This window comes from Colias eurytheme, chromosome 14 (assembly GCF_061535395.1).
Source record: "Colias eurytheme isolate Ceu_HAF_F1 chromosome 14, ilColEury1 Martin Lab GWU primary, whole genome shotgun sequence".
Taxonomy (NCBI): domain Eukaryota; kingdom Metazoa; phylum Arthropoda; class Insecta; order Lepidoptera; family Pieridae; genus Colias; species Colias eurytheme.
Window position 1 is genome coordinate 5,341,627 of NC_142993.1, and position 138,389 is coordinate 5,480,015.

At 33.6% G+C, this 138,389-nt stretch overlaps 14 protein-coding genes across 22 annotated transcripts; 7 read left to right on the forward strand and 7 right to left on the reverse strand.

The window, feature by feature from the left end:
* Nucleotides 1-2,586: 2,586 nt before the first annotated feature.
* Nucleotides 2,587-4,174, reverse strand: LOC149902874 (uncharacterized). Its single transcript, XM_090109561.1, has 3 exons — nt 3,155-4,174; nt 2,933-3,068; nt 2,587-2,733 (listed from the first exon to the last, which is right to left on the reverse strand). The coding sequence occupies exons 1-3, from the start codon at nt 3,888-3,890 to the stop codon at nt 2,700-2,702; spliced, it is 906 nt and encodes a 301-aa protein (XP_089965687.1). The 5' UTR covers nt 3,891-4,174; the 3' UTR covers nt 2,587-2,699.
* A 784-nt stretch (nt 4,175-4,958) lies between these two features.
* Nucleotides 4,959-9,219, reverse strand: LOC149902875 (ribonuclease H2 subunit A). The gene is made up of 5 exons (XM_090109386.1): nt 8,893-9,219; nt 8,512-8,741; nt 7,146-7,289; nt 6,542-6,689; nt 4,959-5,417 (listed from the first exon to the last, which is right to left on the reverse strand). Exons 1-5 carry the CDS (start codon nt 9,035-9,037, stop codon nt 5,137-5,139), a joined length of 948 nt encoding a protein of 315 aa, XP_089965512.1. The 5' UTR covers nt 9,038-9,219; the 3' UTR covers nt 4,959-5,136.
* Nucleotides 9,220-9,992: 773 nt separating this feature from the next.
* LOC149902876 (uncharacterized) lies at nt 9,993-12,774 on the forward strand. Its single transcript, XM_090109424.1, has 2 exons — nt 9,993-10,114; nt 10,196-12,774. Exon 2 carries the CDS (start codon nt 10,217-10,219, stop codon nt 11,186-11,188), a length of 972 nt encoding a protein of 323 aa, XP_089965550.1. The 5' UTR covers nt 9,993-10,114; nt 10,196-10,216; the 3' UTR covers nt 11,189-12,774.
* On the forward strand, nt 9,993-17,737 carry LOC149902877 (protein FRA10AC1 homolog). Its single transcript, XM_090109425.1, has 5 exons — nt 9,993-10,114; nt 12,834-13,118; nt 15,707-15,866; nt 17,011-17,238; nt 17,591-17,737. The coding sequence occupies exons 2-5, from the start codon at nt 12,846-12,848 to the stop codon at nt 17,659-17,661; spliced, it is 732 nt and encodes a 243-aa protein (XP_089965551.1). The 5' UTR covers nt 9,993-10,114; nt 12,834-12,845; the 3' UTR covers nt 17,662-17,737.
* A 73-nt stretch (nt 17,738-17,810) lies between these two features.
* Nt5b (5' nucleotidase B) lies at nt 17,811-42,865 on the reverse strand. 6 transcript variants are annotated; one of them, XM_090109301.1, is made up of 14 exons: nt 37,609-37,765; nt 36,498-36,691; nt 32,494-32,567; nt 32,258-32,375; nt 31,361-31,456; nt 31,024-31,170; nt 30,517-30,793; nt 27,943-28,117; nt 26,100-26,322; nt 22,830-22,977; nt 20,182-20,336; nt 19,751-19,850; nt 19,233-19,359; nt 17,811-18,853 (listed from the first exon to the last, which is right to left on the reverse strand). In XM_090109301.1, exons 2-13 carry the CDS (start codon nt 36,596-36,598, stop codon nt 19,252-19,254), a joined length of 1,722 nt encoding a protein of 573 aa, XP_089965427.1. In that variant the 5' UTR covers nt 36,599-36,691; nt 37,609-37,765; the 3' UTR covers nt 17,811-18,853; nt 19,233-19,251. The 6 variants fall into 6 exon arrangements, with proteins under 6 accessions (XP_089965427.1, XP_089965425.1, XP_089965426.1 ...); XM_090109299.1 differs by having other exon boundaries at nt 36,498-36,700; XM_090109300.1 differs by having other exon boundaries at nt 36,498-36,706.
* Nucleotides 42,866-44,379: 1,514 nt separating this feature from the next.
* On the forward strand, nt 44,380-46,551 carry LOC149902879 (BRCA1-A complex subunit Abraxas 1-like). The gene is made up of 3 exons (XM_090109635.1): nt 44,380-44,632; nt 44,719-45,702; nt 46,022-46,551. The coding sequence occupies exons 1-3, from the start codon at nt 44,549-44,551 to the stop codon at nt 46,139-46,141; spliced, it is 1,188 nt and encodes a 395-aa protein (XP_089965761.1). The 5' UTR covers nt 44,380-44,548; the 3' UTR covers nt 46,142-46,551.
* A 1,193-nt stretch (nt 46,552-47,744) lies between these two features.
* Nucleotides 47,745-53,239, reverse strand: HPS1 (Hermansky-Pudlak syndrome 1 protein). The gene is made up of 11 exons (XM_090109344.1): nt 53,029-53,239; nt 52,710-52,856; nt 52,363-52,475; nt 51,507-51,725; nt 51,008-51,129; nt 50,783-50,918; nt 50,553-50,676; nt 50,139-50,419; nt 49,583-49,733; nt 48,763-48,956; nt 47,745-48,224 (listed from the first exon to the last, which is right to left on the reverse strand). Exons 1-11 carry the CDS (start codon nt 53,122-53,124, stop codon nt 48,047-48,049), a joined length of 1,761 nt encoding a protein of 586 aa, XP_089965470.1. The 5' UTR covers nt 53,125-53,239; the 3' UTR covers nt 47,745-48,046.
* A 2,840-nt stretch (nt 53,240-56,079) lies between these two features.
* On the reverse strand, nt 56,080-58,488 carry LOC149902881 (uncharacterized). The gene is made up of 2 exons (XM_090109345.1): nt 57,853-58,488; nt 56,080-56,544 (listed from the first exon to the last, which is right to left on the reverse strand). Exons 1-2 carry the CDS (start codon nt 58,198-58,200, stop codon nt 56,080-56,082), a joined length of 813 nt encoding a protein of 270 aa, XP_089965471.1. The 5' UTR covers nt 58,201-58,488.
* Nucleotides 58,489-60,223: 1,735 nt separating this feature from the next.
* Dhod (dihydroorotate dehydrogenase 2) lies at nt 60,224-62,962 on the forward strand. Its single transcript, XM_090109498.1, has 5 exons — nt 60,224-60,363; nt 60,448-60,657; nt 60,746-61,140; nt 61,275-61,612; nt 62,748-62,962. Exons 1-5 carry the CDS (start codon nt 60,340-60,342, stop codon nt 62,960-62,962), a joined length of 1,182 nt encoding a protein of 393 aa, XP_089965624.1. The 5' UTR covers nt 60,224-60,339.
* Nucleotides 62,963-62,981: 19 nt separating this feature from the next.
* LOC149902883 (ATP synthase subunit s, mitochondrial) lies at nt 62,982-63,908 on the reverse strand. Its single transcript, XM_090109499.1, has 4 exons — nt 63,873-63,908; nt 63,506-63,797; nt 63,180-63,443; nt 62,982-63,074 (listed from the first exon to the last, which is right to left on the reverse strand). The coding sequence occupies exons 1-4, from the start codon at nt 63,891-63,893 to the stop codon at nt 63,049-63,051; spliced, it is 603 nt and encodes a 200-aa protein (XP_089965625.1). The 5' UTR covers nt 63,894-63,908; the 3' UTR covers nt 62,982-63,048.
* Nucleotides 63,909-64,537: 629 nt separating this feature from the next.
* Nucleotides 64,538-66,580, forward strand: Rab4 (RAS oncogene family member Rab4). Its single transcript, XM_090109522.1, has 4 exons — nt 64,538-64,743; nt 64,828-64,908; nt 64,979-65,311; nt 65,411-66,580. The coding sequence occupies exons 1-4, from the start codon at nt 64,728-64,730 to the stop codon at nt 65,623-65,625; spliced, it is 645 nt and encodes a 214-aa protein (XP_089965648.1). The 5' UTR covers nt 64,538-64,727; the 3' UTR covers nt 65,626-66,580.
* Nucleotides 66,581-68,398: 1,818 nt separating this feature from the next.
* On the reverse strand, nt 68,399-88,413 carry Hex-A (Hexokinase A). 4 transcript variants are annotated; one of them, XM_090109277.1, is made up of 9 exons: nt 88,278-88,413; nt 77,503-77,665; nt 77,239-77,420; nt 76,974-77,147; nt 75,912-76,011; nt 75,257-75,446; nt 74,208-74,413; nt 72,109-72,335; nt 68,399-70,474 (listed from the first exon to the last, which is right to left on the reverse strand). In XM_090109277.1, exons 1-9 carry the CDS (start codon nt 88,302-88,304, stop codon nt 70,385-70,387), a joined length of 1,359 nt encoding a protein of 452 aa, XP_089965403.1. In that variant the 5' UTR covers nt 88,305-88,413; the 3' UTR covers nt 68,399-70,384. The 4 variants fall into 4 exon arrangements, with proteins under 4 accessions (XP_089965403.1, XP_089965404.1, XP_089965401.1 ...); XM_090109278.1 differs by lacking the exon at nt 88,278-88,413 and adding an exon at nt 82,971-83,171; XM_090109275.1 differs by lacking the exon at nt 88,278-88,413 and adding an exon at nt 78,167-78,325.
* On the forward strand, nt 79,035-79,762 carry LOC149902886 (uncharacterized). The gene has a single exon (XM_090109742.1). The coding sequence runs from the start codon at nt 79,232-79,234 to the stop codon at nt 79,760-79,762; it is 531 nt and encodes a 176-aa protein (XP_089965868.1). The 5' UTR covers nt 79,035-79,231.
* Nucleotides 88,414-94,171: 5,758 nt separating the features above from the next.
* Nucleotides 94,172-135,634, forward strand: sev (receptor protein-tyrosine kinase sevenless). The gene is made up of 38 exons (XM_090109266.1): nt 94,172-94,486; nt 96,176-96,235; nt 105,731-105,790; nt 105,872-105,962; nt 106,057-106,277; nt 106,534-106,779; nt 109,728-109,875; nt 109,998-110,117; nt 110,208-110,541; nt 110,825-111,034; nt 111,214-111,615; nt 111,800-111,894; nt 112,001-112,139; nt 112,219-112,420; nt 112,622-112,811; nt 112,924-113,042; nt 113,243-113,438; nt 113,837-114,003; nt 114,542-114,717; nt 115,115-115,310; nt 116,167-116,436; nt 116,588-116,793; nt 117,165-117,997; nt 119,917-120,057; nt 121,164-121,398; nt 121,833-122,029; nt 125,309-125,444; nt 125,899-126,029; nt 130,226-130,429; nt 130,626-130,765; nt 131,044-131,208; nt 131,372-131,566; nt 131,792-132,011; nt 132,234-132,331; nt 132,645-132,754; nt 133,036-133,199; nt 134,357-134,410; nt 134,651-135,634. Exons 1-38 carry the CDS (start codon nt 94,334-94,336, stop codon nt 135,049-135,051), a joined length of 7,425 nt encoding a protein of 2,474 aa, XP_089965392.1. The 5' UTR covers nt 94,172-94,333; the 3' UTR covers nt 135,052-135,634.
* Nucleotides 135,635-138,389: the final 2,755 nt, after the last annotated feature.

Below are 138,389 nucleotides of genomic sequence, written 5' to 3' on the forward strand. Positions count from 1 at the left end.
TCTTCCTGAATCACAAACATATAAAAAATCAACTGAAAAATATATTAATTCCAGATTGAAACAGGACGTGTACCATATATGTACCTACATAGAGTACTATTATTCCATTAATGGATTCTAATACCCGATATAAAACTGCGACTATTTGATTGAATACATTCTGAAGAATAGCTGCAGTCAACTTCAAACCAAACCCTTCATCCGTTAGTTGGTTACGTATTGTGAAACATTTTCCATTGAGTATTTCCTACGTCTAAACAGTTAGAATTCTGACCAGCCATTAGCCGCTCAGATCATTTACATGAAACTATTTATTTATAGAGTAAATTAGGTCGAGATTTGACGAGGAACCACTTCCATCAATAGAAGCTATTGACACATCAAGGTTGGTAGTTTCATATTTTACTAATAGAAACAAGGTTATCTTGATATAAATATCTGATGTTATTTTCACACATGTAAAAGCACCTACTTAGATAGAGTTAGAGAGCGATGTCCACCGACGTCCGAATAAATAGCAGGTACAAAGTAATTTACAGGCAAGTAATTTTCGAAATATTTAAGTGTACAGTTAAAAATATTTGAAAATTTTGTGCCTAATACGATATGGGGTGCACACTTCCTCAATTGTCTAAATTGGCTTAAATGACCTCGGGCAACGTAAGACAGATACAGTGTTCCACAGCGGCGACGGACTTAATTGAAATAAGGATAAAGATATAAATATTTCTAGCCATTATTCCTGGAAAAACGCAGGTTTTTATTATGTTGTTGGAAAATTAAAAACAGAAAGGCCTGTTCTTTTAGTTTCATATTTTTCGAGCTTAGGTATACTAGACTTTTTAGGTATACTAGACCTTTCTAATTAAAATTATATTTTTACGACGCTTGAAATAATGTATAGGGTAGGTATTAACAATAAATCATTTGAATTTGAATCTAAATGTTGTCTATCATACGGCCGACAACATGATCTTTTCAAATTCCTTTTATTAATATTCATCATATTATATGAAAAATATGTTCAGCTACTATCAACATGACTGATACAGAAGTAGGCTTCCAAATATCGTGTGAAACAAACCGCTAAAACTGCCACCTAAAAAGGTAAAACAATAGCTACATCATTAACATGAATGTTAATTTTCATGCCATTAATTATTCAACTTTTTCTTTCAATAATATTAACACATAATTAACCTAACACAATGCCCCTGTAAACTAATTCCACACACGTGAGCAATAGAAAACAAATCTGCCGATCATTCTCTACCTCAAGTAAGGAAGCAAATGAAATGTGTTCAATGTTCATTAGTATTCTTTCTATGTGCCATACGGTATCATGTGTAGCATTGTTTAAGCCCTCGGTCTTTGATCCCAATTCCGATACGGGGAAAGTTCAATTTCTCCAAAACAAGTGAAACTAACAGTGAAATCATTTTAAATTTTATTCCGTACATGTTTTCAGCTTGTTGATGGGTAATTTATTGGCCGTTAAAGTAATAACTTTTTAATTTGTAACTAAGTGATTAGTCATAATCGCTGCACTTACTCTTGATGCCCCACTTCCAAACAATAAACCAAATTGGGAAGGTTATTTGCATTGTTTGGTTGTACTAAATGTGTGTATTTGACCCAAAAATTTCCTAGTATTTCTAATTCAAAGGGAATCCGCATGGATCTTTTTAATTTTATATATCTATTAATTATAGACTTTTAACAGAAACTCTACACTGCTCTATTTAAATACATACTTCCACTTAACAAAAACACTTTTCAACTATAAGTACTACATATTGAATTTACATCCTACAATTAACGGCAATGTTAACTCTAATCGCTATTATTACACACCTGGATATCATTATAATTAACATGCAGGAAGAATTGCACACATTATATTTTTAATTGATTGGAATTGCAATAAAATATAATCGAGGTAATTAATAGATACCTACTAAAAAAATATAATAAAAAAATCGCGAAAAGGCTACACAGGCTACAAAAGCTCACTAAAAAGCGTAAAACAATTTTTCACACGATAATTTCTTTATATATGCTAAATTATAATATATGCTAAATTATGTGCAACAATTTAAAAATAAATTTTAATTATAATATTTAACTAGTTGCGGCTTTATATAGATTTTTAGTGCACATACAGAAATAGGCACTTTAAAATAAATTGTTTAAACACACACAAAATACTTTTTTCTAGTAGGTTTTCACAAAATACCTCAAAATATGTAGTTATGTTAATTTATGGGATTTCTGTACCAATTAAAGGGTAAATGTTTTTAGTACAACGTGAAACGAAAACGTGTCATACACATGGAAATATTAAATTAAAAGGAATTGGCACTTACGGTAAAAATAATGGAATTGACGTGCAAGTATTAATTGATCGTGCAAATCATAACCCACATAATGGTCAGGGAAATTGAGATGATTATTATTTATTAGGACTTCAAAAATATCCGTTCAAGGGAATCAACGTACGAAATGAGGCAGTCAGCTAACATTGAAAAGATTATTAACAAACTTTTATAGGCGAGTACTTCATGTGAATCAAAATAAAACTCAGAGTACAATTGAATATTTACTTAACTCTTAATAAACTATTAAATATTAGAATAAATAAATAATTTACAATAATTTAACATAATTATAATGGCACGACAACTTATTCTGTTCTTTTCTTAGGAATCCGTGCTTACACCTTCGTTATTTACCCTGGAAAGAAAAAGACATTCATTACTAAGTATTGCACAATGCATTTCGTTTCATATTCGACAGAATAATTTAGCACGTTGAGATTGTTGCGCTCTCATCTAATATTGAATAATTTGTTTAAAGTATAATGATTTGTTTATAGACTACTTCCATAACAAGGTGGTTGATTATTTTCTTCTGAATTAAGATCTAATCATACCTGAAATAAGGTTCAAATTCGTATATGTCATCTAGAACCCTTCTCACGCGGCACGTGAGGCCGCACGACGGCTGTTGCCTTCCGTACACATACATAGCCCTCTCCAACAGTTGCTGCGCTGACGTCAACTCTAATACTGAAAATACATTATAATAGATAACATCAATGATTCATTATTACACCAATAAAAACCTAACGCTTACTGAGTGTTAATAAACTTACAATTTTTATGTCCGAATTGGCGATCATCTTCATCATTGTTGTCGTCGCCACCTTTGTCTTTCTTGAACGAAATCAGTTTCGGGATCACTAACAACATACAGACAACGGCGATCATAGTCACTATCTTCTTGAAAATAAGGAATTTCAGCATTAATTTTGCAATAGTTAAGATATCCAATTTCAACGACAATTTATCGAAAAAGCCCAATCCCGGGGCCGTGTACGGTACACCATATGATGGTCTCGGAGGTCCGTAGACGGGAAATGGCTTGTGGATCGGTGGTCCGTAAGCCGGCGACGGAGGACCGTAGGATGCTGTAGGAGGGCCATAGCTGCCTGAGGGCGGACCGTAGCTCGATGACGGAGGTCCGTATGAATTTGGTGGCGAATTGTACGTTATATCCGATTCAAATTTCACAGGCGATCCATAGCTTGAAGACGGCAGATAACTGTTTGAGGGGCCAGATGAACTGAAGCTGTCACTGCTCGAATATGACGGCGTATAATCGTAGCCAGAAAAGCTATCGTCGCGGTTCGAAATCTTCTTCTCTCCGTCTTTAGCCGTTATTATGACGACACCTTGCTTCGCTTTTTCAGCTTCGATACGAGATTTCGAATAGGCGTCGAGATATGTATCGGTTTTCGAATCACTCCGCGTCGCATTAGCGGCGGGCCCGACTATTGCGGAGACGCACGCGCAAACAGTTAAAACTATACAACACCGAAACAATGCCATTTTGTGAATAGCGAGCTACCGTTCAGACGAAGTTGTCTCCATCGATCGCAACAAACGAATGACAAATAACTTTGGGTCCCATTCAGTTTTCACTTTTGACTTACCGTAAAAGAACCTAAATATGATAATGGGACACAATTAAATTCTCCAAGTGACCCCGAGAGCGTTCCGCATTGCTCATGGTAAGTAGGTGCAAGCGTTGTCGCACGCATGCTAATGCGGTCCGCGGGCACGCGTCCGCCCCGGACCTTTCTTGGATAAGCCGCCCCTTTCGACAAATAAAGATACCCATAATAGACCGTAATAGACGAGAAAGTTGCCAGGTCATGTTATAGTAACCTTGCATAAGCTGGCGCTTTTTGAAGATCTCATAATAAGGCTGTTTCTATGGCTAATATATTCTGTACGCTATCTAGAAAGATAAATGTTCTATCGCGTTCGTTACGCCTTCATTTGACAAGATCAGGGAAACCTGAGCTGCATTAAAAACGATTGCAATTAAAAGTGAAGTAAAAAGCGAAGTTACGTAAGATTTAGTGTAAGGTATAAAGTAGAGATTTCAAAGCTTATTTATTAATATTCTTATCGAGTTTTATTTTGCACTCGAGAAAGAATGCAAAAAATCGAAACATTTTTTCTGGAGGCAGGCCAAGGTGATAAATTTATGCCTCCACCCCTTATGGAAAATAATACGACTGTGGCATTAATGCATTTAAAATCCGACGATTTCTACTATTTAAATGCATTTTCACTTACATTGTCATTTGAAATCACGAGTCATCATTGCTGAGTCCTTACTCCTTACAACGTTTTTACATTGTTTCTTAAATCATGATTTTCTATAATATTGGCATGTTGAGCTTAGATCTTGGGCATCGTAACAAGACCAATATAACAAATTGATACAAGTCGTAGAAACCGACCAGGAATTTGAATAGGTCAAAACTGAATGGCTGATGTAAAAAATATTTATCGAAATCAATTATTTATTATATGCTCCGGCATATAAAATTAAAATTATTTATTTATCTTAATGGTTCGGAAAATGTATATTAGAGAAACTCAATATATAATTGTTTTGTTTATTTCAAATAAAGATAAATTACATTTCATTACGTTTTTTATGGATGCAATCCACAGTCAAATGCTTGAACATTCAATACGATTTTAAAAGATCTTACATCTAACATTCAGTAGTCAAAATAAAATATTAACAACAATAAATCAATTAAACTCATGCACATACCTATTCAAACGCGTTATCCATACTCAAAAATCTCTCTTCGAAAAATTTGTGTTTTTTCCTGCGTTTCACGTCACCATTTTCCACTTTCGCGAAGAATGTATTGATTGGTTTAGTTCTAGGCGATTTCTTGTTTGTATTTGGTTCATCGATTTCTTCAAATGTGCATATAGCTGCCTTTTCTTGTAACATCAGTTCTGCTGTTGACCAACTAAACCTCACTAATAGAGGGTACCCGAATACTCTATCTATCTGCTCGCGAATAAACTTTTTCGTCAGTGGATCTATAACAATTAACTCTTTGTGTTTATTTTTAAGTAAAAAATGCCAACATATTCTAATATGTATTATAAATATGAGTGCTAATGGATAGATGAATAATTGTTACTCTTTCTGACAAAAAAAAGAGCGTATATGCCAAGCACACGTGTCATAAGTGAAACTTCTTTGGCAAGATTCAAAGATACCAAAATTGTCGCCTTACTCCATGACTTGATGGTATTACAATGACGCGACATTTAAAATTTTACTCTCAAGGTGCATAAAGAAGTTTCACTTCAAAAAACAACTTTGTCATTATTGTATTTGTATCCTACTCCATTATAAATGCAAAAGTTTGTTAGGATGGATGTATGTATGTTCGTTTGTTACTCTTAGTAATATTGGTTTTATATCAGTATAACACGTGAGCTATAGAAATATCTGATCTTACCCGGGGGTTCGTCCGCGGGTGAAACTGCACTGCACAGATAATGTAATCTAAATTCTTAATTCATTAAAACTAGAATTGCCTGATGGTCGAAATTAAAGGTCCTTAAAATTATTGTTTAATATTCGATAGTTCATTTATCCAGCAATACTATGGAAAAACAGATTGAAAATATTCCTTCATTTGAAGTCACAGCACCAGAAAGAGTTGCAAAGGGTGTAATTTTATAGAATTTTCTAAGAAAATCGATATCTCGAAAACTGAGGGACTTCTAATATAATATGATATGATATATCTTCAATTTGCATATTCCATTCACTATGCCACACCCAATATCTACTGTGTTTTGTGACCGTTTTTCTATTGTACACTTGTACCCACCACATCCATACTTAATATTATAAATGCGAAAGTAACTCTGTCTGTCTGTCTGTTACTCAATCACACCTTAACTACTGAACCAATTTGCATGAAATTTGGTATAGAGATATTTTGATACCCAAGAAAGGACATAGGATAGGTTTTATCCCGGAAATCCTATGGGAACAGGTTTTTCTTTGAAAACGCGGGCGAAGCCGCGGGCGGAAAGCTAGTACATTATTATCTTGAAGTGTTTCCAATGAAGTATTTGTGTGTATGATATTTATTATTTTTGTAATTAATCATAAAGGAACATGTTTTATAGATAAATTTACATACCTCCAGGATATCCGCTACCAAATTGTTTGTAGTCCAAATCTATGCCTTCATGAAACTGCCAGACTTTCAGTGCATGATCTCTTGTCACCTTGGCCACTATACTAGCCGCTGACACAATGGGATATAGAGAATCAGCTTTTTTGGCCACCTGTTACAAAATTGATATTTTAAATTATATTGTATTTGATTTGGGACTTATGAATTTCGTCTACAATGATAAAATATATTTTATTTATTTATTTATTTTATACTTTATTGTACATATAAATACCAGACAGAGAATAACAAGATACAATAATTAAAAAAAAATATAGTGAAAGCGGATAAAAATTCTGTCAAATATTATAAAAAAAAATTGCATAGAATAAAATCCTTCCAACAAACTTTCTTCTCTAAACATTCACATAAAATAATAAAATTTCATATTTTACATTGTCCGCTACTAGATTGTCCACTAATATTATAACGAATGGCACATAGGCATTTTCTGTTTTTAATTTTCCACTCATAAACTAATAAATATATTTAGCTTACTAACATCATTGCCATTTTTTGAATCAAGATCTCACGTGAACTAAACTAAGTAAGTATAATTTTAACTTACAGTTATTTTAATTCCTGGGAATATTTCAATCAGCTTAGCTTGATACTTCTCAGGTGGACCCACAGTATCCACATATATTTCAGCAATATTAGCACCTAATTCTATAACCTTTTTTATTAAACCAATTGCTGAGTTCATTGACACCTGAAAATTTAAAGTATAAACTTTAATATATCATCAGCAAGTCTTACAAGTATGCATGACATATTATAATTATTTTGTAATACAAATTTAAAAGGATTTTTTTAAGGGCCGATTTTTCAATGCTTGGATAAAAATTATTCGTCAAATAATGTATAAAACTACCATTTTAAAAACATATTCTAATTGCCCGTATTTGACAGTTTTCGTGACATTTGCAGCTATTCTTATTATTATAGCCTTGTTAGTTCACGGAATCAAGATATTTTGCATACTATTGTCGAGATAATTTAATGGAGATTAATCCCATACTTTTTAAAAATTGATTTACTTCAATAGAATTGGAAAAAAACACCGAAATAGGTCAAAAAATTTTCCTGTCCGTCATGTGTGAAACCTGAAAACACTATAACTTGAAAAAATCCATCATTTGAGTTAAATTTTTTTTTTAAATATTCTAATCAACGATTGTAGGTCACTGAATGCGAATGATTAATTAATTCAGTGTCGTTTAATTGCAATTAATAAAAACGAAAACTACAATAAGTTTTTTTTTTTTTTATATTTCATAATTAAATAAGCATTATGAGTCGTGCACTTTTGGATTTTCCAAACTTTTTAATATTATCGTGTAATACTTTATTGGACGGATAAGTATAATAACGGACGGATAAGTATAAATAATAAAATGGGCCCAAGGTATTTGTTTTAATAAGTTGAATAAAATTATTGTTATCAATATGTTTGAAGTTGCTTGTTGATAATCAAACTAGTACTGGCTAGCTTTTTTTTTTTTTTTTTTTTTATGCTATAGGAAAGCAAACGAGCAGACGCGTCGCCTGGTGTTAAGCGATACACGCCGCCCATAAGCACCCACTCCACAGGGAAGTGGATGTGTTGCTGTCCTCAGGAAAGGAGAAGGGTATAAAAGGGAGGGAAATCTTAGGGTTAATTTGGAGAAGCCTTGGCTAGCAGCCGGTTTTTTAGATATTTATAGGTGCTCTTTTTAAAGGTCTCCATGTTATAAGAATTGGGGAATACTGTAGGTGGTAGGTCGTTCCAGAGTTTTACAGTTCGCGGGAGAAAGTTTCGCGTAAAACGCACTGTGGAACTCCGCCAGCAGTCGAGGTGGTGAGGGTGGAACTTATTTTTCTGGCGGGAAGTGCGAAAGTCACTATCCAATTATAGATACAAAATATTTTGTAACATGGCTAGTGAAATATACCTCATTCAGTGAATGCTTTGCTCTTCTATACATTGAATTAGAAATATAATTTGGAGATATGATTTCTGCAGCCCATCCAACATTTTGCGTAGAATCTTCTTCCGTCAGCATCTTTACGAGGATTTCATCTCTTTTTTCTTCAGTGAGAGCTTTAGAATCTGCACATCCTAGTGATTTCAAAATTTCCGTTTGGTTTGTAGGACAATAGGCTATTCCATATACCATTGGACCTGTAAAGTTTAAATAGATTAATTATTAAGTAAGCTTTAATTTGTCCATTATATAAACTGAGGCTACCCATCTTCATGATAATTAGTATGTAATCGAGTTTTTATTTTAAAAAGAGTAATAATAATGACGGAAGGATCTGTGAAAACTCACCTAAGACTGGACCTCTCCCTGCTTCATCAACTCCTAACATGCAAGGTTCAGATTTACAAATAGATGGTACATCTGAACAATTTACAAACTTAGTAGAATTGCTTTGACTTTTAATGAAGTCTTGTAAATTTTGCAAAGCAGCCATCCTGCAGTAGATTTGACTGCATACACTAACTTCTTAGTTATAATTAAAAGGAGATAAATATGTACCTATTTGAGTTTATTTACTACAAAACTTTTATTAATTTTAATCAATTCAGTTTAAAAATTAATTTCCCTCCAATAATTTATTTTCAAAACAGACTTTCTTTTTTGTCAGTGTCAACCGTCAAAAATGATTTCTTACAGAATACAGATAACTATGGAATAAGTATAGGTATTAAACTGCAGATTTGATATGTTTTTTCAAAGAAAATACAGCATTTAAAAATTTAACAAGATTACAGCATTTATAAAATAAAGAAAATGCATGAAATAAATTAGGTAATAATTTATGACAAAGTAGACATTGGATTCTACCAGGAATAAACGGGTGCCCAAAAAATAAAGGTGGTGATGAATGCTTAGCTTAGATCATTAAGTTAATGATCTGATGCTTAGATGTATGAGAGATGAATGTATTCTGTGAATGTATTCATAGAAGTTAATCACAAGTTAATCCACAGAGTTAATCAATGCTTAAAAACTCACTTCTCACTGTGTGTCTTTCCCTTGCCTACCTTGCCTATAAATATTAAAAAAAAAAAAAAAAAAAACTACGCGAAAGTATATTGTATATTTTATAAAGTTTTAGACGAAGTGGACAAAGCCGCCGGAATGCTAATTTAATTTAACAATAACAATAATTAAACAATTGTTCTGAATGTTTAATTACTATGTTTTTGTGATCATACCTATATTGTATCTTAATGAGAAGCATAATATAATTAAGCATAATAGCCTGATAGCTTGTGCTAATAAAGGGCACAGTCAATGTTATCAATAAAATCATTTTCAAGAATAATAAATCACATTAGACGTGTTTTGGACAGCAGACGCAGCGCTGAAAGCGCTTTATTCGTCATTGCGAGTTTTCAAATTCAATGACAAACAAAGACGCATCCATAATTCCATAAACCACCTATAGCAGTGAAGTGCAGTGTATACTGTGTAGCATAATATTTTTAGATGTAGAAAATAGGTGTCAGCTGCTTATTTATTTTCAAAATCGTGCACGTAACAGGTAATGTTGCTTTTTTCATTTATTATGATGTCGCATTTGAGAAACATTTCTTTGTTGTAATCCATGAAAACTCGTTTGTAGGTTAGGATAGTGCGATTTAATATGCAGAACAACCCCCAGGAGCTTTCATGGCAGGCGATACAGGCTATTGTTGGGGTTAAACTTCCGTCTAATGTGTTGAGATTCGATGATATTGGGTTTCATTTAGTCAATAACTCTACATCGAGTGCCGAAGAGTCGGATTCCGATATTGAAATAATCGAAAATGAATGGGAATCCGATAATAATGTATCATCGAAACCCGAACACTCCGATAGCGAAAAACCTTCTGACAGAGAGCAGAGTGAGTCACCTATTTTACATCTCGTAGAACCTGATAATAATAATTCAGGGAAAGATTTATTAGATTACAGAGACTATTTAGTTAAACTAGATACCAAAGATATTATGGAGAGTGATCAAACGCCACTCAATCAAAGCGACGACGCAGATAGTTCCAATGGGAATGTAATGTCTATCGAAAATTATTTAGAAGTAACATTGTCAACAGACTCAGAGGCTAGTCATACATGTAGCCAATGTAACCAAATGTTTCCCAGTGAACAGTTGTTATCTTCACATAACTGTAGTGCCAAACCCACCGAGGAAAAAAAATACCCATGTCATGTATGTTCAGAAAAATTCCCAAGTTATTGGGAGCTTAGAAAGCATATAAACAGTCACTTTCCGGGAATGTTGGATTCTAAGTCAAGTTTTTGCCACCTTTGCCAAAAAGACTACACAAAAACAGGATTTATGAATCATTTGAGGAAGCACACAGGAGAACGTCCATTTGTTTGTGAATTATGTCATAAAGCCTTTTCCCAGTCAAGTTCTTTATCTATACATATGAAATTTCATTTAAATGTACGAAAGCATGCATGTACAGTTTGTGAAAAGAAGTTTGTAACCAAAAGCGAACTATCAAGACACATGACTGTGCACACGAAACAAAAATCTTATTACTGCGGTGTCTGTGATAAAGCATTCACTCGGTCTGATAATATGAAGAAACACGAAAAAACTCATGGATAATAATTAAACCACTAAGTGATTAGCATCATCCATGAACATAATACTGTGTCGATCATGTATCAAGCTGTGCTTATTCATACATGATATATTTGTGATGCTACTCACTTATTGCTTCTTTTAGATTCTCCCATTGCCAAAAATTTAGTCATAATTATTGTTTATAATATATTATTATGTATTGTTTTATACCAAATTGAATAATTTCACTATCTAGTTCATAACTTAGTCATTATGGTGTGTTATTGCGAGTGTTTATACTCTTATGGTGTGCTGCTGTAATTGCTTTGAGTTAGGGTTTTATTTATGATACTTTATTGCATGTTAAGAATATCCTTAGTTTGTAGTAAGAAACCTTTACAGGTGCTGTAATGTATAATGTCACACATATCTTGACCCAATGTTGCCTTTTTAGATATGATAAAGTGATATTTTAATATGTGGATATAGGTCAAATGTCCAAAGATTCCGATAGCCAAGCTGTAATGTTTGTATTAGAGATAGGAAAACTAATAATACTTTAGCACCGAGGCCTTTATAAAAACTTGTTTGTCACAAATTCTTACAATTGTTCCTGCTTCTTAAAAGAGCTTTAATAACTAATATATTTTTGTATCTTTACTGTAGGGCATTATAATGCCAGTAAAGTAATACACATGCCAAAATTTAGATAAGATAATTTTTTCTTATACTATGCTGTAACCAAAGCAATAATACTAACTAATGTGCCTATTTCTATATATACTGTTAAGTAACTATAACACCAAATATATTTTTAGATGTTAGAAGTTTTATAGGATAATGACATTGATATATTTTATACCAAATTGGATTGTCAATTTTATCTTTACATGTAATTTAGATGTTATAAGGCACATTCAGATATTTTTTCCTGTTGAAATGGTCTCAAACATTATAATGTTAGCCAATATGATCAAGTAGATAAATGAAATGAAAATGAAATGAAATGATAATTTATTTATAAGTATTTATTTAAGAAAGTCTAATGTTTTTGAACAATCATCACAAAGTTGTATTGACTACAGGATTATTGTAGCTAATTATGAATTTTATACATTATTTCTTTTTATATAATATATAGTGAGTAATTCATAAGTTTCAATTTTAGAACAAAATTGTTTACTTATCCCAAAGATTGGCTATAAAACCAAAGTTATTTAAGTTTCTAGTGTGCCACTTCAATTTTTCATAAACTGGTTGTTTATAGGTTTATACCAATAATATATTGACAAGATTTGTATTTAGTGGTAGGCAATATAATTTTCATTTTATTTATTTTATTTTAATTTTTAGAGATTTAGTTGCATGACTTGTTCATAGATTTAAGTGTGAGCCAAATGAAAAAAATACACAAAAATCTACAAGACTGACAATAATATTCAGAGTAGATAATAACTCCTGCACAAAAGAAACTATTTATTGATGCCTTTTAACTGCGATATTTATGTAAAATGCACCTTGTTATAAACTCATCATGACAATTAGTATAAGATCCGATTAATATAATTGAATTATTAACTATTTTATGGAAAATGTAATAATAATCGATTTTATTAAAGAGTTGTTTGTTGCAAGTCATGTTTTATTTCATTTCCAAATTAAACGAATCGTTTTCCCTTTGTTCTAGGTTGCCGTAGCGATGTCGGCAAGGTTACGTAATCTTAATCCATATGAATTGCATAAGTATTTAGTTAATGTTTATTGTTTAAATAAGAAGGGCTCTACGGTATTCTTGAAACGAGATTCGTCCAAAGGTAGAACCGACCTTGATGTTATAAGGGAAAACCATAAGTTCTTATGGGAAGACGACGAAGTTGCCGACACGTGGGAAAAACAATTAGCTAAAAAATATTACGATAAACTCTTCAAAGAGTACTGTATTTGTGATTTAAGCCGATATAAAGAGAATAAAGTAAGTCCTTTGTTACATAAACAATACCTACAGTCTACACATACACTAAGTAACTACGCGTTTCCTGCGATATTCTATTCATAATAGCCAATTCAGTAACTGTGAATTATTTATTAGATTTAAGACGTTCCCGTTTAAAATAAATGTATAAAATTATGCATAGTAGAATAGAGGCCGCATCGGAAATAATTTATGTTGATATTCTCCCCTAACCGTTACAGATGAGATAGGGCGAGTCCCCTATGAAATTGAATTGCCTTTTTTGCCTGAGAGACCTTCTTTTGTATAGCATGCCGGGGAGAGCAACAATAGCGGTACTGCCTTTCTGTAGGCTAAATATAGCGCATACGGTATTCACCCGCAGATACACGGCCGTCGGTAGCGCACATCTGCTCACCATTTCTTACTTCGTTCGACATTGAATACGAAGGCGGCACGTTGCCTAACAAATTATCGAATAAATTATGTATCACGATTTTTAAACTAGAGGCCTCCTGAGACTTATATTGTTGCATTGTAATTTGTAATTATGAAGGAATGTGTAATAGGTAATGTAGGTACAGAGGTACTCATTGCTCGCCTTTGAGACGTAGAAATTTGAATATTCATTAATAAATTGCATATGGTAGGTACCTACGTATTACGTAGATGCCAAGGTTTATTCACTATTTGTCATTAATGATAATTAATCATACACTTGGAACACTTCAAAAACAATAACAAATTAAACCTAAAATAAAACAAAAACAATGTTTTGTAAACATTATCAAAGCTCCATTAGCATTAATTAAGTAGGTACGTAGGTATTGATGATTTGATGCTAATAAATATGCAGATCGAAACGTAATATATTTATACTTATGATAGATAAATCAGCTGTAATCTACACTAATTATATAGTAAACTAGGTGGATAGTCGTTTGTAGAGTTAGTCAGACGTATTTATTTTCATTGTTATAGCATTCATATGCAATTATAATAAATATTAAAATAATTCTTAATATATAATAGAAAAAAATGATCATGAGGAGAGATAGAGATCTAGACTCTGACGAGCCGTGCGGCATACCGTGGCTCAGACGCCTGACCACTCAGTTAAGGTAATTTTCAGGCCTAGAGCGGTTAGGTAGAGCCCATTTGAAAATAGTTTAGTTTGGCACATTTGACTTAATTGCTATTATTTTGTGGTAAATAATCTATTAAAACTATATCTTACCATTCTTACCTAATGAATAACGTCCCAATAGTAGATTGTTAGGTAGTTAAGTATTATTTATATGTCTATATTTAATCATCAAGTGTACTGTGTAAGTTGTAACTTCTCCACTTAACGTTCTGAAATACCAAACTTTTAATGTTCCTATTTTTATTCCTACTGTCTAACATAAAATAGCAGCATTAATTATTATATTTACCTACTTATTGCCTAGTTACCTACCTACCAAGGCAAAGGTTGATGATAAATATTATTGTGTAAACAATTTTTCGATTAGGTTAACATTTATAGACATAACTATAAAATCAAAAATAATTAATTATACTTGTCATAATTATTGTTAGAAGGAAAAATGTGGGCTAGATTATACATAATACAAACATAAAAAAAAATAAAACTCATTCAAACTGATCTCCATTGGCTTTAACGTTGAGGCCAGTTATAAATGCACGCACGCACGCACACGCACTCTATCCATGGAAAATTCTTCAGTGTCAATCTAATGAATTATTTTATGAAATCAAAATTATTAATGCCTATTAAAAACCTGCCCATATAGCGAATAGCCTGCATAGCGAATAAAGATTTTCGGCTTTGATGAAGTCCAAAACGTTCGATCAAGCTATAGGACCCGCCGTTGTTGAGTTCTGCAGCTGAATGGACTGTTATTGCCTATTGGTTATGGAACATAGTGTTGTTTAGAGTCTTTACCACATTTTTAACTATCTTATCTTGTAACATTTATGGACCGATGCAGATGGCTTGAACTACTCCATATTATATACACTGACGTAGAAGCTGTCTATGCCAACAAACTAAATTCACGTTGTTACCTATGCAAATATATTATGGTCCCCAAAAATTTCGTCGGTGTTATAAATTAATAATTTATTTGCAAGATAAATTTGATATTATTCAAAGAATCCCTTCATAGCGTTGGTATACAATATCTATGTCATCGACAGACGACAGTTACGGTTCGGTTTATTTAAAAACTACACAGAAATAGCATGAACTAATAAATATATATTTATTAGTCCATGGAAATAGGGAGCCGGGGCTCAACCAACGACCGTCAACGCAGCCTGCATTTGAGTTCTAATGAACCGATGATGAAATAAAAGTAAATTCCATGCAATCCAGGCATAGCACATAGGTTCGCATACGTCTTACAAAAGTGATGAGTTGCGAAATTGCAAGCAAATGTTCCGCATCACAATTTGTCGAGTTAGATTATAAGTAATAACCTTACGGTTTTTTACAATCTTACGCTGTATATAATAAGAATCTAGATTTAATCTTGATATCGATATAAAAAAATAAGATTCTAAATTTTGAATAATATGTATTCAACAAGTATTCAACGTTTAAGGTAGCTCTAAGGTGGCGCATTGAAAAGGAAGTCGTACTTGGTAAAGGACAATTTCACTGCGGTGCGAAAGGATGTAACAGTGACCAAAACCTTAAGTCATGGGAGGTTAATTTTGCATATATCGAAGATCACGAAAAGAAGAATGCTCTCGTTAAACTTCGTAAGTATTTAATTTTTATATTACTTGGATGCCTTAATGGCCAGGGGACCTCGTTCATTTTCTTGCGCATATGATAATTATCTATAGTCCTTTCCACCTAAGATGATTTCTGTGACACATCGATTTTTGACACGTGTAGAGATGTCTTTACTGAAATCATATCGATTGTTTCCGATAATCGATAATATTTTATATGGAAATGAAATCGATTTGAATAAAGTACCAAAATTAGTTTTTTCGGCATTTCGCCAACAATTAACTAAGGAAACATAGCAAACAACAGCAACAAAAAGTCAACAATTACAATTAGTAACAATAACAGAATACCACGTAAAGAATCAATATAAAAATGCAACTTGTATACAAGGCTGACGCACTCGTACAGACGATTGACTCGATTGACAAACGATCACAAGATGGGCGCCGATTTTATGATTTTCCAACTCTATGATTTTTCAACGATCCATTTCATGTACACAAATTGCGTAGGTATTATATTTTTGTGTTATTTTTCATTATATTAAACTAAACAATACTGTTTTGGATTTATAAGCTTAAGGTGTTTCATTTTTATATTTTTGGTAATAATGCCGCCATAAAATAAAAATATTATGCACTAAAATTATTTTGGCGTTTTAAAAATAAAATGGTCACAGGAATCATCATAGGTGAAAAGGACTATAGTTACTAATGAGTGATATTGCCACCTATTAAAAATGGGAAATTCACATTTCTTTATAAACATGCATTTATAATTTTATCAAGAATAACCTACCTATTATAACTAACTAGAACGATTCTGTAAACTTAATATTTAGGTAATAACACGCGAGACCCAGGATATTTTTATATTGCCCACGTGAAAATAACAATCTTTTACCTGTTACCTACTTCCTGTTTATTTAAATACATTTTAGTACGAATAGGTACAAATTGCGATTCGAATTCTATTTATTCATTGGAAAGCCGAAAGTACCTAAATCTATTACATTTATTCAGATATTTTTGAGCTTAATTTAATGAAAAAACACATCTAATTTAATTATATTTTTCGTAAAGATTAACTAAGAATTAAATAATTAAACAAGCTGTAATTAAAACATAGAAACATCTTGTTCGTATACTTATCGATTTTAATTTATAGGCCTTTGTCCAGAATGTTCAGCGAAATTAAATTATAGATCGAAAAAACGTGAAATAAAAAGGCTTAAGAAGAACCTCAAAAGAAAGAAAAAACGTAATTTCGAAGACGATAAATCTGAAAGTGAAGACGAAAATAATGAAATAGTTCCAGAGGAAACTCAAGTAGAAGAACCGTCGACTTCTAAGACCGATGAAACTGCAGACAGTGGCAACTCATTGTGGAAAAAGGGTAGGGCGCGAACATATTTTGAAAATTAGCACATATAATTGATCTAACTTTTAAATTCTTGCTTCTACCAAAATAATGTAGCCTTAAAACGATCACATCATGTGGTTTGTTCTTTTCATGACATCAACCTATGTCCTATAAAGAAAAATTAAGTGCATCAACATTTTAAAGAATAAATTTTATGGTGTCTACTTTGTTCTTAGTGACTTTGCTGGTATATTATAATGTTTTTCTTTATTCGTAAAATGGTAATCTATACTTAAAATTTTCTCGTACATTAACTTCTTTTATTAAAACGTATGTAACTAAATCAATTTATTCATTCAATGTACTTATCAATTTTAATTTATAGGTATTCAAGAAACTGAGGAAAAGTCTCGAGAAGAAGAATTTGAGGACTATCTGGAAGACTTACTGCTTTAATAAATTCCTAATAAACTAATTAAGATAAATAATATTGTAGAATATGGTGTAGAACTACTTTTGTTTAAATAAAAAATTATGCATTTATTTGGCTGACTTATTTGACTCTTGCAAAACGTTATAAATAGACTCGTTGAAATAAAACACGCAATAATATTGTTCATTGTATTTATTCAATATTGTATCTTTACCTACGTTAACGTATAACGAAAATTTACATTTCCAAAATCACTAGTTTTAATCACATATCTGTTGTAACCAATACAGGCGTAACTGAGAATACTTGTATACACCTCTACATACACAAAACATACAAATACATGTGCAGCTCAGTCAAATTTTACACATTACGTGTACAAAATATCTATCTACCGCAATTATAAACATATTACCATATAACACAATTCTAATAAAGGATATAATTACTATGTGCGTTTCAAAAATGGAAAATATTTTTAATGCTTAACATTGTCAAAATATATTACTGTAATAAGATTATGAGAAGATTATTATTATATCGAAATTGACATGTTCCAACTTACACTAACGAATAAAAATACTTATTTATAAGCTCACATAAAACAATAAAATATATTTATTTATTTACATAACATAGATAATCTGCAACACAATATAAAATATATTAAAATTGGCAACGAAAATTACAATTCAATCATTTCTCGCACTCGACAAGAATGCACATTAAGGAATAACAAAAAATAAATCACTAAGCATGATATAACATAGATAAAAGCATATTGTATAAAATGCCACGAGTTAATAACTAATATAAGATTATAACTACATATGTATAAACGAACTCACAAAATTATTGTACTATTCAATATTAACAATAACATTATGTAATATAATAACATATTCAATTATATAATATGAATCAATAAACATTGGTACAAAACCAATTGACTATTCAATATGGTGAACCTCCAATAAATTTAATTTATTAACTGAGAACTAATATGGTCATACGCCACATTCTCTGAAATATCTAAACCACGGCGTCAAATAAAATCAATATGTCAAAAGAATAAAAGATGTAATGTAAGAAAACATTTTATATCTAAGATAACAATTACAAGAGATAGTATAACGAAGGTTCAAAACAAATGTCATCAATAAAAAGAACAGGTCTTCCAGCGTTGTCCATTTAAATCTCCATGCAGTTTGTAGCCTGTAAGTAAAAAAATATTATATCTATTTGTATTTTAACAAATATGAGGCAAAAGAACCTCTACGAGAAAGAGAAGCTATGTAGGAAGAAACAATTAGTTTTAAATAATATTGGCAATATTGTGGAACTTTTCAATTTAAATGCTTTTTTTATTAAAGATTCGTGACAAACTGCGTGCGTACAAAACGACTGTAGCCAAGTTACATACGCCTACACATAAATGTAAAAACACTAGGTACGAAAACGGACGGGGCACGGCCGTTTCGCGACACGGTGTAGCATAAATCTGCTTTAATTATTGAAGTTTTAAGCAAAAAATACTTGCTAAATAGAACATTAGCGGACTTTTTTAAATCATCATTTACACCAGATCACTTACCATCACATAATTATAGCGTCTACTTGTTTCCCTTGGCCACATCCTCGTCATCGGAGCAGTCCTCGTCGTGCGTGTGTGTGAGTCGCCGCGGGGTCTCCGGTCGCACGTGCGGGACTGACGCTGAGTTCTGAAATAATATTTCGTATATACGTATAAATATAAGATTTATTAGGGAATGCAGTCCTATATTACGTGAAACAGAAACCACTAGACCAGGTATTAAAAAAACAATGATTTGTCACGCAGAAATAATGTTAAATTCTATGGGTAAAGAAATATCTCTTTTTTCAGATTTAAATGTTAAGATATTCTTTTTAACCGACTTCAAAAAAGGAGGAGGGTCTCAATACTTTTTAATAAAAAAGTACCAATATACTTGTTAGCTAGTATGATATTATGTATGTATAGATACACGTTATATTTATGTGTCTGAATCTAGGTATAGGACATGAATGGATAGAATGAATATTACAAAAAATGAAGAATTCAACGTAAAAAAATCTATTCTAATTAAATACCTTAGTATCGTTGACATCCTGGGAAGTGGATACGTCTTCAGAAGACACTTCTGCGATGTACGTTGTGCTGAACGCTCTCTGTGCACTTGTTTGCCGGGTTCTATTTAACATATTGCTCAGATTAGTCAAAGCTTTTCAATTTTTTAAATATAAATTCAATGAAAATAATAATGAATACGACATTTTACTAATGTGTTCGGACCGATGCGCGAGTGCGTGTACATCTGTGTGCGTGCAATAGTGCGTATTCTGCATATCAGTGTGCGTGGCATAGATGAGTATGTACTTCTATGTCTATATTGCATTAATTTGTATATATCTATATATGTGATAGTGCTGTGTAGCGTGTGTATTTCTGTTTGCGATAGTGCGTACTGCTTTATCTGTATGTGTGCATGTATCAGTGTATCTGTATGTATCTTTGTGTGTACCTGTCGATGGTGGGCGTGTCGACGGTGAAGCGCTGCTCGTGCGCGACGGTGGACTCGTGCGGCATGAGCATGGCGGGCGCGCGGAACATGTAGCAGAACGGGTAGTACATCAGGTTGAGGAACGACGCCGCGTACAGGTCCGCGTACCTTACCACCTGTGTGGTGGAATATACAACTTTACAATAATGTTTATAGTTTTTTTTGTCATAAGTACGATACAAGGCTACTGCCTCCACCTCCCCCTTAGAGGAACAGTGGCGTGCCTAGGGTGTAAGGACTGGGCAAGCCCAAATTTTTCGAAGTGTTTGCCTTTTCTTGAATTAGGTAGGTAGGTATACTGTGTAATTATGTTCGTTATAAAACTTACAAAAAAACGTGAACATCAAATCAAATTTAAATTTTCACGCGCGCCCGCAAACAGTTTAGTTTATTATTAAAATCGATAAATTATATTAAACTGTATGTTAATAAAATTGTACAGATCATTTATATTCTAATTCAAAACGCCGATCTTTCTGAAGGAAAGATTTTATTTAGATTTTAATTCAGAAAGGCGTTCTTAGCCTTGTGGACTCTTAAATACGTACCTATGAATTCGATTTAACGATGAGAAAGCACGGTCCGTGGAAGAACTACCTACTAGCAGAAATCGTAACTACCAAATGTGCAAGTTTCAATAGCTGGGGAAAGGCTTCTTCTAAGCAATTCTCATTCATGAAAGCGATTAATTCGTAAACATTACAATTAAAATTACTAGTTTGGGTAATGCACAAATCGGGATTTGGGTTTGATGAAGAAATTAATTGTTGTTTTTCAGTAAAGTTTAATGATTTTACCTTTCCCCCGCTGAGCACAAAGCAAACCATCACAATTTACAACACAATCTGCTGTCGCGACACTCATTTTATCACAAAATTCGAAAAACCTAACCTAAATTACACCGGTATAATCACCCGCTCAAACAAACTAAAATAACAATAATATTCACGACGTTCGTTCGCGCAATCGTAACTATCTTCACACTGTAAAAGCCGGGCTTTTTTCGCCATACAAATTGCTATAGAATTCTATAGCTAGGTATGTAGCTACTTCGGCCAAATTTCATACGTTAGAAGAGATGAGCGCAAAGCCCGGTAAAAGCCCACGAGTGCAAGCGAGACAACTACATGTCGCTCAAGAACGATACCGCACTGTTTATAATCCATCAAATTTAGATTGTAATGTCAAAATAAAAGGTACGACCTTATTCCGATAGGAAGGAGGATGAAATTAAAAAGTTTACTCGAATTCGACATTGTTTTATACTAGGCGTCATAGGCGTATTATATTGTGAGTTTTCATTGAATTTCGGAGCAAATTATGAATTATTTATATGGGTATTTTCCTGTCTCGTAGCGAATTTCTAAGGCAAGCCGGGCTTTTCGGCTTGTATGAACGTACCGCTACTGCAAATTATATTCCTCTTATTAAGAGGATATCATTGGATATTAATTAATGGATAACGCTAAGACGACTGATGAATCACGTATTTACTGTATACGTATCTCAACGTTAATATTATATTGCAAATTATTTAAAAACCGAAGTGTTCATCGTATTATTTTTTATAGTGAAAAAATTGAAAGACATCCTATTTGTTTAATATATTGCCATTTTGCCAATAGGTTGAAAAAGACATAATTAGTCTTATGTAGCAATATCATCCTTTTATTTTTTGTACCTATAGAAATGCACAAGCCCGTATAACACGACGACTAAACTTATCTGATTGATATAAATTGTATCAATTGCAATCGAATTAAAATTCAATTGGTTTAACATACGAAAAGCATAAATCTTGTATCACAAAGGACAAACGGAAGGCTTATTACAATGATCAATGAAACGGATAATCAATACACAATTACATGAACCATATCTTAAAAGACAACCACTTAATATGTAAGCATGTAAGCAGTATGTAATGGTTGATTCATTCTGATCGCATTCCTATGTCCTGTTAAGATATTTAATAACGTCAATGCAATTTAAATATAGTCATCTAGACTCAACTACGTCACTAGAGTGTGACGTAGGACTCGTAGGAGTCAAATCAATGTTACACCTAAATGGACCAAATTTGTACTACATAACTACGTAGTTTTTTTTATAAATTACATCAATTCTGATTTCTATCTTATATGTATCTGGAGAGTTAAGAGTGGTTATTTTTATAAAGGAGTTAAAGAAGAAAATAAAAAATAACAGTAAGTCGTAGTAAAAGTAACAGCTTTCTAAATACAAACATATAATTTTGTTACTCTTTTATGAAAACCGGCTCTGAAAAACAGTAAAGTGCCAGTGCGATTGTTTCCATATCGCACTGGCACATCACTTATACTTTTAGCCTAGCTCTACAAAACCACCAGGTACCTAATTAAATCTACTTATTGAAGTGAAAACTTCTTTAGTTGCGTTGAGCACTTTTTCTGTAATGGGTATAAAATCTTAAACTCGCGTCAGGACACGTGAACTGATCGAAAAAGCGTAAGACGGATACCATTCCAAAATATCAAACATGCTCAACGTTAATAATCCCAGAGTAGTAGGCACTCCCAGAGTGCAACCCGTCTTTTTTTTTATATCAAAAATACAATCAAACTTTATACCTGTGAAGAGAAGAAAGTCTGCCTAGATCCAGATCTAAACAGCGATCCGAGCATTCCGTACGCGAGGTCCATCTTGTGTGTGACGTCACGGATCGCGGCGCGCAGTTTCGATATGTCCGGCTTCTCTTTTGTACTAGAGTCCAAGTCTCTGAAAATAATATGATTATGTATTATAGATTAGGTCGATTAATTACGAATTACATGCCTATAGAGATAATTCTCAATGTTAAAAACAAACGTGTCATAATGCAAGTAGGGAAATGCTTCTTTGAAAAGTTTGTAGCTTCGCGAGTGAATATTATTTGGTATATTATTTGTATAGGTACTCAGCGCGAAGGGACTTGTAGTTTTGCATACACTGATCACGTAAAAAATACTTAAACAACAAAATTACGTCAAAAATTTTCAATCCATGTTTTCTTCTCTAGCTTCGCGCAGCCGACATATACCGCTTCGCTATTAGCTAGTTCAATAAAGAAACGAATCTTCAATGGCGGCCAAAGCTGACTTTGACAGATGGTAGGATCAGCAAAAAAGAAAATAAAAATAACGTAAATTGATAATTATTTTATTAATTATTTCAAATTGTTTGTTGACAAACTTTTTTGTTATTGTATTTGTGTATTTATATGAATTATCATATTTACGTATACAGAATGTAATAAAATCCCCATAATACTTGTAATAAGCCCATAAAACTGAACAACTTTTCCCAAAGAACATATTTTGTCAAATTCCAAGAAAACATTATTTACTTTCGCAAATGCATAATTGTCATTGTAAATTTATGATAAAAACTATTATAGGGAAAATCAAATACATTTTAGTGATTTTATTTTTCCATTTTTTTTTTGCATACCGTACGGCCGTGTGTGAGCGAGAGGGAATGATAAGCGCCGCCATTGAAGATTCGTTTCTTTAAAGAACTGACTAATAAGAGCATTTTGTTTATGAAAACATAATCTTAAACGATAGCTCACGTGCTGGTGGCAAAGTTGGGTGGGTTGCTTGTTATGGGTGTACGCATAGAACATTAAAAACAAATAGAAGTGCTATAATGTCATAATTACTATGAAAACCAGTGTCGCCAAACCCACACATTTAAACCGATAGTTATACAGTACACTACAAGTAAACTATGCCTTTGATTGGACAGCTTAATTTGAGTAAAAACTGACTTAGGTTATAAATTCAGCATTTCAATATGTACCCTAACGCACCATGTTACGGTTTATTTTAGTATAACATCCCTAGGTATATTAGCTGTTTTGTTTCTCATTGCACAGAAATTCCAAATTCGAAAACATCCAGCTACTCCACAACAGATGGCGTTAGTTTTCGATAGATATGACTTTGAACCTCAACACATAGAGATAAGGTTGAAATTTGTGTCACTCAACATTAATGACATTAACTTGATATTTATCTGATGCTATGCCCTGAGGGATGTCAGCCTTGTTATCGATAATTATAATAATATCGATAATTATTATAATATTTTTTGTGTATTTTTTTTCTTTCTATTATATGAGTATAGTATTATGTGTCACATTTTGGAGTTTGTTTATTACTACTAAGTACGTCTTTTTATATTATTATTATTAAATAAAAAACGGAATAGAATAGTATTAATCTATATTTACAAAATACAAACAGAAAATATGCATTATTTTAAATCTTGGAACTGCCATAGGTTTGCTGTATCGGTGGCCTTTGTTAGATCGCGTAGTGCTGTTCGGCATCCAGTTAACTCGTCACGTTGCATTTATCCATTTCTCTTTTAAATTAGCCTCTTTGGGAAATCTATAAATAAATTGGACAAATGAAAGCTAAGGAAAAATAAAATAAAATTTAATATTTATAATGTTTGTCTTTTCTAAAGTATCGATACTGTCGATATGCGCCACAAGCATCACTAAAGCGACATTCGTTTGTTTATTGCAATAATATTCCAGAAAGTCTTGTTTGCTGTTCAATCTATAATAGTACTAATTTCTTACGGATTAAGGTTCATTTTGACTAGATATTTGTATACAATTTTGACAAATTACAAGCGAATTTATAACATAAAATATTATATGTAAAATAAATAAAAATAATACTTACCGATGGTATGAAATGCCTTCATTGCTGATATTATTTCGTCTGCTATCATTTTTGCACTCTAATACCGAACAACACGTCCTAATTAATGAATAAATATGGAAAAAAGGTTTGACAGCTGACAACCGACTCGAATATTTTTCTGCGCACAACTGAGAGCAAGTTAGGTGATCTTACCTTACAAGTGACACGTGGGCCACGCCCATATCACACTTCTATCTACTTTACTGTTCTGTGGGTGTACGCATAGAGTTTTAAGAATTCATCTATTTGAAAAAAAATGCGTCTGGAATTTTATAAGTATTTTTTACGAACTCAGCGTATGCAAAACTATAACCTCCTTTGAGCTTAGTATACCAACAGTGGGACACCCTGTATATTAGCATTTAAAACGTAACCACTGTAAATAACTTATATTTAACTAAATAAAAGGCACAAGAGAAAAGAAGAAAGTTCCGCAAATTAGATCAAACAGGTACTACACATAACTGTAAGTTTTACTTTAAATACATGCGGGTGTTATCGATTACTACACTGATCCGCCATACAATTTTCTTTTAGATAAAATTCAAATTGTGTATAATCTAAATAAAATGTTTAAAAACTCAATCATTTTATTTATTATCAGCATTTAGAACTTTTATTCAATCAATCCTCTCTAACAAAACAAGTCAATTTTTATATAAAATAATTTAAATAATTAATTATCTACCAGTCTAACGTGTCGCTTCTAATTAAATTGCCTTATATTTTGCCTCTTAGCAATAGGGCCTATTACATTACCTAGCTTATTTTTGTTTAGAAATTACTCTAATTATGTTGTTGCCTTGGTTAGTAATAGACTTATTAGAACATGTCCTTTCTAATTAGGTGGCCTGATATTGCTTCTAGCAAAGAGACTGCAGTTTTGTCTCATATTTTTGTTTATGTACTAACCTACTAAGGTTACTTGATGTTTGACCTTAGTTTATAAAATAAGTTTCACTCAATAATAAAATAAAATGTTTTGCACGATTCCTTTGAGATTGCAGCCGATTTTGATTAAACTTGGCAGATAGACCAAGTTATATACTATTATCTAATTATTATTATCTAATTGTATTCTTTACCCAGCCGACCAAAAATGGCCCAACATACTAGCTACAGAACAAAAGAACACCCACTCACTTGTACATATCTCCGAGCTGTATATCCAAGTTCTGCAACTGCGCAAACAGCTGGCACTTATCTGTCCACACATGTAGCTCCTGTACCAGTTCTGGCACAATGAGGAATGTGCGCCAACCACCGATCTTCTTTGACTTGAGAATATCGCCGAAAATGTGGTCGCCGATGTATAGCACGTCTTTGCCCTTTGCGCTTATAAGCTCGGTGAATACGTCACATGAACCTAATTTGGAACAAAATATTGTTTTTGTGATTGGTGCATTAGTTGACCTAGCCTAGTACGAACATTGTATATACAAATTTTCATATGGTACTTTTCTGTATAGAACTATACACAATTTGGTTTTGTTCTTCAAAAAAAGGCCAATCCTTTGTTTTTGAAAAATGTACTATCAACAGTAGAAAATAGATTATGTAAGATTTGATTTAGAATATAGCTATATTTAAATACAACTGTTAAAATATGACTGCTCATTTGTATTCCTAAGCGCGAGTTTGAATTGATTTAACAAATTACGTTCTACATTTTATTTAACAAAGGATGATCGAGTACCTTATTAATTAAAAAAAAATAAGGAGCGCTATAAAACAACACGATAATTTTTAACAAGGCCAAAAATCAGTCTATTCGTACTCTACCTTGATTATATAATTATAAATTAGATTGGAATTTGCGCGTACCTATAAAAAACATGAGTTAATCATACATTCGTCAAACATGGTTTAATCATCGACAAGACATATGTTTGTACTTAAACATTAATTTACTTATAGATAAGTTTTCTGATAAAGCGCCTCTAATAAAAACAACATCAACTTGACGTTATAAATAAATTAAATGTTTTTGTGAAATATAAATAGCACTCTGCTTTTAAGTTTGATAACATCGTTACTTACTATTTCGTAAATAAATTGTATAAAGTTAAATTAATATTATTATCATTTATATTAAAGTTCCTAAATACATTATTTCATAATGTATTTAGGAACTTTAATATAAATGATTGCATAATTACAGCATATTCCATAGAGACAGCGGTGTGTATAATCTTAACAATTACAATCAAATAGATAAGGATTATCAATTTTTGTACGTCACCCAATCTACTATGATTATAATGTGATAGTGAATCTTTAATAACTATCTATAGATAAGTCTAGTTATACGATTATATAAATCAGTATATGTTATACAGATAGATATCAAATCAATTATACAATACGTTATTGACCTTATTAAAAAGCTACGCCTACTGAGCCACAACCTTAAAAGACAAACACGTATCTACAATCTTGTCAATCGGTAATTGAGCACGTTTATTTTAATTCAATTTAGATCTTTATACGGCGACTTTAACGCTATTTAAGGAAGCTTGTATAAAAATAAAACACATAAATATGTGAACAAAGGCTCAAAAATCGCTTGTATTTGGCTTAAGGCCAATAACTTGCCCTGGTTGTGTGTTAATGACATACAATTTTACACATAAACAATTGTGAACACATGGAAACGACGATATTTGCGTATTAAGAAGAATAAACTTGAGAAAAAAAATACAAAAATCTACTACTACTATCATTTTTTATACCTACCACATATTAACCCAAATAATGACATAAAGAAAACTGAATCTGAATATATCCTGCATATCATTCCAATAAAATACGTCCTTACAAAAACAATATTATATAAGATTAACTATTGTATTATCACCGATCCTGGATAAGTGTACAAAGTTTGAATTAAATCGTTTAAAGTGGGTAAAAATCGAGCCTTAACAAGTCGGTTACAAACATACATAAAGCTAATATAGTCGTGTTGAAAACGGTCAAATAACTTTACCTCCAGAATAAACGAGTCCTTCGTGCAACGGTCCCACATGGTGACCCATCTTCAAAGCTCCCGTACGTGTATCCACTTGTCTTAGAGTTGTACCTTCGCCGAAGAACAGTGGCTTCTTGGCATCCACTACGATCCAGTCGAAGTATGTCTTCCAGTTTCTGTGTGGCTCGCCGGGCTTAGGGAAAATTTTAATTATGTATTATTTAGAAAAAAATTAAGGATAGGAAAAAAACGTTATATCGTAGTAATAGCGTAGACCGCTAGGTTATCTAACCTAACCTAACTTCACAAAATATATAATTACTTATGTCCTTTCGGTTGTATGTGTATAACAGTATAGCTCTATATACACTGAATTATTACATCAAGAAGCAACTGTATACCAAATTTCCGCTAAATCAATTCCATAATATCATACAGATACTTTGTGTTACGATCTACAAAAATAAAACATGAATAAAGGCTAAGTATGTTACGCACCCACGCGTTTATATTTAGAATGGTTCTTTATATCTCTACTAGATCGTAGAATTAATAACGCAGAAGTGTCTTAAGTTTCTGACAATGATGAAGATTGATATTTCAAAATACTTGGAAATATAAAGTATCTTCTGTGTTGTTTCGTTAAAAAAATTCATATCGATATTGAATAAACCATAAAATACTTCACATATTAATAAATTGGAAGCGTTTTATGTGACTATCAATAAATTTTTACGTTCATATAACATAACGCCGCCTACGATTCGATCATCAAGCGAATATTCCAAAAGTAATAAAGAAAAACGCTTATTATTTTGATCAAATAACGTTACCTATTTTAAATAATGAAAAACAACTTTGACATTAACAATCTGTTTACAGTTACTAAAATAGATAAATGGAGTGCAAAAATAATAGTAGGGGAGGCCCAAGAGGGGATTTTGGGATTTACTCGAGCGCGTCAGATTACTATAAGGGACGGTACCTTAGCTATTCATTAGTACCTCTTGTCAATATGAGCAGTTATGGTTGGTGGTGCGCTCAGGGGCCCCGCTGGAAAATTTGAATAATCCATAATTCCCTAAGGTTGAGCTCGAATCGTCAGATTAGCGAAATGGGGACTTCTTATATTGTAATTAACCCCCCCATATATTAATCTGACGCGCTCGAATAATATTACTTTAATTTTTTACCCTTTCTTCATAGCGATTAAATCGCCACTTAAATCGTCAGATTAACGTATACTTTTTTTCAGTGACGTCCTGGAGCATGCAAAATATCAATATCTAACGCGCTTGAGTATTTCCAAGCCAATTTTTTTCTTTTTTAAATTAAAAAAAATCAAAAAACCCTTCCCCACCGCTAAAAGTGAAAACATTATAAGACCTTTTTTTCTCGCTATGGTCTAATCTACCAATTCTAATAGGTTCCCGTGACGCTCGAGTAAATCCACATTTAGCATCCTGGGCTCCCCTACTATAATGTTTACAAAGAGTTTTATTACGTTTTTTTTATAGATTTTAAATAATTTAATTGTAATGCGCAGATTTTCGTCTGATCAAATACGAGTAGAAATAAGTTATCAGTTAGCTGTTTAGCAATAATTTATTAAATCTGTAAACTATTTTGGAATGTCTAAATAAAAAAAAAACACAAAAATATATGATACCTATTAAAGTATTAAACATAATATACGATCCCCGAAAAACCAGCAACATGGTCATGCAGAAAACAAAAACATCGGAATGTCAAGGCCACAAGATCACACTCCAAACATTAAGAAAGAAAGAAAGAAAGAAAAAACGTTTATTTAATGGCACATAGCCTCACACGTACATAATTCAAAGCAATTTATACAATACTTATATGCTACAATACTACTACAATACTTACTTACTACAATACTTAAAAATACACATTGAAGTGTGTAGTCTGTGAAGCATGATGCCATTAAAAGGGGAAATATTATAATATTTACATTATAAATCAAGTAAGTATTATTCTTTGACGAACGTGTCTCCGGTACATAAATATTATTGACATTTTTCCTTGACCACGATGTTTGCAAAACCGCAGATCGCTCCTCTCTGCGTATTCTATTGCATCGTAATTATATTACATAACACAAAAACAATTCATTTAACTCTATATTACGCATTAAAATCAACGTGTACTTTGTCCTATTTTATTTAAAGTTAATATATGAGTAGAGAGATTAGATATTGCTGTATGTTTAAAGGTTACTCAACTTTCGAGTTACTTTCGATTTTTAAATATTTAAATCTAAGTAATACGTAAATCCGACATAAATTACGACTGATATTGAAATGTTGTACCTATATAATGTACGTGTGAGTTTTCTACAGGTATGCTAATTTTCATAGAAATCCGTGTAGACCATGACATAAACATTACATAAGAAACTTATCATTCCGAACGCATATCATGGCGGCCACCTATGTGTCAAAACTCAAAGCACAGATAAAGTAACAAGCTAATAATTTTCGTAATTATAAAACTAGATTTCGACACGTTGATTTTAAAATTAGTTAGGTAGTAATATTAACACTTTTGAGTGTCAAAGCGACTCACCTTAGCGCCATGCGGGAAATCAAACAGATAGTTCATGATCTTGTCTGTGAAATTGTAATCACTGTTCGTGAGTATGAACAACTTGGCTCCACTTTCTCTTATCCTGTACAAGAAAGTTGGTAGCCTTTCATCTTTCTTCAAGTATAAGTCTAAGTTTTCAATAGTTTTCTTCTTGAGGTCTCCGTGAATATGCACATAGTCCACTGCGTTCCTAACGTCTTGGAATATAGACTTGAACGACATGGCCAAGTCGCCGCATCTTACGCCGGTTTTTTCTCTAAAGGCATTGAAATAAATAATATCACAATATTATGTAAATTCCAAATAGAAAAAAAAAAACTTTTATAAAAATAAAATTAAGTATACGAACAAAAAGTTTAATAAGAGAAGAAAAATCTTTTTTCATGAAAGTTTCAAGGAAGTTTAGAAATTAACAGGGTAAAATTATGAAACAAAAATATATTTTCGCAATTAATATGATATTAATAAATTATTTGTTTTGCTCACCTTGTGTATTGTGGAGAGTTTGTGAAGAAATCTATCAAACACGCTATCAAATAAGTCTCGGGCAGATTGAACAATGTGTTCAGTACATATACTCTTGATTCATCCAATGTTAAGAATTTGTTAGGATATAATTCGTATACTTGAGAACTGGAACAAAAAATATTATTATAAAGAAGAATGTATATATTTAATATTAGTTAGTTATAAATTTAATGTTTTGACAATGTTAATCGAAAAATTGCAAACTACAGTAACAATTTTGTAGTCCCACTAAAATATATATTAAAAACAACAATACAAAGAAAGATTAATAAAAAAATATAAGAAAATAACTTACTGTTTAAGAAATTCAAAACCATGCACGCACACAAGAATGTTCCCGTATGCGTCTACTTTCAACAAGTTACCGTATAGTGTGTCGAACCACAGACCTCTGAAAAAGATTTATTTTGTCTTATTTTCATAATTTTTGAAGAATACAAAAATATTTGTAAGTAGTATTATTTACACTATGACTTGGGTTATTTGACTGGTACGCACTTTGTCTTATTTTAAATAGCTTAATTTTAAGCTCATACATTGATATCTACGCACATTGTCTATTTAATTTTTTAAATTAAGTATGTACATAATTTTTATTATATATTTCATAATAATATCTGATAAAGTATGTGTTTCAAATGATATTTTATCGGACAGATGAGTATGCATTATCTTTTACCGTCGCGTCGTTACTTCAAAACGTTAAACGCATATGCTTGTTAATCAGAATTGGTATATTAATTATCAATGTATATTTAATAAAATGTAATTGACATAAACTGTGATAATAATGTTTCACACGAATTGTAATGACAATACAAATATAATTTAACGACCGCCAGGGTGACAATCATTTCTAAATACGCGACAATGTTATCTTTTATTTTTATGATAATGTATCTAAATTAAAGCCATTATGCACGTATTTCCTTTCATACACCCTTTAAAACTTCTTTTTAATAGCCCTGGTTTAGCATAGACAAATGTAAAAATTATGTATGAAATACTGCACCCGACACATAAATGCTTGTAGTACGAACATAGATGACATCATGACCTATTTCTAGCCCATCAGTCATCGATAAGTATTTATACTGTTTCAACTTCTCCTACATAATAAAATTAGGCTGGAATATCGGCGTTAAAATATTTATCAATTCCTCTTCCTTTCATCCTTAGTTTATAAAATTACCTCACTGGAAACGACGGATCGTATTCGAATTCTAGAATTTCTCGTGGATACCCTTTGTTCACTAATCTTTCTTTGGTCAAGTTGAATCCTAACGTTTCATACTGTGGCGATTTATACTCTGCAACAAATTTCAACCTTGAATTAAATTTGAACACACAATGCACACCATTTCACGGTACTAATGACTCAACGCGTACTTATTTGTTGATAAAAAGAAATGCAGTACGCTTACTCACCTGCCAGAGTGTAATCCATGTCGAAGCCGTAAAATTTAACATTTTCTAAATGCAGCGATCTGTTCACAAAGATCCTGTAACAAATTGATACGACGTTAGTATTCTAAGCGAGGTGAGACTGATGATTACCATATTCATATAGGACGGAAAAGTAGGACACAATGACAAAGTGTCGTGTGTTTCACACTCGATGATAATAATTCGTCTATTTTAGTTCGTTCGTGCTTAGAGTTAATTTTGTTGGGAAAATCATAATTTTTAAAACTGGTTACATTTCTCTTAGTAAGTTTACCTACGTATTAACTATTAAAACTAGATAATTAAATTTCTGTGAATTGAGGATAATATCGGTAGAGTAAATTATTATTTTAAAATTGACATAAACAACAATTACGTTTTCACATAATTACTAATGTTAAATCGGCTTCAGCCCAATGGTTGTCTAACCTATTTGTTAAATAAACCACTTTTTGGTTGGCTTTCTCTAGGAAAAAAATAGCTCCTACATAATATTATAATTAGTGCTAAACAAAAAGGTGGACGATAATTAATACGTCATGACCTTGTACAATATCCAAATATTCGAGGAAAAAAATAAATAAACTTAAAATGAATCAAATACTTTGGCAAACCATTTTACAGCAATTATAAGGCAGATTCGATTTTTATTATTCGCTATTTTTAAACGAACGTCAGATATGGTATCATTCACACAAGTGTGCAAAATAAATATTGCAATATAACATACAAGACAACACAAAGAGGGTCTTTGTTCTATAGATTCTATAAAAAAAAATTGAATCGATCATTCAATATACTCAAATATGTACTACGCCGGCAAAAGCGGTACATTCATAATGACCCAACCCAGTTTAAATGCATAATATGGTATCAATAAAATTTGCAGTGAAACAAAATCATAACATACGTGCTAGTGAAACCAAAATCAATAAGCTTTACTTATAGATTAGAGTAGAGCCGTCTAAGAACTTTGGTTTTGTGCTAGATTTAGACGGAATTAAAGTCCGTAACAACTAACAATCAGCCAGCCAATTAAAAATATCACGCGATTACAGCCATGTCAGAGTCGGAACACTCTTATCGCAAAATTGACTACACTGGAACTACACAGTTCGGGGAGTTAACGAGCGAAGGCACGTAACCATCAAAGATATTCATTGAGCAATGCGTGAAAACTCAAAACTGATCAAAAAATTACGAACAACAAGTTGTAACAATCAGGAAATAAGTAAATGCGACGAAATGTCCGTATTGTTTTTCTAAACTACAGCATTCTCAAAATACCACAGTCCACAATAAAAAAAATTGTCATAAAGATTAATCATATTGATTTACTAGCTTTCGCCCACGACTTTGTACGTGCATCCCCGTTCCCGCAAGAATTTCGGGAAATCCTTTCTTAGCGGATGCCTACGTTCTAACATCTACCTGCATGCCAAATTTCAGCCCGATACGTCCAGTGGTTTGGACTGTGCGTTGATAGATCACTATATCAGTCACCTTTGAGTTTTATATCTATAGATGTTTAATTGATTTAAAAAAATCTCATCTATTTTGGATATTGAACATCATCATCAAGTTTCATATAAAGGTCTACGATCTCATTTTAGAAGTCAATAAACACTTCCAATGTCAAGCATGTTGTTGTGCAAGCCAGGTGTGAATACTGATTTAAATATTGGCGCCGTTAAGTGCTGTGGTTCGATTTATAATAATGGCAGATTGTGACACTACCGACAGCAAAACGCAAATATGTGCCATTATACCCCGAAATCTGCCAAGTCGCTTGTGTATGAATGCCAATGACATCCCTGCAATATAATTCTTCCAGAGCGTGTTCTCCAGCGATCTCGAAATAATCATTACCAGAGATGTAACGGAGCTTCGATTCCGGTTCCGTTAAGTCGGAACTTCCGATTATTATTACACTTTCGGTTCCGACTTCGGTTCCGATACTTTTGTATCGGATGTTAATCGGAGGTCGAACGAAACAAAGAGGGCGGCGCGCGACGGCCTGTGCCGAACGGGTTCATACATGTCGCGCGGGGAATCCCCCGACCCCCACTACGTGCACTCTATCATCAATTATTTTTTCACTTGTTAGTTGTTACAAAGCATCAAAGCTTTTGTTCATAAAGTACAATACATTACTTTTGGAGTCCATTTTGATTTAATTTGCTTTAGCTATTGTTCATTTATTGTAATGTCACCAAATGTAACACGCTACTTTGGGTTTTAATTTTAATTAAACTTTAAATTCATTAATTTTATCTTTTGTTCATTTGGAATTATGCCAATTTTTTTCACAGTTGTTTTTTATTTTATAATAAAAAATAATAATTTGGAAAATCCAAAAGTGCACGCCTCATAATTTTTTTTAAATAAATATTTATTAATTATTATTTTTGTTTATTTAATAACAATTAAACCACATCGAATCAGACCCTGAAAAATGAAAGGGTTCTATTCCTGAGCATACTCAAGCGTAAGAGAAAAAAAAAGACTCGATTAGTAAAGTATTTCGGTCGCTATCGTGTTAACAAGAAAAAGGATCCGCACATACAGACACACGGACGTCCAAGACAGAACTTTTTTAAACTGTTTTTTAACTAGTTTAAATAACAAAAATGACATCAAAAATATCATGAACGTTAAAAATAGTGTTTTTTCTTAATATGTGTGTGTATGTATTATCTTACAAGTGCAATGTATGATACATAAAGACATTTTAAGTTTGAAAAATCAGATGTTTTGCGCGAAGTGACAGTAGTACCCACCTCAACGCTTCGCTTATGAGGCGTGCAAAAATGAAAAGATTTGACTATAAATCATGTTTTATTTGTCCTTAAACAAACTGACCCTGCCTCCGATTTCGATTCCGATTTCGATTCCGATTCCGATAAACCAAATTTGAAAACTCCGATTCCGATTTCGGTTCCGATAAAACTACCTCCGTTACATCCCTGATCATTACGGCAGTGTCAAAATTTCAGTGAATTATTCCAGTATTCACTGCTACTTCCTATTTATAAGCCTCGTCTAAATTTTGCTACAGTTTCATATAAAAATTACTATAGTCGAGCCAATTTAATAGGCAACATTTGACGTCTATCAATTTTATCTTCGAAGAGAGGTAACCTGCTTAAAAACATCGATTAAAGTGAATTAATCGATACGGATTTGAAACATTTGTCAATCGAATTTATTAATTTATGATGATTTTAATTCACAAGTAATCAATGCATTCGATTCTAGATGTCAGATTTCGATTTTTAGAGTAACGTCTCTAGTATTTAAAAAGAAAAAAGGTTTATAGACACAAAATTGTAGCGACGTCAGTTCTTCAATTCAGAAATTGTTTATTATATTTAGAATGGTTTATCAGTAAAATGAAATCTTAAAATTACTTGTATCGGTCATTATTATTATAAATAATATGTAGTCGTAATTGAAAAAAGTTAAGCAAATGTGCAGTTCTAACAAAACGAAATATCATGTTATTCTATGTTGTCGTTACTAGGTTACGTTGTTGAATTTTGTTGAACTGTCAAATGTTGCCTATTAAAATGGCTCTACTATAGCATATATTTTTATACGACATTGCAAAATATTTATAAACATAACCGGACGCAGTCATCGAAAGTATTGTAAATATAGATTGTTAGTGTTATGTTATCTGTACATGGTGGCATTTGCTGTTAAGTACTTCAATCATGATACCAAGAAATCATCATTTGAGATGAATGTAAGCATCCGCTTGGACCACTTTGTAATGAGAAGAATCCCTTTCTTTAATCTTCGTGATTGCTATGTAGAGTAAAATTCTTCGTCTGTGTCTTTTTTTGTATTTTTGTATGTTACCTTATTTTTCTTTTATGTGCCTATCCTCAAAATTTGGATACAAGCATGTTGCGTGCGTACCTACCTACCTTAACCTTTAAAGTTTAAACCACTACGGTTAAATAAATCTCAATAAAACTTACTCATTCGGAGCTGCCGTATACCGGTCTCCCTTTCCGTAAGAGGAACCATTGGCCGCAGAATATTCAGACGTTCCATTCGCCATTAGCTCTTGATACCTCATGGCATTACAATTCAACGAATATATTTTTAACACACTCCCGCTTTCGCTTTCAACTTGTATTCCAATGTTAGTAAACACAACTTAATTTTTTACCTAGCAACACTAATACTGACTTGTTTGTAATACCAAATGTAGAGATGGTGTTGCGCTCACTATTAACCAAATACAGGAAGCATTTGAGTAGATATCCTTGACAGTAACAAGGTTAAAAGACCTTAATGGGTACTCCGAATCATGCCAAGATTGCGTGCACGGGATTTTCGTTTATAATGCATTTATAGAGTACATCTTCTGACATTTTCTCAAAAGTTGAATGTTTACGTAAACAAGACGGCATGTTTATAGCCGAATTAACTTATTAAGATGACAAAATTCTGGGTCAATAAACGGTCAGAGTGAGGGTTAATTCAAAAGAATGGTGTCATATACATTTGAGTAAGTATAATGTTCTGTTGTGAAACGATTGAAATTTCATTAGGGAGAGGATACAGAACGCCTGGGGGAGCGCTGCCAGGAGACGACAATCGATATAGTTTTACCAGACGCTACATCACGGTAATTATGTTATTGCTATTGAATTTCAGAGTAAGGTCAACGGTTCCAAAGTACCAATTACCATACCAATGTACGTACAAAATTTGCTCATTATAGAATGAATTTATGAATACATTAAAATATTATATTGTTGAAATTGTGTGGGTGGCTTTTCGCCTTTCTATCTTAAATAATTGACGGTGTAACAAACTGGTACAGCTTGTACATTGCTTGCACAATAATTTCTGTTGACCATGGAGGTATTAATATTTAACTAAGTGATAGTGATTATAAAGTAAATGCACGAATTATATTATAATCACGTTTCAATAATGAAAAAGATCTGTTACCATCAAAGATATTCAGTACTCAAACACAAAAAAACGATATTCGAAACAAATTTCACACATCACATACATTTGTATTATAAACAGACGTATAAATAATAAATATGTATAAAGTGTAATTCGCAAAACCTTTGTCTACGATTCGTCGCGGTCGCACTGATTTGATCAGGTGGTGTTTAATTGTACTTTGAACAAAAAAACATCTACTGAACATCCGATAATGAGTACGAAAAACCGCGTAACTAGCAATTAAAGACAATGCGACGTTATCAAGCGGCAAAGCATTCGCGTGTACTGACGCCATTCACGTCGGCGTCGACGTTAGTCCATCCACTACTTCCCCCGCGACCGCGCTAACAGCTGATTCACAGCCTTACATCTAAGTCAATGCTCGAAAGTTGACACTAAACTGTGTCAATGAATACGAATAGGCTTTTAAACAAACAAAAACATTCCATGGTATGATTGATGGTATGAGACATGACATGCTTAGAAAGCCGCTAGACCAGACTCCAAAATGATTACAGGACATGGCGTAACTTACAAAAATAATTTATTAAATACGGACAACAATTTCATAACCTAAATCGAGAAATAAATACAATGCTATCGTTCAAAGCAAAAATTATAATACACTAAAATGCATTTATAATAAATTAAAAAATCCGTGAAATACCTCATAATGATAATAAAGTGGAAAAATATACAATCTATCAGAACAACAATTGACCCATTGTAAATTTTACAATAGGAAAAATATACAAAGAATAATAAATCGTCTAATCAATTCCGGGTGTGTGAATGGAAATATTGATAAAAATCTTCCACGTCATAAGATAACACTATTTGTCATAATACATACTTAGAGCCCCCGCAGACCACAGACTTTTTATCGGCAGATAGTTTGGTCGGGCTCTTAATCAGTACGCAGATATAAGCAAATGCGCACACTATGACGATTAGGTATCGGCCGATAAACAAGTTTGATGGGCTTCCCGATTCAATTCAAACTATACTGTCGGCAAACTATCGGCCGACTGTATAATCAGTATTGGCTCCCTACCACACGCGCAAACACGACGATTTTTTAGTCGGCCGACTAGGCCAATAGTTCAGTTCGCTCCGAGCTTTGACAGCGAATGGTCGGCCGCGCATGTTTTGTAAAATGGCGTCGCTCAATTCTCAGTCGCTTATTTCGGAATTTTCGATCGTAACTTTGATCGAGGAAGTCGAAAAACGCCCTCCACTTTATAAGAAAGACTTAAAAGAGTAGGTACTCTGTATTTGACAAGTTGGTTGAAGCTAGTTATGCTCATTCGATAAAAGGCGAAAATTTTTTCGGGTAATGGAGTAATTTGGAATGCATAGTGTAAAATTTTCCATTTTAATCTATCACTAAAGATAGGATGCACCCAATACTCTCGGGCTCTCTTTTTAATTTTCCTCCTCCGGTGTATGAGAGCAATAATAACAATTCTATACAATGTTTTATTAATTTTCATTGTGCGGTGTGACCACTCTTTTCAACAGTTGGTTAGAAACTAGCAAATAGTCGGCAGACTGTTGGATAGTTTGCGCACTCATAACCGACTGAACTGTTTAGTTGGCTCGGTGTGCGTACTAGCAGGCCAACCCGACTAAACTATCGGCCGATAAAAAGTCTGTGGTCTGCGGGGGCTCTAAAAGTGAACATGTAATCATTGTCAACTTAGTGATGAAACTTTTAAGAAATTTGTTAGTTTGTACGATTAGGCGGAGAAATAATACATATTTTATTTCTAATGCAAGCGGAGGTAAAACTCCTGTGCTTATACATATTATGTAAATGGCAGGATGCTCCAGATAAAAAAAACGGGTCATAGAAATAATGATTGAATATATCAAAATATATCAAAATAAATTATATTTATATTCTCCAACTTAAAAATCCATCCATAAACATTTAAAATAATTTGAATACAAAAATTATTAAAACCGAATAACAATCACCGCAAATCTCAAGGCTGACCTAACAAAAAACAGAAGAGTCTGTAATGTTAAATGTAACTAGGAATAAATGGTATGTTTACTGATTTCATTGATATATCTATTTGCATAATTATTATAGCTATGACTATATAATTATTATAATTATTATAGTCTATGACAATATACATTTACTATAATTATGCCATAATATTAAACCCAACTGATGGGAATAAACAGTCTGATAAGAGTTTTATGGACACCCTAGCCAATCGAGGCATGATTCTGTGAAAAATACTGTGCATCTTTATGTAAATACATTTTCAGATTTACTTTGGATTCGGGAGAATGGTAAACAAAATCTGACATACTCCAGTTACATATCTAAATATGTAATTCTATTGACGAGAGACGAAGTCGATAAGATTTTAGAAATTGTAATGTAGTCAAATTTTAATAGTTTTAACAAACAATATTGATGAAAAGTTATAGAATAATATCAATTATTCTTGTAGATAAATGCTCGCATCTTTAATTATTGTTCTTCGAAACGTTTAAATTAACATTTTCATCTAAAGTCAAGTAATTTTACAGTTCCGAGATTTCATATACATATGTACTTAGGTCCTCCCCGTCCCCAAAAAAAATTACTTAGGTACGTATCGTTATATAGAGCGCGCGGAAGGTGTTTAAAAAGTTCAGTTAATCAAAGTTAATTCGGCTCTTATTATTTGTGAGTGTTATTATTATACATTGATCTAATATGAACAGGACGAGTAATTACATATCAAACTTCAACGGTTTTAATTTAAATTTAATTAAAAAACGGAATTTGTAGTAAAAAATAATAATAACCAGTACCTACTTAAAAAATTGTTTATCTGGTTCGTGAATAAAAACAATCACAAATTTCTTAATTCTTCCTATCGAAGTTATGGGTAAATTTAATAAAATACGCAAGTTTCTGAATAGATACAGCTTAATATCGCTGACGATGAGATCTTTCCAAGACCGGCAAATGAATTTATAACATCAATAAGATAATAATTCAATGAATAAACTATTTGCGAACATGTTGCTGCTACTGAAGGTAGAAGTTGCGTCACAAATAATGTTTACATTAGATACGCACCTGTGCTCCAAGCGTCTCTTATCAAGCCACGTATTATGCACCATATTAATAGTCTCTGCGTAACTGTCTAACTCTAGCTCGCTTTTGGATAGAGGTTTGTCAACTCCAGCAATAGACTTATCGGGTATCTCTAAAGTTTCGTTTCCTGCCAGAAAAGTCACAACCGGTCTCGGTTTCGAAGACGAATTCGCGCGTGCGCGTATCTGTTGTGGACTAACTGATGGCGAAAGTGGATACGCAACTTCAAATGCGTCTGGCATTTTATTTTTATTTATTTGTTACAGAACAACGTGTTACAATTGGCGTGCAAGGATGTCGGACAAATACTGACATTAAATGTAAATGTAGACGCAAATAAGATCGTCACTAATTGACCCCACATTGTGATAACACTTTTGTTGGGTCAAGATAAAACAAAATGATGTAAATTCACATATTGTATCATCAGTATCTAAGTGCTAATAATATTTGTAAATACTTTTCATGCTGTATGTAAGTGAAAGTATTATCAAAATTTATTATAATTTATCTTGTTTTGTTTACTTGTGCATTTTGAATGTTATAATATGTATAACAAAGAAATGTAGAGTCATTTTTATTTGACAATTATTTTTACACAAAATATTTGTAAATGAAGTGCTTGAACTGTTTACTAGAATTTTTGTAGAGCAAAATGTATTCTATACAAAAGACAAATAGGTAGGCAAGTTGAGATGTAACATTTTCTTTTCAATTTCTTTTGATTGATGGTGCAAATAAAATGTTAGTGAACTTAGCAGATCATTTTTAGCAGATCAAAAAAAAAATGTGAGTTCTTATCGCGTGCAGTTGAGTTCTACAGTTCCTGATACTTTTTAGAAATACTCGCGTAAAATGAAACACTAGAAAATTTATTTATGTCATATTTCATCACGCCGTAGCATCATGCCGTAGCATCATGCCGTAGCATCACGCCGTAGCATCACGCTGTAGTATCATGCCGTAGCTTCATGCCGTAGCATCATGCCGTAGCATCATGCCGTAGCATCATGCCGTAGCATCACACCGTAGCATCACGCCGTAGCATCACGCCGTAGCATCACGCCGTAGCATCACGCCGTAGCATCACGCCGTAACACATGCCGTAGCATTACGCCGTAGCATCACGCCGTAGCATCACAGCGTAGCATCACGCCGTAGCATCACGTCGTAGCATCACGTCGTAGCATCACGTCGTAGCATTACGTCTTAGCATCACGTTAAGCCGGGTCCAGGTCGGGTTTTTTCAAATGTCGTTTGTTAAGGTAAAAACGCCAGAACTATTTCTAAAAAGTATCAGGAACTGTAGAACTCAACTGCACGCGATAAGAACTCACATTTTTTTTTTTGATCTGCTAAAAATGATCTGCTAAGTTCACTAACATGCAAATAAACAACATTATTCTAGAAGTGGCCTCTAAAATCATTATGTTATAGATAATGAAGGTATAATTGATGGAGGGTGTCCTGTCTTTAATATTTAAAATGTACTTATTACGAAAATATCTTTTTTCTATAGTGAAATTTTTTTGTTCATGCAACACACGTAAAAGCAATCAAAATATTAAATTTAATTACATTTTTTTACTTAGCAACATAAAGATTAGTATAGTAAACAGATAAAATAAATTTTATGAGGTATGTGATAAGTACCATTTCAATAAATGATAATTATAATGTTTTAGCTAGCAGTTTTGAGTCTTATTTTTATAACTATACAATTCTAAACATTATCTTCTTTCAATTTCTCATTCCCCAAGGATAATAAACAATACATAAATCTATACTAATATTGTAAATCTGAAGAGTTTGTTTGTTTGAACGGGCTAATCTCAGGAACTACTGGTCCGATTTGAAAAATTCTATCGGTGTTTGATATCCATCATTGAGGAAGGCTATATACAATTATGTTGAGACCAACAGGAGCGGAGCCACGCAGGTGAAACCGCGAAGTGCAGCAAGTAATGAATATAACTATTTCTTCATTATCCAAATTTACTAAAATACGTTGTTCTAATTGAATTGTGTAGTCAAAAATACCTGTAACTAAAATAGCATTCATATAAAGTAAAAAAATATACCTGTGTTCAGCTCTTCTGTAATACTTCTTAGACAAGAGGAGACTATCCTGATGTTGAAGACATTCTTTCTGCTTGCACACATCAATTCCAGCCATTTTTGAAGTCTTTGAGATCTTTGGATATCTTTGGTATTGAAGCAAGTTTATTAGTAAGTATAGTGGTTTCCTCATACACAAATTTCAATGGTCACTATGAGAGGAACCTGCAATATAAAATTTATTTAAAAATGACAACATTATTGTGTAGGTAATAATCCTATAACTTCATTCTTTTTTCTCAAAATGTTCAGGATAAGGCAATGCAAATTACATATAATATTTTGAGGATTATGTGGTAGGAATTAAAGTGGACTCTACACTGTCATTGCAATACATAATTATGTACTACAAGAAAATTAAATTTTCACCAACAATATCAAATTTTTTACATGTGAAATAACTAGGTACCAAATGAAATATTTAACATTTAGATATTTAAATATATTATATAATGAAATATCCAAATGTTTAATATTTCATCTACCTAATAGTTAAATTGAGTAATACCAATATACTTTTTCTGTGAATGAAAGCAGTGTATGTTGTGAATGTTTAATGTTTATCAAATAAACTGGAAATTTAACATGCGCCGAATGATTAGCGGACTTGAATATGTGTGGTATTACGCCACTACAAAATATAAATAGTTTCACAGAAGTATAATGCTTACTTAGTGCTATAAATAACTACGCACATAATTTTTCTTTTTTAAAGTGTCATAAAATGTAAAGCAAATATATTAAATATCTCATACAAAGCGTTTACACACAATATTAAATCCAAAATTATGGTTTATAACTAATTTTAGATCTTACCGTTTCTAAAAGTAGATGCGTATTATTTTCGAATTCTAAGAATACTAATATTAATACACTACGCTCAAGACTACGACATGAGTGAACTTTCTTATCACTCTTCTTTAGTTAAACAGTTTATTGCATTTTCGCGATAAGAAAGGAAAACATACCACACAAATTAAAACTCAACAGTCAAGAACAAAATCAAAATTAGTGTCAATTGTCACTTGTCACTGTCATTTACAACAACCATCGTCATGCTCACCCACAGTTTTTACCAACACAAATTTTTAGGAGAAACAAAGAATGCTATGCACGATGCAATTAATTTATGAATAAACGTTGTGAATAAATATATATTTATTAACTTTGCAACAATCTTAATACAAAAAGGAATAACAACATGTATTAATAAGGTAGATATATATTTATATTATATTATATTATTTGGTTCTAGGATCAATTATAATTTAATTGGGTAGAAATGGTTTCAATTTATTATTTACTCTTCCAAATTAAGGCGAAGACTGAAGACACTGTACTACTGCAGATGTTTGTATCTGAAATAAAAGAAGAAGGATAACGATTCTCCCATCGACTAATTTTATAAGCGCGACTTGTTACATAGGTTTGCGAAGGGTTTGCGGGAATAATCCGCGAATCCGCGCCATAATTGCTTAGATACAATACATCTTTGATCTTACCCATATTAGCTGCACAAAGTTTTTAAACTGAAGCCGTAGTGCAACTTAGGTAGTTAATCCTTTGCGGAAAGAAATCGCAAAGCATGCAAAATAATTGTATAGTGTGCTATGTGATTTTACATATTTAGGCTAGACCGCTAGAGCAATGACACACGCGTGTGACACACATTATCCTGTCCTGTGAATGACACATTAAGTTTGACGTTTACTTTCTGTCTGTGAAATAGGTAATTAAAGTGAAAAAATATGTAATTAACTACCAAGTTTTAAATGAATCTCTATACTCATTTGCGTGTTTTAGAGGATCTTAACATAGAATAAAACTAGCATCTAAATGGCTTACACAGAAAAGGTGTCATTGAATGGCACCGCACTTTCCTTCCTACTCTACGAATGCTTAAATTCCTCCAACAGTCAGGTAAATGTGCTTTATCGTTATATATAATGTATTAACTTATAATTTCATTATTTGAGATACATTTTTTAAGCACCTTTTACTTTCAGGAAGGATTCCTTATTGGAGATGTAACTTCTGAGATTAGAAATCATATATCGGATTCACACAATGACAGTGCTCGCTTAGATACGCAAATTGCTATACGGACAGTATTGCCACTACCATCAGTTTCACTATTTTATCTTCCTTCAGGCAGTATAAAAGAAGATGTGCTATCTGACTTGCTATCAAATGTAGCATCTGAGGTTGTTGGTTGGTACAAATATCGCAAATGTAGCAGCATTAAACCGACATTCCGAGACAAGTTAATATCCAAAGGATTGCAAAAATATTTCGAAAAATACCACAACAAAAAGACATTTGTTACATGTAACTTGTCAACAAAGGTCTCAATTGCAGGGTCAACTCACACATTAATTTATAGATTCGGAAAAATAAATTGCTTTGACATGTATGAATATATTGAAGATGTGACAGCCAATCTAGGTGAAAAAGTAACGGGGTACAAGAAGGCTAATAGATTGACACCACACTGTATATTCAACAAGATAGTAAAAGAAAGTAATGTTCATAATAACAACACAAATGATGCCATACTTATGATCCAACAGGCTGTGGATGTGAGGCTTGTGAAGGAAGCCCAAATAGCAGCTAAGAATGAATCTACAATTAGGGAATTGGAGGCTGAAATCAAACAGATGAATTCCATTCTAGCTGAAAAACAGGCATCTGATTTAGATGCCTCTTACAATAAGATATTGGAGGAAAAGTATGTAAATAAAGAGGTTGAGATGGTTGATGCTTGCATAGAGGCTTTGAAAACACCCCTCACCATTGACCTGCTCAGCATGCCAAATGTAGTTATAAATAGCAATAGTGACATTTTAACCGATAGTGAAAATTCAGTGCAACTTATTGAAAACAATGTGAAAGACAGAACACCTAGTCCTGTATTGCCTTCAAGTTCTTCCAAACCATCAACACTTAATTATGCAGCCGTGCTTAAGAAGAAATCTGAAACAAATAGTAAAGTGAGTATTTTTTTCTTTCACTGTATATTCTGTATGAAAGGCCTCAAAGCAATTGTCCAATTACTTCACATAAAATATAGTAATAGGAATAAGTTATTATTTTACTGCAAGTTAACTAAAAAGTATATAATTTGATTAATATTTAGTATTTATCAATTTGTTTGAACTTCGTCCTCCCTCCTCATGTAAACTTGAATATTTTTTGTACAAATATTATTAAATAGTGAATTAAAGTCAAAACTTGTTCAGTTTTAACACTCTTTTTTTAAAACTGTACCATAGAAATTATTAATTATAATCCTGACTATATTCTTTACAGAAACCGAGTAACTTTACAGAGGACCTTATTAGCTTTGATGTGGAAGACAGACCAGTGCAAAAGCCCATAATCATCAATGACAATGCTACATGTTTTGGTGAAAGTTCACCTGAATACTAAGTGCCTTATAAATGTTAATGTTATAAGTTACCAATTTCTGACTTAGTTCTGTTATTTTTATCTGATATAGTAACCATAAATTACGATATTCTGTACCTTAATATTGTCTACATTATGTTCAGTGTTAACTATTGTCTAATAGCAAACATATCTAATGTACTCTTAAATAAGAATTTAATCTTGTCATCTCTTATAAATACTTTAAGATAATAAAAAATGGTAAATATATTATCTGTAGATAATCTTTTACCTTCAGGGAACATTACAATTGTATATAAATATAGGTATCATTACTGTTTATAACAAAAATGTGGAATATCATTATTCTCATATTTTGTGTAAAATAACATTCATCTTGTTAGTAATAATGTTATTTTTGTAATAAAGTATAAGTCCGACATGAATATGAATATCTGGATTTATTTTCCACCCCTTGTGTCAGACTAAAATGTGCTCTCCTATTAAATGTCTGTTAAAATGAAAATATGAAAGAAAACAAAGTAACATTTGGGTTTACTGGGTTTACACAGAAATAATTACTATGTATTAGTAGATAACTATCTATCCTCAGTTCAAATCCATTTTTGTAGTTCAGATACAATAGTTAAAAATAAAGACAACAAAAATAGGAATTAAAGTTTATTAAAATTTTACAATGTTCGAAATTACAGACATAAATTGGCAACATATTGGCAAGAAATGGGTTTATAAATTATTAAAATCTTAAGCACAGACTAGAAATAATTTACTACACAAATGTAGATTAAAATGTAATATAATTATACCACTAAAGCAATGTACCTATGTACGATTTATGCAGGTACAATATAAACCACTAAATGCTCTAGCATTCTCGAAATTTCAAACGAAACATTTTATACTTAAAAAAAATTAATATCTAAATAAATAACTAGGTTGGCACCGAGCGAAAAACAATAAAATACTATTATAAAATATTTCATAATATAATATGTAAACATCTAATCACAAAACAGTATATTTATTACGAGTAGTCTAATGTTTTGAATAATATGGAATGCTATAGAAAGACACGTCTCGACTACCGTCAATTGTTCAAAATAATTAGATACAAAAATTAATTTTTACTTACATAGGTACACCAGTTTATAGAATCAGTTAATATTTCTGGTGTATGTACAATAATAATATATTTGAGTTAATACGAATCCATAAAGTTTGACTTGTGTCGTAATTTTATAATTAGTGTTCTGAAAATTGAACATTTTTCCTTAACAATAGTAAAACTGGAAAAGTAAACAAATTATAGTTAAAATAAATTCTCAAAAACCAACAACATCAAGCACAGTAGAGTTTAGGCGGTACACTGCTCTCTGGCAGTAGCAGACCGAAAAAACAGTCTCCAATTAAAATAAAAAATAATGAAGGGCTTTTACCCACTCAAAATTTAATAAGATTTACATAACAATTTTTAAAAATATATAAAAACAAAATCATCTCATATTCATTTAGAAAATCTAAGTGCTACATATAAAAAAGTAAATATGTATACATATATAACAAAATATTACCTATAACAAAAATATAACAGAAATAAAAAAAAAATGTAGTCGATTTTAATATTTTGTACAAGTAGGTACATATTTGTTCACATAATTATTAATTATGTACCTACTACATAATTTATGAATGAGATAATGAATCATTGAAACATTGGCATTAAATTCTATTAATAAAAAAAATAAATATATTAAAATTGCTTATTATTCCAAAGATATTAAATTAAGCTGTCTGGAAATTTCTACATCATGCATCACACTTTTCGATCATACTGTATATACCTAACTAATAAACCTAATTAAGAAATTATTTCTTTATTTATTAGTTGAAAGAATGTCATAAAATTTTCAGTATATTGTTATAGTGTTACAATAAATCAGAAGCAATAGCGGGATTCTCTCCTGCCATCTCGTAAACGGAATGTGCGAGTCGACGCGCCTGTTGCACTGCAGTAGACGCTGGCAGCAAACCCAGATGAATACAAATAAGCTCTTTGATGCTTACTCCTTGATGGTCGTTCGGGAATACAAGTTCTAATAGTTGTCTGTAAAACATAAGTAGATTTTAAATATCACAATAGAATACGAGTACATAATATTTAAAAAATTCTTTATTTAGAGCGATAATATTTAAAAAATAAATAACTACCAAACTGCCTTTTTCAACTGATCAATCACAAGTAGAACGTAGACTGACTACGAATATAATCTTTATTAAAAAAGAAATCAGTCGCACCCTGATCGTTTTAAAAAAAACGTATCCACACGCCGCACATCTGGAACGCGGACGGAATGTCGGCGGGCGATAGAGCGACTATATCAATACTTTTAATTTCAAAATTGGAACTAGCGTGTTCCAAAAAAAAAAGTGCCAGTCACATCCTCGTCCTCCTATTTAAAAAAAAAGACGTGTGGCACTCGGGGACTGCCGTGGTAAAGCTATTGCATGCTATGCCTTCAAACCACACCTCCGCGCCCGTCGGAGTGGGGAGCGTGAGGTTTTCCGTTACGGAATTTCTGGATTGGGTCCCCGCGCTCAAGGCCCGCGATAGAAGCTATGCAATAGCTTAAAAAAACCCTCACCTATAGAACGTGGCCAGTATGTCGCCGGGCGCTATGGCCCGCAGCGCGGCGGGGTGGTGCGGCGCGGGGCGCACGGGCTGCCCGCGCCGCTCCCACCACCGCACCGCGCACACGTGCAACGCGCCGCGCCGCCACGTCGCCGCGCCGTAACCCTCGCGCAGCGCGAACATCGTGCGACGCATTATGTCGCGGATCTAAACCACACGTAATACATACTATAATATGTAATATAATATAATAATAATATTATAAAGAGGAAAGGTTTGTATGTATGTATGGTTTTCACGCATAAACTACTGAACCAATTTGCATGTAATTTGGTATGGAGATATTTTGATACGCGAGAAAGGACATAGGCTACCTTTTATTGCGAAATATGTACCACGGGCGAAGCCGGGGCGGACCTCTAGTATAATATATAATAAGAATTGATTACATATGTCGCAATAAGATTGTAAAAGGTGAAAACCATTAATTATAATGTAACACGCGAGATTGCAAACTGTCGAAAAAATTGTAATCTGTTACAATGTATTGATGAGATAGTATATAAATTAAAATTGATCAATTATATAAAACTGTAGAATAAATTGGGTACGAACGACCACAAAAACGAAATTAGGCTTACAAATGAAATGGATAAAATCCTCAAAAAAAAAAATGAAAGAGGCAATAAATATTTATAATATTAATTTTATGTCTGCATTATTTGACAAAAATTACCACGTACAGGATATAGAAAAACTATCTGTATATAAAAAAAATTACCACGTACAGGATATAGAAAAACTATCTGTATAGAAACAATTAAAAAACTCACGGTATCTGGTGTAAGCATATCAGCACAGTCTGCCATATCGGGCGCCAAGAACCTTCCCGTGGTCCGGTCCACGTATATGAAGTGAATGAGCCCCGGAAACTCTTCCACATACTTGTGCAGGGTTAGGGAACTACTCCCTTCTATCTCACCCGTGATACATGAATTAAGCGAAATAATTGATACATACAATTTAAACAAACACAAACAAAAAATAATGCAATCCCATGTTTTCATGCCAAATTGTTTATCGGACCTTTCTACTGATGTAATTTCTATATGATTCCAAAATGCTGAGAGATTAGGATCGATATTGACAAAGTTCACAAAAAAAAACAATAGACATTTTTATAAGGTCATGGTAACCATGCCAATCAAAAAAAGCAATAATCCCCAAATCAATATTTGAATTTTTGATGGATATTAAAATTTTGATGCCAGATAAATTTTAAAGCCATAAGATGTGGTCATAGATAGTCATTCATTTTGATTTTGCATCTCAATAACTCATATTCCCCAAAATCAAATTTATGCACATGCTACACATTGAAAAGGATATGATCCCAAACTGAAGTAGCGCCTTGCTTTCACTTGCAGGAACTCTATATATGGCGCGAGTAGTGTCCTTAGATCTTTCAAGGGTTGTTCCAGCTTAAGACTTGGTATATCTGGCTTCAAATGTTCGATGACTGCTTCTAAGGCTGTATGCATGGCTGTAGCTGTTGTTTCTGGTGTTAAGGGTGTTGTTGTGGTACATGACTTCCTTAGTTCCAACATTCTGCTTGTAAGCCGTGCACAGAGATTTGCATTGCCTTTCGATTTACGCAGAGAATCGGTCGTCTGGAAAAATTAGTCGTTTTTTATAAGTGGGAATAAATTATTTTAACATTACTAATATTTCGTAATGGATTTATGCATATTAAAAAAACTAACAACTATAAGATTTTATTTTAATCAAGTGATCTAATCTAACCTTTTTCAATGCAGCTTCTAAAGAATCTAAAGAAGCTGGTAATAACTCCAAATTTCTTTGTAATAAAATTCGTCTTAAATTTGTAAGTATTTGACTAGACATGTGAGCAGCTATACCAACATCCCTGAAAAAAAAGTATGATTTATAACATTTTGAAGAAGTTTTATTACTTTATTTAATTAACTAATTTTAAAGGTAGTTAATGGAAATATTTCATTAATATTAAATACCTCAAATCCATATCAATAAGCACAACAAAAATGACTCTTGGAGCAACTTCTATAAGATGCAACGAGTGTGGAGCACTAGGGCTGCCTCCGCTTCCCGCACACATGTGAACTATTGCACTATTTTCTTCCGATAACCCTTCAATATAAAAGAACACATAAAAAACATTACTTTACTTAGTAGACAAGTATTTTTTCGACAAAAATAATAATTACAAGCAGACTTACAAGGCAATCGCAAATTTCCAGTGGCATTATTTTTTTCTAATTCCCTCCAATATTCCTGAGCAGCTATGCACTGTATGCTCAATAAAATTAAATCTGGTGGCATTAGATCTTCACTGCCACGGCTAAAAGAATAAAAATAAAGATATTTCATCAAAAGTTGGCTATCTTAGTGCATATAGTTTTTAAAATTAAACAAGCAAATATCATTCCATAGAAACTAGATAACTGTAACTACATTCTCTTTGATCGTTTACTCATCCCACTAATTTTAAAGTGAAACTTTTATTACATCGTCTCAAACTTTTTGGTCTGTGTAGCGCATGTCGCGTGTATCGCGGCTGCCGAGTAGGTATACCTACTCGGCAGCCGACCGTCACGCGACATGCGCTACACAAAGCAGTGTTCGGAACCGTTCGAACAGTTTCACTTTTACCGTAGTTTCATAAAACCAAACAACATTTTTATACATAACATATCAAGTTGTTTATATCAAACATACCTTGAATACAGCGCAAGCATCTTGTCCCCCACATAAAGCATTAAATGATAATGCGGGTGAGATGGCTTTAGTTCTTTGGCGACAGTTTTAAGTGCGTTAAGTGCAGCTATAGTGGCGCCACTCTCTCCAATCACACCACTTGCTCCAGGAATGGAATCACCTTTCAAACGGCTGTCTAAGAGCATAGACAACCAATCTTGATAAACTGATGAATGAAGGCTAGAAACAAACAAACAATTATAATATCATCGGAAAGGAAAAAAATATCATACCGGGTCTCTCTGGGACCGGATTTAATGTATTTTGATTAATGGAAATTGTCATGTTCCAGGTGATTTCGTAAGAAATATTTATAACATCACAATTTTTTATATCCCTGATTGGCAATGCATGCAGCTGTTTAAAACAAATTTAATTTAAAATTGTGCTTACGTAAATTAATACAGAAAATAATTCCATTAATCTTCGGACACCAAATCCAGAACACCTTATATTATACGGTTAAGCTGAGTACTAAAAAGTAAAAACTATGATAAACTACAACAATGATTTAAATATTATTTAACATATATATAATACTATCTATCTGGCTGCGGCTTTGCCCGCGTTTTCAAAGAAAAGCTGCATAGTTCCTGTTTCTGTGGGATTTCCGGGATAAAAACTATCCTATGTGTTATTCCAAGTTACCCTCTATATGTGTGCTAAATTTCATTGTAATCGGTTCAGTAGTATTTGCGTGAAAGAGTAACAAACACACACACATCCTCACAAACTTTCGCATTTATAATATTAGTAGGATTCCTCCATCAAGAGTTAAGACAAGAGTATAACTATTGCTATAAAAGTAAGAACTTACAGGTTAATATTCTGTCCACATATATGCTGCACTAATGTCTTACAGTCCAGCAGCTCTCTGTGGGAATCATCCACACTATCTTCACTGATAATCATAAATACATGGTCCAACCACTAAAAAAGCAATAACATTGATACAATTTTGCATTTCAATTTAAAAAAAATCCAATTATTGCCAAACAATTTAATATTTCAACAAGACATGGGTATTAACCCTAGAAGAATATTTTCATAAGGTAAAAACACCTGACTTCTTATAAGCTATTGATTAAAATCAGTTCTTAAAATAAATTAAGGATATATTCCATCAATGTGAGGTTTTATAATTCACAAAAGTATTCATTTTACCTCATCAAAAACTATAGATGTTTTATCCTTGCATTGCATAGATGTGTAGGTATTACTAAATTGAGCAGCCATTATACGCTGAGATGTTATAATTGGTGACAAAAGTTGTGAGACATGGTGACTGTCAGTTATTGTTTCGTTGGCTTCCTGAAATCGAAATTATTAATTTTTTATATTTTTATGCAATTGTGTTCAAACTGAACTTCTAAGGAAGAATATAATATTATGATACAATATATTCTATATACTGAAATGTTAGTTTGATGGAAAACTGAGTTTTTTATTTATTCGTGAATTAATGTAAGGTTTACATACGTACTTGGTCATTAAAAGATTTCATGCGGCGCAAAAATTCTTCGTCCCATTTGGAATACAACAAATCATTCACACTATCAAAAATCAGGATTGCCTTCATGCTTGAATTTCAAATCACTAAAAGTAGTCAAAAAATAAAGCAATTAAGCTCAGCACATTAATAACAAAAACACAAAAAACTACTTTTAATTTTTAAAACAGTATTTGCTACACTCCACTTACAGAATGTCTTTACTCTATAATTCAATTACTTTATTATACACAACAATTAAGTACTTTATTAATGTTGGAATTTTTATAATTTATAGCAACAATATAAATCGTGTGATGATTGTAAATTAAATAATTAAGTTTCAATCATCAGTAGACATCGGATTATATGCACTAACAAAATGCCAAAATATGCATGCAAATATGCACTAAAAAAGGCCGAAATATGCACTAAAAACGACTGATATGCCTAAAATATGCACAATACAAAATCAAAAAACCTTTATTAATTTTAAATTAAAATCAAAGATTGCACAAAACCGTGTGTGTTGTGAAATTTTCTTGAAATTAAGTATAGTTTTTGTGCCAATATACAATTTAGCATTTTAACCAAATTTTCGATCGCAAATTTGTGACTTTTGTCACCCGCGAGCCCTGTGTTGCCACCTTAGACCTTTCCGGGCTAAATCTAGCCCTTTTTTGGAATTCAACCCGCGTTTTAAGTTTTTAGCCCCAAAAGGGTAATCTAGCGGCTAGCCCTATTTTGAATGGCTCAAAAATTTAAATTACTTAAAATGGAGCCCATTTTGTAATTTTTTGCCATTTTACCATGCCAAAATAGGGTTGGTTTACTCGCTGAGCGTTCTGATTGGCTAATAAAGGCTAGTCGACCAATCAAAACTCCTGCTACTTAACGAAATATGCACGATTGGAGAAAAAGGCTATAATATGCACTTACGCCGTAATTATGGCGCAGTTTCATTAGTCGATAGGGCCCGCATGCGGGGTGCGAGAGATTTCTGGAACGCATGCCACAGGGCCAGCATTCGGGGAACCGTTTTCATTAGTCGATAGGGCCCGCATGCGGGGTGTAGGAAGAACCTCCATTTTACGTCGCCAGTTATTAACAAGAGTGGCACTGAAACAGACGTTCTTGTCATGGATCAACAATTAATGTTATGTGGAGCCATTTTGAGTGCCTGTGTCTTAGAGCTAGCGCGCACGAGCAACTTTGTCTCCGCAACTATTTTGTCTCCGCAACTATTTTGTCTCTCCCACCTATGGATTAGTATGAAAGTGCGCGCACGTAGCGACACAACTCCCCATACAAATTGATGGGAGAGACAAAATAGTTGCGGAGACAAAGTTGCTCGTGCGCGCACTGTCTTATTGAAGAAGAAACTATTAGAGCGAGCGCGCACGAGCAACTTAGTTGCCCGGCAACTATTTTGTCTCTGTCGCTGTCTCCTCGCAAAGTTTTCAACGATGCGCTCACGAAAGCGACAGCAACGCAACTTTTTCTTTAAAATTTTCTGCATTTATCAACATGGATTTCGAAGAAACGGTTGTGGTCTGTGCTCTTGTCCCGCATAGTTCCCATTCCCGTGGGATTTCCGGGATAAAACCTATCCTATGTGTTAATCCAAGTTACCCTCTCTCTATATGTGTGCTAAATTTCATTGTAATCGGTTCAGTAGTTTATGCGTGAAAACTGAAAACCATACATACCTACAAACCTTTCCTCTTTATAATATTAGTATAGATATGTAATCGTAATTGTAAAAAGTAAAGTAGTTTTTATTTAATACTTTTTAGTGTATTTTTCAACACGAATCAAATGAGCTCAAACTCGATAAAGTTGAGTCAATATATTACTAAGTTCCTATGGCCACCTTCCGATTCCATCATCAAATCAGCTCTATCTCATAATAATGTTTCATCGCTATCCAATTTACATGCGTATACAAAATTTCAGCTCAATCGGTTACCTGGAAATGAATCAAAGTTACTTGCTACATTTCAATTAAGTCATCGAGACCAGACAAAAATGCTCATAAAATAAAAACTACTGGGCTTATCCGAATAAAATTTATAGGACCAATTCCGCATCAAAAAAAAAAGAATCACGTAAACCAGTTCAGAAACCTCGGAGTAATCGGTGTACATACATAAAAAAAAATACCAGCCGAATAGATAACCTCCTCCTTTTTTTTGAAGTCGGTTAAAACTACTGTGTACGAGAATAAATACGTTGATATAAATACGTATTATCGCTACGCCGGTTACGCGGCGACTGGCCGGCGGCCGCCGACAGGCAACATTTTTGTCGCCGTGCGCGCACTTGCATTGAAACCAATAGATAGGGCGACAGTTGCGTCGCGGGCTTGTCTCCGAACCCGCGGACAAAAAAGTCTCCCGGGAGTTGCGTCGCTACGTGCGCGCACTTTCATACTAGCCCATGGGTGGAGAGACAAAATAGTTGCGGAGACAAAATAGTTGCGGAGACAAAGTTGCTCGTGCGCGCTCGCTCTTAGCCTCACTGAAGAAAAAGAAAAAAAGGTTTTGGGTGCGAACTTTACTAAAAAATAGAAAGAGGCATGGCGCGTCAGAAACATTGTGTAAGGAGTTACAATTGGATTTGGAGAGTGATGTAGAAGATCATTATTGTTTTTTCAGATTATCTAATGACTTATTTGAAGATTTATTAAATAAAATAGAAACACGACTTCAGAAAAAAGATACTCCATTTCGTGAGGCATTATCTCCAAGATTAAAACTTGAGGTCACATTACGTTATTTAGCTACTGGAGATTCTTACAGAAGCTTGTATTACTTATTTCGCGTGTCTCCTTCTATTATGAGCACTTTTATACCACAAGTATGTGACGCTATTTATGAAGCACTGGCAGATTATATAAAAGTAAGTAGTAAAATAATACGCATTATCATTAAAAAATCAGTATTTGTATTTCAATTTTAACAGCTGAGTGTTTTCACAGCTGTGAATCATTTATACTTTTGGTAGTAATTTCAATTAACATAAGTACCTAATTATTAAATCAAATTAAAAACGATAAGATAACAGTCGAGATTGGTCTTGTTGTCTCAACGCTCTTAATTGAATGTCTGATAAAGCCTTTTGAATATCTATTTTTGCAATAATTCCTAGTTCGCTTGGCAAAGAACGCAGAGTCGTGGCTAAATATTTTCCAAAAATGTCAAATTCATCTTCTTTATTTTCTATTAACGAATTTGTACTATTAGTAACACTCTTAGCAATTTTATAAATTCTGTCAATAGCTTCATGTATTTCGTCATCTTTTCGGATCAACTTTCCTCTTCTTTTTACTGCTTTCTTTGCTGGGACAACAAATTGAGATGCAGCACTTTCGTTTTGTTCTCTTTCAATGCGATTACTTTCATTATTGTCAATAACGGCATCATAGGAATTTTCTTCAGTGTTACTATCCTCCAGTGATTCAGAATTTTGTGTTTCTGAGTCAGAAAACACACTTGAATTTTCATTAATCTGTAAAAACAACATATTAATGGCGTTATGTATTATATTTCAGACACCAAACACAGAACAAAAATGGAATGAAATAAAAACTGGATTTGAGTTAAATTGGAATTTTCCTGGATGTATTGGTGCAATCGATGGTAAACATGTAATCATGCGAGCTCCAGCGAATAGTGGGTCTGACTTCTATAATTATAAAAAAACGTACAGCATAGTATTACTAGCTTGCGTAGATGATGATTACTTGTTCAGTTATATTGATATTGGTGCTAAAGGCAGATTTTCCGATGGCGGCGTTTACAGTAATTCTTCATTGAAACGCGCAATTGATGACGGCAGTCTGAATATTCTAGCACAAAGTGTTTTTGTCGCGGATGCTGCATTCCCGCTCCAAAACAATATTATGAAACCATATTCAGGGACTAATCTAACATTACAGCAAAAAATTTTTAATTACCGACTCTCAAGGGCTCGACGAATAGTCGAAAACGCATTCGGTATATTGGCAAGTCGATTTAGAATTTTTGAAAAAAGGATTCCCAACAATGCAGTTACTTAATACGATGAAAATAACAAGAACATGTTGTACTCTTCATAATTGGCTAAGGAAGGAAAGTTCCAACTACATCGAACCTGGACTTGCGGATTACGAAGATATCACTACGGGTACGATAATTAATGGCACCTGGAGACAAAGACGTATTCTCGGCTTACAGGACATACAAGAAGAATATACGCATGAAAGTGGAACAACAATTCGAGATCAATACACTCATTACTTTAATGGTGAAGGTGCAGTACCGTGGCAAGCAAGAAGTATTCACTAACTATGGCAAGAGAAATATTATGTTTGAAGGGGCAAAATTGTATAACCAGCTACCAATACTAAATATTTATTTATATAATTAAATATTTTATGTTTTTTTATTTTTATTGTTTTGTAATTTTTATTTCTACTGAAACGTAATTAACTTAAAGTACCAGTACTATTATATGTAAAACTTTAACACTAAATCAATAAATCTATACATTAGAAACTAACACCTACTACAAAAACCAAATTAAAAAATAAAATAATGGTAAAAAAGTTAAACATTTAAACAAAACAATAAAATGGAAAGCTCACAACCGCACCTTGATTGTTATAGCAACAACTTGCACTACATACTATTGTTAAATTTATAAGTATTCACGTACCTATAGAATAACTTAGCTGCGCTAATCTTAAGTTTTTTGTATTTTCTCAGTAAGTGAATGTAAATTCTTTTTGATAAATAAATTTCTTTAACCATAAAAAAAAAATAAAGTTTAACTTACATTCGAGACAGTTTCTTGTTTATTTCTAAATGTCCTCAAAAATCCATCGGCAGTTGTAAACCACGAAACCTTTGGTTTATATACGGAATCCAGGCTAGCACCTGATCGAGTACTTGCTTCAATCCTTTTTAACTCTTGATAGTACGATGATCTGAGATTTTTGATTTTTTTTGGTATTTCTTTATTTGAGATGCCTGTAATATTTAGCCGTTCCGCAATTTGTTTATATGCACTTTCTCTTGCATCTTGGTTTCTATACAACGTATTAGTCACATTCCATAAACAATCATAATCTCGATAGATTTCCACGAGATTCAACATTTGCGAATCCGTAAAGCGATCACCCATTTTGTGCAGCGTCTTTATAATCCAACAAGCACTCACGAATGAAATTGATTAATGAAATTAATGAAAAAGTATTTGACTACCCGCTAGCTGTATATTTACCGATGAATTTCATTGGTCGATATCACGGTCGGTATTAAGCATGCGGGGAACTTGTTTTCATTGGTTGTTATCTCGCCTGCGGGGACTCCCCGTATGCTGTATACCGAACGAGTTAACGACTAATGAAACTGATATGCAAATGCATATAATCCGATATCATCAGAATCAAGTGGATACACTTGAGTTGACACTGACCCACACTGACCATTGACGAATTACTTGTTGACATTGACAAATGAAGAGCCTGACATTTTGCAACAATATATTACTTGCTCTGTGGAGCTGAGGTTTATTGCTCTGAGCTCTGTGGTAATTTTTATCTGTTTAAGAGCGTTTTCACATTATCCGATCCGATATCGGATATCGGAAGCCGATAGCCGATATCCGATATCGGAGGGAAGTAAAATGTATGAAATATGTACCTGTCTTTCACATTGTCCGGTCCGATATCGGATATCGGAGCCGACACCGATATTCCCAGTGGCTATCGGACGATAATGTTCAGTGTTGCCAACTCAATTTTCGAAAAGGCAGTATACCAACAGCAAAAAAGCACTAGTTTGTGTATTTTCAGTCTTATAGGGCGCTCAATCTTTAAAAAAATTCTTTGCTTTTAACCTAAAACCCTTTCTATTAAAAGAAACCTTTTTTTATTAAGAAAACACACATTTAAGTATTTATAGGCATTTAACATACGATTTATACGGCAGGTATTTTTATTTGCCGTATTAAAATATACGGCAATTGGCTGAACTGAAGTAAACAAAAATATATTGCGTTCTTAAATTCAAATATCTATCTTCGAAAACATTAGTGTCTATCATCTTTATTTTATCTCATTCTGCCTCGCTCCTCCTCCTACTCGGATGTTGGTTGTGCTGTTTATTGTATTGTTGTCATTGAGAGCTTTGTTTTTAACCGACTTAAAAAAAAGGAGGAGATTTCACACCGATTTTATTTTTATTTTGAATTTACAACAATGAATACAAAGTTTGAAAAAAATAATTGTTTATGACAATAAAATAATTTATGTATCTTTACTTACAGGAAATTACAACAATCATATTACAAATATATTTGAACGAGTGACAATATTATTTTAGGATATTACAGTGCAATAAGAAAAAGAAAAGAAAATGTGAACAAAGATTGTATCACTTAATAAATTTATCATAGGTACTACATGAACTTTTATAAATGTGTGTAGTGAAAAAATGACTAAATGACTAGGTACGTCTTGCTAAAAATACATTTAATAGATTTTGAAAGGTATTTACTAATATGTATTACTAAAACTATTAACTAATACTAGGTTGTAGTAGGTATTGATATAAATTTATTTAATTTATAATGTGTTAACATAAGTATATTATGTTACTTATACAAATAACCGATATCAAAACTATTTAGTAAATAGCACATCTAAATAATATGCAGTAATTTGTGAAATCAAATCTTTTTTTACATTTTACTTTTCTTTTTTGAAGTTGTTTTTCTTTATCGTAGTTATTTATAATGTACATGTACAACTATGATTTATAACATTTGATTTTTTTTGCAATGTGAAAGGGCAAATTGTATCCGATATCGGATATCGGCTATCGGCGTCCGATATCCGATATCGGATCGGATAATGTGAAAACGCTCTAAGCTGTGGCAAAAATAAAGTCTGCTATTCACGAACATACAACATGATACACATAATTTTGTGTACACAGTTTGTGCAATTATTATCTCCATAGTACACTTGCATCTCATGTAATTCAGAAAGCACTAGAGTTCATATATTTTATTTTCAAAACTATAAACCTTAGCTATAAACCCTCGGACTATAAACTACAGAACTACCTATATAGTTATCTGTGTTGGTCAAACGTATGAATATGTACTCTGTGCCCTCAAGTAATCAACTTTATTTACTTCATACTTGGCCTATTGACATAATAATAATTATTATAACCAAAAATATTTTATGTATTTCGGCTTTTTATGTATTTCGACAGTACTAAGATAAAGCAATTTTGAATTTAAAAAATTACCATGAGTCGCGCACAAAATAACGTGGTTCGTATTTGTAATATTTATATTTTTATTAACGATAAGGTTAGCACAAACACCAAATTACTTCCAACTTCTTTTTTATTACAGAAAAAGATAAAATCTCTTTGTTACCTTACTTTAGGCGGTGCAGTTTCATATCAAGTAATATATTACAAAAAGGATTTCAGAGGTTATTATGAAAATGTATTACAACCGGTCAGCCAGTTATTAAACCCTGAATGGGCACATAACCTTGGTGTTTCTGCATTAAAATATGGTATATTTCCCGTAGAAAAATTTGACGACCCTGCCGTGTTGGTGAGATCTCAATGAAACTTAATTTACATACATTGCTTGATAGTTTTATACTTAAAATAAAATAATATAATTTAAAAAATATTTTCAGAAAACTACATTTTTAAATTACAATCTCAAAAATCCTGTTGGCATAGCTGCTGGCTTCGATAAACACGGTGATGCAGTCAAAGGCCTAAGAAATATTGGGTTTTCTATTGTGGAAATTGGATCAGTGACACCTGAACCTCAACCAGGCAATCCAAAACCTAGAGTATTTCGACTACCGGAGGATCAAGCAGTAATTAATAGATATGGCTTTAACAGTGAAGGACATAATAATGTCTTTGATAAAATTAAAGACTTGGACAAGTCACTATTAGATAAAGGCTTACTGGGTATAAATTTGGGCAAAAATAAAAATTCCACAAATGCAATTGGCGATTATGTATTAGGGATACAGAAATTTTATAAAATAGCAGATTATTTTGTTATTAATATAAGCAGGTATTAATTCTTTCTACAAGACTATGTATACCAAATTCATTGGTAGAGTAAATATAATAATAATCACAAAAACACAAAATATACCTACTGTTAATTTTTTAAGATCAATAATTAATTTATGGTTTTTCTTCTAGCCCCAATACTCCTGGATTAAGGTCCTTACAGAGCAAAGAAGAGTTACAAAAATTATTAAGTGCAGTAAACAAAACAATAGAATCTCTTGATATAGCAAAGAAACCTCCACTGCTGCTTAAACTTGCCCCAGACCTTAGCATTGAGGAAATGAAAGATATTGTATCAGTGATTGTGAACAAGAGTACTAAAGTTGATGGCCTTATCATATCCAATACAACAATAGACAGGTCTAATCTGAGTAATACAGAATTATCTCAGGAGTCTGGTGGACTCAGTGGAAAGCCACTGGGAAATAAATCTACAGAAATGATAAAGACAATGTATAAACTCACAAAAGGTTTGGTTTTACTAACATTATTATCTTATCTTATATTTACATATAATCTTCAATCAAAATTAATCTATTCTTTGTCTCAAATTTTTCCTACTTTTACAATGATTAATTGATTATACATTAAAATTACAAAAAAAAAACATAAGAAATACCATAGAAATCTAAATAACAAGACACTAGAAGTCGTAAGCGTGCGTGACCTTGTCGCCACTCAGGTGATGTTCACATCACCAGTGCATTTGTCACTGTTCAGTTGCTCTGGAGACGTATGAGTGTAAACATGGTGTGTTTCAGCAATTCCCATTGCGGAAATTCTTCCACAAGTTGTAATTATACTTATAAAGGAATAATATTTCATCGGAAAATATTTTTTTTTAGAAATAATGCAGTTTTTCCTTAAAATTATAGAATACTAGCGGTCCGCCCCGGCTTCGCCCGTGTTACATATTTACGTTTTCTCTACATAAAAACCATCCTCGTACTTCAAGGAATATAATAAAAAAAGAATTATCGAAATCGGTTCAGCCGTTCTCGAGTTATGCGCTTACCAACACATTTTGCGATTCATTTTTATATATAAGATTTACAAGTATTACGAGTGTCACCATAGTAATCGAAATAACAATGAATGACACAGTCGACCATTCTTATTATCACGTTTGTTCGTATTGGAGCAAAAAGTCTCATATACTTATGGATGTTATTCTAAAATAAACCGTAAATTCGTGCGTTAGGATACATATTCAAAAGCTTAATTTAATAGTTAAGTTAGTTTTCACTAAAATTAAGCTGTCCAATAAAAGGCATAGTATACTTGTGTGTACTGGCCCAGTAGACAAAGTAACAATTACAAAACGATAACGAAGTTAGAAATCGCAAAAATGTATGGGATTGACATACGCCGCGTTAGATCACGTGGTCTATCTAATGTCAATCCCATACATTTTTGCGATTTCTAACTTCGTTATCGTTTTGTAATTGTTACTTTGTCTAAGGCCCCTGTTTAGCTTTCGGTTTGAATGTGTTGATTTTGGCGACAGCGGTTTTCATACGAATTATGACATTACAGCACTTCTATGTGTCTTGTTATTTAGATTTCTATGAGAAATACTTATTGTATTTTTATTTTTTATTACAGGAAAAGTACCAATCCTTGGAGTAGGTGGTATATTTAGTGGACAGGATGCTTATGAAAAAATACTAGCTGGAGCCAGTGCTGTGCAAATTTATACTGCCCTTATATACCATGGGCCACCAATTGTAACAAAAATAAAATCAGAATTAGCTGAATTACTGCAGAGAGACGGTTACACCTGTGTTGATGAAGCTGTCGGAAAGGGTGTGAAATTGTGATGAACAATAAAAAACCAAGATATGTTACAAAAACTTTAATAGAGGATAAATATTTATTTTGTTATACAAAAACATTACATTAATTGTTAAACTCCCACTTTTTCTCCATCACCTGAAATATTTGTTAATGTTTGAAATACTTAGTACCTACATAAATTATATTTATTGAATTAAATGAGCAATATTTAAAATAATAAAATCAATTATTACTTTTTACCTAATAGTTTACAGTTTGGTAATTTTGATTGTAGATGTTTCTTGCAATCTTCAAGATTATTTACGCCTGATAATTTAAAGAGGACTAGTGTTTGGAGTTTATTTAAAGAACCCAATTCTTTTACACCCATGTCTGTGACATTAACACATTCTGAAACTTGGACATGGGTTAAAGTATCCTTTCCATGATTTAATCCTTTTAAAGCTCTGTCATCAATGTATTTGTTGTTATCGAGAATTATTTTCCACAATTCTGTGCATCCACCTGAAAGAATTCATTATATGGTTATGCCAGACTTATTATATATATTATTATATGATACATACTTAGATGGGGGAACCCATAATGTGATATCGAAGAACCCGTTCCATCGATTTCCGCCAATTTAGGAACAGACTGTTTTTCGGAAGGCAGGGAATTGTAATCTGCCAGCCTATTTCCATTTGCCCAAACTACTTTCCCACCATTTCGTAATACCCATTCAGCACAAGTACGATCAGGCCCTAAGAGTTTTATACGGTCAGCATCTGGTTTATTAAACATCATGTTCACATATTCCCAAAATGATCTCTTTTGAAGGGAACTACGCACATTTTGTCCGAGTGTAAGATTAAGTATCTACAACAAAGTTACATAATTAAATGGAATAAAACATTATAACATTTTATTAAACGATTACACCCAAGAACACACATTTTTCCTTATACTGAACATTTTGAAAATTTTATTTTTAGCAAGTGTCGGTGGAAATATTTTTGAAAACACAAATAGATGAATGACAATTGACAGATCACATTTGACAATTTAACTTCGCCGAGGTCAGGGTCAAAATTCGCTCACAGAATAAATATACTAAATGTCAATATAAATGTAATGTGCTCTGCGCTCTGCGGGTAAGCGTCCTTACATTACATTATGATAAGCGAATCTTTAAATTAAATTAGATTGTAGATATCGAGACCGCAAGCAGTTATATTGGTATAATAAATTGATGTCATAGGGTGAGCTTTCATTTATAGAAATCAATGACAATTAATAAAACTGCTAATGAAATATCTTCAATCTTGACGTTTGTGGCGAGCTTTTCTTTATGCGGGCTACTCACTGGCGTAGTAACTAATACCTACTTAATCTGTGGAACAACTTACACATGCCGGGGCAATACCGGTTGCACGGCATTCGGAGCAATTAAAAAGCAAAGAGTTCAATTTAAAAATTGCTTGGAGTGTGCAATTTCAATATTGCCCCAGCAAGCAGGTACGTGAGCAGCCGGCTTTACATCCGGCCACACTGGTCTTTTTACTCTTTGATGCAACAGGAAAAGGAAATCGTGGAAAACCTCAGACTGTCAATACTCAATATTGAATAATTGTCAAATGTCATCTTTTGCTGGTGAAGTTTGGTTTGGGAAGATAATTTATTTGCAAACAAACTAATTTTATTGGAATGAACTAGTTCTTGCTGATTGTCCACATGTAATGTTTATCTAAATATTTATGAGTATAGAAGTGGAAAAGAAGATATTTTGTACGCATTGAGTCTATAAAAATGTCGGAATCATATGGTAATTATTGTGGGATTGTTTATAATAACTATAACTACAATACGACTGCTCGATGAAACGTAACAACGCTTTCTATTGTTTCAGAATATTTGTTCAAATTCCTAGTGATCGGAAGCGCTGGGACTGGCAAATCGAGCCTCCTAAATAATTTTATTGGAAATAAATGTGAGTGCCATCATTTACTACACGCTTGATTGAATCTTTTATGTAAATTAATAAACGGTTTATATTGTAGTCAAAGAAGATAGATGCCACACCATAGGAGTGGAGTTTGGGTCTAAAATTGTTAATATTGGTGGTAAATCAACCAAACTTCAAATATGGGATACAGCTGGTCAAGAAAGGTTTCGGTCAGTGACGCGATCCTACTACAGGGGAGCAGCAGGAGCACTACTTGTGTATGATATTACATCACGAGACTCCTTCAATGCTCTTTCTAACTGGCTACGAGATGCACGCACCCTGGCGAGTCCCAATATAGTGATATTATTGGTTGGAAACAAAAAGGATTTGGAAGAATCTAGAGAAGTCACATTTACTGAGGCTAGCCAATTTGCGCAAGATAATGGTAAGTACTTTCCTATTTAAAAGCTTTGTTTAGCAAAACTTACTTGTTCTATGAGTCAATACAATTCATAGTCTACATAAATATTATTTCACTTTTCAGAGTTGATGTTCCTTGAAACCAGTGCTAAAACGGGAGAGAATGTAGAAGAAGCGTTTCTGAAGTGCTCTAAGACAATCCTTGCTAAAATAGAGACAGGAGAATTAGATCCAGAGAGGATAGGGTCTGGTATACAATATGGAACAGGCACTTCCAAGAGATTGGCTGCACCAAAGAGACCAGCAAGGACACCATCAGATTGTGCATGCCGTGTCTAAATCTTAATTTAACCCTTTTCATGCAGCTTGACTGATTAGCATTTTATTTAATTATTACTATACTAACCAAAATGCTTTTTAAGTTGAAAATTGTATAATATTGACCCATTTAAAATGAATGAATATTGAAAACATTCAGTGATGAAAATGAAGTTTTCTATCATTGAAGTCAAGAAAAGAATATGAATTTATAAAATATCCAAAGGTATATATCACCATTGTCTTGATAACAATAGATTAAATATAAATAAAACACAAAATTTAATTATGTACTGTGTCATGGCTATCGAGCTAAACTTTAATTATTAAATGCTTATTCACTCATATAAATTTCAGATTCATAAAATTCACTCATTAATTTCTTTAATTAGTGCTACTTGCACAATGATGAAATTAGAAAAAATAATTGAATACTGCATAAGAACATATGAAAAGCAGTTCAATTGACAAAATTTTGATCAAGATCAGCTTGTGTAAGGTAATTTATCTTTATTAATTAACCAATTTCATATACATATAATTGTATTTATACACATATGTATGTATTGGCATGGAGAGGGTTACTTTATTTCATGTATAATATTCTAATTTTCTCAAATGTGATGAAATGTTTCATAATGCTTAATTGATAGGTGTAGAAAGTGAATTTAAAATTCAACAATTATTATTATCTCTATCAATAAGGCTAAGGAATCTCGAAATTATCCCTCCTGTATATTGTATTTATAATAATTATTTATTTAAATGTTTATTTGATTAGGTATAACATATTATTGGTTGCATTATTTACTAGAAAATGTTTAATCTTTATTTTGACCAAAAAAAATGTTTAAAGATAATTAATTGGTTAACACTATTATTTTATAAGTAGTCAATAAGTACATATTCACTTTTCTCTGTGTTAGTGCACAATTGTAAATGTGTTAATTGTGACAATAAAGTGAAATAAACATCATTTGGTTTTATATTTCACACTATCAACGTGGGATTTTTTTATATTTTAAAATTTTTCTGCATAATTTATGCTTCATAAGGACCTTTTTGGAGAAATTCAAAGTCTTATATTATGGCTTGGACAATGCAAGTAGGGATATATACTGTATTTATTATTTATTTACTCCAATCACTATCAGTTTCACACAAGTTTACGATATTTCATATATTAATCACATGAGTGAGTTTTTAACCAATTAAAATTTATTTCTTTCTTTTTGGTACCAATATGATATTATATTGGCAAGCATTATACATATTATACTAAAACGATTTTATAAATACACTGACTATTAATTTTTTTAATGTAAGTATTGCATTTATTCAATTGATTGATTTATGATTTATTTGAACATTTCAAAATAAATTTATCCTACTAATATTATAAATGCGAAAGTTTGTGCGGATGTTTGTGTGTTTGTTACTCTTTCACGCAAATACTACTGAACCGATTACAATGAAATTTATCACACACTAGCGGTCCGCCCCGGCTTCGCCCGTGGTACATATTTCGCAATAAAAGGTAGCCTATGTTCTTTCTCAGGGTCTATAGATTATCTGTGCCAAATTTCATCAAAATCGGTCCAGTAGTTTATGCGTGAAAACCATAAATACATACATACACACAAACCTTTCCTCTTTATAATATGAGTATAGATATAGAGGGTAACTTATATTCACACATATTGAGGGATTAACACATAGGATAGGTTTTATCCCGGAAATCCCACGGGAACGGGAACTATGCGGGTTTTTCTTTGAAAACGCAGGCGAAGCCGCGGGCGGAAAGCTAGTAAAATATAAGTAGCAACATGGATCTGGAGTAAAACTAAGTCTTAACTTTTAAAAATAAAAAATCAAAACCTTTTTAAAAATTTATTATTCAAATAAGTAACATTTCCAATAGCTCATACATACTTGGAGCTAGCTAATAATGATTGTTTTTCTAAAATGGCTTCTTCATTTTGGTAATTTTATTCCCTATTCATACCATAAATAAATTCTAAAATAATTTGTAGGTAAAACTGTATGACATTATTTATATATACAAAAACCTCAAATGAGAAGTACCTCTTAAGTAAAGACCAGCTTCATGATTCACAAGGTTAGTAATAATACTATATAATTATATATATGTACATAATTACAAAATCATGCCCATGTTATTCAATAATCGCAATATTTGAGATGTGATATGTAGTAAGTACATTTCTGCATCATCATACATGATAAATTATTTCATCAGATATCTAAGTACAGTTGTTTCCATACCTATGGAATGTAGGTTGTTTGCAGAAATATCAAATAAAACAATGTATTCTCATATTAAGTTTAAAAAAGATGATCAACCAATTCTTTTTAATAATGCCATTTGAGCAAAATTTACAATACATTTAAATTTAGACATGTTCAATTTTATGTTTAAAGTTTAAACCTTGTGAATAACAAGGACTAAACAATTCAAAAATCATTTCCAATTTTATTTTGTACTTTATTTGGTTCTCTTAAGTAATGAATATCCGCCATTATCATACTACGCAGTGACATGATAAATAATAATAATAATCCATACTAATATTATAAATTCGAAAGTAACTCTGTCTGTCTGTCTGTCTGTTACTCAATCACGCCCTAACTACTGAACCAATTTACATGAAATTTTGTATAGAGATATTTTGATACTTGAGAAAGGACATAGGATAGGTTTTATCCCGGAAATCCTACGGGAACGGGTTTTTCTTTGAAAACGCGGGCGAAGCCGCGGGCGGAAAGCTAGTATGTCATAAAATACACTATAAACACAGATTGCACACCATGCAACAAAATTAATGACAAGTACAACACTAAATTAAAATGCATCTATTTTTAACTAGGAACTATAGAATGGTGTAATAAACAAAACATTTTTTCATCAACATCCGTTAAGAAAAAATATAGGTGTGCTTTTAAAATATTGTTGTAAGATACGTCAATGAATACATATACCCTCAATAGGTTGCAAGGCAACAATATGTTTCTATATTTTTATTATTTTCTGTCTGCTTTTTACAAACTGATAATAACTACTCATCTTTATGGCTCGTGAAAACAAATCATTTAATATCTATCTTAATCTATTTATAACAAAATAATCAGAAAGTAAACGAGCAAACAATTTTACATTAAGTCCTAGTTCTATCACAGTTAAATATCGAAACACTCACTTAAATTAAATTATTTAGAATTCATTTCAATAATTAGATCTCTATACAAACTGAATCTTTTGCTAATTAATTAAACTGAATTCCAAAATTAAATATATGTATTACTAATATACTAATATCAATAATTAAATAAAAATGACGCTGAAATCATGATAACCAACAACGTAATCAAAATTTTGTCCTCTTTAAAAACCATAAAAATTATTAATTATTTTCAAATATACTGTGAATATCTCAGTTAATGCATTTGGTGTTATTGGTCTGGCAATGGAATGATAATAATTATCGATTGTATGAATTCATCAATGCGGATAGCATAAATAATGCTCCTGAGATTCACATGTATTGCTACATTCGAAATTAGTTATTGCCATAATATGAATATTATCAGTCACATCTTATTGAAGATGTGGCAGATTGTATAAAAGTAAATACTTATCTCTTTTTAATAAATAAAAATGTTCGCCTTGTATTCTTTGTAAATTATGTAATATATCTTATACGGTATAAAAGTAGACTCTTATATTACAAGACCTTCACTGTCATAAAAGTTAAAAACTATCTCTAAAATAATTCATACAAACAAATTTTAGTCACTTTAACGAAAAGATCATGAAGTTGCGGCGCGCTTGCAAATGTGTACAAGACATAACAAATGCAGTGTGCTCTTGGTTAGATCGACACTAAGACCAATACAATATGATGATATTATTAAGATTTTTATATACATAATATCAGTCTTGTAACGATGTATAACAATAAATGTAGTAGAAATTTTGTAAGGTTAGTACAAATTTTTTAAGTATCCGTTGTAAATATTGTGACTAGACTATGCTAAAATCGTTATGACCTAAGTACACGTGACGTTTTAAGTTTTTTAATATCAGAATAGTGACGACGTTATTGAATCTTAGTGCCTATCTTTTATATATCAAAAAATAATTCTCGATAAGGGCACATGTGCAAAAGGAGTCGTAGTTACAAGAGAACACCAGAGTATTGTATCAAGGTGTATTTTTGCTTTGGACTCGTTCCAAGTACCTACGATACATTTCAGTGGGGCTTTGGAGTACATACGCGATTTTCAATCAATAACTACTATACTCCTATATTGAACAACAGAGAGCTATGCGGTAGACTGTCCGTCCAAGCACACAGCGCTAATTCAATAACGCTAAACTAATATCTAAAATAATTTTCCTAATTTAAAAATATTACCACGAAGTCTCGATGTACGCGATGAATATTTCGAGCCGCGGAAAATAATTAATTAATTTGCCGCACGAGGAAAAGCAATCGCACGTTCAACGCCAAAACCAGAAATTACATAAGTTCGATAAATTTTAGAATCGCCGTCTTTTCCTTATACACTGGGGTTAGAGGTTATTTTCTGTACAGCCGGATTTATTAAGCCGTTTTGCAATTTGTGGGTAGATGACAGTATTTTCATCTACGATGCGTCGGACAGATATAATATTTGGGGACGGTTGGATGTTAAATCCGGAGTGTGTGCGTTGTATGCGACCACGTAGCACCGCTAGCAGATAGGCTAAGCTTAGTATCTACGCGTGAGCTAGCTGTTGCCGGCACGCCACGGCGGCCACCAGCGCGGCGCCGCGCCCGCTGCCGTCCTCTGATAACATGAGGTCGAACTGAAAACAAATCGTACCAGTTATACAAATGTACAATACGTTGAGATAAAAGAAAAAGTCAATAAAGTATGATTTAAGTATTATTGCCTAATTGCGGCCTTGAACGAAGAATGGATCTGTCGGTTAGGTAGTTTTTGAGTTTTCCATCAATTTTTTATCAGTAAAAAACCATTTCAAAACATCATCATCATGAGATAACTCTCAATGAGATAAGCTTTAAATAATTGTACACTTGGTTGACATAAAATAAAATATTAAGGTAAATTCAAATAAAACCTAGCGCAATTAATTAATGAATGTTAGAGTAGGTAACCTCTATCGCTTAGGTATATTCGACATTAATCGAAATGATCTACAAGGTTATTTTTCTTATTTTAACAGGTTTCTTTGTTCCGCAAGGTCGATTGCAAATTATTATATTTTAAGCAAATGGCCAAAAGGTGCTACTAATTACCTATAATATCCTCTTTTTTTACTAAGAAAAAGATATATATACGAAGCCGAGAAATTAAAATTACATTTTGTATATTATAAGCAGATTAAGGTTAACAAGTCCCTTGACATTATACAAATGAAATAGAAAATTAATAATGACTAATGAGGATAATTATTGTGCTAACAGCTTTACTTAGAAACAATAATTTACAAACTACACTCATCCGCGTCAGTGGGTGTGTAATACGTTTGTATAAAAGAATTAATAAAATATTTTTTAAACAACAAGTATATTATCTAAAATGGTTTATGTTTTTTAAAGATAAAATTGTTTACGTAAATCGTAGTTCGATATTATTTTGGCTGGATTAAAAACAATTTTATCTAATGAATGATGAACCCTGTCATTGACACGACGCGACGGAGGCTCGGCTACTCCAATATTTTATCTTGGCTAGATAAAGAATGGACTTTAAGACGAATATTACTTATTATTATGGCAAGATATAGATTAAACGTACCTATTATACTTTCAGATCTACACAATACAATAGAGGAATGTTTTGCATGTGAAAGCAAGATAATTGCAAGCTATAAAATTAAGTACTGCGCTAGCGTCTTCAAGTATAAATCCAACACGAAATACGCAACTAGAAGGTAATAAAGGTACTCATTCTATGTAGCTTTCTAGTATTATCAAGGTTTATTTTCAATGGAAAAATACGAAACGATTAACTTTAAATCGAGTGCTACCTGAACCAAAATGCAGTAAAATCCGAATAACGAAGAATTTTCGCGATGAAATCTTAGTTAACAATGTTGGGAAATTCCTAGTACGACTGACCAAAAATAACGTGACCTCATTGGGTTTATCAATAACAGATACTTCTCACATTCATGGCACTTGACTAAGTGCTAGATTAGTAAGGGTATCCCTGGGTACTCTTAGTAAGCTAGGATTTATGATGCTTTGCGGAACATTGCGGAATCTGTGACAAGGAAGAATTAGTGACGTTTAACAATAGTGATTAGTGACGCGAAGAATTTGTGTAGTGTTGGTGTAGTGTAATTTAACTTATTTCCATTTAACTTATTTCAATATTTGCACACCCAGAAAGTGGGTAGAATGTATTAGCGCGTTAACATTGTAATAACACCTTTTTTGTAAATAAATGAAATTTGAATTTGAATTTGCTCACCGTAATGCCGGGTCGGACGAGTTGCGCGATCTTCTCGCACATGAGCGTGTGGAAGTGCGGGTGAAACCGGTACACGGAGCCGTCGATGCCAACGGTGACTCTGGGCTCGTTCATCTTGTTGAGCAGTGTCGCGATGCCCGCAGACACCAAGTGCGCGGCGCGACGGGACACGCACTCGCACACGTGGCGTACGGCCGCCATGTCCACTTCTGTCGCGTGGGAGAGACCTGGATAGGGTATTGGGTTAATGTTTATGTCTGCTATATGTACTCCAAACTCTTCTGGAACGATTAGGACGATTTTTATAAAAAAAAGACGGGTTGCACTCCGGGAGTGCCGGCAGAAGTGAAAACTTGATTATTAACGTTGAGCATGTTTGATATTTTGGAATGGTATCCGTCTTACGCTTTTTCGATCAGGTCACGTGTCCTGACGCGAGTTTAAGATTTTATACCCATTACAGAAAAAGTGCTCACTTCAAAAAATCTGTATATTCAGTAGATCGGGAACTATTTTGCATACCTTTGGGCTCTGGCTAGTATAACAACGTTTTCCGGGTTAGTAAATTTTATTTTGGTGCTATCAGTGTTGAGATTACCTATGACTCAATACATTAAATTGACCGCTGTGGATTATCTTTTCATAGGAACTCAAATGGTATAAAGATAAAAATGGACAGATAAATCCAATTATGATAGATAATATTTAAGAAATTATATCATGCAGCTACAACTATTGTGATCGGTAGACAGCTAAACCCGTTTTTTATCAACTTGATTTAAAACGTTTTTTGACAAGGTCGTTCGACTTTTTGCACGATTATTTTATAAACAACAAAAACCATACAGTGCGTGCTGGGTATAAGTAAATTTACCTGTTATCAAAAATCTTAATAATTTACATTTTTAGACTTGATACGAAACGAATGTCACCTTCAGGCAGACCTATCTTATTATTATGTCGCGCTCTATAATGCGTCCATGAGCTAGTTTTTGCGGATTATATTGAGTAGGTTAAAAATATTTTCTTTCCCGTCATTTGCAACGCAAATACAGCGACCCAACTTTCATAAGTCAGTCACTCTCATATAAAGAAATCCACTTCGCAACAGCTTGATTTTTTGCTTATATAACGCGTTAACAAGATGCCTTGCCAAAACTACGTCAAAGCTCTACGTCACATATATTTATCATACAACATTTTCACTACGTTAATCAAACTTATCATCATTTGCGTAAATGCTAATTATAGGATCAACTTTATATTTTAAAGGAGCTAATGATACAATTTGAGACTACTTAGCGAGGCTTGTGACTTGTCCCATACGAATAATTTTCATTACAAAATTTTTCATTACAATTAGTCGTCATGTAATATATTGACAAATCATTGAAATAATAATTAATTATTCAGTTTTCCTAGTTACAAAATATGTATCTAATGATATCTTATATTTTACCTACTTAATTTAATTATTTATTAATTCATTTTATTACGACGTTGAAAATCTTTGTTTGTTTAATAATTTATTTACTGTTACCTTAGCATTAGCTGTTTTATTGGCTTTTATCAATGTTTATTGTTAATAATTGCTGATAGCACTGAACTTTAACTGTGTCGACTTTGCCCTCCTAGATATATTGCATAGGCAAAGCAAAATGCGATTAAACGATAGTTTACAAATAACAAACTAAACAACATACTTATTAAATTCTTCCATTTTATATAACCATTTGTTTATAACCGCAATAGCGTCGCATGTCATTATTACCATGAAAATTTAAGTTTTAATAAACTGGTTTAAAAATTAACCCATTTACGAACCTATCGATACTTAATTGTTATTTAATTAAATACGCCATGTAAAATAAATTATCTTATTAATTTATTTACATCCTTAATATCTTCGCTTTCATTTCGATATCAATATGTTTTATTCATAAAATGGGTTCCTCTGCATGACTTTATTTACAGATTATATGTTTAAATATTTCGCGACTTTATTATTTATTATCTTAAGAAATTAATTAGGTACTTTTCGATATTAAAACTATTCAAATGTATGTTAAACTGAACCTAGGATTAAAAAATCCACTTACCCAATTCTTCTAGGACTTCCATACAGCTAGTGTAGTCTCCCGGCTTGTCAGATTCAATCTCAGACACGTATTTTGTGTAGAAGCAACCTCTTTGGAACAATAGATCGGACCCGCGGCCGCCGAACAGTAAACCCATTTGTGTAAACTTCACGAGAGCAAGACGTACCAACTCTCCCATATACATTCCAGATATCATTTTCTCTTGGCTGGAAATAAAAATAACCTTTATTAGTCTTAAGTTAAGCTTTTTTATGAGCTAGATTGAGACAAATTCCTGATAACTGCGCGTGCGGTTGCCTTATCTTCGACATAGTGCGACAAAAAATTATGTCTGTGGGCGAAATTATAGGTTACATACTTACATACCAGAATAATAGGGTCATAAAGAATAGTTTTGCAGTTATGAAAAATGTCCATATACTCAAATATGACATATTATAGCTTAATATAGTATAATTTATTAGGTATATTGTTCTGTACATGCAGTTATTATTTAGGGAAAAAACCTGTTTTTCCTTAAAGAGTAGTTACTTATTATTCTTTGATTTATGAAATAACTAATGCAAAATGTATTCTAGCGGTTCATACTCTTTAATACCCTTATGATTTTTGAAATACCACAATCATTAATTATTTTATTTAATCATTTTATCTAACGATGTGCTATCTTCATAATCATACGAGTATAAAAATGATACGATCATGACTAACATTAAATGCGAGTAAATGTGACTCAGCTTATGTGACTTGAAATTAAATCGCTGACAACAATAAATTAGAGCCTATTGAGCGAAACACGTTTTAAGAAGGTATGAACTATGAACCATAATGTAATACAGCGAATGAAACAGGATATCATTGGCGTGGGAATATAATACGGCGCAAAATGAACAGTATTTTCCATGCCTAAAATCTAGAAATTTCGAGAACGTCAAGGAAAAAAAATCTTGCGTGATACAATAACAATACTTTAACGAGTAAATTGCTTATCACTTTGTATTGAAGCTTATCGTATAGTTTCTCAGTAATTTAGATGTTTATAAACTTACATTTGTTTGCCTGGGTTGATGGATTTAGCGTCCACTTCCCGATCGAATTCGGTTCTAACCATGTCTAGGGCGCCATCATCCCCGAACGCGCCCCATTCAGTGTTTATCAAGAGTTCCGGCTTGCCGGTCTCTTCATCAAATAGCTCACAGTTCTCTGTCTTTTCCACATAACACGCGTTGCTGCCCGTACCTGAATTATACGTTTTGTTAAAATTTTATAAATAATAACATGAACGATGCAAACACAAAAATTGGCAACATAACAAGTAAGCTGCAATAATTTGATCTTCGATATTACAATTACAGTGTTAGTAATAAGAATTATTTAAGGAAAAGAAAAATTAAAACAAAATAAAAATAAAATGTAGCATGCTCATGTTTCGATAGTCATTGTCATTGTTATGATCCCATATGCATATTTTAGTTGTTAATGGCAATGGACATGGAACAACAATCAATAAGAATGTAATTATCAATGGACTTGATAATTGCAATGTGGAATGAGGATTAAAATTTAAAGTAAACATCTACATTGCGTTCGTAATAAAGCTCAAACAACTACCGACTATCGCAGTATACTTATTATTGTCACATACGATACACGGCATTACATTTATCACAATAAAGCAAGCTAAACCACACAAGGTAAACCTACCGACGATGAGTCCTATTTTGCAGTTGTGGTTTTTCCACGCGCAGGACATCAATGTGCCCGTGGTGTCATTCAGAATAGCGCAAATATCAATCTGTACGTCCTACAAGAGTGAAAAACATGCGGTTATAGTTTTGGCGTTTCAGTCCCATAATAAAGTTTCCTATCAATTTCTTAGTTCCTTATAGCAAACGTATACCCATGATGTTGATGATGATACATAGAGGCTTTCAATGTTTGGATCCTTTTACTTGTATAAGTTTTTAAAAAACACGCTATTTAAAACAAAAATAAACAGTAAAAATATAAAATTATAGTTTTGCTATTAAACCAAATAATTGAAATAATAATAAATCTATTCGACACCGTGTAATTTCGAAAATAAAATGATTGAATAAAATAGAAGCGGAGATTATTACATGCAAATCATCTCAATAAATAAAGATATTGAAAATCAGGAAATTGAGGCGCATGCAGAATCAAATTTGTTTATAACTTTAATTTTAAATTTTGTAAAGTTTTAAGAGTCTTTAGAGTAAGATTTTTAGTTATATAAAGATATTGAAAGCCTCTACTGGCTCTCATTTGTAAGTCATGCCTTATTTCTAGCAGAGAGCTTGCATATCATCGTCAACTCACCGATTATAATTCCTATTCGGCAATGGGGTTCCTTATGTGCACACGACATAAGGGTCCCCGTTGCATCATTAAGGATGCCCATCACGGACAAATTTAGGTCCTGTAAAATTTTATACCTCACAAATGATCGAAATTTTTATCCAAACTTTACGATTTCATCACGAATTCATAAATATATATATTTATACCATCAAGCTGACACAAATATCGATTCAATATTTTTATACCGGTATTTATTATCAAAAAGAAAAGTGGAACAGTCTACGATAAATTTGGTCTATGTGTATAAAAGTTATTATCGACTCTCATTATTTCCTTACCTATTGAGGGTCATTGAACAAGCATATTTGCATTCGAAATTGAATAATGAATTTGACTTGTAAAACAATTGAATGTAATCGTGGAATAATTCAAAAGATTGCTTACCCCTCTTCTGGCGATAGCGTCTTTCAGACCCTGTACAACATCTTCACCAACGACCCCCGAACACGAGAACCCCTTCGTCCAACGTTGTAACACCCCTTTTGTAAGACCTAATTGTTTTAGCGGGAAACTGAATGTGAAACCCAATGCTAAGCGTTCTTCATACACGTCATGCTCCTAAAAGTAAGATAACGTTCGCGTTGTAATTAAACTTTTTATCACAGGAAATTAATATACCAATGTTATTTTTCTTTGCAATGTCACAAACCTTCATGAAATTGGCTAAGCATTCAGCGATGTGGTCAAATAGAGCGACACCCGTTCCAGTCATGATATGGTTTGGAATGGCATAGATTTTTGACTGCATGTCGAAGTGATTTTCACCGAGGTTTATAATAAGTACTCTAAAATTTGTTCCTCCTAAATCTAAAGCTAAGAATTTGCCGCGCTCTGTAACAAACGATAGATTTTTATAAGTCTAAGGACTCATGTGCTTCAAAGCAATAAGAAATCCTTAAAGTTATTTATTTACCTTTTCCATTAGGTAAGTCCTGAATGTATGTAATCCAACATTTGACAATGGAAGACGCATGGGTGTCCCTCCCGAGACCTTTGAGCAGGTCACTGTGGAGCCTGCTCATAATTTCTCTGATCTGTTTGTCAGACATGTGAAATACTTCACATTCTTCCCGAATCTGCAAAGAAAGAATTATGTGTTGAAGGCAAACTTCTAGTGCATCACCCGGCAATTTTTTACTACCTAATTAGCTCATAAAGAAATTGATATAATTGGTAATTTCCTTCAGTTTATAGTAATAAAGAATAATTTTGAATAATTCATATTAGAATTGAAATTGTTTATGTCAGCGTAACTTTTGCTTATATCTAATCGGGTTAGTGGCACATCAATTCGTATAGTTGTACCGCATCTTTCATTGCATATTTTCGTGAGACAATGTTGGCTAATAGGCGCACTGAGATATATACGTAAATAAATGCAATTTCTCCGAGCACGAGTAGTGACGGTAAGCTAACCGTCCATTTTATCGCGAACGAGTTTCACAAGGTCAAAGCGGTCATTACAACACTACTACTGTCGCTTATGTTACTTGCTTTCCAATATGTATTTCATCGAAAACAAATCAGTTCATAAAAAACCAATGTATAAAAATTCACAAAAAATAAAAAGGACTCACCTGAGGCAAATTATTTATTACCATACCCATTTTGAATTTGTGAAACTATTTATTTCCTTCCGATATAAAATAAAAACCGCGTAACACTTGACGCACGACTTGCCCTACCCGCAAAGATATGAGGAATACGGCTACGTCCACCGACTGTGCTTCGTTCGTACTTTGTACAGACTACAAGCTGACGCGTTATTTTTCATTCATGGTAGTAAACTGTTGTTATCTCCTTCGTGTGCGCAAATATTATACGCGGCAGAGTAGTACGGCTAGCTGTTAGCGCCGAATTTGAAGGCGAAAAGTAACCTATACAACTTTATATTGGTACTTAATGACGAGTTATTTTTATATTTATTTCAAATTCAATGCGGCATGGCCTAAATAATGAATAATTCGTTATTTCAATGAATGCTTTGGCCCTTCACATTGTTTATCTTTCTCCCTCCGACGCGGCGCGCCTCTCTGTATGCTATTCTGATTGGACAGAGCGTGGGCTCGCTTATGACGTCAGATAAATTCCCCGAGTCGTCAGACGACGTCTTTCTATATTATTTTGCAAGTGCATTAGTATGCGTAGATATAGCTGGCAATTAAAAGCATGTCTTGGTTATCCAGTATTTTAAGAATCTTAGTTATTTTCGTAAAATTTAGCCTTATTAGTTAATACATCAACGCAGTTTTTAACTTATTGCTCAATGTAAATGATTATGTAATTAGAATTTTGTAAATTGGCTCCTAATTTAATATTGTTATTTAAATTATGAGCCTTTTGTCTAGGTCATAAAGTTAAACCTAATTTTAGTACAAAGATTTGCCACATAGGACAATATATTTTGTCATGCCACCCCACAGTCCACACCCGCGCTATCTAGATATCATTTAGGGTTGTAACGGAACTCCGCCTCCGCCTCCGTTACTGCGGAACTTCCGCAAAGAATTTAACCTCCGCCTCCGCATCCGCCTCCGCAAAATTTATGCGGAGTCATATCGGAAGTTCATTTACGATCACAAACAACGCGCAAGGAGCGACGCTAGGCGACGCGGCCGCTCGGCTGCGTGTTTTCAAGTGAAATGGTTCAGTCCGAACTAATACGTTTGCTAACCCTTTATGACTCGAATGTTGCAAGCCGAGTTGACGATGATGAACCTTCTGTGGCCAAGAGAGTGAGATTAGCATCAAATGCAAGTAATGTTGACCCAAGCACAAGTTTTGAGATTTTGTCACCAATACAAAGTGTGCATTCCAACCTGGCTGATATGTTGAAGAATTGCAGTGATGAAGAGGAATCGGAAAATGACAGCATGGATGCCATCAGCAACCTCATGATATGGAAAACACTAATTAATGAATATAATAAAGAAAATAGACTCCAACTAAATGAAGATCCCTTATTGTGGTGGAGATATAACATCAAATATAAAGTTTTTGCTCCCATAGTTCTCATTCACTTATCGGCGCCACCAAGTTCAGTGCCAAGCGAACAGTTATTTAGTGCTGCTGGTTTAATTTACGAACCCTTGAGAAACCGCTTAGAAGGTGAAAAAGCCGCAAAGCTTTTGTTCGTAAAATATAATTTGCCTCTTGTCAATTTTGATTACTAAGATGAATCATGAACATGTATGTACAATTGTACACATTATCTTATCTTATCTTCTTATATATAAAAATGAATCGCAAAATGTGTTGGTAAGCGCATAACTCGAGAACGGCTAAACCGATTTCGATAATTATTTTTTTATTATATTCCTTGAAGTACGAGGATGGTTTTTATGTAGAGAAAACGTAAAGTGGTACATACCACGGGCGAAGCCGGGGCGGACCGCTAGTACATATATAAAAATGAATCGCAAAATGTGTTGGTAAGCGCATAACTCGAGAACGGCTGAACCGATTTCGATAATTCTTTTTTTATTATATTCCTTGAAGTACAAGGATGGTTCTTATGTAGAGAAAACGTAAATATTATGTACCACGGGCGAAGCCGAGGCGGACCGCTAGTATATAATATAAATAATGGTTGCTGACTCTATTAATCGTAAATTTATTTATATTTTCCCAACAAATTTCACCTCCGCCTCCGCCTCCGTTAACCTCCGCATCCGCGGAGGCGAACCTCTTCACCTCCGCATCCGCCTCCGCCTCCGCTAAGTAGGCCTCCGTTACAACCCTAATATCATTATTCGAAGTGATATCGATAATGCCAAAGAAAGTAATACATATTAGCTTTTAAATATTTCCCTTGTGATTTCTTATTAATGATATTACAAAAAAAAAATTTACTCACAATGTTACTACAACCCATGTACGATTCAACAAGATACATTGACCTATGGTGGTAAAGTGAAGGTGAATCGGTAAACGTCCGACATTGGATTTACATTGAATATTTTAGATACTGTAGAGCTTCTTGTGATTTACTTTATTTGACACATATAGGTCAAACAAATTTTTTACACTATAGGACTTATTAACACAAGCCATATTATATATTTTTAATTTTCTGATGCATTAAAGTGAAAAATCGAGATTTAATAAGAAATAAAAATTTGAAACTATTAACTCAATAAAATAATAAATATGGGCTGAAAAACTATGATGTCTTTGAAATAAGGAAACAGTTTCAATCAGATTAAAATGCTGCTAATGACATTTATGATTTAAAAACCTGTATCATAAAGACGGAATTGAAATGGTATTATAGAAAAGCAGTTTACCTTTTCGGAGTATGTTATACATAATATGTGTATGTAGTACGTACCCATACCCATAAAATATACGGCTTCATTAAGCTCGGCCTATTTGTTATTATTTTTGTTTTGCGCTTGATTAATAGCGAGCAAATAATCGATAATTGTATTAGCTGTTATAGGATTTATATTGGCTTCATGCATTAAGAGAGGAGTATCACAATTTTCAGATTATTTATTACCAATCCTGTTATGTCAATCTGTCTCGGAAATGTGTGTTGCATTAAAGTCTTTGTTTATTGTTGGAACTACGCTAGTACTTAGTTGGCAACATTTCACGATTGTCGCATGTCTTGTTTATTTTTGTGTGTCTCGTGACTTTACACACGTAATTACTATTAGGTGGGCAGTCTACAAACACCAAGCTGGTCCCAAGCTTAGCTATTGAGATTTTTATATCTTTTAAACGATGTATAAATGTCGTTTTATATGTATACAATAAATTTAAACTAACACACGTAAGCGTAACCTAGGTTAACAGGAACTTTATTATCTATAGCCTGTCAAAGTATAACAGCACTTGGGTGCCTAAATTTTTTAAATTGAATATTTATAACAAGGTTTTGATAACATTTACTATTTAAAGTTTATAAAATATAAGATAATATCTTAGGATGTAGAGGCTAGAGGTAGAGCGTTGATATATTATATAACGCTCTAGTCTCTACAGCCTATATTTGTATTGGATTAACAAACAAATCATATTGAATTAAAGATATTTTTCATCAATTATAAGAAGGAAGTTAAAATCATACAATTGTAGGCAAATATTATTTTGTTATCAACAACTTATCGTTTTAATTACACCCATCGTCACACATCCTCAAAAAACTGTATAAAGTAGACAATGTTATCAGTAGGTACTTCAGACGATAGCATTTAGATAATGTACCATATCAGTTTCGAATATACGTGTGACACCACTTTTACAGTGATTCAACTCTTTTTGCGATAAAATTCTGTATCGTAAGCATGCGATTGTCTAAACTGGTCTAAACTTTCCATTACCACTGTAGATTGCAAAGTGCACATTTCAGATGGAATTTTACAAAAAAAGATAAGGCAGTATGCAATAATAAAGCCAATTCCACACCAATGGTAATGTTTATAAGAATCATTAGCAAGTCTGTTGGTTTATACTAGATAGGAGCTAATCTAAATCGTGGTTGACGGTTTCACACAAACGTAACGAGTGTAAAGATAAGTATAGTTATATCCGGTTTAAACCAATATTCTTTCAACGAACTATACATTGTTATAATCAGTCTTTATCTTATTAGCGTTTTAACAAGATTTTTTATTGTCAGTTCAATATTCGTTCAAACAAGTGACGACTTAACGAAACGTCATTCATCTCTTATAAACATAATAATATTATGTCTATCAGTTTTATTGTTGTCGAATATTGCAAGAAGTTTAATCATTATGTTATACGAAAATATATTACCTATAGGTATCTATCGGGAAATGTGACCATAAGTTGTCACTAGAAATTTATCTTATGGATACTCTTCACACTCTTTTCAGGAAAAGTTAAGGTATTATTTTAAACAGCTGCAAATAATTTTCATTTCAACTCGGAAAGTCAAGGACTTTTCCAAGGATACATATTATGACCTTGGACATGACCTTCAAGTTATAAAAGTCGCCTAACTCGCATGTTCACATCCTTGATGTCACAAAAAGTTGTATCATTTAGCCTGCATTGATTTTCCTGTTGTGTGATGCTCGGATGTTTACTATCAATTTGTTATTGTTTTTTGAGCCTTTTTAATAATTTAGAGAAGAGCTAATTTTTCTAATACTTACATAATTATAATAGGAATATGGCAATAAAATATTTAGATGTTCAACCTTATTTTCAGCATCCTTGTGTTTGGGCATAGTATTACCGAATAATTAGTACAAAAAATAGTAGGTAGTGTTATATTTACTAATTGAAAATATTTCTCATAAATTAAATAAAATATTCTTTAGATTCTTTAGGATGAAACTAACATTCCTGAATCATATAGTGTTTTGGAATATTTTCGATGTTTAACAAATATTTGTCTCTACTTACGATGTCTCGCGCTTGACGCATATCGATTTGTCTTGTCAGTCTCGCGGACTGTGATAAGAGGTGATGAACGAGGAGCGTTGGAGTCCACAGGTTGCTGTCATAAATTCCACTGGGCACAAAGAAAAGCGATATCCGCGTTCAGGCGAATACCGGTTCGTCTAGACCGTTTGATAGAGCCGTTCGTAAGTGAAAGGAGCGGAGCGTGCTGCGAGCGAGGGGCACTTGATAGTTGAGGGTCACCTTGAAGCGAGGCGGCTGGCGCATGTGCACCACACCCTCGGCCTCGCGCGCCGCGCCCGCGCCCCGCCGGTGACGTCACGCCCGGCCCCCGACCGCACCGTTCCTCCGGCCGCTGTATCGTGTATGTTGAATGTTCTATGCTCCGCTGTTCACGTGACGCCCTTCACGCAATGCCGCTTCGAAATAACGCAATAGGTAATCGCAACGCAACACACACATTGCGAAATGTTTGGGATGTGGTGATAAAGTTCAAGAAATAATGCAACTGCTGTATTGAGTTAAAATGATGGATATGAAATTGATGAAGAGAATGCATATCGTAAATAATACATAGTTTGGAACTTCGTGTAATAGTTGCAATCAACAAAAAAATTAAATAAATAGCGACCCTGATAAAGTGAACATTCTGCTTGGAAGGTAGAGCTTCGTTAAATAATACTTAGTACATACTCGCACAGACTATAGGTACGTTAAGGACCAAGAAGCTTATATCTAATACACTGTAGATTTCAGTATGAACATTAACTTGTCAGTGTATTAGATATAAGCTTCTTGGACAAAACTGTTGAGTGCACCGGTTTGTTTCGTCAATGAGGGTAGATGCTGCAAATCAAGCTGCGAATTATATCCTAAAACGTCTACAGACTATCGCGCACCTTCAAGATAAGGCTTGATTAAGCGTTTAACTAATACGATTATCATAAAAATACTTAAAGGGTAATTAATATATTATATCTTTATTAGGAGATTTTCAAATAAATGAATCACAGTTGTGAAAGTTTTTGACACAGCTAAACGTTATTCCAATAATATATTGTAATTTAAACTTATAGACTACATTTTTAATGTTCTGGGCTCTGGCATGGCTGAGGAACATCCAATAGTATAACAGTAACAATCTAAGCTATAAAAAATATACTTCATCATAAATAATGAAGTATATTTTTTATAATTTGCACGAGACGCTTAGCATCAAATACTCAAATAGAAATTTAAATATTGGTACAACTAAACTTATTTTATAATTACCTAATTACCTTACCTACCTAGGTAAATACTGTTTTTGTTTAATAATTATGACACACTATAAATGTTATTTTAATTGAACTTTATAACTTCTGAGGTACCCGTAAATTTAGCTCTCCTTTTTATGTATCAACTACATTTTATTAGTTTTAAATTGCATACAAGACAATACCTACTGATATTATCGCAATTAAATTATATGTCCAATACACGTCCACAGGATTATTCAGACGGGACTTTACCTCGTACAGTCACTGTTTCGTAAAGTGAATTGACAGGCCTGCAATGTGGGTGTGGCACACAGAACGCGACGTGCCCCCGCGCAGGTTGCTGGCATTAACATTTCAAATGACAAGAAATACAACCTGACTTGGATGTCTGCGTGATACGGGCCACGTGTGCCGTGAAATCTTTGCAGGCGTGTGTCACTATTTATTTTAGGAGCTTTATTCAGCTGGAACCTTGTCGCTCTACTACGGGTATTGCAACGATGAGTAATGTTTTAAGTACAGTTAAACTGTATGGACGGGTTAATATTTCGTACTGTTACGTCATACGTATTTGTTTTATAATAAGAGACGGAAATTATGATCGCAAGATGAGCTGAAGATACCCATTCAGTTTTAAAATCAATATTGAAGCAGATGATGTTTTGTTCTTATCTTGTTTATTTAAATATGTTGTATGTATCGCCAAACTATCAAAAGAAACAGATAAATTTAACCGATCGTAAAATATTTAATGTGTAGCGCCCCTTTTGTTGGTTTCAAAATGAAAGATTACAAAACTATCTCTCCTTATTTCGTATGAATAGTAGGTATTTACTATTTTAAAGTTAACCTGATGAAAATGACCTATGCAAATAAATTATAGAACCCAAAGTTCTACAATATTCATCTTCTGTTTTTCATAAAATTGTAGTTTAAAAATAAAACTTCATATTGCAAATATATAAAATATTTTAGTGAAATGCAAAATTTTAGTTCATATAATATTATCTAAAACTATTTTATCTCCAATCGCGTATATTTCATTATCTAATGAGACTTATGTCAGTCCGTTCAAAAGTGCTCTGTCATTATTATTCATTAATTTGGATTAATAAATTGATTACATATAATTTTGATTAAATTACGCCATCTATTACGTAGATTTCAATATTATCGGGCCCTCTAATAAAATTCCAATAAAGCTTTTCTTAATGTCAATTTCATAAGGTGTATAAAATGTGTATTTATATTAAAAAAAAAACACATGACAACTTAGTTACAGGGTAGGTAATTAAATCTGTAAATAATAGTCCCCCGAGCTGGCAATAGATTTGGTTTGATTTCTGACGAGGCGATAAATTGTATAGGATATTGTATAATAAAGTAGATATGGTGAACGTTAAATGTTTTCTTTCTGTTGTTTTCTCAGGCTCAAAATATCTCGAAGGAAATAAAAAATTCACTTATCATTAAAAAAAGTAAAAAAACGTAACGAAGTTAAAAAACTTGACGCATCTTATAAGTTATAACCCCTCTTATCTATTCGATCCCTAACTAGTTGAATTTTTATATATTATTACAAGATGGAGGGTTAACAACTTTTAAGTGAATTCTGACAAATTTTCAAGTTGGAAGAAATGACTGAGAAAAAAGAAAAATAGTCTATTAACTATTTGGCAGCCCACAGCTCCAGCTAACAAGGTAGCTGCAACTGAAGATCACCATGCTTGATGAATTTGTGAAACGCCACTGCATTGTACGAGTTAGGTATCAGCTACGATTGTTATCAGCAAAGAAAGCGCCTAGCTTGCAGGCCGTAAGATAAATAGAACCATTACTTAAACCATAGATCATATAACATTATACCAAAGACTAATAATAATATACTACGTATATTATACTATTACTTATACATGGGTCCTGCATTTTTGATGTGTACAACTTGCCTCCCGATATTTTTATCGCTAAAGAAACAAGATATTGATGAATTTTATACAAGCATGCCCATAAGAAAACGCACTAACAGGACATTCAAGTAAAAGTAAGTCTGGATGAAAGATGGAATTTTAAGGGTTTTCTGCAGATCAAAGATATTGTAAAGAACTATGTATCGGAAGTTAGTCCAATATTAATCCTTAATCCTATGATTATTTATTACTCAGCAAAAAGCCTGATGAATTGAAGCAAAAAAATAAAGCATAGAGTCATAATCATAGGTGTGGTCCTTAGTACTTAAGTGTCAATTATAACAATAAGATGATATGTATTATTATCACAGTATGTGATTCTTTTGAGATTATTTATTAACCTAAATGCCATAAGAACTTATCTCTAAAATGTACTAGGTCGCCCATATTTTTTTACTAAGTTGGGAAATAATCACATCGCAATTTCCGTATCTTATTTTTGTTTGTTTTCGTAATTATTCGAAGAAAAAAATGATTAAAATAATACTTATTATCCATGTACGTAGGTAGGTCGTCAAAGAGTCAGACTGATATCGCCAAAAGTTTGACTGGTATTTTTTTGTGAATGGCAAAGTGACAAAAATGAAAACAATCTGGCAACAAAATTGATGCTTTCGGTTTTTTAACCGACTTCTTTGACGCCAAGTTTAAATTTCATGTAAAGTTTTTTATTCAATGTGCTATTTAATTATTATTTACGAAATGTCAGCGTCTAAAATGATAAGAATTAGAATAGTTCTAGAAATTTCTACGATTACTTAGGTTAATTATTGTGGTTAGGGAGCCAGGTGCAAATTTGGTTAACTATTCCTCTCAAGAGATAATTCGTCATACGCATGAGAGTATAGTATTATAAAGCCTCGTGAACGTCAGCTGGCGCTCGGTTGGGGGGGTGAGCGGTTGTAGCCTCCCACGCACATAGGAAAAAAAATACATTCATTCATTCATTTCCTCTCAGCTAAAAATTTGTCAAATTGTAGCTAACCCAATATCTCAACGAAAAAAAATAGTCAGCTGGTTACAACATGGTGTATTATACGTCAGCTGGTGTCTCGAACATGAAAGTTAAATTTAAAGAAAAATTTATTTTCCGTTATTTCCTCTCAAACAAAAATTTACCTGATGATAGCTTATATGTAACTGTGGATAAATATATATGTCAGCTGGCTGTATCTTGGTGGAAAAACCGTCAGCTGATACGGGAGGCTACAACCGCTCTTCCCCCCAACCGAGCTCCAGCTGACGTTCACGAGGCTTCATAATACTATACTTTGATGCATTTTACTAATTACCGCTTGAGAGGAACTTGGTCATAAAATCTGCTGCTGGCTCCCGGACCATTGCATTTCATATCTATCATAGTTATTTCATTATCTCAATGTTTGTCATCATTAAATGCAATAAAGATGTTTCGTGATATATAATGTATGAAGATCATAAACAACAGTCACGGTGTTTAAGCTAGAGCAAATGTTATATACTATAATTTCCTTATATACCTACCTACTATACAATGTCATTAGGGAAATAACCGCACGTGTACAGCCAACACGTCGTTTTATTAAATATGCATTATTATTGTTCAAACTGCAGTTTAGTTCTTATGTAATTTATTTTTTATTATGTTGTTAATTCCATAATACTATAAAAGAATGATGAAAATATTAACGGATCAAATAACAAATTAAATGACGGATACGGTATAACAAATATTTTTTTATTAAATTTAAATTAAAATAAATTTAACATTAAATGTTAAAAGAGCTGTTGGTTAGGGTTTCTACAGGTTTATCAAAATATGAAATACGTAGATTGCGCTGATGATATATTAATATTTTTTGCCATTATTTTTCAATTATTAAATAAAACGCATATATCTCTATTGTTTAACAACAATGCATTAATAAATATTTTTTATTGTTTTTGCCATTAATAACGTATTAGAAATAATTGTCTTACGTAACACGGTTTTTCTTCAAGTCGTAGATTATATAATTTTTGTCATTTTTCCTTTTACTTTAACTATCTAAGTACAAAATTGTATGTAAAAATAATTAAGACATATGCAAAATAGGGACACTTACTTCTTGTGGCACTAAATCCTTAGTCATCTTTAACACGAAGTTAACTGAAGTTCACTGTTACACACTCGATAACGTTATGAGAAATGTAATTTTCCACCACGACTTTTCAATGAACTTCCCTCTATAAACTTCTTTATCTCAGCAGTACACCACAATAATATTATAATCTTTATCTAAATTGAGACTAGAATTGCCGTTATAACAACTGCGCCGAAGCGTAATAAACTTAACATTTATTATTGTTTAAGTGTTATATTATTGTCATTATACTAACAAGCATATTCTTAAACAATAAATTAATTCACTTTTACGAGTCGATAAAGATGTATTGTTCCGACTAGGTGGTCTTTCGAACACTAAATAGGGTATTGTGACCTAACCGAAGCTGTTAGGTAATAGATATCTTGCACTTTGCTTCGTCAAAGTGATGTTGGAGGGTGTCCAACAAATAGATGGTTCCATCAAAAAATTTCGAGTACAACCCCGGGGTATGACTTACATCGATAGTTTTTTTTTTACTTTATCTACTTAATTAGAAATTATAATGATAATAGAAATTTTAATTAATTTTAAGACCGTATTTTAATCATTATTTAAATGTCGAAACAAATTATGTTACACATTGGCATTCATTAAAACAGGCAGATTAGAAAATACATTATCGGGAAAATATAAATTGTAATCGTGAGTTTCAGGTAACTACGTGGGTGATAGAGATATCGAATAAAGGCATTAGGCCTTGCGCACAAAAAGCTTTTAAATGTTGTGATTCTTTAGTTCGTTTAAGTTTAGTCGAAAATATTATTTTTGTTATTTAAAAATTTGTAAATGAAGAATACGTGATTTACAATTTCTGTTTTCCCTTTCAAATTAATAAAATATTGGACTGATTTTGGCGTTTTTGGCTACAAGATTTAGATGTCTTAGAAAATCAGACTAACAACGACTATTTTTTGTAAGTTGTATAACATCCATACATAATACTTTGCTTAAATCATGATGATATAACATTATATTCGATCGTTTAGTGGCTGAAACGCGATGATGTTTAATGAGTTTGGCCATAGAAGTGATAAGTAAATTATGACGATATTATTATTAAATTATAATCATATTTATCTAATATCATGTAACTTGCAAGCTAGAACGTTGATTACTTACAAAAGCACACAAACTATACCTACGTATTTATCTTATTGCGGCAAAATTCTCATCTTAATAAATGTACATACAGATCCAGTATTTATTAATTTTAGTAGGTAGGTAGTAGGTACTAATTAATTATTGTTTAGTTATATTGTTATTAGATAAACGCTAAGAAAAAAATTAAACATAACCAAAAGCCAAGCAGTTTTATTGTAGATATTAATTATATTAGATACAATAATTACATTGCAATCATAAAGTGTAATAAAAGTACCTAGGTAATATTTCTACAAAATTTAAATATTGCACTGAATCGGTGGCTTCTTGATAAGCATTTTTTTTATAATAGGAATTTAGTCGATTATTTGTCTCTTTATCACAAAATACAATCATTATAATTTTCATTTGTTTTGTGTAACATTTATACGAATAGTCTATAGGTAGGTACTTTATGAAGATAAGGTTTAGGAATATTGTTTTTATTAATATTATTTTGTTTGTTCCACTATTCCCCGAAATAGATAATTTAAACGAGGAAATTTGTACATAAAAATTACTCAATGATAATAAAGATAAACTTTTTTTAAAACATGGTCAACTAGGTAGTTATTATTCTGAGTGGGAACTTTGAAAGTGAGACAAAGTGCAGCGGAATAAAAGTACTCCAGTTAAAAATGAAATAAATATACCTACAGTCGAACATCGAAGTGTCTCCTTTATGAAGTCGGTTGAAAATAATTTGTAATTATTTTGAGGTCATTAATTTTTCGTTTATGAATTAATCTGTACAAGGATGTTGATTTATTTATTTTTCCAGTTATTAATGTGAAACATATTGTTTTATTCTCTTTTTATACGCTTTAAATTATAGAAATGTAGGTAGCTTAAAAAAACCGGCCAAGTGCGAGTCGGACTCGCGCACCGAGCTCCGAACAAACCTACTTTTTATTATGTTGCACCTCTAAAATGTATGTTTTAGCAATTTTTCCTTTATCTGTGCTATAAGACATTGCTTTTAACCAAATTTCAAGACTCTGTGTTCACGGGAAGTACAGTGTAGGTTTTGTATCCCTTGCGAATGTCGAAATTTGCGATAATTTGCAGCATAAACGGCTGTATCTTTTGATTGCATTGGCTTATCAGTTTTATTTATTCCCAGCTTTTAGGGACCGTAGATTTGAGTATTCGATATAAATTTCAGCTTGATAAAGAGTGATTTCCTGAGATAAAGGGTGTTTGACAGACAGAAAACTTTAAAATTATTAAAGATATTTTTTTATACAATTTAATTAAAATTTCATGTTTTTCGCAAGTATTCCAATATCCGTGTCATAAGACGTTACTTTGTACCAAATTTCATGACCCTGTAGGTTTTGATTTCGTTGGGAATGCAGAAATTTGCGAAAAATTTCAGCATTTACGGCTATATCTTTTGATTGAATTTATAAGTTCGATTTTTTCACACCATCAAGGGACCGTAGTCAAAAATATTCGAATATAATTTTATAGTATTCAGTTTCTGTTGTGCCATCTCTTGTAAATTATTAAAAACCTCTTTACTTATATCCTGCCATCTCTTGGTTATATATCTTACTACAGTTGATACAACACTTCTGTTATCTATTTCCACGTATCATGTATAGATGGCGTTTGGATCGAATATAAAAATAATTTTCGGCATGTTTGTATAGATGGCGCTTTAAATTTCTATACAGTGCTAATTTTATTAATTACATATTTCGTTCTTATAATTATTGTAGTAGAGGGCCCAAGAGAGGATTTTGAAATTTACTTGAGCGCGTCAGATTAATATAAAGGATGGTTTCTACCTATTAGATTGATAACCAGCTGGTATATTGATGGGTGCGCGGGAAAAATAAAAAATTAAACCATCCTTCCCTAACGATACGCTCAAATCGTTAGATAAGCGAAATTGGGATTTCTAATCCCGTCCGATTAGGGTCCTTCCGGCCTCCTCCACTCAAGCGACAGCCCAAGCCGTGGTTCGAGATCCACGTGGTGGGGGGACGCCCTTGCGCATGTCGCTACCAGGGTGAACCTTCAGTTCACCCCCGCGTCCGCGTTAAAATGTAGAAGCCCTTCTCTAAAAAAGGGATGTCATCTTTTTTTCACAGCCACGAAATCACCACTTAAAACGTCAGATTAATATTTATTTTATTTCAGTTACATCTTGGAGCATGGCTACCGCGATGCTGGAGCATATCCACAATTTGTAAAAAAGCGTATAGAAAATTAGGTTTTGTACTCAGGCAGTCACAGGGGTTCACCAACATAACGGTAGTCAAAACCTTATACAATAGCCTTGTCAGAAGCTATTTGGAACACAGTGCGGTCATATGGGCACCGCACGAAGCAAAGTACACGGTTATGTTGGAAAGAGTACAAAATAAATTCATGCGCCACCTGTACATGAAGCTTTATGGCGTATATCCCTTCTATCCCCTAATGTATCCCACACTGTTTGTACTGGGCATGGTGGGGTACAATGAGTTAAGGGTAAGGCGCGAATTTAAGCTGGTGGCATACTTGGTGGGGGTTTTAAGGGGCAAAGAATACAATCCCGGAATATTAAAGGAAATGTATTTAAAGGTTCCAGACCACTATTTAGAAAAAAGAATCTTACCCAATATACTGTATGTACCAGTAGCGAGAACTAATCTTTTAGCCAAATCGCCTCTTATTTGTGCATTTCGTACAATTAACGAATTGCACAATATAATAGATGTGTTTTCTTGTAGTTTGAGCGAATTTTCAAAGGTACTACTAAATATATTATGCTATCAGCAGAAATGTTAAGTTTATGAATTATTGAGGCTTAATAGGCTATTCTTGTGTTACAACGTGTTTATTTTTATATTTTTATGAGATATGTTTGTTTTTCTTAATTTATAAAAGAACTCTGTCGAATTAGGTTAACCTGTAATGATAGTTAGTTCTATGGGTGTGTGTAAATAAATAAAAAAATAAATAAATAAATATTTTATCATCATGGCCATATGTGAAGGTACTAAACATTTTAATTGAATTGTGTGTAGAAATTGCTAAGTAATGCGATTCAAATATAAAAATGGGTCAACCTTCGTATTGTGTGTGTTAGATCGGATATCTGAATCGATAATTTTTTTTTTTCACTTTTCTTGGCGATTTAATCTCGTGAGAGCTGAAAAAGGATGGCAAAGTTCTTCTTCTTTTTGTTGATGCAAAACTTTAATTACGGGGTGATAAAATTTTTAATGTGCATTTTAGTTTAATTTTAAAATTTATTAGGGCAGTTTACGAGACGAGATCGCGTTCACGGGCAGAAAATTAATGTATTCCTAAAATATTATTTAAAACTAATGCTTTTAAGAAGTAGAAGAAATCATTGTTATTAAATTTTGAAACTTTTTAATTATATGGTCGATTTCTGAGTGATCAAATCTAATTATATTTGCACAAACGTGTTCATAAAGAGAGAAACAATGAACTCATATTCTGAGAGCGGAATGCAGCTAGCGTAGGAAGATGTAGGTAGTTATATTAATTGAACGAGTCGTGTCTCTCTTGATACATTGCTATCGTTGTATGACCTTGATCCACGGTAGGCGTTATAAATTTTGATTTTACCAACGAGGTTAATAAAGTTAGAAGGAAGATGTATTATTTGGGAGTAATCGTTCGTTAAGCTTTAAAGGTGACGCGATGAAACAAAGAGCGATGGTAACATTTTTACACAAAAACAGCGTACTACTATACTGTAGTTAAAGGTTGCTAGCCAACTTGTCCAATAGGAAGTCAAATATTTTTCCATCTGTATTGTGTAGCGTGCAGTATCCATACAAAGCTGCTCGCTACAACGGTGAAGCAGTCTTACTTTTAAAAGCATATTTTTTACTAATTGGAAGGTGTCGGGAAACGTATCGCTTATCTAGATAAGAGATTAGTTTCATTGTATATCTCGTGTATCTTCTTTACAAAATTGCTAGACTTGGATGCAATAAACATGAGTGTAGTGCCTTGCCTCTGCCTTTTTGCTGTTTTATTTTGGAAATATTAAAAATTGGAAAAAAAAATAAACCATAGAGTTACCTGTCTCTTGATGGGAATAGTTTAGATTTTGAAACGAAGTACATAATTCACTTGTTCAATTTAATTTAAAATATACCTATAAATTATATTGTATTGTGTGCTTCATTTCATAATAATTAAAAGGTTTACGATATTATAATAGTTTCCATTTAATTTAAGAAGAATATATTGATATTTTTGTCATATTATTGATTGCCTGAATAGTTTTTATATTTTTTTAATGATTATACAGTATACACATAGAGAAAAACGCACTAACATGATATTATTTTTAAGTAATTAATGAAATATGTAAGTGGAATGGCACACATCACAATTTAATTTACTTTACTTAGCCGGCAGCTTTATAAGATTTTATTTTGGTAGATTTATGAATAATCATTATAAAGGATAATAAATAATAAGCGCAAATATTTTTACTTATCATATAATATTATGTCAGCAAAAAAGACTAGGTGAAAAAAATCTGATAATTGCCAATGTACAGGTGCAACTTCATTGAGTTGGGCAGGTAGCGTCGTATCATAATTGCCGTAGCGCCCAATTAATCGTAGCCTCCGTAGCGGCAGCGAGCCACGGGCGGACGTTCAGTAATCAGTATACATGTAGCTTTCGTTGCGCGCGCGCACACCACACCCGCACTTGTGTACGTACATTCATCGACGCGCGCGCTTTCTCCATTTCGGCGGGTAAATTTAACTTGTGATTTCCCGACTTCGTAACGTTTAAGGAAAGCGGGGAGATATGTTATGATAAACAAACAATAAGCATGTTTTGTGTGGCCGAGTGACGGTGCGCGAGAGTGTCGACGGTCGGGCACAATGAGTGCGCCGCAGAATTGGCACAAATGGCTAGTGTTGTCGCTGCTGGGATTGGCTTTGTCCGCTCGGACAATTGGTTGCGATTACAGTTCCATCACCGAGAAATTTGGAGCGGAAGCTGTGTCGCGATGCAACGAAAAATGCCCATTCCAGGTTTGTGCTAAAGCGCCAAGAAAATTATTGGCGGATAACTGCGTACTATTTTTTTGTTGCTAAAGTCTTAATTATGCAGGAGTCCCCATAATCTAATATATGTGTACAAATTAACTTTTTAACATAAACTCAAAATGATATATTATGGGCGTAAATTTAAGAGATTGATTCTGCTGTTTATTCGCAATCAAGGAAATCTGCGTCGTAAACTAACATACTTATTGCGTTATTTTATCTATAGTAGAGTAAATAAGTAATATTCACAAATAATAATCGTAAAAATATTTTACTGTTACGCCTCTTGCCTTTCACTATAGAGGAGAGAAATCACTGATCTTAAATTAAATTTCAAGTGATTAAAGTTAAATCTGGCAGGAGGCTTATTGGATGAAAGAAGCTTGTTACATCTTGCTTTTAAATTTTATTGATTGTCAACAAATACAAAGCCGTTAAGAATTAAGATTAGTACGCGCCAGTTCAACGCTCAAGTAATTGCTCACAATTAGCGAGCGGCTGTAATCAACAAAACCATGCTAAATATAGAGCAGCGTGTCTATTGTCCATACATCATCGTTGCAGACATATGATTTCATACTTTTGCGTCCTTGGAAATGCAAAGTCTTAATGAAATATTAATCAATATTAAGATTGAGTATGTTGTTATTGTTGATAAAACGATACTATTTATCTTTGGGAAAAGCTATCTACTGCCCGAGCGTTTCTTCTTTACGCCAAAATATCTACATATTTTGTTTGTAATTTAGTACTTTTATGCATGGCTAATAACCTGAGGTAAATATTGTTAAAGCATTTTTAGACCAAGTCCACTGGCTGGAGGAGGAGGGATATATTAAAAATCGAATTTTATAGGGAGCATACAGCGCAAAAACTTTGATTAGCTCTTTTTGCGATTTCGGAAATCCTCATGACAGGAATTAAGGTTACAAAAAACATTTAATAAAGGTTAAAAATGGAGGCCCAAATTTGTTACCGCAAACAGCTATCATATATCAAGTTAGAGGCCAGTAAAGTGCAGGACAACCACTACAGTTCCGCTCACACGCTCGCAAAAAAAACCTTAAACCGGCTTATTTTGATACCAACGTGCCCGTATTACAGATTAATAAATACTTTATGGTTCCTAATAGTACTTACCTATAGGGCCTAAATCTCAATCTAACAACTGAATTAAATAAAATAATAAAATTACATAATTTAACTTATTATATTAGTAGGTATATATACGACATATTATACTTTTGCAGTACAATCTTTTTGAGTATTTATGAATTCATCAATCCGTATTAAAAGAAATAGTGACGACATAATTTCCGTGTCCCAAAAGTGATTGTCCTTAATATCTCTAGACTAGATTTAAAAATAATATAAAAATCTTGTATTAAGGTGTGATGGACCAAAGTCAATTATTATCTTCCTTGATCGTCAATAATTATTTTTTTCCATTTAAATGCCGTCTAAATTGAGATAATACGCAATAACTAGAGCAGGTAGAAAGGGCCGAATCTCGATGTCACATCAGCACAGGCACGCTCCAGTGCGCGCGCGCAGTCACGCCGGAAACTATTAGCCCGGGCTCCGGTGGAAGTTGAACCTGATTGTTTATTATAAAAAATAATCAACCTGTCGCACTTTTTGTGCATCTCAACTAATTTTCTGATTTCTTTACAGAATCGCACCGGCGAGACACACTTCGATGTGAACTGTGGATCGGACTGCAGCGTTCAACAAGTACGTCTTAATTATCACTATTAACGTATTATGATATGTGGTGATAACTTCCCAGTGTAAAAAATTAAGATAAACATTGTAATATTTTGCATGACTGATGAACTCGGTTTTCGATATGGTCAGATGAAATATTTTTTTTTGGTCTGGTATCATCAGATAAAATATTTTTTCTTATTAGAATGTTGTTGTTTCGCAGCGATTCTTTTTTTCAATAAAAACCCTAACCGTAACCCTATTCGCGTTCGTTAAACGTTCATAAGATTCATAGTTCTACTGCGAAATCATTTAACAATTATAACATGATACCATGAAACCCTTTTTCCTTCAAAGTTCATGGCATTGCAATTTTAATTATATCCACTTTAATTTATATTTCGCTAGTATATTAGTATGTACTTTGCAAATAAGATCTTAATGGCAAAGTTTGTGTTGACTCTGTTCTCCAACTATCCCGGTAATTAATTAACTGTTTACTTTTAAATAGCAATAAAACCCGTATCGGTATAATTTGTGCGTAGAATATGTCACATAAATTGTTATGTACGAAAGAACTCGTCATAAAACTTTTTCTAGTGATAAGTTACTTTGTTTATATTTTTATTGTTTAACATTATATCGGGTGTTGCCCAATGAAAATTTAACGACTTAACGGAAATTGTTTTGTGTTTTACTCTACTTAAATTTAAAAATTCGTTTTAAAATTGAATAGGCACTAAAATGCAGTTAGTATAGGACATTTTATAATTGATACTTTTTTGGAAACTTTACAAGCAAATATTCCAATCAAATTCTAAATAAGAAGTTCATACTATTTTTATTCTGCGCATGATATACATTACTGTCATAAAGTAATTGATATTAATATATAATTAAAACCACATAAATTATTTCAAAACTAAAACATGTCCGTCGTTGATATGCAATGTAGAGCACACTCTAATCCGTCAGTCTCTATTGCCGATGTAAAATGGCGGTAACCATTATGTTGTTGGAATAAACGATGTTCACTTGTTTCGAGGATTAATATTAGACTTGTGCACGACATTATATGAGATATATAAATTCTGTCAAAATAGGAGTTATCATATTATGTCTTATTACAAACGCAAAAAGTACGTTTATTTAAAATTTATTCGATGCTCGAGTATTGTTTATAGAACGCATAATACAATAAAGATAAAAAATGTCCCAGAAAGGTGAGCATTAAGCAACAGTTGCCATATGAAAATAATTACCTACGTTTATAATTACGGATTGATAAGTGAATCACATCATATTGACCCGACCTTTTTCCGCGATATAAGACATTTAATGAATAGTGGTTCAAAAACATGCGATAGTATTGAACATTAAGATAAAATGTATTTATAAAGTATTACGTTTTTTAAATAAATTTTTATTTCCTAGCAACGTATCTTTAGAACGAAATTAAAATCCTAACGATTTATTTTAAATCTTACCTGTTACTTATATAAAATGTTCAAATTTGTGTCTGGATAGATTATTTATTTGAACAAGTGAATTATAAAATATATGCGAATTAAATATATTCGAGAACATTCTATGATTTGCACATAGGATAAGCAACACAAGGATGTAAGTTTATAATAGAGAACCCGTTTGCAGGATGAGACCGCGGTAACTAGAGCATGCCAGCTTTACACGTTATAAACACATTATACAAGTTTCTATTGTTACAATATTGTACATATTTGACAACGAATATGATTTTTATAATGTGTATGATGATTTATTTATTTGAATTGTATTGGTTTATATAATATGCACATCATATATAATATGCACATCAGTTGCTCTAACCTTATTTTAAATTATTTCCTGTATATTACTTCCGTTGACATTACTTATATATTGTAGTATTTTATAAATTATTTTGTTAGGTATTTATAGTAAATATGGAAATAGAGTATGAATAGACGTTTTGTATAAAAATTTAGAATATATTCTTGTTTCTGATCCATCACGCTCAAATGTTGCCCCAGACATAAACCATACATTTCCCGCCAAATTCTGACAGTTACGACTGGTTAATGTCAAAATTATCAGTTTGGGTCAATTTACGCAGACGCATCGCAAAAACACTTAAGTGGTAGGTAGCTTGGGGCGCGCACCCTCGCTTGTTTAAATGGACTCAATTGACTTGTCAGAATTTGTGTTTATTTAAATTGTAATATTATATCTCGTTTGTCGGAAATATGAGTAACATGCAGTTTAACGCGTTAAAGCAATTTCGAAAATTTCCTAAGTAAAAAGATGTAGAAGGAAGATGAGTTGGATAAAGTTAATTTTTACGAATTGCGTCATTTCTAAAAATGTTTACTAATAATATAATTGTTATATTAAGTAACATAACAAATCAAAATTTAATTATCTAACAATAATATTTTGAAAACTCTGTTTATCACTTGTCTTGTTAGTTTGCTAAAAGTTATCAAGTATCACGGTGTAGTGTCAAAACGCACATCACTGGGATGCTGGTAACATCTCTCAACAGAGGCAATGTGTGAAGGACTCATAGCGTGGTAATGAATCCGTATACTTTTACATGTCTATTATCTGCCTTTCCTTTCCATTTATTTGTAAACACGAGTTCCTGTTTGAAGTTATGTGATATATGGATACGGGGAAAGTTAGATTGAGTTCATTTGTACACTTGTATTTAAAAAGTGTAAATGTACAATAAGCTACTTCTTTTAATTTTTGTCAAATTAGTAATGACCATGCGATTTAATTACGTCATCAGAATGGTTCTCCCTCGATTTTGTTGCAAAATCATGAGACCGATACTCCCTTTGAAACAATAATCATCGATATCAATGTAAATTGCAATGAGCGGGTTGTTAACCCGCGGATCAGTGCAAAGTTCAGGAAGTAGGGTTATTAGATGGTCATCCACCATACGTCGGAGGTACGCTATGGTGCAGACGGGGGTCGCGTGAGAGTCGTCGCCGGATGGACGCAGGAAGGAAGCTGCTAGTTGCCAGCTCCCCTCGGATCTATTTTAGAGTTAGTTTTCATCCCGCCACTTTATTGAACAATCCCGAATAAAAAATCTGCAAGTATCGCGAGCGACGCACGAGGTCGGAGAAGCAATTTGAAATGAATGCGTCGATATGTTGAGTCAGAGGAAAAAGGGTCATTGGAGTTACTTCGAACCTTGTTATTCAATGCTAGCAATGCTAACAATGAGCGGCTGTGGTCCGAGTTTAATGAAATGTAACTGATTTATCTATTCAATTATGAACATCTAACAGCACAGTTCTGTTCAACCTGTTTCATAGCCCAAATTAAGTATCAAATTTACAACTTCGTTAACAAGGAAACTTGACACTTTATCAGCTCTCTTCTTCCATTTTAATTATAACCACATTATTTTGATATCTTCTAGAATATGTACCTATTGTTATATTATATCCTACAATATGGAATCCCAGGATGTTTTTAATCTCATCTTCAATGTTGATACAAAAAGGCCACGGTTCTCACAGTAATAAATATATTTTTGTACAATGTAGAGGAATTCAACGGACCGATTTTACCGGTTCATTGCCTATGCGTTCGGAAATAACCATATCCCTATCGGAAGTTAAAGTCAAAAGTATGATATACGTGAGAAATAGTAGTATCTTCATATAAATACATATTATGATTGTCTATTTAACTAATTATTTCTATTATAAATAAGTAATCTATTGTATTTAATTATATTTTTTTAAATAAAGACACGCAAACATTTAATATTTTCTTATCATTTACCTTTTGCTCGTTGAAGTCTTTTAATTGATAAGCTGGCAATTATAGTTTACATTGTATACAGAACAAACAATTACATTTACAATAAAGTAAATAGGCATGTAAAAATAACATAATAAATTATCATAAATCACTATCGCCAGTGGTTTAATTTTGTTAATAAACAATAATAAAATGTAACGCGCGGAGTGAAATTTACTGACATATGACTGACATCAATTAAAATTGGAGCATAATTCAACAGAATATTAAATTATAACATAAACGTGGGAAACAATTGTAATATTCAAGTCTGAATCGGGAATTTGAATAATTTATTCGTCAAGTCAGTAGAGCAAAACCATCAAAACAATGTTTCAAATGCAACGGAATTGTAATGCGTTCGGCCATTGGCTCTGCAGTGTTTTGTTTATGAATATTCAAACAAACTACCATATCATAAATACTTTATCATTAAATGCTGGGAACAATGCTCGAATACTCGAAATATATGCATGAAATCTTATTAACTAATTCGATATTACGCTAGGTAGAGCGCTTTCGTTTATATTGCATTGCTATGAGAACAATTTCGTTTATAGAAGAATATTCTTTATAAGTTATTTTTATTTATTGTACTATGTCCTTAATATGTAGTAACAAAGCTTTCATTTTAGTTTTTAAATCCATAGGTTTAATATGTATTTCTAATACTTCTTTATAATATTAGATGATGAAGAGTTGGTACCTTTATTAAAGGTTACCATTAAATGAAAAAATAAATTTTAGGGTTTATTCGGCTGCATGACCATAGTGATGATAGTGATAGTCTGTAAATTAAAAACCTATTGGTCTCTAATTATATTCAAACGTTAATGTTCCTACAATATTTACAGACCGGTTCGATAATTCAAAGCAGTTAGCATTATTTGTTTTTCTCTTGTAAGCTATTAATAAAGTTGACATAATAATTTCACATGAGAACTTTCATAAGAAAGGGCCTAATGAAGCCTTTATCGCGGCCAAGTAATTGGAACGGCTAATTGAAATATGCGTGTTCTTACAAACTTGTCTCGGCCCTTTCATTAACTCATAATGATTCGTTAGCTTTGTTTATTCAAGCTTTAAGATTTTTGACCACCATAGTTATAGTGAAAGGAGGAAATCCTACTTAAAATTAAGTGGTAAATTTAATTAATCTACCATAAGAATAACATGAACTGCTTATTAAGCAATTAGGATAAGTTTTTCAGTTTCTAAAGAAAAGCTTCTTATTAGGAAAGTTTTGAAGGATCCATATTTAATAGTTATAGAATACAACTAAACGACTGCTATATTTTATTCTCCTCTGAATTTTTCCTTAATTGATAGAAGCGACATGTTATAAATAATGTAATGCTATTAATATAAATGAAAAGACAGACGGCTTAATTCACATTAAACGACTAGCTCTAGTATTGCTATAGGCAATTTAGATTAGGGCTATATCTAGACAAAGGCGAAGGCGTAGGCATTTCCTTGTTAAAATTAAAGACTTAATAATAAGACGTGTTAATTAAAGCTCATAAGCAGGTGCATGTATGTATAAAAAGGCGAATCCATCTATTGTTAGATTACATTATAAATGTTTTCTATATTTCGCATATAAATATTGACTTTTGGTTATTTTTTAATTCGACATTAAAATACCTTGATGTAATTTTTTCATAGCATAGGTAGCATGTTATGTGTTTTACAAAAATAAATTGTATAAAAACATTTTTTACATGAGCGCATAACAAGAGCATGATTTAAATTTTTATACAGTTGAAATTAACAAGTCGAATTCTCCTTGTTTCATTATATCAGAAAGTCTTGATTACAAAATCGCAATATCACTGTTATTGTCATATTGTAAATCAAAAACACTTACATAAAATAAAATGTCGTAACATGTTACATTAATAAAGAACTGCATTCAGAAGCGTCGCCCGCTAATTCCTATTTCCTCATTAGGTGAACCAGTCGCATGCGCGTGGCCATTCAACATTTCCACCCCCCCCCCACAACCCACCCCTGTCCCCACCCCTTGCCCCTTAAACGTAACCGCGTTCATCCGTCCAGCGAAATTGTCGCAAGTGCACTTAAGCATGGAGTGTTTTGATTTATTGCCCATTTATTGGACTCTCAACGGCTACACTGACGAACAGAAATAGAATGATGCGTCGACGCCTTCAATGAGCGCTAAGTACAATCATCGAGTTAAGTCCTTTTATTCTCCTTCAATATGGTCATTTTAAGGCAGTAGTGACTAGTGAGATGAATGATCGACTACTTAACAGAAAAGTCTGAATGTAAAATAGACTAATCAAGCTTCCTCTGTGCAGTATTAAATTTATCATCAGTTTTATTAATTAAATCAGCTACTATTATCATTCGAGGGCCAATATACTACTGCACTTGATCAATGTTCGAATTGCTACAAATAAAAGAACATCCACATCATTGCCTGTTAGAGGCTAGCACAGTATCACACTAGAGTTAGAGTGCTCTCGAAAGCAAGAGTGGGGCGGGAAACATGACGGTGGGTCCCAATTTGTCTTTATATTATCCAATTGCCGGAGTCAAGCGGTTGGCGTGGGCTAGCGCGTGACCTGGACACATTTTACATTTAAATCTCTGTTTAATTCGCTTGATGGAACCTACATACACACGCTATAGAATATTCTTGTGTACTAGAATTACAGGCGTTTATGCAGGCTGTGAGCATTACGCTCAATTTATTACAAATAAGAACGGTGATACCCCAAATTTATGTTAATTTATTCTGGACAGAGGATGAAAAACAAAATATCTCAGTGAAAAATAAAGCTCTACATTCCTTGCCTTTTGTTTGAACCAATACCAGTCGCATCAAGCTTGATGCATTTGTACATTTAACATATGCTTAAACTGCTGCCCATCATTTAATAACCGATTAACCGATTAGTAATAAAATTCCTGGTAATATTAATGACTGGTTACACGCGTACCATACAGAACGAACAGATGATAGACGCGTGTAATTAAATATATAATATGGGTTACAGTATCTTAAAGTTTATCACGGGTCAATAACGAATACAGTTAGAAAAACAGATTTATCGTTACTTATCCCCCCGGCGCCTATTTACAAATCAGTTATGATAATGTATCAGTAACACTTCGCAACGTGGATATCACTTTAGCATGCCTCTGCTCTATAGTGAACTGCAGTGACACTGCCTATGGAACTTTAAAATATAAAAATTAAATTACAGATAAAACACATATTATGAGTCTTAATCTCTGCCAATAGTCATAGGAATGAAAGGGATCTCTCGTATACAATGGAAGCTTGATGATCATTTTACAAATTTAGTAGAATGCTCTTATTCATAACTGCATCGTGCTGTTTTAACGGATATATGCAGTCTCTTATCGAGTTGACAGGATACAGTAACTGAAACCTCAATCATACCTTATGATTAAGCATACCAAAGCATGGTAGAGTGCTTTCACATCGCCCTGCATCCGGCGCGCTCCCAATTGGACTTCCGAGCTGGTTTCCGAAATCGTTCCAACAATTAACTACAACGACAATTTTAATGACTCCAAAGGGAGCAACTATTGTTTTGTTATTATTAGGGCACGAGACAGGATGCTGCTTAATTAGACGATAATGTAGGTACTTATATGTTTTATGGTCTTCACTAATCATATATTTTAAGTTATTCTCAAATTTGTTTTATGGTGTTTTTTTTAATTGTAACGTTGAGATAAACTTGTTGTAACTATTGGGGATATGTTTTAACTCCTATATTAGCACTAATTTAGAAAATATATTCGTAAATTCAAATGTTAACCATCTGTTTAATGCTTACTGTCCTTGATAACGCGGCTATTATTTATGTTGAATTGGATTTGACAGATATTTTAATATTCCGTTATATGAATGGAGTTCATCCGTTCGCATCAATAAATGTTTGGAGGGTTCGTTAGGCGTGGTGTTGTGACAAGTTGTATCAATGACGGAAGGACCATGTTAGTGGTAAATTATCACTGACGATTTTGGCTTTTTTTAGAATTGTCTTAGATTTTCAATGATTCATTTAGAAATTATTCATTAATTGTTAAAACCAAGGATTTGCAATTATTGTTATTTATTGCTATACTGAAAGGTATTATGTTTAGATAAAACAACTGCAAATCTCACAGACTATGTGGCTACTATAGAAAATATAGACAGAATATACGTAACAATTCTAGTTCGTCAATAGAAAAGCTAGACTTGTTAAAATTATGTATAAATGGTACAACAATGTTCGCACACTAATTGCCGGCTCATCCCGCGTGGTGATGAATCAGGTGCCCCAGATCACTGATGAATGTGCGTTCGAGGTCTCGACCCGGGGAATTGCGCCCGAAACAAAATGCACTGATAGTTGACAACTCATTCGGTAATTGGATCGCGTCATAATTGTTGCAAGGTGGATTATGAATATGAAGCCTTGACGAAGGACGTGGTAATGACGTTTTTAAAACTAAAATTCAGTGCTAAAATTTAACACTGTTAGTATGTTTTGCGATAACTATATTATGAAAATTTATATTTAAATTGGGAGTAATTAGTTTGCGTATAATTACTAACAAAGTAACTAAAATTATTTGCTTCACATTAATTATTGAAATACAATAGCAGTTTTACGCAATAGAATATGTATGTATGTATTAAATAAAACCGTATGTTATGACATTTTCAACAAATTATGCGATGACATGATCTGATAACTTCATTAATAGAATAGAGGACGCCCACTGTGATCCTAATAAAATTATGGATGTACACATTTAGATTGGATGTCATAGGAGCGCTTAATTAGCTAATGTTGCCTTGATAGTTATTTATTATTCCCTAATTTTTACACTACTTAAATATAATCAACACCATAGTCTATATGTTTCCATTCCTTGAGAATATTTGTATACGCAAGAGGGTGGTTCGTGTGATGTCAAGACACCTGCGTTATCTAAATCACCACCCGTAAAGGTCGTTTTTCAACCGTGAAAGTCCGTTACAAGCGTGTATACGGCTTCTCACGAGCCTTAAACAGTTTATTTTAGGATACGTTAAAAAAATTACAGACAGTGGCAATGACATTCCACGTTCAGCCACTTGAGATTCGAGTAGATGCGCCTGTGAACGTTTGGACGAATTGTATAGGTATTGAAGAACATGTGCGCATATGGTGTAAACAAACGCGAAATCCATTCCTCTTCGTTTTCAAAACGACTGTAAATAAAGCATTGACGACCTATATTTGAAGTTACAAAGCGCAGAAACGTTAAAAGTACAATTAGACAATAGCATTAGATGACAAAATTTATATTACAAAGAACTATGGGTGGTTTAATTGTATTAGCGCCCGTACATTTTGTAGTTAAATTAATGTTAATTTTGTTACGGTAAACACGGTCATGTCATTGTCTATCATGTCATCACTAATTGAAAATTGTATAATTTTGTTATGGTTAATTTAAATGTGTAAATATTTTAATGGTGATGTATCGGCGTCACATCTCAATTCTATAAAACATCTCGACTTAACATTTTTAATGTTATTATATGGAGTTTACCCTTTTCATTAGCTGTTATACGCTCTTTAAACCGTATCTGTTTCGAACCAGTTATTTCACGCTTGATAGACTTAATTATTAACAGTATCCTTTACTTTATTATTACAGTGCAGAATAGGATGCGGTCTTTGGTTGGAAGGATTAGAAATATCTTGCCAAACGGCTTGTGTGAGTATTTAATTTTTATGAGCTTTTATTATTATTTATTTTTTCTTTGGAATATTTCTTTATAAAATGGTTATTTTTCAGAATGTCACTTCGGAGATGGCTTTATCCCGAGAGCTGTATTGTGTTATGGGATGCAATGAAGCTCTCAATACGTATTTTCAAATGATACGAGGTATGTACCAAATATATTAAACTGATTTTGAAGTATTATTCTATGTAGTAGGCACATTATATCATCAATTAACCATAATATATGTATTCCACAGATCTAATAGGCACACCTCCTGCACCAGCTCTAGTCGCTGATAGTTTAACAGCGACATCACTTTCTCTAGTTTGGGAGGCCCCAAATCTTGGGAACTTGAGCTACCTTGTACAGTGGCGATACGAAGAGCTTCCTGGCAGTTGGCAATATTATTCTAATTCTAGTCGCTCCGATAAATCCATCATTAATGTTGAGAATTTACGACCTTATACGAAATATCGGGTAAATATTTCAATTCTGCACTCTACTGTTTCAAACTATGTACTTTATTGTTGCTTTTTATTCCATTCCGAAAATGCATTGCATATCCCTTCGAAATTATTTTATTAATTGAATTGAAAAATATCATAGAGCGATAGTCATACATTTTATTCACACGTGATACTTATAACAATTTCTTACAAACATAAACCACCCTACATTTTTAAATGATATTACACTTCCATTACATTTTAGAAATTTGATTCGTTTATTTCAGTTTCGCGTAGCAATATTCCTCTCCGGTCGCAGCAGTGCCGGCGAGCCGGTATACTCAGCGCCGTCCGTAGTGATTTCAACACTAGAGAGTGGCAAGCCGAGTTCTGCGCCCACTGCACTTAGAGCCGCGGCTCCGGATCCCAGCCGGGTTGCGATATCCTGGGAGCCGGGACCCTTTCCTAACGGCCCTTTGATATCATATGTACTGCGGCTGGCTGATACGCAACCGAATACGGATGTTCTAGAGGTTTGCGTTTAAATATGTATAAACTGTTTAGGTGATGGATGAATGTCCTTAATTAAGACAGATTTCGTTAAGGCTGCAGTCTAGCAAAATTGCGTTTTCAACAAGTTATTTGACAATTTTTTCCCGGCTAATGAAATGATAAACTGAATTTTTTTTTCTTGTTTATCAATTAGTGTTATATACGCAATGCGCGTGAATTTTTTCACATTTATAAAGTTACTTTATGTTACCTTAATCAGGCCTTCAAGATAAGTCTCTTTCCCCCAAAATCATTTCGAGCTAAGTTTGTGCACTCACTACGTTGCAACCGATTACAATTTACACAATCTGATCAGCGCATTATTATCCTTATATAGTCGTTATTAAAAACTGCTGAATACAATTGCCGAAAAACTTATGATTTTCTTAATTAGAGCGTTATAAATTCATTAAATTTCCCATTTTTTGCCTTACAAAATCGATTGATAAATACTGCTAAAAGTTATTTTTTCCATTAATTTATTCGAGTTGGTTGAAGACCAATGAGTATTAATCCTTTAAAAAATTTTTTTTTTGAATTTTGATAATTCTTTAAATATTAAAAAAATATTTAAAATAATAAGGAAAAATCCTAGCGAATTTCTTTAGTCGCGCTCCTTGGGCCGGAGCGTTCTGACGTGTGCTCTACGCTCGATTTTCCTTCATACCGAAGTGAAAGTTGCTCTACTTCATTAAATTTAATATTTTTGTTAATTGATTATTTTTATCTTAGTTTTGTGCAAATATTCGTATTTTTAAACATTTGATTTCGATATGGAAAATAAACGAAAAAAATACGTGTGTAACTACTAGAAAAAAAATTATCTTCGAACATAAAGTTAATGAAACCAAATAGATTGCAAAGGTGATTGGCAACAATTTCTTTATTTTACGGGGTGTCAGTAAAGGGATGTATATTTCTTTAAAACTAAAGTAAGCTCATAAATTTTCTTATAATATAATTTTTTTGAAGTTCCAAAAATGTTTATTTTTCGTTTGAGAAATACGAAATATAATATAAACTTGTATTGAGAACTTGAACTTCCCAAGTTCATCCGGGGAAATCCCCATACGGGGAAAATGATTTGTTTACTCCAAAATTGATCCGAGGTGTTTTAATTTTTTCTTCTAGTCATTTTCAACGTAGCGGCATGTTGTTTGATTATTAATTTTGTAACTTAAATACAGGATGTTGGTTTTATATTCTGATCTTACAGACGCGCTGACAAATTTAGTCCACCATTTCTAGTTTAGTCTACCAACTCTAAGTACCAATATTAAAACGAATGGATTATCATCACATCATCAAAATTCAGTGGGGTTGAGAACTAAACAATCAGAAGTAACAGAGACGCGAAGAATAAAAAAAGAGGACGAAAACGATAATTCGTTGATGCTTTCCCTTTTCGACGTATTGTTAGGGTACATCACCAATCTGCAAAAAACAAATAATAGACAACAGTGGTGAAAATTTGCTGATCACAATGAAACATCCTTCAGTGGTAGCAGATTTACTCATTTAAAATGTATCGGTGAACAGCGTAAAGGAGAGGAGGACAGGAAAACATTATGAATGTGGATGGTGGATTGTATACAGGGTGTAATCGATAAGTATGTGCAGGCGATTATGACGTTATTATTGCAGGTATCAAAAAACTTAAAACTGATATCGAAATTACTTTACCTAATGAGCAAAATGACAATGATAACTTTTTAAAAGTATAACGAGAAATATCTAAAAAATTTACTTTATACACTCCCATATCAAAAAGGGAAAATGGGACTAGTAGTTAAATGTCTAATTCCGGCAAAAGACATGAATGCGGAAGATGCGGTTAAAAAAAAATTTAATATTTGAAATACAATGCAAAAAATAACACTTTTGTCATAGATAAGAATCATGACTATTTTTTTCAAATTCAGGGACAACTAAACGTTGCAGAAGCAGAAGTCTGCTTATTTGCTGTTTGGACTGGAGTGAATCATTCGTTAAAAATAGAATATATAAAATAGAATATATAAAAAAGTATGTAACGTTTAGGCAAAATAAAATGATGGACCATTATCAAGATTTTACATAAATTGCCTACTGTCGGAATTGATTGATTCGAGACTTCAGCATTCGATGCCCATCAAGGACCCATCCTATATCATTCAAGCGATTGAAAAAAAAGAGATAAATCCAGTGCAACCGATAAAGCATCAGAATGCTAGCAAAAGATTTATTAGGTTTATCAATATAAATCTATATATTATACATAATATAATAAATCTGTAGAAGACGCGAAGACTGACATCCGCGCGGACGGAGTCGCGGGCGGAAGCTAGTCAGAAATAAATATCTTTTGTTTTCATTTGCGTATTTTTCTATTTTATAATTTTTTAACACAAACATTACATTTTTTTTATTAAATACAAAATTTGTTTATCCGTTTTATTAGTTAAACTGAACAACTTTCACTCAGAAACTTAGGTCGAAAAAAATGTATAGAGTTATGCATTTTGTATGGAAAGCTTATTTTTTTTTATATTTCGTCCAAATTTCTTTGTAAAAGTTGATCAGTTATATAAACATGAAGTTGAAGATATCAATAGAAAGTATTCGCAAATTTTGTGTACTGATAAAAAAAAATCACCCGGTGTAATTTTCACGAAAATTGTTTCAAATTGTCATTTTTGGTACTTATTACGAATATTAAATTATACGAATGATTTAATTTTTAAAAATTAAGTGGAGCAACTTTCCCTTAGTACATTTGTATTATTTACATATAGGATGACAGGATGCATTTGTTTGCACTACTAGACCAAGCCCTTAAGCGTAAAGCCACTAGTAAATTGCATTTAAAATTAAACATTGCAAGTGAAACAAGTTGACAATTTTATTTTTTATATTATCATTTAGTTATAAGAAAATTATAATGTTACAGGACATGCCGGCGTCAAACAAAACGCTGTTTTACATGTTTCAAAATTTAGCACCAGCGCGGGAGTATGAAGTTTCTGTGGCTATGCGTAACGCAGTTGGGGAAGGCCCGAGAGCCTACGTACGAATATCTACCCCACCTCTACCTACTTGTGAGTACAACCAAAATAAAATCACTGTATTTAATTATTAAAAAAATATAAATATTTTTCAGCCAATTATATGCGATTTTAAGTTAAAGTCGATCAAAAATCTTTATTTTTTTTATATTCAGCAATACCTACGCAACAACCGGTTCTTATTTTGGGAGGAGAGCACAATATACTCGCTGCTTCTGCTAATGATATGCTATCAGACCCCATAGAATTATATAGCACGGATCATAATATTACAGGTAACAATTTATTATGGCTCTTATAAAAACATCTCTATCATGAAATAATAAAAAAGCATGACCAATTTAACACTTTTTGTTGTTTTCTAGGAGTGGGTGTTGACATCTCAAGTAATTCTTTGTTCATATCTGTGTCTAATGGATACGTATATAGAAGTTCTCTATCGAAAAAGAACGTTCCAGAAGCAATTTTGACTCCAGATACCATATCTTACAAACCTCTAGATCTTTCTGTAGACTGGTTGAACAAGCATTTGTATATTCTTGGTGAAGTTCACCACAAAAATGAAGGAAGTTTGAATAACGCGAGTACGTACCCGAGTTGGGAAATATCGCGTTGTGATTTCGATGGAAAAAATAAAATGTTCACTTTGGCTGGATTCCATTCGCGCCCGATACATTTTGAAGTTGACGCTTATAATGGGTAAGTGTACTTCAAAATTATACTGTTTTCTGCTCATGATTTTCGATTAGAAAACTGTAGATTGTAGTCACAACGAATCATTTGAATGAATGAATGAATACTTTATTGCACACACCAAATGAAAGAAATAACATAAAATAAGATACAAACAAATTGCACAATAGGTGACCTTATGGCTACAGAGCCATCTCTTCCAGGTAACCCATCCAAGGAAAACAATAATAAATTACGAATACATTTGTTTGTTAAACTTTGTAATTTTACAAATTAATACTTTTAACAGGTATCTATTTTGGGCATTACGCGGTATGGAGCGAGGTGGTCTATATCGAATCGATTTGGCAAATATTTTAAACGGTGTGCGATACGAAGCGTCGCCAGAACTCATAGTGCGAGATGCATATTTGGGAGCTTTTACTGTGGACCACGCTGATTTTAGATTACTGGTCGCTCATTTGCGACGAAATACTGTGCTGGCAGTTTCTTTAGATGGGTAAGTATTAAATAATGTTTAATGGATAAGATGTTACATTTTCTTATGACCCATATAGTATGTATATTAAGTTATTCTTGTAGTGTAAAGAATACCCTATGGCCTATACTATTTCTCTCTTGCTATGAGATAAAAACTAACTTAAACTGAGACACCTAAATAATTGGACTTTATTCTAGGCGCGAAGTAACCGACTTCCGTAGCAACACACAAACACCAATGTTCTTCTCGCCGCGTTCAATCGCGTACGCAAACGGTCTGTTCTACTGGACGAACGGCAAAGAAATGCTCACGGAGGAGTATCACGCGAAAAGCGACAGTTACTTCCACAATGAATACCCTGTAGCGTACAATACGAAGACTATAGCAACAAGACAAGTGATTGTGGCTTTACGAAGTTGTCAGCCAATACCTGTGCCGGTAAATCCGCCGTTGGGAGTTCAAAGTGTGATGGGCATCAATAGAGCGAAGGTGTCTTGGTCGCCCCCACACTTGTTGGGCCATCAGGGGAGTGGGGCTTGGCAGCAGTGGACATTCCACTTGCAGTTGACGCATGTGGGCACTGGGAACACTATTGATATGTATGTGTTTTGAAATTATTATAATAATTATTTGTCTTTTTTGTTGTATTAAATGCGTATGTATTACGTCTTTTAAAAATTAAAGTAAATGTTAATAGTAAGTTTAAAATATTAACAAAGAAATAATTAAAGTGATAGTGATATCTGTACAAAATTGCTCTTCATGATGTGTAAATATTTTCAGAAAAGATATTAAGGAATCTACGCGCATCGTTGAAAATATTGAACAAGATACTGAATATGTGGTCAGAGTTGCTGCAGTGACGCAATCTGGTTCAGGTAAGGCTGTTAAGTATTTAAAACTTAAAATTTAATTGATTACCAATTTAAATACATAAATTTATCTATCACCGATGTAGATAAACTTACCCACATTTTGTTTCAGGTCCGTGGTCTTCAGAATTTGTAGGAAAAACTTTGAAATCTTCACCGACGACTTTACAAAGCACTTTGTTGTGGTCCGGTCCTGATGGACTATTACAGACAGACTTAACGGGAGATAATTTACAAACGTTAATTCATCGGTATGTAAAATCTATTATTGTTATATCGTGATTGTCCAAAGTGGTGCTCACTTTCAAATATTTATTTATTTTTTAACAGACGCGATCTCGAAAATCTAAAGATCATAGACATATCTTGGTATCGAGATAAACTATATTTGGTTACAAATGCATCCACGGTTATGTGGTATAACACAACAACACGCAAGAGAGACTTTATGCCCAATATGGAAAACGTTGGAAGTTTGGCCGTAGACTGGGTTGGCAAGAAGATTTATTGGTCCAATCCTAAACAACAGCTGGTAAGTGAAAATTAGAAAATAAAACTATAGAAAAATATTGTGAGTTAAAAATCGACGGTTCGACAAATTGTTGTTAAATTTCACCGGAATATTCACAATTTAACCAGAATCTAGTTCATCATAAAGTACAAGTTTACCTCTTAGAGCTTCAAAAATCACTAATATCCGAACATATGAGGCTAAAAATAAATTCTTTTTTAGATAACACGAGGTAATTTTGACGGGAGCAATAGAGAGCCAGTACCCATAGTAACTGTGGCTAAAGAGCTCACAATCGATTCTTTGGGAGCTTACATATATTGGAATACAGGACATGCTGTGGAGGCTGCGAGACTTAATGGCGAAAATAAACTTATATACTATCCTGCTCAATTATTTAGCGGAAAGCAAGGTTTGAATTAAAAACATATTTATAATAATTTGAATGCGCTAATGATGCCTTTATCTTATTTGTTGTAACACATAAGTACACAAATACTAAAAAAATATTGTGTTCTTTTTAGTGATGGGTCTAACAGCAGATTTAGAAAACAAATGGCTCTACTGGCTCGTAAGGAGCTACGATGGTTCCGAACTGCATAGAGCACTAACCGCTGATAGAATTGCTCCTGGCGTTAATGAGGTAAGATTTCGGAAATAAAGATAATTACATTTTAATTTTATTATTTGGAAAATTTGTTAAATTTTTGACTTTATACTGATGAAATATTGGGAAATATGTTTCAAGGTGTTTTTTTTATATTTCTTGCACCGCTATCTTGTCAATTATTTGAATGAGATTTTCTAGGATATCTGTACACTAACTTTTCATTTACTTGGCAGATTTCCGGAACGCTAGTAAGCCGTTTATCTGGTACGGCCACACTGGGCCCGCTATGCTACTTTAGTGGCAGACTCGTGTGGGTTCAAGACGCGGCTCGGGCCGTAGTATCTGACCTCGCGGGGAAATATACCGCGGAGCTTATACCTAGAGTGCATGTTATTGCTGTACGGGATCCGACGCTGCATGATGGGAGTGGTAAGTGAGATTAAGAGTGGACATTCTGCTAGGAATATTACCTTTTAGGATTTCTAGAAATCTAGTAAGTCGATTGTATAGAACGGTGATAATGTCCCCGCATATAAATATTAGGTACTTATTTTGAAGCGAATACTTTAAACTACAAAAAAAAATTGCTTTTTTTTCTCTAATAGTGTACTTAAACTGAAACAAAAGCTGTAATCAACTAACTAAACTGTAACTGTATCTTATGGATTAATAAAGCTTATTTATTATTATTACTTCAAACTACAGGGTGAAGTAGACGATAAAAGTGTGATATTTATAAAGAAGATATTTTTGAACGCACCTTATTTTTATTTAATAATACGTTATTACATTTTCATTATATTTATATACGTTTTCATTGTTTGTAGAATCAATAATTGCGATACCAGAGACAATAAATTCATCGTCTATCGCCGTGGAAGGAGAATGGGATAAATTCAATGTAACTTGGGCACCCGCCACCAGAGTTAACGTGAACAATAGCCGCGTGTACTATGATGTTAGCTTGCAGTTCCCGGGACAGTACAAGATAGAGGTAAGAAGTTAACTTTGATCATAATTAATTGTTACAACTTGGTGATAAGTATAAAAGTAAACCTTATTTTTTATCAAGTGTGTGTGTAACGGAGTGTGAATGGGCGGTGGTGAAAAGGAATGAGCTTTTCTCTCGCGATGTTTATATTTCGGGATGCGGTTATATTTCGTTCTTAAATGTGAAGAATGCTCGCATCACACGCCCGGGACGCCGCCTGCGCTACCCGCCCTGCGATCAGCAATTTGGGGATTACATCAACTTCACTTTATCTATGACTGTATTATTTTTGTTTACTCTACGATTAAATACAATAGCGTTAAAATTAAATAAATCACGCTCAAACTTTGAATGCAATGAATGAGTACCTAACCTAAACTTATGTAAATAACTTACTCTAAATCTTTAAACTAACGAATGATATTTTTTATAATTACCTATGTTTAAAATTAAGTTTCTCACGTAAGTGACTTAATGTCTTAATGGGAATAAATGTCTTTAAACCTTTTTAATTTTATTAAAATGATATGTATATTTCCAGAAAACAGTGGACGTGCCGTATATAACCGTGCGGTCTCGTCGTATCGAACCATACAGTGCAGTGGAGGTGTCAGTGCGTGCGCACACGCAGTGGGGCGGCGGGCCGGCGGGCCGCGCGCGGGCCCGCTCGCCCGCCGCGCCGCCCGCTGCTCCTACCGCGCCACGGCTGTATGTTCAGCCCGCTAATAGGTAATATTGGATCTGCTATGTGTTGTTGCTATGCATAATATAATACTCTATCCACGGAGACAAGTATATGTTATTCTATATGAATGACAAAGACAGAAAAGTCAGTGGGGGTGAATTATTCTTAATGCCTGTACAAACTGCGATACTATTCCGTGATCGCTTTCTTCTCACGACTACATTTGTCTGTTTAATTCAGACGTAAAATATTAGGTTAGAAGTTCCTTTAAATTAAAGGTTAACGCTGACCAATCACAAATCCTTACTAACTTGTTTCCGTGGATAAAGTATAATATACGTTGATACGCAGGCAGTTTGCAGATAATGTTCTGTTAACAGTCGTAAAAAATGCTATAAAAAAAATATTTTTCCATTTCAACTCAAATCTCCGTTCCAGTGGTGGCACAAACCGCGCGATATTCCGCTGGCACGCGCCGCTCCGCAGCAACGGCGCGCTGCTGGGCTACGAGGCGCAGTGCTGGGCGGCCGCGCGGCCCTCCGCCTGTGCGCCCGCGCGCCTGCCGCCCGCCACCACGCAGCTCGTGCTCACTGGTTTAGTGCCGGCCGCTACTTATTTCTTTCAGGTGAGGTGTAAGCTAGGGAGATAAGTAAAGTGAAGTCCCGTGTCCCCGTAGTGGGGTAAGGGGCAGATGCATTATTCATACATCTGTTTCACTGATCGATTTTCTTTAGGGACAAGTAGGTGATCAGCCTTCTGTGTCCTGCCAGACCGAGACATTTTTTTTCTTCGTCTCCACCGGGAATCGAACCCAGGACCCCTCGGTTTTACGCTCAAGCGCCAACCACTGTACCAAGGAGGCGGTCAAGCTAGGGAGATAGGTGATAATTAATTACAACACAAGCCTTAATTGAGCTTACTGTGGGACTAGGTCGATTTGTGTAATAATGTCCTATAATTATAGCCTTATAGGTCTACTTGCGGTCCGCCCCGGCTTCGCCCGTGGTACCTACATGTTTAAACTATCCTATCTCTCAAGTTGATCGAACTGCACATGGTGTGCGAATTTTATTATAATCGGTTAAGTGGTTTATGAGTCCATTGAGGACAAACATTGTGACACGATATTTATATTATATTAAGATGTGTTATTTTTGTAGCGAGCTCTTTATGTTTGAAATGTTGGAATTATGTCATTTCGCTTTTCAAATGAGTAAGATATTGGCTATGAATTTATTATTAGAATAATTAAACTAATTCTTATGTATTATTCACACGTGTCAGAAGTGAACTTAGCATAGTGATGATAGCAAAATCGTTGCCTTATCATGACGTGACGGTATTGCCATGACGCAACCTTGAAATATTACTCTCAACGTGCCTAAAGAAGTTTCACTTCAAAAACAGTTCTAAATCTGCATTATATAAAAAACTTAACTGAAACCAAACAAATATTTACTGTTTATTTATTGTATTGACAGGTCCGTGCCTATACTGACGCTGGATATGGCCAATATTCTGAAATTGTATCAGCTTCGTCTGATGAAATTAATCCTATTCCAAAAGTTATGATATCATCACAAGAATCTATCAAAATTGTCGACTTAGATTCAAATGAAAGTGAAATTATTCCTAAAAGCACAGGAGTCCCTATTGATTTTGCTATAGATATTGAAGAAAATATTGCCTACTGGGTAAACAATCTTGAAGAAATATTTTCTGCTAGAATCAACGGCAGTGGACATTACAAAGTAAGTTTTATTTAAGGTAGCTTAATAAATCTTGACTAATTTTTACTTATACTAAATCAAATATATGGTTACATACTTAAATACTTCTCCTGTAAACATATTTTTTTAAAATATTCTGACCCATGCTATAATCTATGTTCAACAATTCTAGCTTACTTCAACGAACGGCAAAGCGAAAAGCATGTGCGTTGATTGGGTCAGTCGATCTATATACTGGACGCAAGAAGAAAATCCGTCTCTTGAAACTCATATTTTGTACCGAGCTGACTTGGGTCTTCCTAATACAAGGCCGCGTATCACGAGGGTATTGAAGAGAGAACAAGCAATGTATAGTTTACAGATTGAACCGTTAACGCGGTAAGTTTATGACGTACTTATTAAATATTCATCCATACTAATATTATAAATGCGAAAGTAACTCTGTCTGCCTGTCTGTTACTCAATCACGCCTTAACTACTGAACCAATTTGCATGAAATTTGGTATAGAGATATTTTGATATCCGAGAAAGGACATAGGCTACTTTTTATCCTGGGAAATAGGATAGGTTGTATCCCGGAAATCCCACGGGAACGGGAACTATGCGGGTTTTTCTTTTACTGCGCGGGCGAAGCTGCGGGTGGAAAGCTAGTATATAATATTATACTGAAACAGCATTATGCATACTTACCTATTTTATTTTTATGGTCTTATATAAACACGTTAACAATATGATCTTTTTCTACGCAGGACTCTTTACTGGTACGAAGAAAGTAATCACACCGGATTTGGAACTCTTATGACCTCGAAAATAGACGGTTCTGATGTTAAAACGTTCTTCAATAATTCAGAATACGCCGATTCAGACTCTTCCTTCAGAGAGGAATGTAGTTGTCCAGAAAGTCCTCAAATAGCCAAAACGTTTGTGATTGATTTAACAAGTGACGTTGAAATCTATTGGATCGATCCTTGGTCGTATAGAATTATTGCATCAGATATTAAAGGCTGCAATTGTAGAGTTGTCGTGGACGCCACCGAGAAAAAGAAATATGGTTTCGTGCCTATGTCCATAACGGTTGACAGTAAATACGTGTACTGGTACAACTCTTCAGACAGATCCATATTTTACACAAACAAAATGAAAAAGAATAAAATTGAACAGGTCAAATCTTCATTCGGGTACAAAATAATGGCCTTAGATGCGGCGAACCAACCGTACCCACCGAGACAATGTTTATTTCCGAACGCACAAAAGCTTATTCCGAAGGTGTTATCGACCTCAGCGAATAGCATAACAATACAATTGCCATCTATAATAAAGCCGAGCCGATGTAGCGAATTGGAATATGAAATGACATCCAGTGAATACACAATAATGTACCGCTTATATTCAAATGACTCTACTCCTTGTGATAAAGAAACATGTTTGCGTATAACTACAACGGATTCAGATGTTGAAATAGCGGGTTTAAAGCCATTCACAAATTACACAGCTCAAATAGAAGTGACCAATTACTATGCTAGATTACATGAAGTAAAGCCACTTCTAGGTCCCATGCTACTGATGCAGACTGCTGCAGAAGGTAAGATATTTATTTTTCCTTTTCACATTAGTTTGTATGTTTTTTGAAAAAAAAAGACGGGTTGCACTCCGGGAGTGCCGGCAGAAGTGAAAACTTGATTATTAACGTTCAGCATGTTTGATATTTTGGAATGGTATCCGTCTTACGCATGGAATTTAAGGGCTAAAAAAAAACCGTCTTACGCTTTTTCGATCAGGGCAAGTGTCCTGACGCGAGTTTAAGATTTTATACCCAACGCCGCTAAAGAAGTTTTCACTTCAAAAATGTGCGATCATGGGTACACAATAGTCAGTACACATATTATCTACAATTACAAATCAATTAATTATTTACCATCTAGATTTTATATGCAAAAAGTTACTCTTTCACATGGTTCTTTTTCTTTGGTAGACGAAACATAAGCTATCGAAAAGATCAATGTAACAGATCTTTTCGTCACAATACAGGGTGTAATCGTTAAGTGTGCACAGGCGATTATTCCGTAACTATTACAGATATCAAAAAACTTTAAACTGATATCGAAAGTACTTAACCTAATGAGTAAAATGGCCATAATAAATTTTTAAAAATAATACGAGAAATATCTAAAAAATTAACTTTAAACCCTCCCATACATTTAGTATGAGATATGAATATCCCATGTACATGGGTTGATCCAAAAGTAATGATAATCAATATTAAACAAGGTCATTACAGTTAAAATAATTATGTATTTCTCTAGATAGTCTTCTAACTAGATAATATACTTCGATATTTTTTTTTCTTAACTTAGAAAAAAAAAAAACTTTGACTTCATCTACAAAAACCCCTCAAAATCGGCCATCACTTCGCTGTCGTCTTAAAATTTCTTGTATCGACGGTGTTTCTTGTGCCGAGGTAAGAGATAGAATTAACTAGGAGCTAGATCTTACAAACAGGGTGGGTGTTCAAGCATTTTCAATGCCGATTTTTGATTGGCAGCCATCGCAACTGACGCTTTGTGATCTGGTGCGTTGTCTTGGTGAACCAACATTCAAGACTGAAGTTTGCCATGTCTCTTTTTCTTACTAACCTACCCGCAATCTTTTAATTTGGTCTGTGTAGTAAGAGCCCTGTGTAGTAGTGGCTACCTTCTTAAAATATTCCACATTTCTTCAGCGTCCCAAAAAACTACGGCTTTAATCTATCCCACTAATTTTCACTTTGAAAATCTTCACCGTCACTTTGGAAGCTCGCATCCAGGCCATTGATTGTTTCTTGGTTTCAGCATAAACATGGTGAACCCAGGTAACGCCCATGGTCACAAATCGTGACAAAAAATTATCCTGATCTAATTAAAAATTTAGAAATTCACCCTCTAAATGTCGAATCGTTGTTTCTTCTTTTCGTCGGGAAACATTCTGGCTCGCACTGTTCACATTAAAATTAATGTTAATACTTGGAAACGTGGCCTGTAGATATAATTTTTTTGTGATAACTTAGTGATTACATGAGCAAGCACAAAACATTTATTTTATATTTTTATGTGCACAGGAAATACCCAATTATCATTACTTTTGGATCAACCTATACATTTAATACGAAAGATTTTAGCTTTTTTTTTGTTTTTTTGGTTTTCTGCTTTAATTACTTCGCAAATTTGGAGGGAAGTTCATTTAGAAACTGTAAATAGACCTCCTCATTGTATTGCACAATAAGGACGTCACTTCGAAAATCTACTATGAATACAAAATGTATGGGAAATAAATTGTATGGGAGCGTTTAATGTAACATTTTTGGTTATTTCTCGTTTTATTTTTAAAAAATTATTATGGCCATTTTACTCATTAGGTTAAGTACTTTCGATATCAGTTTAAAGTTTTTTGATATCTGCAATAGTTACGGAATAATCGCTTGTGCACACTTAACGATTACACCCTGTATAAATATATTTTTTTCAGCACCAACCGCACCTAAAGACGTGATCGGTACAGTGTTAAGTCCGGTGTTAGCTCGTGTGGAGTGGACACCAGAGCCTGGCCTGTGGTACGAGCTGCACTGGAGAACTGATGATTCGCCGTTTTTACCCAATCGTTTGAAAGGTATAAAAATTGAATTTGATATTTTTTGGTTTTATGGCATTCAAATGCTTTATAAATATACATTTATAAAGAATAGAGCGGTTCGAGTCCCGCCTCGTGATCGAATTTTTTTCTATTCTTTATAAATTTATAGGTATAAAAATCTTTCCTATATTATTATCGTTATTTAGATACTAGCTTTCCACCCGCGGCTCCGCCCGCGCAGTCAAAGAAAAACCCGCATAGTTCCCGTTGCCGCGGGATTTCCGGGATAAAACCTATCCTTTGTCCCGGGGTAAAAAGTAGCATGTCCTTTCTCGGATATCAAAATATCTCCATACCAAATTTCATGCAAATTGGTTCAGTAGTTAAGGCGTGATTGAGTAACAGACAGACAGACAGAGTTACTTTCGCATTTATAATATTAGTATGGATTATGTTTTAAGTTTCACTGCTCATTTTACAGTAAGTACATTGGCTGTAAATGCAGAATTATTTTTCACCGGAAAATTTTATTTTGGTGAGAAAATTAAATAACATAATATTTTTATAAGATACGTCCTGTGGTTACTCGAATTTATCGAGCACAATATCTTCTTGATATCAAGCAGATAACAGCGTACTGGATTTTATTAGGCCTCACATATACAGTAGCGTTTATATTAAGTTACATTTATAGTACAGTCAATTCTGTTTAATGCGTTTATAGTATTTGTGTAAAGTACGAAAGGCATGTAGTTTCACGTATTAGAAGATTCGTTGCTTTCATTTCTATAGATTGTTAAAAATCTGTGTGGTTAATACCGTTTGTGTAAAGTACGAAAGGCGTGTATATGTAATTTCACGTATTGTAAGATTCGTTAACACCCATTTCTATAGATTATTGAAGTGAAACTTCTTTATCGGGGTTGGACAAAAATTTAGTGTAACATTTTTGCGTTACGCCGTACGCGTGACATTTTTGCGTTACGCCGTACGCGTGACATTTTTGCGTTACGCCATACTCGTGACATTTTTGCGTTACGCCATACTCGTGACATTTTTAAGGTCATAAAGAAGTTTCACTTCTTACGTGTGTATTCTAGTACACGCATACATTTTTATATCGTCTTTATCTGGTAATACAGAGCACAACACGTTCGAAGTATCCTCCGGCGGGCGGGCGGACATGTCCCGCCTGTCCCCCAGCACCACGTACACGGTGTGGGTGCGCGCGCGCTCGCGCCACTCGGCGGTGTCGGCGGACTCGCTGCCGCTGCGCCTGCGCACCTACCCGCCGCCGCACGCGATCGCGCTGGGCCGTGCGGCGCCGTACGAGCTGGTGCTGGCCTGGCCCCCGCCCACTGCGTATAGAGTGCATCGGTGAGTGTATAATTGTATAGTATTCACGTTCGTTGTCAAGTTATAATAGCCATAGTACGTCTACGTGATATCAAAAGCTATTATTTACTACTACAAACCTATACGAATTCTACTACAAATTTAAAAAAGCGCGTGTTAGAAGTGAAACTTCTTTGGTAAGATTCAATGATACCAAAATCGTCACCTTACTTCATGACGTGACGGTAAAGCCATGACGCGACATTAAAATTATACTCATAAATAAATTTCACTTCAAAAATGAAACGAGGGATCTACTAACCATAAACAACATTACAAACCATATTGTCAGAAAATCCCATTGTATTGTTGGAGTGTTTACGTACTCTTCATTACTACTTTTTTTTCGATACAATGTGTTTACTATTAACCTCGAACTCTTCTCTTAAATTTTATACAATGATTAACATTTCCAGATATGCGGTAGAATACATCGAAGCGAGTGGATCTAGTGATACGTGGTTACAATGCGAAGAAACTGGCAAAGCTGAATGGACAGCGAAGGACTTGAAACCGAAGACCCGATACCGTTTCAGAGTCTGTCTACATTATATGAAAGACTCTCCACCGTACTACTGGCCACTAGATGACAGATACACTTTTGAAACTGAAGGTAAGATAATGGTTATTTCTTTAGCCATTGAAATATCTATTAAATACTTAGAGTATATATAGTATCTATAGAGTGCGAACAACGAAGTGGGAACAGTAGGCACAGGTGGGAACAACATGACGCTCCCGCCGCGAGCGCGTGTAGTCGTGGTTTAGTTCTATCGAAGTGCGTTTCTCTAGGGATTTTTTTTTATTTACGAATAAACATGGTGAAATGTGCAGTTTGATCTTGCAAGAACGATACTAGAAAAAACACAAAATTGAAATCCAGTATCACATTTCATCGGTAAGTCGATTGTTGTAGTTATTTTTATAAAAATAAATTTAGTATTGCGGGGGTGAAGGGGGAGTGGGAGGCGGACACGCGTAGGCTCGCGCGCGCACCCTTCGCGCGCCTCATTGCCGCCACGTCATCGTAGTGATGTGACTTGACCAACGCTTTACTCGATAGTTTACTAGAAGAACTATATTTTAACATATTATTCATTTTATTTTAAAATTAAAACTCTTTTAAAAATGTAGTATAAATAATTTTGTGGTGTGTTTTGTATGATACACTTTCTAATATGTATTATGAATGCGAATGTATTATAGTGTAAATGTAAAGTATGTAATGTTACGATCACAGAACAGTAAAAACATATAGAAGTGCTATAATGTCATAATTACATAGTATGAAAACCAGTGTCCCACACATTTAAACCGATAGTTATACAGTACACTACAAGTAAACTATGTCTTTGATTGGACAGCTTAATTTGAGTAAAAACTGACTTAGGTTATAAATTCACCATTTCAATATGTACCCTAACGCACCATGTTACGGTTTATTTTAGTATAACATCCCTAGGTATATTAGCTGTTTTGTTTCTCATTGCACAGAAATTCCAAATTCGAAAACATTCAGCTACTCCACAACAGAGGGCGTTAGTTTTCGATAGATATAACTTTGAACCTCAACACATAGAGATAAGGTTGAAATTTGTGTCACTCAACATTAATGACATTTACTTGATATTTATCTGATGCACAGAACAGTAAAGTAGATAGAAGTGCGATGTGGGCGTGGCCCACGTGTCACTTGTAAGGTAAGATCACCTAACTTGCTCTCAGTTGTGCGCAGAAAAATATTCGAGTCGGTTGTCAGCTGTCAAACCTTTTTTCCATATTTATTCATTAATTAGGACGTGTTGTTCGGTATTAGAGTGCAAAAATGATAGCAGACGAAATAATATCAACAATGGCGGCATTTCATACCATCGGTAAGTCTTATTTTTATTTATTTTATATATAATATTTTATGTTATAACTTCGCTTGTAATTTGTCAAAATTTTATACAAATATCTAGTAAAAATGAACCTTAATCCGTAAGAAATTAGTACTATTATAGATTGAACAGCAAACAAGACTTTCTGGAATATTATTGCAATAAACAAACGAATGTCGCTTTAGTGATGCTTGTGGCGCATATCGACAGTATCGATACTTTAAAAAAGACAAACATTATAAATATTAAATTTTATTTTATTTTTCCTTAGCTTTCATTTGTCCAATTTATTTATAGATTTCCTAAAGAGGCTAATTGAAAAGAGAAATGGATAAATGCAACGTGACGAGTTAACTGGATGCCGAACAGCACTAAGCGGTCTAACAAAGGTCACCGATACAGCAAACCTACGGCAGTTACAAGATTTAAAATAAAGCATATTTTCTGTTTGTATTTTGTAAATATAGATTAATACTATTCTATTCCGTTTTTTATTTAATAATAATAATATATAAAAGACGTAATTAGTAGTAGTAATAGAAAGAAAAAAAAAATACACAAAAAATATTTATTTGTGAATTATCGATAACAAGGCTGACATCCCTCAGGGCATAGCATCAGATCACAGAACATTAAAAACAAATAGAAGTGCTATAATGTCATAATTACTATGAAAACCAGTGTCGCCAAACCCATACATTTAAACCGATAGTTATACAGTACACTACAAGTAATCTATGCCAAATTAGCCTCTTTGGGAAATCTATAAATAAATTGGACAAATGAAAGCTAAGGAAAAATAAAATAAAATTTAATATTTATAATGTTTGTCTTTTCTAAAGTATCGATACTGTCGATATGCGCCACAAGCATCACTAAAGCGACATTCGTTTGTTTATTGCAATAATATTCCAGAAAGTCTTGTTTGCTGTTCAATCTATAATAGTACTAATTTCTTACGGATTAAGGTTCATTTTGACTAGATATTTGTATACAATTTTGACAAATTACGACAAGCAAAGTTATAACATAAAATATATGTAAAATAAATAAAAATAAGACTTACCGATGGTATGAAATGCCTCCATTGCTGATATTATTTCGTCTGCTATCATTTTTGAACTCTAATACCGAACAACACGTCCTAATTAATGAATAAATATGGAAAAAAGGTTTGACAGCTGACAACCGACTCAAATATTTTTCTGCGCACAACTGAGAGCAAGTTAGGTGATCTAAACTTATTATTGACACGTGGGCCACGCCCACATCACACTTCTATATGTTTTTACTGTTCTGTGGTGGTTACGATATATGGACCGCTAAATTGATTTTGAAGATTTTGGTAGGTATAGAATGGATAAAATTAAATAAAAAAATCTTAATATTATTTATTATTTCATTTTAAATTATTAATTATTTCTCATTTTTAAAACATTATTATTATTGTTGTTCGGTTTATTAATAAAAAACATACCGGCCATATTGATAACCTCCTCCTTTTTTTTAAGTCGGTTAAAAATAGCACTAAACCCGATCTTTTACTTTATTAATTTTAATATTTAAGAAGTCCTGGATACGTTTTTCTGATATTCCAATTAAACATATTTTTTAAAGTACTTTTAATTAATAGAATAAATATTCAAATGGAATAAACACACTTTATTCACTTGGCAAACAAATTTAAAATTACATATTTAAACTTTATTCATACATTTCTCCTTTAATAACGTATTGAACATAAAATTTACTTAAGATACATAAATATAATACATAAATATGTATGCCGAGCTATCGATAAGTTATGTAAATAAATATTTACATAACTTATCGATAGCTCGGCACGCAATTGATACCTACCCATCCATTTTTGTAACACACACTATATAGTATGTATAGTTCATCTGCCTACAATGCGCACTAAGCAATTTGTGCAATACACGCGCTCTATACTACTGTAATAATAGATACTCTTAGGTATAAGCCGTGACTAAGCGTGTTGTGGTTGTCAGGCGACGTGCCGGGCCCGCCGGGCGCGCTGCGTGTAGAGGCCGTGGGTGACAAGATGTTGCGCGCGCGCTGGGCCGAGCCCGAGCCGCACGGCCTGCCCGTCGCGCTCTACCGCGTGTGGGGCCAACCCGCCAACAGGTACGCTGCCTGCATACAATAACTGCATTAATACGTATACCACGTGACACATTTACCCCTTGACACTATACTTGACTACTACTAGACTACACTAGACTTACCATTCAACACCTTTCAACTATTTATACACTTACAAGTGCTGTATTGCACTGGACACCTGCACTGGACAACTTGCACTTGACACTTAATTTTCTACTGTACATTTGCCTTTGGACACTTGCCAGTGTGCACTTGACCCTGGGTTACAATAAGACACCCATCACTATAAAACTTATAAACACAACCAACTAAACATTTTTATTATTTGCTACCTGAAATGGAACAACAGAAGCACAATCGACAAAAAAAGTATTTTTGTTAAGACATGAAATCAGACCTTAGCAAATTGTTAAATAAATAAAAAAATATAACTGTATGGAGCTGTACTTTTCAATAAAGTTTTTTTTTCCTTCAGGGTTAACTATATAGAAGACAATTCGACGAGAAACATAAGCGAGCTGTCTGCAGATTTGCCAAGTGATATAGATGACGAAATGAAAATGCGCATTCTTCGCGAAGGACTTGAACTACTTTATACTGGACCTGGTAAGATAATTTGTTGTATTTCATAAATTTTAATTTTTGATCAGATCATATTTTAGAATATATTATGGTCTTTATTAAACAATTCACATTTCATTTAGTTTTACAGCGATCAAATGTTTATAAATGTTCGAAATTTTGACTGAATTGGAATCTGCATCTTTCGCCGTACCTTTTTGCCACACATTTCAATATTTATTTAGAAACGTACCAACAGCAGACTAAATACACCCGTGTATGAGATTGACGTTTGATTACGACGACGACGACCACAGAACAGTAAAGTAGATAGAAGTGTGATGTGGGCGTGGCCCACGTATCACTTGTAAGGTAAGATCACCTAACTTGCTCTCAGTTGTGCGCAGAAAAATATTCGAGTCGGTTGTCAGCTGTCAAACCTTTTTTCCATATTTATTCATTAATTAGGACGTGTTGTTCGGTATTAGAGTGCAAAAATGATAGCAGACGAAATAATATCAGCAATGGAGGCATTTCATACCATCGGTCAGTCTTATTTTTATTTATTTTACATATAATATTTTATGTTATAACTTCGCTTGTAATTTGTCAAAATTGTATACAAATATCTAGTCAAAATGAACCTTAATCCGTAAGAAATTAGTACTATTATAGATTGAACAGCAAACAAGACTTTCTGGAATATTATTGCAATAAACAAACGAATGTCGCTTTAGTGATGCTTGTGGCGCATATCGACAGTATCGATACTTTAGAAAAGACAAACATTATAAATATTAAATTTTATTTTATTTTTCCTTAGCTTTCATTTGTCCAATTTATTTATAGATTTCCCAAAGAGGCTAATTTAAAAGAGAAATGGATAAATGCAACGTGACGAGTTAACTGGATGCCGAACAGCACTAAGCGGTCTAACAAAGGCCACCGATACAGCAAACCTACGGCAATTCCAAGATTTAAAATAATGCATATTTTCTGTTTGTATTTTGTAAATATAGATTACTAGCAATGCCCTGCGGTTTCACCCGCATAGATAGCGATATCGTTACAGTAAAAAGTCTACTATAGGTCGGACTATAGGTTTAATTTTTAATCATATGAAAATCACCTTTACCCCGTCCCGCACTACGGCCTATTTTTTTGCACGCCTCATAAGCGAAGCGTTGAGGTGGGTACTACTGTCACTTCGCGCAAAACATCTGATTTTTCAAACTTAAAATGTCTTTAAGTATCATACATTGCACTTGTAAGATAATACATACACACACATATTAAGAAAAAACACTATTTTTAACGTTCATGATATTTTTGATGTCATTTTTGTTATTTAAACTAGTTAAAAAACAGTTTAAAAAAGTTCTGTCTTGGACGTCCGTGTGTCTGTATGTGCGGATCCTTTTTCTTGTTAACACGATAGCGACCGAAATACTTTACTAATCGAGTCTTTTTTTTTCTCTTACGCTTGAGTATGCTCAGGAATAGAACCCTTTCATTTTTCAGGGTCTGATTCGATGTGGTTTATTTTGTTTTAGTGGGGAAATCTTTCATAGATACCCACGGCCTCCGGGCCGTGGGTTATGTCAGATTCCTACCGACCAAAACCCCACTGTGTTCCGTCAAGACGCATATTGGTAGAATTCCTCCGTGACCCCCGCACTACGGCCTGCTCGAACAGTATACCTACTTTTTTCTGTAGATTGACACTTTTAAAAATTCGTTATATCTTTTGAATGGAATATCCAATTCTTTTCATTTAAAAAGTATTTTGCTGGTATTGAAACAGTCTATAATAAAACATCATTTAATGGGATAAGGATTAATATATGTGTATGGATAACATGGTTTGATTACTGTCGGCACTTCTATTTACTTTGAAAACGTAAAAAAGTTGTTGTAGTAACATAACTACTGAAGATGGACATATGGTATCGCGGACTTTCTTGTAGATATTGATCCATTCTATAATACCGTAGAACATTTTTTTGTTCTATCTTCAATAGATTCCGCAGCGCACGCGATGACAGAAGTTTTATTGAGGATTTTTTTACTCCTTGGGTTACATTATTGCATTTTTGGTAAGGATCTCTAATTTTTTTGAAAATGCAATATAGCCTATGTTGCTCAGTAAAGATGCAGCTTTCTAATGGTGAAAGAATGTTTGAAATCGGTCCAGTAGTTTTTGCATGAATACCATACATACATACATACATACATACATACTTACAAACTTTTCCTCTTTATAATATTAGTATAGATAATACTATTCTATTCCGTTTTTTATTTAATAATAATACTATAAAAAGACGTACTTAGTAGTAATAAACATACTCCAAAATGTGACACATTATACTATACTCATATAATAGAAAGAAAAGAAAAATACACAAAAAATATTTATTTGTGAATTATCGATAACAAGACTGACATCCCTCAGGGCATAGCATCAGATAAATATCAAGTTAATGTAATTAATGTTGAGTGACACAAATTTCAACCTTATCTCTATGTGTTGAGGTTCAAAGTTATATCTATCGAAAACTAACGCCCTCTGTTGTGGAGTAGCTGGATGTTTTCAAATTTGGAATTTCTGTGCAATGAGAAACAAAACAGCTAATATACCTAGGGATGTTATACTAAAATAAACCGTAACATGGTGCGTTAGGGTACATATTGAAATGCTGAATTGATAACCTAAGTCAGTTTTTACTCAAATTAAGCTGTCCAATCAAAGGCATAGATTACTTGTAGTGTACTGTATAACTATCGGTTTAAATGTGTGGGTTTGGCGACACTGGTTTTCATAGTAATTATGACATTATAGCACTTCTATTTGTTTTTAATGTTCTGTGACGACGACGATTGATTACTAGTCCATTGAAATGTTACATTTTTTAGGCCTAATCTTGCGTTTTTTAGAGGACGCAATTTTATTTTTTGGATGTGTAGGGGGGGGGGGTCAGTGTGAAGCTATCACCAAGTTTGTGGGGTCGCCACCCTTGTCCCACGGCCGCCATCTTGAAAAGAGCGGTTGATATGGTTTTTACGATATATCTCTTAAACTATTTATCTGATAAAAAAACATTGTAAGCATTATTTGTTGCAAATTAAATTCTCTACAACTTTAGTCCAGTAACTTTACGACAAAAAGTTACTGGACTAACGTAATAGAAACTGGGCGTTAGTTTTCGATAGATATAACTTTGAACCTCAACACATAGAGATAAGGTTGAAATTTGTGTCACTCAACATTAATTACATTAACTTGATATTAATTATCTGATGCTATGCCCTGAGGGATGTCAGTCTTGTTATCGATAATTCACAAATAAATATTTTTTGTGTATTTTTCTTTTCTTTCTATTATATGAGTATAGTATAATGTGTCACATTTTGGAGTATGTTTATTACTACTAAGTACGTCTTTTTATAGTATTATTATTAAATAAAAAACGGAATAGAATAGTATTATCTATACTAATATTATAAAGAGGAAAAGTTTGTAAGTATGTATGTATGTATGTATGTATGTATGGTTTTCATGCAAAAACTACTGGACCGATTTCAAAAATTCTTTCACCATTAGAAAGCTGCATCTTTACTGAGCAACAAAGGCTATATTGCATTTTCAAAAAAATTAGAGATCCTTACCAAAAATGCAATAATGTAACCCAAGGTGTAAAAAAATCCTCAATAAAACTTCTGTCATCGCGTGCGCTGCGGAATCTATTGAAGATAGAACAAAAAAATGTTCTACGGTATTATAGAATGGATCAATATCTACAAGAAAGTCCGCGATACCATATGTCCATCTTCAGTAGTTATGTTACTACAACAACTTTTTTACTCGACTAAAGTTGTAGAGAATTTAATTTGCAACAAATAATGCTAACAATGTTTTTTTATCAGATAAATAGTTTAAGAGATATATCGTAAAAACCATATCAACCGCTCTTTTCAAGATGGCGGCCGTGGGACAAGGGTGGCGACCCCACAAACTTGGTGATAGCTTCACACTGACCCCCCTACACATCAAAAAAATAAAATTGCGTCCTCTAAAAAACGCGACCCTAAATGTAACTTTTCAATGGACTATACGTCAATCTCATACATTCATAATCTATTCTATTAAACTTTACGCTAATAGAAAGCCACTTGTCTAGGGGGCCAGTACACTTTAATAATACAATATCCAACATTTGAATCGAATGAGTCGTTCTCAGAGTCGTACTGGCTGGTGGACGGTCGGCAGATAGTGGGCGCGTACTGGGCGCGCGTGCAGGCCCGCAACGCGCGCGGCTGGGGCCCGCTGTCGCCGCGCGCCGAGCTGCTGGCCCGCGCGCCCGCCCGCCCGCCGCCCGCCGCGCTCGCGCTCGCTGCCACTGCGCTGCTCGCCCTCGCGCTGCTGGCCGCTGTGCTGTTCTATAGTGAGTGTGTTGTACACTGTACACCAAAACCTCACGAGCGCGATCGCAGGTATAACGAGAGAGAGACGGACCGATCTCCCGTCTCATCTCGAGCGCTGCCACCAATAAGACGTTATCACGTAAACATCTCGATCGTAAACCTACTTTACAAACAACCAATTTTTTTTTTTCAATATTATGTTTTGTTGTATTACAGCATACAACAAGCGAAGTAAAAAGAAAGCAGCCCTAGAAAATCAGCTGGCATCGCCGGTTTTGCGAAGAGGACCAGACGTCGAACTGGCGACTTTGCGCCAACTACCTATTAGACATTCCACTAATATTCTCTACAACCAGGTATGAATCGAAAAAATATATAATTATATTATGACTGCTTTTATTCCACTCACATATAGAAAACTCATCCCAAACAATATATTTCGATTTTAACTATTTTTATTCCCTGCATAGAAAACTCATCCTATTTGAATCTGTACTTTGAACCTGTAGTTTCCATTAAGTTACAGATGACAATTCTACAATCCTGATTCCGCGGCTTAATATTTTAAAACTTTCACTTGAATTTTAGTTTTAATTACTAGTGATACTAATATTTATTTTTATATTGACTTCAGGGTGTACACTGTCCATCGGACGCAGAATTAGCCGCATTACCACATATTCGCCGGGAACAAATCACACTTACTAAGTTCCTTGGTTCCGGGGCCTTTGGCGAAGTTTTTGAAGGACTTGCCAGACAGATTGACAATAATTCTGGCAACACTAAAGTTGCTGTTAAGGTATGGAATGTTTAACTGTTCGCAAAGGAATCGCTCGTGCAATTTGTATAATATACAGTAATTTTTGACCTATCCAAGATAATATCTTAAAACAAAATTAATGCTCAACTTAGAACCTTAAAAGTCTCTTGTTATCTAATTTTTTTTTTAATTATTTTTATAGACTCTAAGAAAAGGTGCAACGGAGCAAGAAAAGACGGAATTCTTAAAAGAAGCGGCACTAATGTCGAACTTCAAGCATGAGCACATTCTGCGGCTGCTAGGAGTGTGTCTCGACAACGATCCCAATTATATCATAATGGAGCTTATGGAAGGAGGCGACTTGCTCAGTTATTTAAGAGCTAAAAGATCTTCATTGGTAAGTTCAATTATATTGACTCTTATAACTTAAACTATAGATTTTAAATCTTTCTCTATCCCTTTCCGAAAACACCTGTGTTTCCGTATGGTGTAGTAACGCAAAAGTTTTTGATAATTGGATCACTCTCTCTATATCACGCACTGCAGATGAATATGTATTAACATTATTTACATTTCATTAACATTATTTACATTTCATAAACGATAATCTTTTATTTTCCAGGGGACTCCCGAATCCTTAACCCTACTAGATCTTCTAAACATGTGTGTTGACGTCACAAAGGGATGCCGATATCTCGAAGAAATGCATTTCGTCCATAGAGACTTGGCGTGTCGGAACTGCCTCGTGGCGTATCGAGATGGTCGCAGAGTTGTTAAGATCGGAGACTTTGGACTCGCTAGAGATATATACAAGAATGATTATTATAGGAAGGAAGGGGAAGGTAAACTTTTCTTATCGCTGGTTATGTGTAAAAAATACACATTTTTTGTAATTTTTCCAGGGCACATTTTAGGTTTTTAAAATGTAATTTATGCCATTCCTGGATTTATTGATTTAAATAACAAGAATATTGATAGAACATTGTCATGTCCAAAAAATAATTATTTGTTTGTTATTCTAGCAAATTATGTGGGAGATAAATCGAGAATATTTTTATTTTCAGGTTTACTTCCAGTACGATGGATGGCAGTAGAGTGTTTAGTGGACGGAGTATTTTCATGTCAGTCAGATGTGTGGGCTTGGGGTGTACTCTGTTGGGAGGTAATATTATAACCATTCTTTTTACTTTATAAGCAATTTCCACTCTTAAAGCTTGTACTTTGGGTCTATTTCATCACTTGCAAATTATGAAGATCTTTCTTTTATAATGAGTCTATTTTTTAAACAGGGGAAAAAAACAATGCATAGCTATGAACTGTGAAACTAGCCATATAATTTAAAGATTAATGTAGTTCTTATAGAAAGGGTAGGGTGCATCACTGTAATGTTACTGCACTAATAAGTTTCTATAACAATTGCATGTAAAGTGCAAGTGTAAAGTGTAAAGTGTAAAGTGCAAGTGTTATGTGTGCAGGTGCTGTCGCTGGGCGCGCAGCCGTACCCGGGGCGCACCAACCGGCAGGTGCTGGGCTTCGTGCGCGCGGGCGGCACGCCCGACCGACCGCCCAACTGTCCCACGCAGCTGTGAGTTGCTTCTAGTGTTGTTTGTTGTTGTATGGATAATGTTACGAGTGGGCTTTTTCGTTTCAATCCATTTTACTTTTTATTTTTTGTAAATTAAAAAAAGACTTAACTACGCAAATTATCTTATAAATATTGAAATGGCAGTGGAATCGAAAAAAAAAGAGTAATGCTGATGTCTATATTTCTTATTCTATCCAAACTAGGTTATTGTTAAAAACATTGAAAAAAAAAATTTTTTTTTAATTTTTTCCGTTATAAACATTGTAACCGCCACTCCCCAGGTACGAGCTGCTGCAGAAGTGCTGGAGCTACAGCGCGGAGGCGCGGCCGTCGTTCCGCGAGTGCCTGTTTGCGGTGACGTCACTGCGCGACTCCGCCCCGCGCGCCCCGCTGCCCCCGCCGCCCGCCGACCCCGCGCACCACTACCTCACGCTGCTGGGGGACGGTGAGTGTTGTCCTGACGTCACTGCGCGACTCCGCCCCGCGCGCCCCGCTGCCCCCGCCGCCCGCCGACCCCGCGCACCACTACCTCACGCTGCTGGGGGACGGTGAGTGTTGTCCTGACGTCACTGCGCGACTCCGCCCCGCGCGCCCCGCTGCCCCCGCCGCCCGCCGACCCCGCGCACCACTACCTCACGCTGCTGGGGGACGGTGAGTGTTGTCCTGACGTCACTGCGCGACTCCGCCCCGCGCGCCCCGCTGCCCCCGCCGCCCGCCGACCCCGCGCACCACTACCTCACGCTGCTGGGGGACGGTGAGTGTTGTCCTGACGTCACTGCGCGACTCCGCCCCGCGCGCCCCGCTGCCCCCGCCGCCCGCCGACCCCGCGCACCACTACCTCACGCTGCTGGGGGACGGTGAGTGTTGTCCTGACGTCACAGATTCTAATTCAAGCTATTCAAGCTATCCTAGATGGCGATACTGGCGGTGCATTGCGTAACGTCCCCCTCACCCCCGCGCACTAGCGTCACCCGATACTATATAGAAAATGACTTACGGCATCTCTTCTTCGTATCTGCTTTGTGGCTGGAGCACACGTGTCGCGAGTGCCGTGCGCGTGAGTGAATGGACGCCCCCTTTCATATTGTATGACTTGAAATACATTAGACATGATCTACTTTTGTTCCATTTTAAACGCTTCTTGCATTTTAATGTGTTTTATTTTGTAAAATATAATATCAATACTATTTTCATGTGCATAGCATGTCCTACACCTTACTCATTACTAACAATTTCAACAGCAATCATTATGCTTATAATAATAAAAAATCTGTGTGCCGTGCACACATGTCAGAAGTGAAACTACACGACTGACGACGTGAGGGTATTGCCATTTTGCCACCTTGAAATTTTCGCGCCCTAAAGAAGTTTAATTTCAAAAAAAGATTGTGTATATCGCATAAAATCCGATAATAAGGGTGTATTTTAATTACATTTTTCCATTTGCTTAAAAAGCTTAATTAAAATAAAAGATATAATTAATTTAAACCAAATCAGCAAAGTGTGCATAATAACTTTTAATTTAAAATGTAGAACCTATATGACATTGCTAATTCCCGAGCCCATCTTTACTAATATTGTTATGCGCATGCGCATGTTCAGATGCTGTCGACAACCGCACCTATCTGCTCGACGAGAATGACAACGCCTGTTTAGGTACGTTTAGAAAACATAACACGTGAAAATATAATATTATAATCATAACCATATACTGTTCTTTTTCGCGTTGATATAATTATAATGTGAACATATTTTGTAAAAGCATGTACTTAACTAAAAGCTATTTGCCTGAACGATGTCGCATGCTCTATTTTGTAACCTATGTGTTCGGGTGTTCCGTATTATGATTGTGTTTTTATATTACTATGTTATTTATAATAAATTGTCTATTCACAGATGAAGACTTCCCAGAACAACAGATGGAACCATCGCACTTGCTGCCGCAGCGGACACCGAAATACTTAGAGCTCATGTACGACAGTGACTCGCCGTCCGGCACAATATGCGACGGTTACGAAATACCAAGATCTCCGCTCACTTACGCGCCGTTCTCGCGACATTCCATAGTAGGAGTAGCACCCAATAGGCTAATAAAACCCCCCTTGTACAGAACTCATTCGCTCAGAACTAACGTGAGGCCGCCAAACGCCACAATAATACCTCTCAGGAACGGCATCGTGAAACGTGCGTCTCTATGCGAAGGCGTGCAGAGTTCCTTCACGAGAGAGCCCAGACCGAGCTCGTCCCAATCTCGACAAGAAGACTTCGACAAACATATATTTAAGACTCCATTTTAAACTGTGATATTAGGCAATTTGTAATCATTATTCCACCGAACTATTCGCTTAGTGTTTTAATTAAATATTTATTTATTTAACGATTTGTAAATAATGTCTCGTTGTAAATATTAGTATAGGGTAGGGGAGTTGGGATTGTTGAGTACAAATCAAAGATGTTTTCATAGTAATGCATTTATTTGTAAACTATTAAGATAGTATCTTATAACAATAAATTTATGTACGATTCCACAAGTGTTTTATTTTACACCCTAAAAGATTTTATTATAAGAATAAATTTAAGGTTTCTAACGATATACCAAGTATACGAAATAGATTAAGTTTATCTTATACATTACTAGGACTATTCCTCAAAATTACAAATTAATTTCATAAACGTATCCTATGTCGCATGGGCGTAGCCATGGTGAGGCAGGGTGGGGCGCTTGCCCCACTCTCACACCCTGGCTTTGACCTGGAAGGTACCTAACCAAATCTAAAAACTGAATTATCTGGGTACTATAGTGGAGCCAATTTAATAGGCAACATTTGACGTCTATCAAATTTATCTTCGTAGAGAGGTAACGTACCACTAACCTACTTACAGTACTCCAAAATTAATAATGCGCATGCAGATCTTCGCTAATTATCGTATTTCCAGAAACACCCGAATCACCCCGAATCATTGAATCGTAAGTGCCCTAAACAATGCACTTGTTCAAAAGAAATAGGAGTCAATTCAGAGTCATACACATGATCCATTGAAATGTTACATTTTTTAGGCCTGACCTTGAGTTTTTTAGAGGACGCAATTTTATTTTTTTGATGTGTAGGGGGGGTCAGTGTGAAGCTAAAACCAAGTTTGTGGGGTCACCACCCTTGTCCCATGGCCGCCATCTTCAAAATAGCGGTTGAAATGGTTTTAACGATATATCTCTTAAACTATTTATCTGAAAATAAAACAATTTTAACATTATTTGTTGTAATTAAATTCTCTACAACTTTGATTCAGTAACTTTTTGTCGTAGAACTATAAATAAAAAAGTTATAAGCGAAAATGTTCAGAAATTAGAGCTATTTATATTTTTCAATAAAACTTTTTTTTATCATTTTACGTAGAAATGATATAAGACTATTTTTGTAGATTGTTTTTCGAGGAACAACTTTTATATACAACATTTTTTCATTACGTCAATAGCTAAGGTTTTACAGCGCTCAGAAGTGAGTACTATTTTTCAGTAGTAACTATACATAATAAATTGGCTATTGGCTCTTTTCCCAGACTCCACAACAATGGAAGCACACTGCAGAACATTTCAGCCCTGCTTTTCGACGTAAAAAAAAAACGCACTTCCAGACTCTACCTCCTGGGTTGTGGGGAAAAGATTCAATAATTAATTATTAATAATATTGTAAAATTAATTATTAAAAATATTATTATAACAAAAATAAAATAATTACTAGTGACAAATTATTATTAGTCCACACATAATATATCGTATTCTGTATAGTAAAGAGTACTTAAAATAGTACTCACTTCGGATGGCTGTAAAACCTTAGCTATTTACTTAATGAAAAAATGTTGTAAATAAAAGTTGTTCTACGAAAAACAATCTACAAAAATGGTCTGATATAATTTCTTTGTAAACTTATAAAAAAGTTTTATTGAAAAATATAAACATCTCTAATTTCTGAACATTTTCGCTTATAACTTTTTTGTTTATAGTTCTACGACAAAAAGTTACTGAACCTAAGTTGTAGAGAATTTAATTTGCAACGAATAATGTTAACATTGTTTTATTATCAGATAAATAGTTTAAGAGATATATCGTAAAAACCATTTCAACCGCTATTTTCAAGATGGCGGCCGTGGGACAAGGGTGGCGACCCCACAAACTTGGTGATAGCTTCACACTGACCCCTACACATCAAAAAAATAAAATTGCGTCCTCTAAAAAATGCGACCCCAAATGTAACTTTTCAATGGACCAACAATCGAAAACAATTCAGGCGATAGGTGACGGTAGCCTGTCAGTCAAAAAATTCAAAAATCCGTCAGTCGTCTTTATATATTGGTGGTGACCGCACGTATTATCTCTGTATGGAATTATATAGAGCTGCCGTTACATACCCTTCTTAGTTTTGTTTCAAAGTTGAATTTTCCGATAAAATGATTATTTTCACAGGTAGCAGATAGCAGTGGGGAAAGTGAAAATTAATAAGAGGATGTATGGAAGGTTAAAATAAGACAAAGTTTATATTAAAATACAGCACAGTAGCCCCAACCATATTTTTAGGGTTCCAAAACACAAAAGGAAAAAACAGAACCCTTATGGTCCGTCTGTCAAGACCCGTTATCTCAGGAACACATGCTGCCAGCTTGTAAGCTGGTATCATGCTTAAACTCATATCGACTGTGGTCCCTTGAAGCAGTGAAAAAATTAACCTTCTAGCCTAATTGGAATTTGATTCCTTGCGACATGCGAATGCCGCAAAAACGGTTGTTTCTTTTGATTGTGTTGGTTTAGTTTTATTGTAAATATAAGTATAGGGTAGGGGAGTTGGGATTGTTGAGTAAAAATCAAAGATGTTTTCATAGTAATGCATTTATTTGTAAACTATTAAGATAGTATCTTATAACAATAAATTTATGTACGATTCCACAAGTGTTTTATTTTACACCCTAAAAGATTTTATTATAAGAATAAATTTAAGGTTTCTAACGATATACCAAGTATACGAAATAGATTAAGTTTATCTTATACATTACTAGGACTATTCCTTAAAATTAAAAATTAATTACATAAACGTATGTATGTCGCTTTATGAAATATCTTGAGATATTTTATAAATAACAGTTCTAAACCTCATTACTATTGTAGATGGGGCATTTCACGCCAAGCGGACACAGATTTCAGGGTCAGGTTTCAGATTTCGGTTATATTTTAGTATGTTACACCTGTATATATCCTCGGTATGTATACGAAAAATTTTTGCATTTAGGAGCTTAGTTTTCAAAATACAGGTCTTTGAAGATGTCAGTAAGCGCGAAGTATGGGGGACTTTGAATGTAATTATCAGTTCAAGAAAAGTAATTTTTAAATAAATTGATGACTGAATAATATACCCCATGAAATAAACTTTTTATGCTCATATTTCGAATTTTGAATTTATATTAAAATTCCTTAGAAAAATAAAAAAATATTTTTCTTTGTCATTTTTTACAAACTTTGCGTATTTTTATTTTTTTTAAAGATCATTAAATAAATAGCTTATATTATGTTTAAACTTCATGCAAAGTTCTAGAGTGGTCATCGCAGGACTTTAGAATCTACATGTATTATAATGTCGAAGCGCGG

Bases quoted from the DNA above. Each gene is read 5' to 3' on its own strand.
- LOC149902874 (XM_090109561.1), bottom strand. From the start codon at position 3,890: ATGGCATTGTTTCGGTGTTGTATAGTTTTAACTGTTTGCGCGTGCGTC. The intron at 3,069-3,154 runs GTAAGTTTATTA...ATGTATTTTCAG, and splicing joins CCAATTCGGACATAAAAATT to TATTAGAGTTGACGTCAGCG. The intron at 2,734-2,932 runs GTATGATTAGAT...TTTTCTTTCCAG, and splicing joins GAATTTGAACCTTATTTCAG to GGTAAATAACGAAGGTGTAA.
- LOC149902875 (XM_090109386.1), bottom strand. From the start codon at position 9,037: ATGGCTGCTTTGCAAAATTTACAAGACTTCATTAAAAGTCAAAGCAAT. The intron at 7,290-8,511 runs GTATATTTCACT...TTAAATTTTCAG, and splicing joins CAAAGCATTCACTGAATGAG to GTGTCAATGAACTCAGCAAT. The intron at 5,418-6,541 runs GTATGTAAATTT...TAATTGTTATAG, and splicing joins TGGTAGCGGATATCCTGGAG to ATCCACTGACGAAAAAGTTT.
- LOC149902876 (XM_090109424.1), top strand. From the start codon at position 10,217: ATGCAGAACAACCCCCAGGAGCTTTCATGGCAGGCGATACAGGCTATT.
- LOC149902877 (XM_090109425.1), top strand. From the start codon at position 12,846: ATGTCGGCAAGGTTACGTAATCTTAATCCATATGAATTGCATAAGTAT. The intron at 13,119-15,706 runs GTAAGTCCTTTG...TCAACGTTTAAG, and splicing joins GCCGATATAAAGAGAATAAA to GTAGCTCTAAGGTGGCGCAT. The intron at 17,239-17,590 runs GTAGGGCGCGAA...TTTAATTTATAG, and splicing joins CAACTCATTGTGGAAAAAGG to GTATTCAAGAAACTGAGGAA.
- Nt5b (XM_090109296.1), bottom strand. From the start codon at position 40,836: ATGCCAGACGCATTTGAAGTTGCGTATCCACTTTCGCCATCAGTTAGT. The intron at 28,118-30,516 runs GTGAGTCGCTTT...ATTTTCCCTAAG, and splicing joins ATTTCCCGCATGGCGCTAAG to CCCGGCGAGCCACACAGAAA. The intron at 22,978-26,099 runs GTGAGTGGGTGT...TATTATTTTCAG, and splicing joins CAGCTCGGAGATATGTACAA to AGACTTGGACTCTAGTACAA.
- LOC149902879 (XM_090109635.1), top strand. From the start codon at position 44,549: ATGGCTTACACAGAAAAGGTGTCATTGAATGGCACCGCACTTTCCTTC. The intron at 44,633-44,718 runs GTAAATGTGCTT...TTTTACTTTCAG, and splicing joins TAAATTCCTCCAACAGTCAG to GAAGGATTCCTTATTGGAGA. The intron at 45,703-46,021 runs GTGAGTATTTTT...TATTCTTTACAG, and splicing joins AATCTGAAACAAATAGTAAA to AAACCGAGTAACTTTACAGA.
- HPS1 (XM_090109344.1), bottom strand. From the start codon at position 53,124: ATGAAGGCAATCCTGATTTTTGATAGTGTGAATGATTTGTTGTATTCC. The intron at 50,677-50,782 runs GTATTTAATATT...CTTTTTTTTCAG, and splicing joins CTTATTGATATGGATTTGAG to GGATGTTGGTATAGCTGCTC. The intron at 49,734-50,138 runs ATATCCTTTTCA...TTCATGTATCAC, and splicing joins CGCTACTTCAGTTTGGGATC to GGGTGAGATAGAAGGGAGTA.
- LOC149902881 (XM_090109345.1), bottom strand. From the start codon at position 58,200: ATGGGTGATCGCTTTACGGATTCGCAAATGTTGAATCTCGTGGAAATC. The intron at 56,545-57,852 runs GTAAGTTAAACT...TTGTTTTTACAG, and splicing joins AACAAGAAACTGTCTCGAAT to ATTAATGAAAATTCAAGTGT.
- Dhod (XM_090109498.1), top strand. From the start codon at position 60,340: ATGAGTCGCGCACAAAATAACGTG. The intron at 60,658-60,745 runs GTGAGATCTCAA...AAATATTTTCAG, and splicing joins TTGACGACCCTGCCGTGTTG to AAAACTACATTTTTAAATTA. The intron at 61,141-61,274 runs GTATTAATTCTT...TTTTTCTTCTAG, and splicing joins TTTGTTATTAATATAAGCAG to CCCCAATACTCCTGGATTAA.
- LOC149902883 (XM_090109499.1), bottom strand. From the start codon at position 63,893: ATGTTCAGTATAAGGAAAAAT. The intron at 63,798-63,872 runs GTGTGTTCTTGG...ACTTTGTTGTAG, and splicing joins TGTTCAGTATAAGGAAAAAT to ATACTTAATCTTACACTCGG. The intron at 63,444-63,505 runs GTATGTATCATA...GAATTCTTTCAG, and splicing joins TTATGGGTTCCCCCATCTAA to GTGGATGCACAGAATTGTGG.
- Rab4 (XM_090109522.1), top strand. The intron at 64,909-64,978 runs GTGAGTGCCATC...TTTATATTGTAG, and splicing joins TAATTTTATTGGAAATAAAT to TCAAAGAAGATAGATGCCAC. The intron at 65,312-65,410 runs GTAAGTACTTTC...TTCACTTTTCAG, and splicing joins CCAATTTGCGCAAGATAATG to AGTTGATGTTCCTTGAAACC.
- Hex-A (XM_090109275.1), bottom strand. From the start codon at position 78,196: ATGGGTATGGTAATAAATAATTTGCCTCAG. The intron at 77,666-78,166 runs GTGAGTCCTTTT...CTTTCTTTGCAG, and splicing joins TAATAAATAATTTGCCTCAG to ATTCGGGAAGAATGTGAAGT. The intron at 74,414-75,256 runs GTAAGTTTATAA...TTTTATTTCCAG, and splicing joins ATCAACCCAGGCAAACAAAT to CCAAGAGAAAATGATATCTG.
- LOC149902886 (XM_090109742.1), top strand. From the start codon at position 79,232: ATGGTTCAGTCCGAACTAATACGTTTGCTAACCCTTTATGACTCGAAT.
- sev (XM_090109266.1), top strand. From the start codon at position 94,334: ATGAGTGCGCCGCAGAATTGGCACAAATGGCTAGTGTTGTCGCTGCTG. The intron at 132,332-132,644 runs GTAATATTATAA...TTATGTGTGCAG, and splicing joins GGGGTGTACTCTGTTGGGAG to GTGCTGTCGCTGGGCGCGCA. The intron at 134,411-134,650 runs GTACGTTTAGAA...GTCTATTCACAG, and splicing joins GAATGACAACGCCTGTTTAG to ATGAAGACTTCCCAGAACAA.